The sequence below is a fragment of the Cydia amplana genome, chromosome 2, assembly GCF_948474715.1.
Source record: "Cydia amplana chromosome 2, ilCydAmpl1.1, whole genome shotgun sequence".
In the NCBI taxonomy this organism is placed as follows: domain Eukaryota; kingdom Metazoa; phylum Arthropoda; class Insecta; order Lepidoptera; family Tortricidae; genus Cydia; species Cydia amplana.
The window spans coordinates 16,137,350-16,249,661 of record NC_086070.1 but is presented as its reverse complement, the minus strand read 5'-3'; the positions used below and the strand labels follow the sequence as shown (position 1 = coordinate 16,249,661).

Below are 112,312 nucleotides of genomic sequence, written 5' to 3'. Positions count from 1 at the left end.
GTTAGTTGTTCAAATGTTCACGTCTTTAGATTACCAAATTAAAATATTGTTATGAATATAGAATCAAATAAGTTACTGACAAACTAATGACAAACTAAACTAACTTTAAACTCCAACGATAGTTATTCATCTTAATTTGATTATTTAACGCTACTCTGGTTCAGTTTATTTTAAAAATAAGATTGTAATTCTTTTACGTAATAGTTACGATTAGGTATATGTATATTATATTCGTAAATCATTGCTTCTATTTTTGTTTTAAAAGTGGCGCTAGCATCGGCTTGCCTTAAGCACTCCTATCGGATTTTTCTTGTACTAAATGAACTGCAAATTTAAATTATAGCTTCTAACGCTCCGTAGATAGATTAAAATAGACCATGTACAAACATAAATTATACAACTTTTGGTTACACAATTGTTTTATTTACGAGATGAGAGAAGAAAAGTCCGAGTTTTACTCTTTCTAATGAAACTAGACAGTAGTGATGGGTAGGACATCAATTTAAAATGAGTTTGTATGAGTACCTCATTTTCTAAAATGAGGTGTTACAATGTCTTACTTCAAATGAGGTGAGGTACTAGCATATTTTCAGCGTCGACTATTCCATTAATTCCAACGGCGACAAAAATATTTAATGTATATACATATTTATGTATTCATCACTTCCTTTATAAATAAATAAATAGTAACATTTAATTGGAGTGCAATTCTGGAGGTTAAGAATATAACTTTTAGGAGAAAGATAATTTTAGAATCAAGTAAAATGAATAGAGGAGTGAAGTAAGACATTTTTGCGGTACGAAGTACTGCGACAAATTAACAAAATGAGTGGTACAAATGAGGTGCCTCACGAGTGAGCGACTCAACACTACTAGACAGTGTAATCCCACCAAAAACATAAATGTAAAAAAGGAGAGCCAAGTTCAATACAAACATTATGCTTGGCTGTGGGCTTCGCCGCAAAAAGAATGGAGATCTAAATGAGTGCCAAGTTCTATGCAAAATCCAAATATGTATTTATAGGAAAAAATCTAAATCTAACCTACTTTAAGATCTCACATTTTTTTTAAATAACAGCAATTGTTATAGGTATCCAATAAAGCAAAGAAATAGAGTTTAATACTTGTTCATAATGTTATTTTTTTCCTATAAATACATATTTGGATTTTGCATAGAACTTGGCACTCATTTAGATCTCCATTCTTTTTGCGGCGAAGCCCACAGCCAAGCATAATTTTTGTATTGAACTTGGCCCTCCTTTTTTACATTTATGTTTTTGGTGGGATATCATTATTTTTTGTAAAGAAAACTAGGCAGGTATTGAGATTTAATCGTTGGCTGGTTGTTTAGCGCGTATTACAAGTTTTTTGTATGGGGATACCACTTATTTTTTGACTTAACTTTATTTGTATATTTCTGTTATATAGAAAATATATAATAATACATATACTGGGATAGTTTCAAATATATGCTTGTAACGGTTCCAACGCTACAATAAAATAAAATAAATTGTATGGGGACCCCCCCCCCCCTATTTTTTTAACTTTTTTTTATTTTTAGATTTTTTCCTACGCTTACACACAATTACCGAGCTGGATTCCAAATTTCACCCTTCTAGGTCATCTGGAAGTAGGTTAGGTTTAGGTACTATATGTCAGTCATAAAGTCAGTGCTAAAATTCACGACTTTTTGACCTTCATATCTTTATAACCGTTTGAGCTAGCTTCATTAAATTTGGGCTTCTAGATGTCCTTATGGATATAATTAAACACACGTATGTAGTTTTATGTGTTTAAGGCTTGTTCACGAAATAAAGTAGCCATAGGAAAATGTAAATAAATCTTTTACTTCTTACGCTACTGAAAACAAAAACAAATAATTATATGTGTAAACATTCAGAAAATAAAATACAATGCATTTATTGTAGAAACCCTAAGAGTTGACGAATTGTTTTACTTTCTTTCGAACGCCTGCCATTAGCGTTTTTATTGAACTGTTAGTGAACTGACGAGCGGCCGCGTTTCATATTTTTTTGAAATCAGCTTCACTGTCGGCTACTGCACCTTTCTTGAGAAGGTATCGCTTGATGTTTGCCCAATACCTTTCAATCGGGCGAAGTTCTGGGCAATTTGGCGGGTTCATGTTTTTTGCAATATAAACAACATTCTCATTATCGAGCAAATTTAAAGAGGCTTGAGCATAATGAGCTGAAGCTAAATCAGGCCAAAATATTGGAGGACGTGCATGTTTCCTATATAATGGCAAAATTCGCTTCTTAACGCACTCCTGTCGGTAAACATCGCCGTTGATTGTCCCGGTAGTGAAAAAGCTCGAACTCTTAAGCCCGCATGAGCAAATAGCTTGCCATACTAAGATTTTAGGAGCGAATTTTTCAAAAGCCACGGACTTATGCTCTTCCGAAACATCCTCGCCAGCAGCACATGTATAAAACTGAGGCCCCGGTAAGGTTCTCATATCTTTTTTTACATAGGTTTCGTCATCCATTAAAATGCATCGGTCGCGATTTTGAGTTAAAAATTTGTTCAAAGTTTTAGCTCGAGATTTCGCTCTTTCGAGCTGGGCAGGGGTCCTTTTTGGGATTTTTTGTTTCTTTCTGGTCTGTAAATTATTTCTTTTTTTAGCATTTTGCACGTTTCCAACCGAAATCTTCAGCTTTTTGGCTACATCTCGGGTAGAGGCCGACGGATTTCGGCAGAACAAGTCAACTATTGCCGCGTCTAATTGTGGCTTCACGCAGCCTTTTTTGCGGCCGCGACCTGGCAGATCACCTAGCATATTAAACTGCCCAAACTTATTTATAACTTTTCGCACACCGTCTTTGGATATTTTATATCGTTTTGCGAGTTGTCGCATCGAAATACCCTTTTCTGTACAATAGGCGACTATAATTAGTTTACGAATATTTTCATTTATTCTCTGCATTTTGATTTTATTTACTCAATGACAACTAATATATTTTTTTCTTAAACTTAATCATACTTATTTTGGGATGTCACATAGTAGCATTGCATAAAGTTTCTATATACCTAAGAAGACTCAACTTTAGGTGGCTATGGCTACTTTTTTCCGTGAACAAGCCTTACGTTAAAGAGGTTTTGAGTTATAGAAGGGTCAAAAGTGGCACCAAGTGGTTCGTGTAATATTACACTCGGCGCTGGCTAGCCAGTTCCTTTGCTTGAACTTGGCTTGACACGCTGCCGCGTGTCTAGATTATTAACCTTAATTTAACGGGTCTTACCACGCGATAATGTCGTGCGGTGCAACGAAGATTTGTTTGTGCAATACAACTAATACAAGGGCCTATTTACACGTTGATTAGTGTTTAGTGCAAGTTCATACATTTGTTACTTGCGTTTAGTGCCAAATTTCTAAACTCGCACTTATCAATGTGTATTTAATAGGCCAGCGGTTCTCAATCTTTTTTTTTTGACGGAACCCTTTTGGAAAGCGAAATACTTGATGGAACCTTACAATACGGTGGCGACATAGTAAAATTTTTCGAGGCGACTAAAGCATAGTGTTCTAAATTCTTGCGGAACCCCTGCAGGGGTGTCGCGGAACCCTAGGGTTCCGCGGAACACACTTAGAGTATGGCTGTAATAGGCCAAAGATGAATGAAGGTGATGTACCTACTTTTTAACCTTTTGGACGCTAATGACCGATATAACCGCACCGTAGGTTCAACGCCAAAGACCGATTAATCGGTCACAGACCATACAGAGCAACATCGACCTACGTGCATATACATAAAGTTCAACTTCAGTTTTGACACTTCAATCTGAGTGACAGCATATGTGTTTGACACTGTGGAAAAGGTTAAATTGGTGTGAAAAGTGGACAACAATAGGATTTATTGCATTATTGATTAATTATATGACGTGCTAAATTTTCCCCCGTAACTTTGGTAGGTAATTAAATTAGGCTTCCGCTCGAAAGTACTTTCCAGTTTCCGTAAAATTACTAGCTTCCTCTGTACGTGGAATAACCATAGGGACTGAGCAGCAGTGGGATGTGGTAATGTTCGTTTTCTTTCACTTCGAAGACAATCTGAAAAATGGTAGGTATACTTAGTTTAGTCAAATTAACAAAAAATAGTAAAATTTAACCACGTTTAGACGGATTAACAAGGTGCATTGCAATATTTGATACATTTAGCAACAACAACTACAGAGTAGGTACAATTAATTCGGTCGATCGACCCAATACCGCAATGTAACGAAAATTGCACGCAAGTTCTTGATCTGTCTTGGTAGAGGAGGGCCCTAAGAGGGGCGAAAGTTCTAACCTACAAAGTATACAGGGTGGCCCATTTAGATCGGTCAGTATGGGAAAATCTGAAACTATAAGACATACGACGATCTCTTCTTAGGAACCATGTCATCGATTTTAGTAACTAGAAAAACTGCATTCATACATTAAAAAAAATGTGTACTCAGCTCGGGAATCGAACCCGGACGTTTTGAAAAAAAATATCTAAAATTATTTCTATTTAGATATCGATTGTGTAGGTCTTAAGCAGTAAATGTTACTATGAAACATGATGTCTGAAATGAATAAAATGCATTGTATTCATATCCTTTAATTTATTTTAGTATGTTTTCGAAATGGCCACCATTTTTTTCAATACATTTTACATAAAAAAAATTTAAATGTATGAATGCAGTTTTTCTTGCTACTAAAATCGATGACATGGTTCCTAAGAAGAGATCGTCGTATGTCTTATAGTTTCAGATTTTCCCATACTGACCGATCTAAATGGGCCATCCTGTATATAATTCCATACTACGTTTGGTTGTGTATCAGTACATACCTCTACATACGGATAAAGCGTTTCTTTCCCGTTCCTTGTGTAATAATCTCCCACGTTGAATTTCAATTTGTAAGTTCCTGCACTCATGGAGTCCTTGGTGAAGGGAAACTGGATCCTGCCATCGCCTGTTGTCACGGTGCTGTGCCACGATACCCACGAATCTCCCTTTTGCTTGAATAACTCTGTGAAGAGTTGCACCGCTGGTCTTCCTGAGGATATGTCGAGAACGTGCGACGACAGAACGGGGCGCGACATAGCTGTGTGCTTTCGACGAAGGTTACAATAATAATGGTATGTGCCGAGATGCGCGCACGGGTTCAAACCGTTTGACACCCGCTGTGGTTTCAAGATAATATTATCATTATGTGGGATGCAGATAATAGCGTTTGTGTGATAATTTAATTTTAGTTTTACATCTTTGGATAGGGACACAATAAGTGAACACTGCAGTATGAGTAATAGTAATTAAGTCTAATGCAAAGTAAAATACTTAACGATGCAATGATGCCTCATAAGAGCATAAGCATATTTCAATTAGGTAGGTAATTTGTGAATAATTAGGTAGGTGTAGGTACCTACCTAAATAACATACCTAATGAATAATAACCTACCTATATTAATTATCACCTAACAAGACATTACCATAAACACATGATAAACTGGCGATAACAATAGATAGGTACCTAATAAAAGAATAGTAGGTTATATGTATTATATAATAAAGGTACAAATACCTAGCATATATGTATTAGATCTTTATTTAGGTAAGAACCTAGGCAATTAGGCACCCATATTGGGCGGCCTTAACTTTTGCTCAGTTACCGGACAAATCCACTAGGCGGGTTGTTGCTATGTACCTACCTATCCATAGATAAAAGTAAAGTAAGGATGCTAAGCACGAAGAATTTCGTGCATTGTACCCGCCATATCCTATCTCTATCGCACTCGCATAATTATATTGCTATCCCGCTTGCACAGTGGCATTGACCGCCGGCTTCATGGGCGAGACAGCAATATTATTATACAAAATGCAGGAGGGTCCAATGTACGAAATTCTTCGTACTTAATCGTCCTTACTTCAACAACAGGCACGCAACGCCAAAGAGACACCTGCAAAAAACCTAAGTACCAACCTATTATTATTACATTTTTGTCTGGCAGTGAATGTGTTAAAATTAAGAAACGGTGACCACAGACAATAGTTTTATTTTAAGTACTTATATCAACTTTTAGGCTTGATTACTTACTTATATTTATAAACTTAGGCCACGAAATCATTGATTCTTGCACTGTTTTAATTAGTTGTACCTAATATCTTATATGAGTTATGATTTTTTTCCTTAATATTCTTGAATTCTTTTCGCACTGTTCCTGATGTAAACATTGGGATGAAGTACGCCAGTCTTGTGCTTAAAGATTGTGTTCTCTGTATCTGAACCGGTCTTGACCAGCTTGCCTCTGAGCTGGTCTGATTCTTGACTAAATTCAATCTTGGGATCCCCGTGCTTCGTGTAATCTATCTGCCACATTGGCATGTTACTTGGTTTCTTATAGTTGAAATGGTCGTATTTCTTTACATCCAGTTTAGGTATTTCTTCGGAATTTGACATCTTTTCCCGAGATTTGTCGATTTCACTTATCTCGTTTCTATCATTATATTTTATTTTATGTGGAAAGTACTTCTTAATGGTCTTATGACTGGGAAAAACGCCCATTCTTTGCGCTTGCTTGTCCACGCCTTTCGGCCAAGCGGTTTTAGGGGTGTCAATATGCCGCTCTTTGTTATGTTTATTTTTATCAGTGAAGTAGCCTGTGTTTTCCACTACCAGATACTGGGATAGTTCATCGCTGTTGACAACTGGCAATTTAGTCTGTTCTTCAGTCGTTGTGGTTATTACATTTTGAAGGTTTCGCTGCTTTTCATTCAGCAGCCTTATGGTTCTTTGAATCAACTTTCTGAGCGTGTCGTCTTTAGTGATGAGTTCGCATGGGAGGTTGGGGAAATTCTTGCAAAGCACGTTCCGCATGATATCGATTGTATGCGCCTTCGGAGAGTGAAAATCCGAAACCATTTTGGACATAAGCGCGTTGTTTCTTATCATCATTCCACAGTTGCGTGCGATGGATAGGCAAACAAGCAAAAATAGTTTGGACAAACTTTGCTTCATTATTATGAGTCTATAACAAAGATTGATTACATTAATACGTAGGTATTTTTAGTAGGTACGTAACAAGATGTACACTTTGTCAGTGTATAGGTATTTCATTTAGTAGATAGGATCACAGATATATTGCACATACCTATATTATTTTTCTGTTCGCTTGTAGGTACCTACTAGAGGACCCGCGCGTAGTGAATCGTCCCGAATGATTTTTATAATATCGACAAATTTAACTACAAACTTCATTAATATTTTCACTCACTGTGCTAGAAAAGTGTTAGGTTCTTGGCCTAATAACTAACAACATAGTAATGCTTACTTGTGACTTTACCAGTTTGCCTCAACGTGTAGTAGCTACCTTTTTAGATTCACATTGGACAAACAGAGTTACAATACAGTACGTTGACTAATGAAAGTCGAATGCAAAACTACGATTGTTTAATTTACGACGATTTTTTTTCGACCTTACCTACTTAAAGCGCTTAAAGCCTGACCAGCAGCGGCCTAGCCAAAATGACAATCGCTTGCGCTTCGGGATCGAATTACTTTGTGTCTCTCTAATCACTCTTCCTTATGAGTATGACAGTGACAGTTGCATTTCGTTCACTACGTAGCGTTAGCGATTGTTGGCATGTTGTCTACGCGACGGGGCCAGGAATAATATGATCCCATCAAAAACATTACATGTAAAAAGGTGCAAGTCTCGCAACGTTTTTACTACAAAAAGTTTTGAGATGTAATGTGAAACCAAGTCGGTTATTTTAATCAGTGCCAGGAGTGTTAAAACCGTATCAATAAGATATCTTTAATTTGTAATACGTATAATGACTTGGCCATCGCACGGCTGCATAATGACAATAGGATCATTGTTACCTATTAAAAATAATTCTAATTGAACATAACGCTAGCGCTAATTGCAGTTTGAGCATTATACATATTTACGAGTACGGTACGAGTAAAGCATTATGTGCGATTGCCAAGTCATTATATGTATTACAAATTAAAGATATCTTATTGATACGGTTTTAACACCCCCTGGCACTGATTAAAATAACCGACTTGGTTTCACATTACATCTCAAAACTTTTTTGTAGTAAAAGCGTTGCGAGACTTGCACCTTTTTACATGTAATGTTTTTGATGGGATCTCATCTCTTTTTGTAGGCAGTCCTTCTTTTCGGGTACTCATACCCATACTATGTATACACATATCATAACTAAACATATCTTCATTCATACTCACATCGTACATCGTAGTGTACCTTTACTTTACCTAATATTTGTAGGAACTGCAAAAGTAACATTGTAATATCATATATTTATATGGGATTACAAACTTACTTATGCAGTTCTCAGATCTTTAAAACGTGACTGATATTGCAATATTTTTAGGTTTACTCTTTATGTGGCCATTAAACCCTAACTCTGTACCAAATTTCAGCTCTCTGAGTTTATTGGAAGTACTAATTCTAATGATCATGATATTTCTGATGATCATGAGTGAGTGAATGAATGAGTGTCATAAATGCAAAACTTTGCTTTCGCTTAACTTCGGAACTAAATGACCTACAGACTTGAAATTTTGGATTTTAAGTATGTGATTATAGCTTACTGGATGACGAAAATTTCAGCGTTCTGGTCTTAACCAGAGGTTCTCAAATAGGGGCCTGAAAATGCGGCGAAATGGTTCCAGTAAAGGATGGTACGGCAGTGTTTGCTTCGCGCTCGACTTGGCGGGGGCATTGCCGTGCCCCCAGATCAGATGATCACGCGCCATGTTGCGGAATTTCACTGAAACTAATTTTTTCATACTATACTGAACTGTCACCCTATACCCAGAGTCAGACCAAGAAAAGTCTGCAGCGGATTTGATAGCCCACGCAGTGCAAGTGTTATTTTAAACGTCAAACTTGTGTATAACACTTGCACTGCGTGGGCTATCAAATCCGCTGCAGACTTTTATTGGTCCGACTCTACCCTACATGAGAATAACAGCGCCCTCTTGACAATGATCATATATTTCTGGTCAGGCTTTAGGGGAAACTTGCCTAATTCGTACCCCTTAAGAGAAAATGCAAATTTCTTGGAAATACAATTAATAAAAAAAATACAAATTGTGTGTAAAGAATCTTTATTTAATAACGAATCAACAAAAGTAACAAGTTAAACCTCAACCACTTCTGAGAAAAAAAAGTTTGAAAAAAAAGTAGAAAAGGTACGATTTAGGCCTAATTGTCCCTAAAACGTACCTACCCGTATATTCCTATATCGTACCCTTATATATCCATGTCAAACTATGAGATCGTGTAATTTGTATCAGTCTCATAATCACCGCAATTCACATACATAAGTAATATTAATTATAATTGAGTCACTAATCTAAATAATTTGTCCACTTCTGTCGTCCAATCATCTCAAATATAGAACGAACATTTTAATTATCTATAGCAGATCTAGCTGTATTTTCTAACTCTTTGCAGTCATCACAAATAAAATTACGAGTATTTTTATCAACTCCAGCACATAGTTCGTGAATCCAGGTTTTACGATATGTGCATTGTATATATCTTAGTACGAATTAAAACAAAGTGTTCAGTACGAATAAGGCACATGATAACTAACGATTTTAAATTTGCCGCGTAAAAAAATGGCTGCCGGGCTGACGTCTGTCGTTCATTATTTCAAACCGTGAAAGAGTATATAATTAAGCATAAAATTTCTAATTTACATATCTCGACATGTACGGAATTGAAAATCTTACGTATCAACCAAAAAAATACTCGAAAACAGCAAAATTACTTATTTTTTTAATATTTTCATACGGAGGGGCAGCGTGGAATTGTTATACGCGGGTGATGAGAGATGGCGAACTAGTAGTTTCATTTTATAGCACAGGCGTCGCCACTGCAGTTTCACAGCTCGAGATCTTGATAGGGTACGTTTTAGGCGCAGGTACGATTAAGGAAAGTTTCCCCTACATGTTATTGTTTGCTCTACTTGAGACTATTCGCAAGTAGGTACCTACCTACATTAGCAAGTTCGCAAAATGAAATGGCAAATGGCTTTTAACAAATTTCGCAAGTTAGTATGTCTAGGCGATATTAGGTTGATATAAATTCCTACTTATATCCTACTTGTGGCAAAAGTTAAGCTACTGCAACTAATTGTTTAATATTACACGAGCCAGTTGTTAGTAAACCTACGACACGTGACCTTCCGGTATTTGATAAATACGCTGATTCAGGAAGTTTTATAGCCCTGAAGTAGGAATCATACCAAAATCATACCTATTACTTATACTTACCTCTTTAAATTATAATTAGCCCGTGCTCGCTACTAATCTAGGAGGAATAAATCACTAATCGAAGAGAAGGTAAGTTATAAAGTAGGTACTTAGGTAGTATATGAGGTAAGTCAATGATTCATCATCTCCTTACGAGTCATTATTGCCTGGTATGTTAGTAGGTAAATAAATTAGATTATAAAATAAATTGGCTCGTAGGCGCCGTCAAATATAAAGCTGGTCATTTATTTATAGCAAACACTGAAAAAAAGTTTTTAATCAAAGTGTTAAGTACTATAATGGTTAATTACTAGTCAAAGGACTGTCTAATTTCAAACATATTTAGCTGGTCAACCAAATCTTGTCAGTAAAAAAAGGCGCGAAATTCAAATCAAGATCTGGTTGACCAAGTATAGACATAGAGAATCATACTATCTTTGTCTTACAGTAGTACTAGCACCCAAAAGAAAAGGATGAGTAATTGAGTACCTATAGTTTTTTTTGTTCTTATTTACTGACAAATTGTTTAGACTAACTATATACCTACAAATTATGGTTGATATCTTTAACCCATTCATGGCCACGAACCGCCGAGCGTACACAATACGCCAGGCCACCATACAAATCGTTTTTAGCTAAAACGCATGACTCAGCTTATGGGTCTCGAGCCTGGCGCGAACGGTAAATAAATAAGAGTATTTATTTTCTTCATATTTTTAACCCGCATTTATCCCGCATTTATTATTTATACTTATATTATGAAGGCACAGGACCCTCGCCCGACATGCACTTGACCGGTGCATGTCGGGCGAGGGTTCCGTCCGTTTTATACTTATTTGAAGTAACAATTTCATCGATATACCTGCCTACTTTCCAATATTGTAGCACTACGAGCCACGAGCAGGTAACAGATTCCAAATCATTGACATAGATATCTAATAGGGACTGGCTTTACGGGCAATAATAATGAGGCATGGCAGGGGCCAGTACAGCGGTGTGAAATCGCTACAACGCGATTGGTTGATGAGTTCGCATCACGCGCGCGATTGGTTGACGAGTTCACATTACGCGCGCTATTGGTCGTAACTAGTTGCGTTACTTAGACTGCACGATTGGCTGGAAATCGTGAGTAGCACCGCTGGGTGCTAGTTCAGCAACTAGTACCATTTTTAGTGCCCCATTAGCCCGTCCTTAGATATTATACGTCAATGTTCCAAATACTCGCAGAATGATATGTTTTTTTTAATGATCACTTCTCAAAGAATAAAATCAAATAGTAGATAGGTATTAGGTAGATAGTATAGATATTTAAAGTAAGTACCTATAGAGATGTATCAAAAACGATCGTACACAAAATACATGTTTAAAGCTCGCAAATTAGATTTAAATAAAAATTAAGCCTCCGATCACAGACACATTATAAAATAGAAAAAAAAAATGAAAAATTCGTTGGTGCTTAGCGGGCAGCGGGTGCAGCGGTGGGAGGGGGTGTAATAAAAATAATTACCGGGAGAGTGTCGCTGACAGCCAATGAGTAGACCGGCAGTATGGACGTGGCTTTTTTGTGTATTAACCAAATATTCATTTACAGTACATATGGCCCTATTTTCACGCACTAGTCCGTAAAATAGCAGTTTTCGTGCGATGTCAAAAGTTTAAAGGGCCATATGTACTGTAAAACGTTGTTCGATACACGTGCGAATAGGTAATTCGCAACTCGTGTCGATTTAAAACACTCCCTTCGGTCGTGTTTTAATTTATCGCCACTCGTTTCGAATTTCCTCTTTTTCGCACTTGTATCGAAAAACGACTATTACAGAATTCGATACTTTTGCGATTATGTGTTCTTGTATCTGTTATAACAGTCAATACTCACAGCTACAGATCTGCCTATTGTGGAAAGTTTCCAAAATGTTGGAAGTTTTCCGAAATTTCATGAAAATTTCACAGGAAACAAAGGAAATTTTCATTTTGGAAATGGAACATTTCAATTCCTATACAAAAATATGATTAGCTTCTGAAACGTTTCCGAGAGGACGCAAACTTTCCGACGGCATAATATTTTTATCTTATCACTCTTATCAGCTAATAATAATGCTGTTTGGCAACGTTAAGACCGTTTAACCAACAAAATATTATAACAGTACCTATTAAAATAATCAAGTTAACTCCGGCGTAGAGTCCAAAGCGCAGCCTACGTACTTACCTACCTACCGTACAAGATTCCGACTCCACCGCGACCAGCCGAGGAGAGCGCCACAAGTATCGCCGATCGGACCCGGCACCCTCGCCGTGTTAACCAGGCCACTGTTTATTTACTTACTAATTCCTTTGCTTTACATTGAAATCTCTATCGAATTCAAATATAAATTGAAGATTCCCTTAAAATATAACTGGGGTTAAATTAGGTTGCTGATTTTATTAATTACTTACTTAAAATAGATACTTACCGATTAAATTATAGTCTGTTCGGAAAGAGAAGAGTCGTGGAATGTATTGGGCCCCATACATTCCACGACTCTTCTCTATCCGCACAGACTCTATAGGAAAATATTACTTTGTAAAATTGTAAAGCACATCACACACGGGATGTTATTCAGAAATTCAGAGCGTGTGTCTATCTCTCTGCAATATTTTGAGACAAAACAAAAACGGGTTGCAACTATAGGAGGTCGATCACTGCTTCAAACAATGTCGGTTGCCTGTCAACCCCATACCCATACTTAGATTCGACGATCGCAACCAAATCGCAACACTGTAATTGTGCCCTTACATGCCAACATTATTTTAACCAAATTTGTATTATTTAGTCCCATCTAGCGTACAGTAGATCCTTACAACCAAAACACTGTTCGTACCTACTAGGTTTGCTATTCAACACTAGATGGCGCTACACACGTGTAATTATACGTATACTCTAGATGGCGTTGTTATTTAACCCATTCAGGGCCAGCGACTCAGCGTATGGGTCATGCTCAAACAGTTCCGCAGGGCCAGTGACTCACATGTGAGTCCTGAATAAATTCTGATTTAAACTTAAACGAAACGTAATTTGATGTAATAACGTAAGTAACATATAAGCTAACAATCATTTCTATAAGGCATATTAGGATAAAAATTATAAACACGTTTTTTTTTAATGAAAACAGGGTCTCGAATATTCAAGTTTGGTTTACTATCAGTGCAATATAGTAAATATACTGAAATTCTAGATACATAATGCGATGCAAGCAAACAGAAAAATCTATATTGAAAAAATACAAAAAATATATATATTTCAGAAGTTATTGACAGGGCTCAAGGTATGGGTCACCGTGGCCTGGCGCTACTTGTAAAAACTGCTAATGTTTCCGTAGCAGGCTAAAATAAACTTTATTGGCTGGTTTTAAAGCTTATTTCATGTTGAAGCTGTTTGATATTGTACCATTTTACAACTGACTACTGTTTGGATGATGGTAAGCAACAATTTGTAGGAACCAAGCCGTAGTATAATAATATTTTGTTTTGTATGAGGGGTAAGGCAACGAGGATTTTTTCCCACTGTACTTTTATGTCATAATATTTGGTGATCGTTGTATTGTATCTTAGGCAATTACCTACTAACAATGATGTTAAAGTTAATTTTTTTTCGTTTCAATATAGAACAAGGCGGTTGAAACAGTCACCACTAACTAATATGTATTGTATAACAAATAGTTTGTGACAAATATTTACAAGTTTTTTCAAACATCGTGGTTTCTACGGCAGATTAGAAAGTAAGTACTATAATACATTTTAAGTTCTCTATTGTTACTAATACAATGGCGTTTACCAAAACAAAGTTAATGACCGACCGTGTAAGCTTATCGGACACACTTGGACAATAAACAAGGAATGCATCCGAACGGCGGCGGCGGTATTATCTTTCATGTGGTATTTGTCACAAGAGTTCAAGATGTGATTCATCCCATCCCCCCTATTAGAGATGTATTTCGGAGTAACATGGAAAATATTATTTAGTCACGATTTATTCGTTGGCGACTTTATACTCCTCCTGTGCTGTTTAGTGATTTCGTATTTTGTTACCATGGCTATGGATTACCGGAATTTGAACCCGCCTAACCTGACCGACTGTGCTATGAACTGGACCCCGAACCTGCTTCATCCGAATGACCTGGCTACGAATTCTGGAACCCTGAACTCACCTTTGTTGAATTTCATCTAAATCTGGAAACGGTTCTAATTTAACTTCCAAGATTTGCCCAAAAAAACACGGCAAGTTAAATAGAATCAGACTAAGCTAAGTTGGCAGCGATTTTGATAGCACAGGCTGAGTACCTAAGTGTAATTTAAATGTCATACTTATATGAAATTATGACGTTTAAATTAACACTTGCACAGGCTGGGCTATAAAATTTGCTACCAACTTAGCTTGGTCAGACATTAAACGCTTGTAGAAAGTAAAAATATTCACTTCTATAAACTGCAATAATTAGTTTCTTTTTTGATAGGCACAGAAAATCGGTGGTTAGTAAAAATGTTGCATAATGCTGTCTAACTGGCCGGCTTCATAAGCGGCGATTAAATAATTTTCACGAAAATAATTTTGAACGTGATTGATTAACCCATTAATTTTGGTTAATCAGAAATTGCTGGTAAGGCTTATTACCAGCAATTTCTGATTAATGGGTTAACCAATCACGTCCAAAATTATTTTCGTGAAAATTATTTAATAAGAGTATTTATTTTCTTCATATTTTTAACCCGCATTTATTCCGGTTGACCTTAGATTGATAAAGTCACACTACGCTACGAAACTTACCAACAAGCCCCAGAAAGTGCCAAGGTAAGTTAAATCAGGAAATCGGGGCACAATTTTACAATTTATACCATCGGCTGGCTTGGCGCTAACTTGAACAAAGGAAACGCTGTCTCTATCGCTCTCGGGTATTTCAATACAGCTATTTCGCCTAGTGAACTTATTGTAATAGTGCAAGTTAGCTGGAAGAAAGTATTGAATTCTGGAGCCGTTAAGAGTTGAAGGAGCGCGGTTGTTCCTCTTGCCAACTCATTTAATTTTACGTTGTGTAACTTTATGTTAAGGAAAGGTATCTGATTTACCTACCAACCTATCTGATTACGATACCTTAAAACACAAGTCTATAATTACAGCCACTAAAAAAACACTTTATAAGTAGTAAGTACCTAAAAAAAAAACACTTTATAAGTAGTACCTACGTTGTACATTGGCTCGTTGGGTGGACGATATTCGAAAGATTGCGGGTTACTTCTGGATGAGATTGGCTCCAGACCGGGATAAGTGGCGTACTCGAAGAGAGGCCTATGCTCAGCAATGGGCGATAAAAGGCTGATAGGTATTATGATGATGATGATGACCTACGTTAGAAATAAAGCTAAGTAGTGATTTATTTATATAGGTAGGTAGTATATATTCTTCTGTAAGAATTAGGTACATAATATGAATTAATGAAGTTGTTGTTCTAACATGTACCTACAACGCGACTACGCGACTGTCGCAAGTTCGCGTGATTGTCAGTTAGGACAAGACGTGTGCGCCGATTAAAAAATGATCGGCGGCGGCGTTTGCCAAAAAATCGGCGGCGGCGGCGTGTTTTCGGCGTGAAATCGGCGTGACCTTGACTTTCAGGTTTCTTAAGAAAAATCATTAATTTGTTGTTTTTCTTGAATATTTGATCAATCTAGGTTGCTGGTCAGTGAACTACGTATAGTTTTGAATTAGACTGTGAGTAAAATAGGGTTTGTAAATGAATATAGCATAGCTGTAATTAGTTTTTAAATTTCTCTACTAACTGGCTTGCATTAAGGGGTTACCTGGTCACAATGACCTTCGATCCGATCGGTAACTCTCAATTTTCTCATGATTTCAGTGGCTTATCGAGTTATCGTATTAAAAATGACGTACTTTAACAAAACAAAACCCCAAATATCCTTGTAGTTTGCTAGACATAGTAGATTGCTGTGGCTTCTATTTATTGGTTTTCTTGACGTACACGCAGTAAGCACCAGGCTCACTGAGACGTATCTTCTTTCTCGTTTTCACATTGCTGAGGATTACGACCACATGTACTTTGTCTCCATTTCGCGCGGTCAGACTGCCGCAAGCCGACCTCTTCATAGCGGTCTACGATCTCACACATGCTCCAACTCGAGCACGTTTTCCATTAACTCCTAAATTCATGTGTTTCTCCACATCATGCGTTGGTTAATATGTCCGAAGAATCTAAGCAAATCTAAGGGCTCACCCATGGCATGTTGTGAAGAGCTGAGTGACGATATTGAGCTCTCTGAGAAATAATGGAGGGGTTTGTTCTTCTAACTGTCCAAGGTATAAGCAGCAGTCTTCGTTCGCAAACGCGCCAACCTTAACCACTTCACACTTTTTGAGGCTCCACGTTTCGGCACTATACTGGAATATTGAAAAGACGAAAGCTCGTACCAAGCGCACTTTAGTTGCACATCGAATACCTGTATTCTTCCAGATCTTGTCGAGGTTAGCCTTAGCCATAGCATTCTTAGCCATGCCAGCTTTGGGGCTTATCTCGGCGGTGCAACCACCGGCACTGGTTATCAACCCAAGATATAAACTCGCTTTTACGTAATCGCCTTACTTTGGTCTTGGAATGGTTGATCTTAAGACCTCTCATCTTCAATTTTCTTCAGAAGAGTGGCCATTTCATGTATTTATTGATGTAAATCCCGTCAAGAAGGCGACATTAATAGCACAGTTTGTTACAAGAACTTATAACATCGAGTGACAAGATAATGTTGCTTTATCCATTTATAGCTTGCACATTTCCGTGGGGCAAGCATTTGCGCTGTTCGCCAGATTGACAGTGAATCTACAGTGTTGTCACTCTATCTCTTTCTTCTAGACCAGTGTTTTTCAAACTTTATGGTGTCACGGCCCTTTATGACCACTAAAATTTTTTCGCGACCCCCAAACCCCGTTTCTACGTTTTTCTATTTGTGTTTACCTATAACAAATTTGGAACCACAGACCAGTGTTTGGAACGCACCTTTCTATCATTCACTCAGTTACATATGCGTTTTGGAACGCACCTTTCTATCATTCACTCAGTTACATATGCGTTTTGACTGAATATCCCCATCTAGCAAAAGAAGCCCTTAAAGTTTTGATCCCATTTGCTACTTCATATTTATGCGAGCTGACGTTTTCATCAATAGTCGATATCAAAACCAAAAAAAAAACCGGCCAAGTGTGAGTCGGACTCGCGCACGGAGGGTTCCGCACCATCAACAAAAAATAGAGCAAAACAAGCAAAAAAACGGTCACCCATCCAAGTACTGACCCCGCCCGACGTTGCTTAACTTCGGTCAAAAATCACGTTTGTTGTATGGGAGCCCCACTTAAATCTTTATTTTATTCTGTTTTTAGTATTTGTTGTTATAGCGGCAACAGAAATACATCATCTGTGAAAATTTCAACTGTCTAGCTATCACGGTTCGTGAGATACAGCCTGGTGACAGACGGACGGACGGACGGACGGACGGACGGACGGACGGACGGACGGACGGACAGCGGAGTCTTAGTAATAGGGTCCCGTTTTTACCCTTTGGGTACGGAATAGTGATGGGTAGGACATCAATTTAAAATGAGTTTGTATGAGTACCTCATTTTATAAAATGAGGTGTTACAATGTCTTACTTCAAATGAGGTGAGGTACTAGCATATTTTCAGCGTCGACTATTCCATTAATTCTAACGGCGACAAAAATATTTAATGTATATACATATTTATGTATTCATCACTTCCTTTATAAATAAATAAATAGTAACATTTAATTGGAGTGCAATTCTGGAGGTTAAGAATAGAACTTTTAGGAGAAAGATAATTTTAGAATCAAGTAAAATGAATAGAGGAGTGAAGTAAGACATTTTTGCGGTACGAAGTACTGCGACAAATTAACAAAATGAGTGGTACAAATGAGGTGCCTCACGAGTGAGCGACTCAACACTAGTACGGAACCCTAAAAAAGGAATAGATTGAATTTGGAAAATGATTTAATCGTCTGCGCGTCGCGGCAGGAACCGCGGTTTGACAAATTAGTCAAAATGAAACAAGCTCATTCTTCGCACTGAATACCTTTACTTTTAAAATACAGTTTACCTATCTAATAATGATTTGTTTTATTAATATGTACATTAACGACCTTTAAAATTTAAACTTTAAATTCAAATTTTAAAGGATTGGATTATTTTTAAGTATTGAAATTGCTTCCCATAAGTTTCTCTCAAAGCTGAACTTCGCGACCCCCTTGGACAAGTTCCGCCGCGACCCACACTTTGAAAAACACTGTTCTAGACATTTTTGGCACACGTTTTTTTTTAGGAAACTCAGGGTCTCGAGAGTTTTCGCATACCAATGTTCTCAGATTTTTGCTTGACTCCACTACATGAGCCCTGTTTTCGTTGCCTAGTTAATTGTAAGTCTTTTCGTGATGGATTCTGCCTTCGTATGTGAGGCAATGTGAATTCACAATAAACAGGAAAAAATCCTACTTCATAATTATAGCTCCCTCATCTTTCTTGAATACTTAGGATTACTCAGTTACTTTATCTACACACATGTCATTAGTGCTCTATAATACAACCACAACAACAATTGGTTGTAATAGCTTTATTACAACCAATTTTACTATGAGAACTTTCTTATCTGTGGTAGTAGGTAAAATTTGTACTTTAATGTTATTACATTACAGACTTTTTGTAACGTTATGAGTTTAAATTTGGAACAGCAGTCAAAACTCAAGTGGGTCTCTAAGTCTCTATTCTAGTATCTATAGATATTGATGATGATATGAGAATAGGGACATTAGGGACTTCATTCGTTTGTCTAGGAATTTAAAAAAAACTACGGATGCGTGACATGCGTGAAAAAAGTGTTCATTCACCACCATTTGAAGTACAGTTTATCTTTTAATTAGTTTTAAGTATGTGTTTAGATAAAGTAGTGTATGTAACTGTACATAATTAGGCATTAAAACACTCGTGTGATCCTATTAAGAAACTCACTCACGTTCGTTTCTTAAACCCACACTCGTAGTTTATGTATCAGTCACATAAACTACTATTAATTGGTTTGTCATGTAGTTTGTGCAACTGGCTATTCTGTTCCATTAATTAATAATTGATGTACCTATATTTGACAATTGTAACATATATTATACAAAAAATCCATATTGTAATCCAAATACCAACTCGGAATAGCTAGTTAACAACACTCAAGGTCACGCCGATTTCACGCCGATCATTTATCGGCGGCGGCGGCGTGGAAAAAAAGGCCGGCGCGGCGCACACGTCTAGTTAGGACACCTATTTCGAGTTCAATACTTATGTTTGATCGCGCGTTAGCACGAGTAAATTCCCGCAAACGTGTGATAATCGCGTAGTCGCGTTGTATAAGGGACGACCCCGATATCAAATACATGTCAAATCATAAAAATATACGATTTAGGTAGGTACCTCACTACTCACTAGTAATAATGTCCCCAACAAATCCACCAGATGGGTCGTACAGTCGCATGCATAAATATAAGGACATTAACAACGCGAAAAGATTCACTAGCGCTTTACACTGCACTGAATACCGGGAACACGGGTACAGTCACATAAATAACTGCCGTCGGACGCAGGGGCGGTAAATCTCGCATTGTGGCGGTACAATGGACACAGGCAATGTACAAGTTTGGAGACTACTGAAATACAATTAGGTATAGCGCGAGGCTAATTCAATTTGTGAAATTTAAACTTAGGTACCTACGGAAGTACGTATCGTAAAGGTGTCTCACATTTAAAAATTGTAGTTAGAGACGTACGAAGCTGCCGAAGCTGGTAGTCCGTTCTTTCATGATAGGAGTTTGAATATTCATTAATCTTAACGAATCCCTCTCGCACTAACGTTGACGTCATAAACTTTAATAAAATTAAAATAATAGCTCATTTTTTGCAAACCTATGTTTGTAGTGCTACGCCGCATCCCGTAGCCTAGTTTTCCCAGCATGTAACACATATGCAGATACTGCAGATGTAGTGTATAATTATTTTCCTTCGTATTTTCACGGAAACTTACGAATGTGTCTTGCTATTTCAGTCAGTCTCGGTACAAATTAAATGTACTGAAATTGACTGAACTAGCATGACAAATACGAAATTTTGCGAGAAAATACGATGTACTTAAAACAATTATGCATAATTATACACATGTACATGAATCCATCCTGTACACGTTTTATTTATTCTATAGGACTTGATTCGGAATTTCGCAAATATGACTACAATTCTTAAGACGAATAGTCAAATGTAGCAGGCCAATTCGCACCTACAGACTTAGATAGGTATCATTCTGATGTCAGTGTAGGTACGTCCAAATTGGCCTGTAGGTAGGTATGTAGGCTGCTTAGTTTCCTCTTAGTTTGCGTTTAACTATTGAAACTTTTACCAGCAAACCCCTTGCGGCGTTATCACCCTACACCCTGTAATAAGTATGTTAATTCTAGTGGAAAATCAAATACCAAAACTGACATGTCAAAACGGATCAACAACTAGCAGATTTCTAATCTAAGGCGCGCCACTCACGATCAAACCGGGGTGTGGTAATTCTAGGAGGAACATATTTATTTACTACTTATGATTTTATTTATTTATTTATAAGGCAAACGAAAATTACAGCCTTACTGCATGATAGCAAACCAATAATTAAATTGCAGGCATTATTTAGCAATTTATTTGGCCGGCCTAATTACCACAAAAACTCCGGAAAGCTAAATCCATCCGAAAGGAAGCATCCGAAAAGGAAGTTTATCGGGTAAATGTAAAAAAACTGTAATTGATGTTTATTTAATTGATTCAATCGTGTTACCGACATGTACCGATATAATTTAAGATAAATTGAAGTGTGTTAGCGTAAGTTGTAAACGTTCCTATAGGTTATGTACTGATTATTTATATTATAGTAACAAGTACTTTTGTGGACAAATTTAGACTCAATTAGCATTTAGTAAATTTAGGTATTTTAGCAATTGACCGCTAATTTACTTTACTGGGGTAAATTATCCAGATATACTTACATAAGACGTAAAATAAGTGTGTAGGTAATGTAGGTATAGTTTGTTATACCTATGTATGAAAATGAATAATCGCTTTTTTTGTTCTATCAAATATTGGCAAGGTCACTCACGGTTTCCGTTACAATCAGTCAGGTCACTTGTTTGCTACCATCATCGTGGTAAAAAAATAAACGAGCGGTTGTTGATCATTGAACAGCCGGCCTTAGTAAATCTTGCGCGCGCGCCGCCACGCGCTCCCAACATGGCCGCACTAATGGCGCTTTAACTCTTCATTTAATTGTGCGGTTTTAAATACTTAACAATTGCAGGGAGGGTCAAACTATTACCAGCGTAAATGCAACGTCTATTGAGCGAATATAGACCTTATGTCCATTTATATTAATTTCTTGTGCATGAAATATTAACTTTGTTGCTTTCAAACTTGCCAATTTATTTGTCATCAAAAGCAAGGAACTTTAGACTTTACTTACGTAGTCAATAAGAGTAGGCTTATCGCATTTTATTTTGTAGGTTTACTTAATTGTTTGTTTGCGTGGGAAGATTTGTGGCCTAGTTTTATTTTAATTTGTATATTTAATTTAAAGTTTTTTGATAAACGTTTGAATCTTAACTCATTCTAATGGTAGTATATTTATTACAGCCTCAGAAATGAGGACTGTGAAACTTTTGTAAAGTGGTTATTTCACCAACTAGCAACTCGTTTGGATGATACATTATTATTAGTCTACACATCTTTTATGAAAAGCTTTTTGTTTGCTTGAGCAGATATTCGAGTGGCATTATTGCTGAATCAATGTTTAGCACCTAAATAATGATACTTTAATGTATATATATATATATATATATATATCCCTTTATTATGCTTTGTAATTTTGGTCCTGCCTGTGCAACAGAACATTTGCCAAGGTTCTGATTCTTTGCATTGCAAGTTGAAAAATAAAACAACAAACAATATCTAGCGCTCCATCAAACGCTCGCCAACTCGACTGTCAGGCTGTCACGTCACACGCCACGTCATGCGCCATGCCACGCCGCACGCCACAATGTGACGCTGCGATGGTCCTCGCGCCGAGGGTCTTTCATGACCTTTGTCTCGTTTATTCAGTTCAGTCACGTCCGTTTGCTGTGGCTCAATTAGGTTGCCAATGTTTCTTTTTACTCGACTAATCCAAATCCAAAAGGAAGGATTATGATTTTAGCTGTCCATGGAATACGGGATATGCCTGTTCTCGTATTCATAATTGTGGTGTCCCACAGTAGAGTTGAATCTAATAAGCCACTAATACGAGACACTAGTACTAACGTACGAGATCTCCGTCGATTCTGTTTTACAGACCGTGTGTTAGCACAGCGGCAACATTTTTGGCCGCCTTTAAAAAATAAGGAGGTCTTAAACAGAAACAAATCGTAGGTATAGAGATAAAGCTTTCTATTCATTACACTCTTTGAGAAACAGTCCGTTTAATTAGTGCAAGCAAATTAAAAAATCTGTTATATGTAGTATTTTCATGAAACTTCCCAGTATTTTTGTAGTATAAGTAAGTGATTTAATTTTGGGTGACAGGTGGCATAGGAGTTGATTGGATAATGTTGCTAATTCCATTATTAATTATATTTCGCATCCAATGTTTGACTGATACGGGTGTTCTTCACCGATAGATAGGCAGTTGTTAATGACGCACAGCACAGCCGAGTCAGCAATCGATTCCCATTAGGATTGACGGAGGCTCGAGCGCCGCAGACGCAAGATAATGTCACGGCCCTAGAGCGTTGTAGAATACTGGCCGGTAAGGTGGCGGGCACGCCTGAAGCGGAGGGTCAAGAGCGGTATGGAAACATTAGTTTTGAATAATTTTACGGTTTAGACTCACTTGTTTTAAGTCACTTGCGCGACATGTTTAAGCAAACATTAGTTGTTTTCATTTGTAACTAGGCGTATAGTTCAAATGTGTGAGGTACGAGGTGATACTTACAAGTCTTACAACAGTGGTACTCCGGTAGCATAGCAGCGGCACGTGCGTGGCGGGCTGAATGTTAAAAATCACATCAGGTTTGATGTGATTGGTGAATGTGCAGCAGCAATCAAGCAAAAGTTACAGTTTTTAATAAGATATACCCAACAGGTCCTAGCAGGCTGAGCTATAGAGAAACTAATAAGATCTGTATTCAAATTATAAAAATATGAGCACTAATAGAATATATACATATTATGTACTATCGCAAATGGGACGCGTTGTGATATGGTGCCGTATTTTAAATCCAATGTCATACTCGCTATGAATTCAATTACCTACTTTATAATGTGTGTGTTTTTTCAATATTATACTTCTTAATTAGGTATACAGTGTGGAAAGATAAGTCGGGCCCTGGAGGGAAACTACCTTAAATCCTTAAGCTGGCTCATTTTACTTAAAGGAGACATTCCATTATTTTTAAAAATAAACAAAACTGCATTCAAAAATTTTCTAAAACTCGCTTGCCTCGCCCGGGACTCGAACCAACTAAAATTAAAAAATAAACAAACACTCCCTATTTTATTATAGGTACTAATCGATAGTATTATTATTCAGGATAACATTTCTCTAACAAACATTTGGTCTTACTCTGGAAAGTGAACATCTGGTACTTACTGTTCACTTTCAACAAGTAAAAGGCACGTAACAGTTCTCTTATCTCTCGGGACCTGACGCCCATGGACTTCTTTTTATGGGGTCTTGTAGAAAATGTTATTTATGAAACTTGCTATGATACCGTTCAAGAGCAACCCTTAGGTTGCGGTAGAAAATGTTATTAGGGGCATACACCACAACACTTTGCTGAAGGCTACAAGAAATGAATTTCAACGGCGACTAATTTTGTGCTCATTTTGAACAATTTATCAGTTAAATAATTTAAGTGTAACAAATTTATAGTAAAATAAAGTTAACGTTAGATTTAACGATCATTTTTATTTTTAAGACCAAATGTTTGTTAGAGAAATTTTAGAGGTAGTTTCCCTCCAGGGCCCGACTTATCTTTCCACGCTGTATAGTAGTAGTTAGCATTCAAGCGGTCCTACGATTGCTACGCCGTAGCTCGTAGGAACGTTTGTCCATTATATATAGCAGTGTAACCCGCGGCCGGCGAGGCGTGGCCTCACACTTGTCCACGGCCCTTTGTCTGGGGAACCGTCAAGCGTGAGCGGACATGTGGGTCTCTTGTCCCGGCTGCATGCTGTAATCTAGGCTGACCTATAGCCTCGTCTGTCGACGCCGTTAGGAGGAAGCGTAGCGGAACTGCATTACATATAACAAAGATAAGTAAATATTTATAAATTCGGAAGATATTAAATATTCCAATTCTTATATATGGCTATGTAATCGAGTTCCTGAATACGGTTTTAATGATGCGATGGTTTGGTGGTTTTAATCATGTTTCAAGTTACAAAAATCTCTGTCTAGCTCGAGGTCTATCTAATTCTCACTGCTATTGGTTTGGTCAAATTGACATTCAGTCTGATTTTATAATTCTTAAATAGAGGCCAATTCAAACTTAAATTTGTGTCATCAACATGATATCTGTGGCGCGTGCATTTCGCTTGTACTTGTCCGTACATGTATTGGAGCGAACGAGACGCACATGCGAAAGAACAAAAGTACATAATATTTGATGTTTAAAGGTGTAGACGGTTCAAGAATTTGCATGCAATGCAACTCATACTGCCGTATTCGAACTTCAAGATATTCACAAGAGACGACACGTACTAGATCTATTCTAGATACGTTATAGTTTAGATTTCAACTAGTTCTCTTTTGCAGCGCAATTCGGGCAACCAATGTCACTTTTACGTTAGATAGAGTTAGATATCTAATAGATGTGAATTAGATCTCTAAGCCATATCTTGTAGAAATCGTTCAAGAGTATCTCCAGAATCGCGCAAATGTCAAATTTGACAGGTTAGATCTTAAACATATCGTTATCATATCTTGGTGATGACTAAAAGATATCTTATAGATATCTATTTCAAAATCCGAATCGGGCCCATTGATAACTACAGAGTACTACAATGAAGTCAGTCGATCGACCAATTACCACAATGTGATGAAATACGCATGCAAGAACTTGAACCGTCTAAATGGGGCTTAAATCTAAGTTTTAATTGGAAGCCAGAAGGAGAATCCTTACGATTTTACTTATGAAGGTTACCTTGACATGGTTTTCAGTGGCTATGCTGCCCCACCACCCCACCAGACATAAAAGTTGTAGCAGCGATTGGAATACAAGTTCGGAGTTGAAGTTTATTGCGTGTGAATACGGTAGAAAATATTATGAATTTCTATGCAATTTAATGTATTGACAGTCTGCCGTATTCGAACTTCAAGATATTCACAAGACACGACACGTACTAGATCCATTCTAGATACGTTATAGTTTAGATTTCAACTAGTTCTCTTTTGCAGCGCAATTCGGTCAACCAATGTCCCTTTTACGATAGATCGTGTTAGATATCTATTAGATGTGAATTAGATCTCTAAGTAATATCTTGCGGAAATCGTTCAAGAGTATCTCCAGAATCGCGAAAATGTCAAATTTGACAGGTTAGATCTTAAACATATCGTTATCGTATCTTGGCGATATCTAACAGATGTCTATTACAAAATCCGAATCGGGCTGAGTGACAATGTATGGCCGCTAGCGCGGCTATACTTGACTTAGTACTTGGTGTGGTTAGTGTAGGTAGACGGACTCTACCTAATAGCTACCTAAGTACTTACTGGGGTTTGTTTACGGAATTGTGGCCGCTTTCGGAGAATTCAAAGCTTGTAAGCTTTTTCATGGTTAAGATTTTCATCAATTCCAACAGGTGGGTCTGTAAATTGAGTTTGAAATCAAGGACTCATAAATGGCTAAACCGACTTTATGTTTTCTGTGTTTTTTGTTGCTGGTTTCGGTTATTTTACTGGTGTTACTTACTGTAATCGGGGTTCTTAATAATAAACTCTAAAATGGCAGGATCTGTATTGATGATGTTAAACATATCATAGACAATTAGACATGTCCATGCTTTGCTGAATGAAAGTGAATTTAAACGGACAAAATACTCATCAAAGTCCATCGAGTCGTTTAAATGTTTAGTGACAAGAGGTAAATACAAACCTGCTGCTAACTTTTTTTGTCTGTATTTACATACAGACTAACGTCTCACATCGGGTTCTTAAAATGTAAGTAATTAATCAACGATATCTCCAATGACTTCGTTTATTGATCGTCGTATGTTGGTACATTCGGACTACGCTACTCTACGTAAGGATATAGGCTTACACCTACATATGTACAGTACAGCGATATAAGTACAGTCAGGATCAATAGTAGCGGATGAAACAACGCGCCAAAAGTATCTGCCGCCCTCTAATACTTTTGAAAACGGAGATAAATAATATATAGAGTTCTTTTCAAAATAATTGGTTATAGTCTAATTAATCTAACTTATAGAGATATGTATGTCTCTTTTTATTAAGGTTTTAGACAATGGTAGGTTCTAGGTAATATTTTTGACGCGCCAATTGATACTCGGTTTTTGATTCTGACTGTACACATTGCGGAAATCCAATATAATAAAATATTTAAACTAGAGAAAATATTAAGTCGTAAAATAAAATACCTTTATACAACGTGCCCCCGAGGAACCCGAAAATTTTTAACAGAATATTCATGATCATATTTAAAGACTAAAATGTCCTATAAACTAACCATGTATTAAATTATAAAATTTTACCGATCAGCCAAATAATGTAAGTACTCATCTCTTTAGATGCTCAACGAACCAATATTTAAATATGAGATTAATATTGAATTTCAACAAGGTAGACCATTATTATTGTATAAGTTCATAATAAAATTACTCTAACGAACACTAAGGTACAGCGTTATTTTAGAAACACGTTATTTTCATTAGGTACAGGAAACTTAGGTAACTTATGGTCCACGTGGTACAACTGAGGTTCAAACAACGCGAGTATAATATAATATGGATGGGTACAAATTGAAATGATGTTACGAGTGTGATTGGAAAGCACCACTAGTAGGCTTATCTCAATATGAAATTAAAAATTACCAACTAGTTTAATTAATAATAATTAAAATACTGGCTTGGTTGTATTCAAATTATTTATTTAAAAAGAGGACTAAATAGGTAGGTAGGCATCAGGTAGGTTATCATAGTATTTGACATAAAGTTACCCAAGTTTATGGTACGTAACACAAAACTTGATTGCTTAGTGCGTTTTCCTAAAGTTGAGTAAAAATAACGGTATCGAGTATTATGCATTCACTAGCTATAATTATATAAAGTATTTCTAATAATACAATTACACTAGGTACCTGTATAACTTAGATAGTTGATATCTTCATGGCTATAACTCGTAATTAACATAACTGTAGATCAGATAAGCAGTAGTAAGTTTTAACTTAGTATTTCTTAGTATATACATATTTTTAAGGTATTATGTATATTTTACCCTCTTGAAGTACAATAAATTTAATGCTAGAATATTCATTCAATTAAAGTTATAATTATGAAGCATAAATATACACGCAAATATTCGATAACTTCGGCATAAAACTCTGGTAAGACTACTCTTCCTAACACATTATTTACAAAACAGCGTTACACGCCTCATCTGAACACTCTTTCGTATACTACAGTCGAGAAAACTCCTATAGGTACTCGTATATTTTGAATGGTAAGTAGGTACATTTATACCGCCGAAAGCATTGTTAAAGGGGACCTTAATGATCGATCGACGATATTCGGTGAAACCGATAGTTTTAAATTCCAAATTGTTCCATCTTACTTTTGCGAAATCACTATAACTACTCGATAAATGATAATTGATAACATATGTCTCTTTATGCTTAGAAGGAAATTAAATATTTTAAATTACAACCATCAGACTAATTTATCTAATTAAGATTCATTAGGTACCTACATCATACATAACTATTATGGTTGCTCTTGTTTTGAACTTGGTCGCGTTGCAAAGATAATGTTGATTGAAAGCAGGCAACATTGTACCTTTATTTTATGACTGTTAATACGTTTGCGAACATCGTATACTCGTTACACTTTAATCTAAGCTAGTTTGAGAATAGATACTAAAGTTAGATAAACCTAAGGTGTAGAATGTATTTGCATTTAGTCTGGATATAACATACTTGGTGATAGCTTTTAACTGTGATTGAACTAAACTTAAATTGTATTGAGCAAACTAACGTCGCACCATATTCTTGCTGGTCAGTTTTTTAACTGTCGACCTCATATTTCTTGTCGTAAAGTATAATTTTACTAAGTATAATATTCATATATAATCACAAGTCCTCAATCAGCACTTCACAGCACTGTCCAATGCGGGTACCCCTAGTCCGAGAACTCTGTGTTGGTGTTATCGGAGCGCGGCGAGGTCCCGGGCGAGGGCACGGGCATCTGTCTGCCGTACATCAGCTCCGCCGGCGGCATGAAGCCCGACAGGTACTCCGGCGGCGGCCGGATCACTGTCGGCAGGTAACCTGTCCCACTGTACGGCGGCGTCAGGAACCTCCGAGAAGGAGAAAATTTAAAACTCTGATTCGACAGTGGCGAGAAAGCAGATTTTGACTGATAATTCTGCATATAAGGAGGAGATTCTTGCGTCATATTGTATGCGTTTGTAGGTGGCTCAGTTCCATTTATCATCATTTCCATTGCGGCGACGACATCCCCTTTGCAGCGCGACAGTATTGCTTCGATCTCCTGTCGACTCTTTCTTGGAAAAACTTTGATGAGAACGTCAACGGGGGATTTCTGGAAAGGGGGCGAGCAGTCCTCGGACTGTTCAGGTAATGACTCTTTCCGCTCTCGTCTGAACATTTTGTATTTAAAATCGGGGCTCTCCCACTTGTCATCGTCTTCCTTTTTGACTGGCGTCGGGTCTTCGGTTCTGGGCGCTTTCATGGAGAGGTTTTCGGGGGTGAGGGAGGTCTCAGACTGGTCCTCGAGTTCTTCTTCAACGTTGAGCTCGTGGTCGGAAGGTGAGCGCGGGGGAGGGGTGGTAAGTGGCGGCGTTTGCGGCGGAGACTTGGAGTCGGGCTGCTGGTCCGTGGGGGGCGAGGGGCTGGAGCACACCTCTGTGATCCGAGCACGCTTCTGAGCTGTTGGCAAAGAAAAACATTATGTTAGATACTTTAAATTGACAGACTTATTTTCAGGATATCCCTATTAACCACAAGGGATTGTTCTCTCTGACTCGTGATGACGAAATGTTATTTAGTTTAACTTTCCTGTTCGAAAAATATCAGTAATAGTACGTAACCAGACGAATATACTTAGTCTAAATCCAACCGCTAACTCTTTAGAACAAAGACCGTTAAAACACTACCCTCCCCTTTGTTTTCGCCTTGCCTGGCTAACAATATGAGTACATATGTTAAATCTCATTGCTCACAATATCGCCAAATCGCGGCGCACTACAGTCGCGCACTCAGTCGCGTCCACTCGCGCGCACCGGTTTAATGGCCACCATTGTTTTACAGGAGGTGGAAAGGGGGGCCGATCGGTTAGTTTAGCGGAAAACCGGTATTGAAAAATTCATTAAAATATTGGGAAATGTTGAAGACGTTTTACTAATTAATTCTGTAAGCAGAATTGAGCAAGTGGGTGCGTAATATTTACATTTTTGAGGTAGTTACCTAATGTAACCTAGAGTAACGTTTATCATAGGTTGAAAGTTTAATTTTGAAACAGGCGATACCAATGACCTCTGATTATGAGACACGCTACGTTAGGTTATTAATTTTCGTGCCATGTCACGCAAAATACCTACTGTATTCAAACGATATGATTATGATTATGATTATGATGATTATGAACTGCTTACTAACAGGCAATCATAGTAGGTTTAGAAGAACCGTACCACATTTTGAAAATTAATTAACACATTTCTAACTAGGCACCGAAAGAAGTTTTCCGCTTCTTTTTGTATAAAGTTTCTTTTTTGAAACTTAAACCCCCACAGCTACCCGATCCGCCGCATAAAATAACATTATTAAATTCAAATTCAATCTACCTACCAATAAACTGAGCGATTTACATAACATCTCAATAAAACGTAGGTAATCGAGACGCGAGCAACTGTTTGATTGTTCGCATTCAGCAAACCAAGGAACACCGAACAAAAAGAAACGAAAAAAACCTTTTCATGAACACAAAGAACGCCCCCACATATTTCATTAAAATAATACGCAGTGGTTAGTACAAATAAGATTCACAAAGGAAACACTGCTTTTTGAATCGCTATGTGAAGAAATGAGTCTTAATACAGATGTCTACTTTACTTTCTGTAGCTATTATGCAAATACATATATAAACAGTTATCTACATAAAGAAATAAAGCATCACAAAGCCTGTCAAATGGAGCCACCATTTGGATTATTTCTTTCCGATTATACTAGATGTTCGCGTGGCGCTTTTACACGCAATTTATTCTAGACTAATCTAGGGCAATCGAGCGTGTGCAATCAATACATTTGCAATACAATATTCATATATTACCGATTAATGAATTCTTTTACCCGCGGTACCATCAGAGATGCAGGTTCTTGCATTTTTGCCTTTTTGCGATCATATCAATTATTAAAATGTTAAGCCGTTGTGAACAAAGGACATTAAATGCCGCGTGAAACAGAACAGCAGTATGCAGCAGCAGCAATGCAATAAACTGTAGCGGCGTATATCACGCGACAATGGAGGAGATTTACGGCGTGGCCCCGAGGCAGAGTGTTTCTGGCACAGCACACGCGGCGCGGCGGTGGATGGAGTCACGGCGGACACGGCGTCACGGCGACTACTACATATTGTTATCGCTTACACTATCTACCTACTACAAGACTACATTACCGCTAGTTATTGCTCCCTACTCAGCGAACTAAGCGTAATATAGGAATACTGTTGTTGTACCTATGTTCTATTTGTCAAGGACCTCGAAGAAAACGGAGAGCTACATGCAATTGCGAATGCAGTTTACATCAGTTTTAGCAGTAAGTAACCTAACAGTAGTTACGTTGGCCCGTAAAATTATTTAGATTACATTATTGTTTACCTAATAATTAACCTTTTCAAGCATATTCGATCAGGCTAATATTAAGCATTCAACATGCATCGAACAGTAATTAGGTTAGTGAGTAATGGCCGATACAGCGACGGCCGCGCGGTGTTCTGCATAATTTACGGGCTTGTTCCCGCCGCCGCCCGCTCCGGGCTATTGACGCGCCAGTGTATTGTAAACTGGAATTATTGCCGCGTGCAGTGGACGCGATTCAATTGTTTGTGGCTGTGAATCCCGTACAGTCTCTTTGGGCTAATTATCATCGAGTATTGACACTAATGCATTGATCTTGGTTAAGTGGAGAACAAACAGAGAGGTATCCGTATAGGTAGGTACGTATACCCTAGCGAGTAGCGACTGTTTAGATTCAACCATGAAGATCAAAACAAAAGTTGATTGTCGATTGCGAAATACAAAACACAGCAAAGTAAACACTTGACAATTTATCAGTGGCGTCATAATTGACAGAACTACTTAACTGAAAATTTGCGACAGGAAAGTACATTCTATTTAATACTGAAATAAATACTTAATTAAACAACTGTACCGATATTCGGAACCTAAAGTAATATATTGAGAGTGGCAACACTGTAGTTAGTCGTATTGTCCTTTTCTAGCATATACGTCCATCTCTCTCCCACACCCCCACCACTTCAGGCAGTTGCGTTTGACAATTTTGACAGTTAGAAACAAACGCAAATTACCTCATTGGCTTGCTGTTTTTCCATCTGGAAGGTCGTGAAGCTAAACTGCTGGTGAGTTTTTGAATTTGTACCCCAGTTTAGCTGACTATATTGAAAAACAGTTTCTAACGGCTTTTGCCGTTCGAAATAAATATTTAAATTTAGTTGTCCGTTAAACTATCTAGCAAATAAAAATGATCCGGAATAGTGATGTGCAAGTGTTTTCAAAGGCTGCCTGCGCGCACCGTGGCTATGCCAATGAAAATACTAAAACACATGGTAGAAAACACATCGAGCTGGTAAAGCGTGCACGTGTCACCATTATAATTTAATTTTATTAAGTCTCTTCCGAGTCTTGTTAGTTTAAATCTTTGTGTGTGTATAATAACGGTTGAAATTATATAATACTTAAATGGTGATGTGTGGAGGTATACCCTTTCAAGTGATTTGTGTTTTCGAATACGAATGGATCGGATAGTTAATACGTGTTACGTAGAACCTACGTATTAAGGTAGAAGCTTATAGACGTGTAGGTTTTTTATCTGTCCAAGTATCTATCAGCAATTTATCTTTTTATCCCGTTCCGGGTTAATATAATATTGCAAAATTAATTTTTTGGTAATAAACGTGCTGATAAATAACGTGTACCCGAATAGGAGTCGACGATATTTCCGCTCTAAGGGACACAAGGTAACGAACAAACCTACATCGCAAACATTGCATTTATTTTTGTGGAAAGTGAGTACTTCGGCAGTACATAAACTTAAATCTGACTAGACATAGAGAGAGATTAGCATGGCTCTGCGCAAGAATGACATGCGAATTCGTGAAGTATTTCACTCTGTATCTATCAACTTATATCTCTCCAACTAGATCTTTGATTTATGTAGGTAGGTACCTACTTAAATATATAACTTAGCAGGTACTTACAGCTTTAAAGGTTAAGGAAAAGAACTCTTGCATGTAGGTGCTATATGTGCTTGTGTTATTTTGAATTTGAATAACTTGATTATTAATTCTATACGTAACTACATACAAGAGGGTCAATTCTTAAGCCTACTTACCTACCTACATAAATAGTACACTTAAATTAAACGTTTCAAATAAAATCGGAAGCCTGTGACATGGAAGGGCATTAACGATACGGGAATCTTTAGATTGATTCATTGACGAAGACGCATGGTTTGGTTCATATTGTCAAATTATATTAGTTAACTGTAGAGTTAAAGTTTAGTTTTGGCAAATCTGCGCGTCACCGTGAATGACACTTTCTAAAAGTGCCTGTTAAAGCCGGCGTAAAGCCTTTCACCTTGTCGAGCAAGGAACCCGCAACTTAGGGAATATTACCCATAAACTCAGGGTATTTGATTTGAATGATACTTATTCTTAAACTTACGTTTGTTATGGTTCCACCTGCTAAGGTGCGCCTAAGAGAATCTTTTATTCGTTCACAAACTAACGTCAAGTTATTTGTGATGAAACCAATATATTATGTACCTATCTAAACCTGCGCAAGGCTGCCATGTTTACACCTGCGTAAGGTGTGCCAAAAGAATCTTTGATTCGTTCACAAACTAACGTCAAGTTATTGATGATGATATTATAACCTATGTAAGCCTGCGCAAGGCACGTCAGACATATTCACAGAAATATAAATGATATGGTCATAACACAGGCGTGCGAGTAGACCACAATCACAAAAATATTACAAAGATTAAGTTGTAAATATCTCTTTTTAGAGAATGTAAAAATGGTTTAAAATAATGTTTTGGGTAAAAATCAGTCGAAATAGGCAAGGCTTCGTTATTAGAGTTTTCATTTTTGTTTACCAATCTATTTCAAGGGTCCCGAACACCCTATTGGCTAAACCCGAAATTGGGCTAATTAACTGTGGTAAAAGTGAAAACTGCTTTCCATTTACATAACATTTCTAAAATTATAATAGGTAAAATAAAAACCTAAGATTCCAGGCCTATCTCGATTCATTTTTATTTTAAAGATGGAAAAAATCTTTGCACCCTAATATAAAATTGTGGTCTGGAGACGCTAAGCCTCATAACTTGGGTGGCATAGATAATACTAAGAGATTTAGTCACCTAATTGCGACTATAAGCCCAGGCAGAATATTGATAATTAGAATAAGGAGTGGTCAATCCTCCAAGGTCCATACAATCTGTGGACTCTAATTAAATCAGGCTCGGTAAGCTCACGACACGACAGAGCTTACGATTCCATTCTGAAATAAGCTATGTTTACAATATATATTACCCATGGTGTGAAACAAACAGCCTGCTCAAGGTGTACAAAGGGTCCGTTTAACGGCCCTATAAACATCTACAAACCTTTGAAGTCTAGGCCTGCTACAATATGACAGACTAGAAATAAATACATATGATCCCAATGTAAGAGCAGCTCACAGTTGCATAAATTATATTTGGCTGGAGAGCACTTGTCTTTCAGTTAACATGTTTACGAGTACCTACCTATGTACACGACATGACCAAGGTTACCTACCTTTTTACATAATTATTATATCCCTGACTGCCATGGTATATTAGGAAAATTATCATGTGCTGGCGGTGCTGCACAAGCATGTTTGAAATAAAATATACAAAACTGGCCTAACGGGCGTTTATGAATTATGTATTTTACACCCTTGTGTCTGTATTGTGACCCTGGAAGTTTTAAACCACCTGTATCGTAAGTGCTCCTATGCACGGATTAAGTTTATAATAAACTACCCATGCCCTAACCTCAAGGGCAAGTGCTTCTATGCACGGACCAGATACTGTTGTCACTTATTTCACTTATCATGACTTGTCATAGTTTGATACTACACGTTTAATAAATTTAAGACCGTGGAATGTACCCACTACAAAAGGTTTTTAAAAATAGTGACTGAATGGTTTGTACGAACGGTTCTAGCACAGTTTCTGGGCGGTCACGTCTAGGGCATGACCCTCTAGTTCTCAATTTATACAAAATTATAGCATTGTGATACTGTTCGCTTTGCACAATAAAATAGGGGAACAGGAGCACGCCTTGCGAAAAGGCGAAGCTATTTTGAAACGCAAACCTTTCATCATTGAAATATATAAATAATTATGTTTTTGGTGTGGAACATGTAATTGTACACCCAAACAAATGCAATCATTTATTATATGTTAGCAAAACTCTGCCAAAGTGTTAGTCTGTCTCTACAGTGTAACCTGAAGGCATGAATGCACATGAATCTCTTGAAACATGGTGGATTAACTAATTTACACCCCGTCTGTGTCTTGCTCCTACCAAATCCACAAGTTGAGGACCTCAACCTATCTAGGCACCCTTCTTGCTCGAGACCTGAAAAAATAATCTCATGCAGTCAAGTGTCGGAAAACCAGGTCCACACTCTTAGCACTACCGTGAATATATCTAAGAAGTCTGTATACTGCCTTCCAGGAGGCGGGATGTTAATAGACTAGCCTATATAGTAGGCCAGAGATATAGTATACAAAAGCACACTGACCCAAATCCAGTAATATTATATGCACTTCAGAATACAAAATAATTGACTATTCTGCGTATATTTGATATCAAAAAGTTACAATTACCTACCCTTAGGTCATAAGGAGGATAAATATACATAAATATCAAATATATTCGACAAAGTGTTGACCCTAGCATTGGATAAAATAGAGGTTCCTCTTAAACGGCATCTGCGCTGTTGGCTTTGGGCCCACGGGTGCCCGGCAAAAGGTCGGGGACCCCATGGTTCCGCACAGTTATTGCAAATAATGTAAAATCACAAAATAAACACAAATTTTCATTTTGGTTAAAAACACATATGCGATGAGCTAAGGTTTCGAATTAAGTACCTTATTCTTAATCTGGAAAGAGAAGACTGAATATTCAGAATTAAGCTATGTCTATGAATGGTTTACATAAATTAAGCCACTTTAGCGTTCAGAAACAATCAAGTTTATGTCTACTAGTAGGCACCAGATAAGGTAAACTACTCATACTGCATATATAGACAATAATGAGTACAATTAAGGTCACTTGATGATAGCTAAACATGAACATAAGCAGAATGAGCTGCACCTATACAAATATCATTGATAAAGCTCTGTGGCAATTCTACATTTACCATTTGAACGTCAAGAGCACCAAAAAGCGTCGTAACTAGTGCCCACATGAGTATTATGATATGGCTTAAGCTCTCAAAGTAACCTTCACAATTTTAAGTAAGGTTTGTTTAGGTCCATTAGCTCGCGTTCGCGTTAGTAAAGCGTACAAACGATTAAATGCATTTTATAGCTATAACCAAATAAATAGCTCACACTGGCTCACAGTCATTAAAAGAATTCAGTAAAATCATTAAAAGTATTCCCTATGATATTTTATTAAGTACCTACCCAATATTAACTTTGTGGGTAGTGATAGTGATATAACGAATATTTAAAATATTCGTCTACTTAATCCTGAGGGATTCTAGAAATAAGAAAGGTCTTGTCCTTGTTATATCCTGCAACTGCTTACCTTACTAGATAATTATTATCAAATTTGTCAATAATTGGGAGTTATAAATAAAAACTACTCGAGTACTTTATGATTTTTATCTTTTCATATTTTAATTACATCACTCCATATCACAGATGTTGTATGCTCCCTGAAGAGTAGACTGACTTATCTTCTTTTACATAGTCTCACATACATATAATTAAGTACTATAGCACCCTTGTGGTGACTCACTTATTTTCGTTGAAAATTTATAAGTACCTACATTAAATACGTATATAAAATGGAAAGTTAGTATCATAATATAATGGTATATAAAATTGTATGCTTTACTAAATACCTCTCTCCTCACATGTATTAAAATAAAGGGTGTACTACATAATTAATTAATTAATTAAACACTCCTAATATAATAATATTACATATACATAATATGTAAGTACATGTATAATCACATTGGCTTGGCGTCTTCCCACCACCAGGCGATAACAAACACGTCTCAATATATTACTTTAGGTTCCGAATATCGGTACAGTTGTTTAATGACAGCGTTTTACACAAAAATAAAACGCTAATTAAATAACTTACCATATTCGGAACCTAAAGTTTTAATCCTGCCTGGTGTAAATATGTATAATTTTGAGACAATGAGGTAATTTGCGTTTGTTTCTAACTGTCAAAATTGTCAAACGCAACTGCCTGAAGTGGTGGGGGTGTGGGAGAGAGATGGACGTATATGCTAGAAAAGGACAATACGACTAACTACAGTGTTGCCACTCTCAATATATTACTTTAGGTTCCGAATATGGTAAGTTATTTAATTAGCGTTTTATTTTTGTGTAAAACGCTGTCATTTTTGGAACAGACCGCATCAAAGGCGATTGCGTTAAAAGCTAAACGGCGGAAGGAATAAAAGCAAAAACAAAATGAAAAAAGTTAATAGCTTTAAAGTAAAATAACTGTGGACTAACTGAATTGAGAAAAGCTAATTAGTGGGCAGCGGGCTTCGTTCCGAGGGGCGACTTATGCCTAAATAACTCTTATATTTATTTTAACGCTCGAGATCTATGGGGTTCCTAAAAAAGGCGCATTACACCGAAAATTTTGGTAGGATTCCTTACAAACTTAGCTTTCAAATGTAAAGCCAGAATCAGGGAGCAAAATGAGTAAAATAACTCCGTGCTCTATGTTTGACTACTTGTATGTATGTAAATGTATATGCTCGAACTAAATGCTGGCCTGCACTTGATGGTTTTGACTTTATTAGAATAAGTACCAACAAGAAATCTCTTTTAATCCAACCTTATCAGTCGAACCTAAATATACAAGTCGTTGTTTGACGGCCCTTAATAGCACATACATTATAATCTAATAACATCTTATTAAACTTTTACCTCGCATTAAAAGTATATCGAAATAAAATAACATTCCTGTAACTCCAAAATAAAATGGAAATTCAATTAGTTAGAAGTTCATAAAACAGCCCCCAAAAGTGACTTAACCCCTAATTCCTTTCCGTCCATTCTCGAGTGATTAGCGATACGACAATACCGCCCCAGCCCCTGGACCATTTGTTGGTGACACCTATTATTTAATACTTAACAACGCAACCCATTTACAACCTTAAAGTGTTTACGCATGGTCGAAATTTCGTCCGCGTAAAAATTTAAAGTTGTGAACTTGTGACTCCAGCGGAGAAACTTTGAATCGGCGGGTGGTAACAATAAAACCAATTGTTGGGTACCTATTAGAAAACTAGCTTAAACCAATTTGAACTCTAATGTATTAACTCAGAAGTGTTTTTTGAGGGTGTAGACTAGCGTAGCCAGGGTTATGCATTCGATTGAGGAATTAGTATTCTATTACAATGCAATCATACGGTGGCTTGTTGGTAGGGTTGGCAAAATAATTATTAAATTCCCAGTTTTTTCACTAAAGGATTAAAAATTTCATAATGGTTTTTTGTTGTAAATTACCATTAATTAGTATACACATTAATAGTCATTTAATCAGTTATACATAGGCATACTTATTCAACTTAAAGAATGGTATTCAATATTGCTAGTGTAATAATTCTGCAATAATTCAATATTTTTATTGTTACTGACCGTCGATATTTTCCCACGCTTGTTTTCAAAAAACTGGTATTATTTTTACAAGCTGGAATAGGAAAAACAAAAAATGTATTACCTAGTTACCTACATATACTTATTATTTATACCTTTATGTGTAGCTATGTAGTCTGGTGCTTCTAATATAAGTTTAGGAATGGACGTTATTAAATACCGTACTTGCAATTGTATCGATCAAACGTGTTAATGAAACATGTAAAATTATTGCAGAACACTTCGGGCCTATCTCTATATCCACTAAATAATTTAATTTGTATCTGTATTGAGCTCGAGCCAACCCTAACCGTAGGGCTGTCGCAAAGCCACTGTATTTAATATAGGGCGAGCGCATCACAATAAACAAATAATCGTAATAAACAGACGTATCCTTTCATTTGAATATCTGCCCTTTATTAATTCTATCAAAAAGGGTGCTTCACGTCGTGGTGTTTGTCAATATTATACGTCTATTTTGGTGCAACACAATGCATCTGTATTCTGCACTATGCAGACGTATTGAATTACGAGTATTACCTATATGACGAGGAGTAACAGTTTGGTAACTGGTAATAAAATAATAAAATAAGTAGGTATTTTTCTCTTTTTGACTATTTAGACCTATTCACTACATTTAGCATTAGAATTGCCTACAATGTAGTGAAAATGCATCGTAAAAAATGCGCAATGACACCTAGGGTGATATTGCAGGAAATGCTATAAGTATGTAGTTATGTAGCGCTATACGTGTAGCTTAGCAGTTTCTCTAGAAAAGGAAAGACTTCTAGGACAGAGGAGTCGTGTCCCATGTGCTTGTGAGCCATAAGTACCTATATGGCGGGCAAAATGGGCATACCTTATATTAATTCGCATTACCAAATTTGTACAAAAAAAGTACTTGAAATTAGAATTGATTTTTCACTGACGGCGCCAAGTTTAATGAAATCACAACCTCTCTCTCACAACCCCATTGAGCCACAATGACTGTCAATATCACCGGCCACGCACCTCCGCCAGACCACTCGGCTAACCCTATACATTGTGTACAGATAATGAAAACTAATTAGCAACCGCTCTCGACGTCCCGCGCGTCCCGCCGCCGGCGCCACAGACATGTATCACTACATAAAACACTAATGCAACGCTTACTATACGGGTAGGTACACTGTAGGTAGGACTGTAGTCAAGGTATTAAATAGTGACACGGACAAAGTGTCAAAAATGTGTTCACGACACTACCTACCTTAGGTACACCTATGGGAAATGTGTTTATATTTAATTAATACCTTGATTGTACATACCACATTGAGTACCGAGCATGTATTTATGCATGCATTAGGACCAAGACGAGATTGCATCCTAATACACGTTGCAGCTAAAATACAAATATTTTTTTAAACCCTTGAGTTCAACAGAGCACATACCGTGACTATGTTAAGATCGAGTTAAATTACGAGGGTAATTTGAGAAGTAACTTGTTTCGCCTATGTATAGATGGCGTTGGCGTCAACTCTGTATGTATTGATTTAGTTTAGTAATTAAACATATTTAATATGTGGCGTCATGTCATTTTTGGCAGGAATTTGTCATTTGACAGTAGTTCAAACATAACTGGTCTGAGTTACGCGGGAAAATGGAGAAAATTGGAATTCGTGGAGTTCTTTAGGTCTTTTTTTGGAAGGCAAAACTATGAAACAAATCCATGAAAGGATTTTACCTACGTTGGGTAGTTCGTGTCCTTCCTAGGGAACGGTTTGACTTTGGGTAAATGAGTTTAAGCGAGGCAGGACACGCATTAAAGATGCACCTCGCCCTGGAGCCCCGAAAACAGCACTTTTACCCGAAATCATCGATAAAATCCATGATTTAGTTTTAGCCGACCGAAGATTGAAAATACGCGAATTAGCTGAAGCCACAAACATCTCTTCTGAGCGGGTGCATTTTATTTTACACGACGATTTGCACAAGAAAAAGCTTTGTGTAAGGTAAGTGCCGCGATTACTGACTCCAGAACAAATGCGTATTCGCATGTGAACATCTGATGAAGATTTGCAGGTGTTTAAAAAAAATCCAACAGATTTTAGTCGCCGTTTTGTCACTATGGATGAAACCTGGATCCATTACTACATCCCGGAGACGAAACATCAGTCGAAAGAATGGGTTGGTCATGGTGAGCCAACTCCAAAGAAAGCCATATGCATTCCGTCTGCTGGAAAGGTGATAGCGTCTGTGTTTTGGGACGCAAAGGGATACTTTTAATTGACTACCTGGCCAAGGGAAAATCTATAACTGTAGCATACTACGCATCACTTTTAGATCAGTTACAGGCGGCAATAGCTGAATAACGTCCGGGTTTGGCAAAAAATAATGTGATTTTTCACCATGACAACGCTCCGGTGCATTCAAGTCGTGTCGCTGCACAAAAATTGTCGTAGTTACGATTGGAACTTCTTCCACACCCTGCTTATTCACAAGATTTGGCTTCGTCGGACTATCACCTCTTCCCGAAACTGAAAACATTTCTCTTAGGGCGAAATTTTAAGTCCGATGAGGAGGTTATACGGGAGGTCTATGCGTATTTCGAGGCCCTTGAAGAGACGCACTTCCGTGAAGGCATAGAGATGTTGCAGACTCGTTGGGACAAGTGCGTAGAACTTCGGGGGGATTACGTAGAGAAATAAAATAAATACATTTGCAATATTATTATTTTTTTATATGAAACCAAGTTACTTCCCAAACAACCCTCGTATCACCGTTTCTAAAAATAAGTTTTGTTTTACAACAAATGGATTGATAAGAGTGTAATGTATGTATATGTAGCACATAATCTAGCTAGATTAAAATTGAAACGCAACTATTTAATTAACTTGATCAGTGTTTATATAGGTAACGTCTGTTTAAATATATGTCTGTGGTGGGCACGCTGGCCATGGCACCCTCAACCAGTTATTGTTTCCGCGGAGGGTGATTTTACAAACAGATTAATAAGTTAGAAATCGCAACCCTAAAACGTTCTTCAGAAAAGAAAATAGTTGTCGTACTCTTGAACTACAGTGATATATATATATCATCATCATCATTATCCTTGCCTTATCCCATTTACTTGGGGTCGGCATATATATTTATTTTAATAATTATAAGACCACCTACTAATAATATACGACTGGTCCGCATTTTGCATAAGTATCACATAATTGTTTGTCGGGTTGATATGATTAAAACATAAAAAAACTGCAAAGAAGAGGCTGTCTTCAAATTAAGAATATCTCGCAAAAGAATAGCATTTTATTGACTGCATCTTATCTTCTTATTTGACTTCCCTACATGTAAAACTTTCAATAAGCATTCCACAGTCTTCGCAAACACTGATTGTATGAAACAATATGATTACATCCCCACGTAATCTGACGCGCGCAATCAAAAACAAAACAAACAATCTGACGAAGAAAGCGCTGAAAAATTTAATAAAAACGGAGAAGCCCCGTGTATTGCGTTACGCGAATCAATCGGTGTATCGGTTACAAGAAAAGGGGACGTGATAAAAATACTGTTTTCCGGACAGGTTAAGGAGTGTTTTGAACAATAAAATGCTCGTGCGGTATGTTGACATAAAGTCAGCAGCAGAAGTTGCTACGCGGGCGAGGTGTTCAAAATTACCTTGACACGCTCTTATTCTCTTAACAATAAAATCGCGTCAAGATGATTTTGAACACCTGGCCCATTTAGCAACTTCTGCTGCTGACTGTACATAACTTTGCGAAAACACGGTTTGAAGGTTTCATTATTTACAGACACAAAACGGGTATCTGGTACTTACGGAAATTATTAGCTAGGTACCTATACTAAGTGAACTAATACTCAAGTTTTTTAATAATATTTGTATATTTTTTGCACGGGTGAATCGGTAAATCGGTGTATTGGTTACACAGGAGGACGTTGAAAAAATTATTATAATGAAATTATCAAGCGAGGCGAATAGCAGTGATGCGTTATTTTGACAATTGCAGGCTAAATAAACTTCGAAAGTCACACTATAATATATATATTATAAATCCAAACTGTTGAGTTTATAATAAGGGCGGTGTAAAATACTGTGGTGAAATATTAAACGTGTATGTGTGTTATGTTTGATTTAAATTTGCATTTATAATGTAAAAACTTGACAAAGAGAAGTTTCTGTCGATTGTTTATTTAAAATTCACAGCTTCTAGCCAGTAAAAACCTATGTATTTGACCGTATTTATTTATTAGCATGCATTGGCATTTATGACTACTCGTTTATTCCTTCGATACGGTAAGTAAAACTTGAATTCACCTTGAGTAGTACCAAGTAGTAGGTCGTTAGTTCAAAGATACAAATGTAGATCTAGCGACTCTATCTCCTCGCATATCAAACGCAGCGACCCTCAGGCGTCTACGCGTCTGTCGATTACTGAACCATTAACCTTACCGAAATTGGAGAGCTCTGGAGCGCCCTAGCACAAATAGACAACCTACGATTAACCTGAATCGGACCCTAAATACAAATTATAATAGGGTTGAAAATAAAATTGGCAACCCCATGCTTAAATGGCGAGCTCGAGAGAGTAACAGAATAATATAAAGTGACTTTTAATGTCTTAGCAATAAGGTGGTTTTCCTAATAAGCGATGTTGAAGACGGTTTTAAGGATGTAAAACATCTCTTGCCCGTTTTAACAGTGATTCCAATTGAGTTTTTTTCTATTTTTACACAAAAAGGTTTCAATAAACGTTGGCCAGCGGATCTGGAGAGCTATCGAGTGTCCTTATTTTTCTTTGCACGAGTTTGGGATCATTATAACAACTTCTGAACAAGTAATACGATAAGGGTGTATTTATGTATACAAGTATTTAAGTGTGTTTTTTCAATTGTACACTAACATTTTTGAAATTATTGTTGAACTGTAGAACCCCTCCTTAAAAGAGGTATCATTCACTGACCTCCATAATTAGTTAGCAAATATGAATATGCAAAAAAAAATACCAGAATTTCAATGTAAAGAGCTTTCCTGATTACGTACCGTACATTCACAATTAGCAGTAATAACTTTTAATTCAATGATATTTAATCAAAGCATTTACAAATTTTGAAAAATGCGTAAATTTATCAAATGAATAATTTTTAGGCACATGTAAGTTCAGGTTGATAATGATAAAATTAAATATACTGCATAGATAGTCTAAATGATAAAATGTGTTATAAAATTCAATTTCGGCCTCTTCAATAAAAGAAAGGTAAGGTTCAAGGGACTCAATTACAGCAAAACCCTCAAAGCAAAACATTTAGACGCAACCCTTTGCTGACCGAACCGAATGGAGTCCAGAATTCATTATACCACTACAATAGAAACCCAGGTTACATCCTGCTCTTGAGAGCAGGAAAGAAGATACGATGTCGAATAAGAGGAAGCAAGATAAATAGGTATAACTCCCGAGTGCCACTTGAAATATAAATGGTAGCGGATTGTGAAGGAGAGGTTTGTATCCTAGATTCGCCGTAGTTAGAAAGGGTACGATGATAGCGCATGAGTGGATAACCGCTCTTAGATTTCAGTTTGTGGCTGAATAAAAATGGAAAAATTTGTATTCAAGTTTTAAAATGTTTTTGATATATTTTTATACTGAGGTCTAATGAGCTCGGACTTAATGTTCCGAACATAAAACCGCGTTTGATTTTAAGAATTTTGGAAGTTAAGACTAAAATTTTAAAATAATCCTGAACAAATACAGTTGTAGAAACTTCACTTCACCCATTAACTGCTGTAAGGCTTTGTATAAAAATCAACTAAATAATGCTATAATTGTCTGGAAATGCGTTTACAGCGTGTCAAAAACCTTCTTAGTCCAGAAACAAAACATTTATGGATAATGTGGTCGATAACCGTGAATGAATATTAAGTTACCTTGTACATTTGCGGCGAAACTCAACACCGCTGGTGACATTTGGAGCACTACCCTAATTTACTTGGGATGACAATTCCGACCAAATTAGGGTGTATACTGTATAGTCGTAAAAAACACATTATACTCCACGGAATAAATGTTTGTAATGAGAATTGAGTTCGTAGAATCATTAATAATACTTCGTTGGTAAAATAAAACAATAAGTCAAAATATAGATCTTTTGTTATCTGTAATAAATATGAATTGAATTGAAAATAAAACGAGGTTAGTTTACCATACTACGAATAACTGTACCAAATATCGCTATTAATTTATTGACCTGCCATTGAAGGTCAATCGCCGTTCAACCCTACACCACAGTTAATGCTAAATCAATGGCGCCGCCTCCCCCCGCTGCGCGCCTCACCCCGCAAACGTCCCGAGGGTTGCCAACGTATTTATATTGATGCCGATTCTATTGAGAACCGATTTAATTGGTGTGGGCGGTGAAAGTGCTTTGTGTAAGTGCATCTGTTGGTTTTTTGCTTAAAACGGTTTGTTATTAAAACCACGATTGATATGCTAAAAAACAAATTTCAACTATCAAGTAAAAATAAAGTTAAATATAAATTAATGAAAGTCATTGTTCTAGAGGCGTAAAAAAACCCTTTCAAGGCAAGTCTTTACTCTTTAGTCTAATCCCCAAAAACGCATTTTTCTACTCCAGCACTTAAATGTGTCAATTAAATGACTGACAGTGATATCTAAAGCAATGTCATTTGAATGCTTTGTCTATAGGCTCATAAGATGACTGCTAGCAGTCATCTTATGAGTATAATACAACTGCTTTATTTTTTTTAAAGATACAAGTTCCGATCATCTTGATTGAAAGAGGTATGTTTTCATTTACAATAATAACTCTTTTTTTTTTTAAATAATAACTCAATTTTTTTTAAATAATAACTCTTTTTTTTTTAATAATAACTCTTTTTTTTTTTAATAATAACTTTTTTTTTTTTTTTTTTTTTTTTTTTTTTTTTTTTTTTTTTTTTTTTGCTGCAGCTGTCATAGAAAAAGTAATGTATGCAACAGCTCATAATTGGTTCTTAAAATTCTCGGGTCTTTTTTTACAAAACTCGACTACGTCTCGTTTTGTAACTTCGACCCTTGAATTTTAAGAACCCTTATTATATCACTGTTGCATAAACTACTATTGTGCATACACGCAGTATCTTTTTGGCACTTTTCGATACTACTTGGTGTATTGACCACTTAAAAATACATATAAACATTGTTGCCAAATAACAACCTTATTTTAAATACCATCACTGGCAAATAAATGAATGAATTTTTTTTAATTTCATTCATTCTTTTAGGTTAGATACCGTAGCTAGAAGTCCACTAGATGACATGAAAAATATTTGTTTTTATAAATTTATTTAAAAGTAAGTGATTGTTCGTAGAAAAAGTACCTATTGTATGCAACGTTGTTTAACTGAGTCAAAAAATACTCGTGGCGTCTTTATTAACAATTTTCGGCTTCGCCTCAAATTGTTACTTACTACGCCACTCGTCTTTTTTGACCTTTTTTAAATAACGGTTGCATAAAATACTATTTGCCTTGTTATATAAAACTGCTAAGTTTAATCCTTAATTAACATATGAAATTAAAAGATATGAAGATACTCGTAAAAATACTGGGAATAATAAACCGTCAGTGCTTCTTCTAATGTCCCAATTTCTTATATCTCTGCCACGGTTAATATCAATTTACACCAAGGAGTTATATTGGCGTTATAAAGGTAAGTAAATATGCGTTAATAAGGTGCCACATCCCCCTCGTGCGAGGCGCCCCGCCGCGGCGCAAACAAAATTAATCTTTCGCAAGAGATATTACAGAGCGTGTAGGATTAAAGCTAATTTCATTTGGAGTTATTGGATTGTGTACCCTCGCTGTTAAAGTGAGAATATCGGTTAACAAATAATAAATTGTCTAGTAATATGTTAATTTAGATGGAATTATAAAATAATGTACTATAAGGAATACCTATAAGGTAAACGTCCTAATGCTCGATATGCTTATGTCCAATGGATGCCAACCTGCTTTCACCTCTAATGACAATGACTTAAGTTGCCGTAGGTTCAAAGAACAGTTTTTCAAATGTCGTACCGCTTTTTTAGCAATCTTGAGGATTTCCTCTGGGGACATCATTGATTACAATCCTGATTCTTTGACTTTCGCTCGATAGAAAAAATCACGAACATAGTTCTAAAACGCAGTTCAAAACTTTGTGCCAGTTTATGCAGTAAAAGCTAAAAATATGAAAATTGCTTCTAAAAATATTTCATTTGTTTGGTGAATTCATCGAATACTTTTTTTTGTTAAAACTTAAAACAAATTAAAATTCAAAAACATGATATCTGCGATCCCGAACACGCTCGTCCGTCTCGCTCAAGCTTATGCTCAGTGAGAAGGTGAGAGTGAGAGAAGAACCCGAACCTACGGCGCCTTAAGTTAAAATGCGACATGTATAGACATGGACAGTGACGAATACTCGGCCGTCTACCTTACAACTCTATGATTTACTCATCGAAGTTACATTTTTGAAAACCAGGTATACGATACTGAATAATAATGGTTTAAGACACTTATGCAAAGATCCCGTTTAACATGGAAAGCAACCCAGAGGCAACACTGAAGTGTTCTATAAAATGACACCATGTCACCATTTTAATGGCAATATCGCCACGACGACGCGCATACCAACGGGAGAAGGCGTGTGGTGCGAATCAAAAGCGAGCGAGATGCGAATTAGAATAGTTATTTTCGATACAAGTGCGAAAACGAGGAAATTCGAAACGAGTGACGATTCAGTCATGTAGTTTCGTTATAACACATTGTAGGAAGGATAGTATTTAAAAAGTAAAAATAACTATACCTCTCGCGTCGAATGGTGTCCCTATGACAGTTCCTTCAAATCTCTTTTTGTCGGGCTTAGGTTATTTAAAATTAATTACTTAATTAATTTAAGAAATGTGCTTTTACCGCACTTTCATTACTTAAATATTTACATTTCCTAAATAAGTTAATGTGCTAAACTTTAAAAAAATTACTATAGTGCGTCAAGCAAATCTTGTCAGTAGCAATGTACTGCAAATTAAAGTAGGGTAACACCATGTAACACTCAAAGAGCAGAATTGTGCTAAGAAAAGCAGCAATGTACATCGTACCAAAACGTGTTTATTTTTCCGCCCTTCATACGTCAGTTCGAGTGAATTATCATAACCTCAAATTTTAGTAATCTTTACTGTCAACGAGCATGATTGTACATTGTAGGCACCTTAGCTTTGCTTGAGGTCATGCATAATCTTGGTATTTAATGGTGACAGCAGAAATTTCTCTTGAAATAGAAACGATTCAGAATGTAAACAATAAGATGATGGCTGTCATTCACGATCCACATTCCACAGATAACACACAGATGACACGCGATTTTGGAATTATTCGAACACAGTGTTGCTAACCCGCGATTTTTCAAATTTGCCGCCTTTTACTACTGACAAGATTTGGTTGATACAGTATAGGTACTAATATTTTACGTGACTACTCCATATAAAAAATATTGCACGCGAAAATATTATACTCTTAAAACTCTTAGAAGTCCGACGCCTAAATAGTATTATAACTCGCCTTTCACATTTTATATATTTATAGGTACTGCTTTTTTTAAATCATACTCTCATAAAGATTACATGGCACAAATTGTATTAATTAATTATTGTTGGATTAGGTATTTTTATATGCTCAGAGCTCACACAAATAATGTTAAATACATGCATTGATATAGTATAAAGAACTGGATACCCAATCAGCCGCCAAAAATGGCCCCACAAAAGTGATGTCAAAACAGATCATGCATTACTTTTTCGTTTAGTCTTGTTTGAAACGCTCAAATGTGAAGTTGTCAACAATTACGAAATGTGCCGTTAAAATATGTAAAAATAACAATGATAAAACAAGGAAAAAGGATGGAATGTATTTTTTTCGGTTAGTTCTTTGGATAGCATTACATAATTTATGTAATCTGGTGGTAATTTTATGGTTTTGAATAAATTAATTTGTTAGTACCAAAGAAGGGATGTTAAGGAACAAAAATCTAATGAGTCGATGTGAGGTCAATATTTTTTTATATTTTTATATGGAATTCATAAGAAATAATATTATGTTTAAATTCAAGATTTCCAAGAAAACCTATGCGACGTGCAAAGTGGACTGCTATTTAATTATAGCAAGAGATAGGGGTGATGCAGTTTTAAACAAGGCAAAACGGCACTTGTGTGTTCGGATGCTAAACCTGTCGGAACACAGTGACAACCACAGGATTTTTTTTATAAAGTATAGGTAGACTTTATAAAAAAAATCCAATCAGTATCTAAATGTCCCCGTGCACCCGCGCTATGAGTAAATGTAGATCTTAAATACACAGTTATTTAATAAGTAGAATTTATTTCAAGGAAATTAGTATTTAAAGACGTACGAATTAAAAATTTGATTTGTTTGAATTTGAACCACAAATTAATTTTATTTGAGCTCCCGATTATATTAAATTTGTTTTATTTATTACTTCAATTGGTTTTCCTGTACAGTAATACATATTAAAGTGTACCAAAGTGACTCCATTCGTTCATTATTCTCGTTTGACGTTGTTTGACGTAAATACGTTACGTTTAGTGCCATCGGACTAAATTTTTTAACAGTGTTGGTACTTATGTTTGCAAATTTGACACTTAATGCTTACGACATTAAGCTCTTTTCTGTACGAAACATTTATCTTGACTCAAAATTTACGTAAGCGTTTTTATCATCAATGCAAATGGTGCGAAACGTCATTGGGATCCACATTTCTTGACGTTTTTGTTCTGCTTTGTGTGTCTATTTCTTTTATATTAAGTCAGTGAATACATGTTGTCTCTATACCGTATCACCATAGAGCCAAGAACACCCGCAGTCGCTTGTGTCGTGCACCGGCCCTCTGGGACGCCTCGGCACGCGCTATTGCGGTTACTATTGCAGCCAGCGACTGTGGTTATTGCGTTATATTACTCTTATAGCGCTATAGAGGCGCATTCCTCCGTTATTCAGCGAGGTGGGACGTGACGGTTATGAAAGAATTCTAGCGGCGAATAGGGTGCTGGAGGTTATTGTTATGTTACATAGAGGGGATAGGTATTAAAATGTAGTAATAAGGTCATCTTACTCTTTATTAGACTAAGCTTCTATTGCTATCGGAGAGCCACATACCTATCTATAAATTTACGTATGGCTAAAGGTACACGAAGGCCAATTGATCAATTTCGTTTAGTCAAAATACAAAATACTTGAAGTATGCAGGTATTAGGTACATTCTGACTAAAGTTAGCAACTTTTCGGAATCGCGTCTTATAAAATCAACCAAATAGGATAAAATTTGAAAAGAACAGCAGGCTATTACCCCGATTCACAAATCCTCAGCCTTTGATCTCACAAAAACACCAACCTTGTCTAAGTACGTTCTCTTAAATTCACTACCGACCCTCGGTTTAAAACCTTGCTCAATTTGCAACCCCCACAGTTGCCAGTCAGAACGCTTTCAGCCCGTAAGCGTTTGCACGAAACGTGTTATTAACGTGTTATTTCTATTGACACAGTACGCGAAACAAGTTCATAAGCACAAAAAGCTTAAAGCTGTCGCGAGTCAACAGCGCGGCAGGCGTGCTGCAACCAGTGCCGCTTAAGCTCTAGCGAGGCGAAGCTATAATGTTTCTAGAAATCATATCCACGACGACGAGCAGAACAGGATCGAAGTTCTCTTCATCAGGCTAAGGTGTGTAAGGTGGGAAGAGCCCATCAGACCAGGGTGGAAGTTCACTTAACTAGGTCAAGGTAAGTACCAACATGTATGCCGTCGGAAAATTTACAAAATTGCAAAAAATCCAAATGGAATAATTTCGAAAACTTCGTATGGGATCGATGTTTTCCATTACCAAAATGAAAGTTTGCCTTGTTTCTTGTGAAATTCTCCGAGAACTTTTCTAACTGTGTGTAGTTAAATGATCCTAAAATTGAAGGGATGTTTACAAAAACAACATAACTGCTTAAAGCGGTTGACACTTTTTTAAGAATTTTGTTAATCGTTTCAGTTGTCAACCAGTGTAGTCCGTTATGTTGTTTTTGTAAACATCCCTTCAATTGTTATTGTGCAACATTATTACTATACTGAATAATATATAATATGTATTTAACATGTATAAGTACAGGGTGAAATTTTAACCACCAGCAGCCATACACTGCAGGTCATACTAAACAGCTTATATTATGGGACCAGTGCCGAAATCGCGAAAAAAAATGTCATCATGAAGTCACTACGTGCTTCAAATTTTAAAATTGACTAAACTTAGAGAGGCATTTGATTTTGATTTCCGATTGTTTCGTCAATACTCTTGGTGTATATCGCTCGTACTGATAAATTGATCGAGACTAAGAATTATTTCAAATGTTATATCGAACTAAGATCAGATTTTCAGTCATAGTCAGACTGCATGGCCACAAAATGGGTGACATTTTATGTGGTCGCAATTGAAAAGCTTTAATCAATCAATGGACCAGGTTTTTAACATGAGGTACCTTATTATATTTAGATACTTAAATTATTAACTGATTATAGATACAAACTCGACACTTTCGCCCGTTTTAAATTGATGATGCCTACGTCAGTTACAATTATTTGTTAATCTTACGAAAGAATATCTTATAAGTAAGTATGTACTTACCTATCTAATTTACTGATGTATTAATGTAACCTAATAACTGAGTAGGTATAACTTTAAGCAAACTTGTGGTAACGCTAAAACACGCTAGTTAAAAAACACTAATAGACCGCGAGCCACGAACCGGTTTCCATGACCAATCGCCTCCCAGGCGATAACTCCTATAGTGGTTAACGGCTACGTATGATGAATCCTCGTGGACGTCAGCTGCCGCTCCGTTGGTGGGTTGAGGAATGGCAGCAACCGAAACACGTAAAAAAAAAAAATATTTTCAGTCATCGCCTCCCGTTTGATACTTTGCCAGATGATAGTTTAGGTGCTATTGTTAATAAAAAAAATCGTCAGCCGGTTGTATCGCGGTGGAAACACCGTCAGCTGGTCACATGAACATGTAAAAAAAAAATTTTTTTTCAGTCATCGCCTCCCGCTTGATACTTTGTCAGATGATAGTTTAGGTGCTATTGTTAATAAAAAACATCGTCAGCCGGTTGTATCGCGGTGGAATCACCGTCAGCTGGTCACATGAACATGTAAAAAAAAATTTTTTTTTCAGTCATCGCCTCCCGCTTGATACTTTGTCAGATGATAGTTTAGGTGCTATTGTTAATAAAAAAAATCGTCAGCCGGTTGTATCGCGGTGGAATCACCGTCAGCTGGTCACATGAACATGTAAAAAAAATTTTTTTTTTCAGTCATCGCCTCCCGCTTGATACTTTGTCAGATGATAGTTTAGGTGCTATTGTTAATAAAAATAATCGTCAGCCGGTTGTATCGCGGTGGAATCACCGTCAGCTGGTCACATGAACATGTAAAAAAAAATTTTTTTTCAGTCATCGCCTCCCGCTTGATACTTTGTCAGATGATAGTTTAGGTGCTATTGTTAATAAAAAACATCGTCAGCCGGTTGTATCGCGGTGGAATCACCGTCAGCTGGTCATATGAACATATATTAGATTTTATTTATTTATTTGCTTGATATCTTCATGTGACCAGCTGACGGTGATTCCACTGCGATACAACCGGCTGACGATGTTTTTTATTAACAATAGCACCTAAACTATCATCTGACAAAGTATCAAGCGGGAGGCGATGACTGAAAAAATATTTTTTTTTTACATGTTCATGTGACCAGCTGACGGTGATTCCACCGCGATACAACCGGCTGACGATCTCTTTTATTAACAATAGCACCTAAACTATCATCCGACAAAGTATCAAGCGGGAGGCGATGACTGAAAAAATATATTTTTTTTACATGTTCATGTGACCAGCTGACGGTGATTCCACCGCGATACAACCGGCTGACGATTCTTTTTATTAATAATAGCACCTAAACTATCATCTGACAAAGTATCAAGCGGGAGGCGATGACTGAAAAAATATTTTTTTTTTACATGTTCATGTGACCAGCTGACGGTGATTCCACCGCGATACAACCGGCTGACGATTTGTTTTATTAACAATAGCACCTAAACTATCATCTGACAAAGTATCAAGCGGGAGGCGATGACTGAAAAAAAAATTTTTTTTTACATGTTCATGTGACCAGCTGACGGTGATTCCACCGCGATACAACCGGCTGACGATTCTTTTTATTAATAATAGCACCTAAACTATCATCTGGCAAAGTATCAAACGGGAGGCGATGACTGAAACCAATTATTTAAATTTTAGATTGTATTTATTTATTTGCTTTATAAATTCATGTGACCAGCTGACGGTGATTCCACCGCGATACAACCGGCTGACGATTTTTTTTATTAACAATATCACCTAAACTATCATCTGACAAAGTATCAAGCGGGAGGCGATGACTGAAAAAATAATTTTTTTTTACATGTTCATGTGACCAGCTGACGGTGATTCCACCGCGATACAACCGGCTGACGATTTGTTTTATTAACAATAGCACCTAAACTATCATCTGACAAAATATCAAGCGGGAGGCGATGACTGAAAAAAAAATTTTTTTTTACATGTTCATGTGATCAGCTGACGGTGATTCCACCGCGATACAACCGGCTGACGAGTTTTTTTATTAACAATAGCACCTAAACTATCATCTGACAAAGTATCAAGCGGGAGGCGATGACTGAAAAAAATAATTTTTTTTACATGTTCATGTGTACAGCTGACGGTGATTCCACCGCGATACAACCGGCTGACGATTGTTTTTATTAACAATAGCACCTAAACTTTCATCTGACTAAGTATCAAACGGGAGGCGATGACTGAAAAAAAAATTTTTTTTTACGTGTTTCGGTGGCTGCCATTCCTCAACCCACCAACGTAGCGGCAGCTGACGTCCACGAGGGTTCATCATATATGGCCGTTAACCAGTATACGAGTTTTCACCCGGGAGGCGATGACTGACGAAATTTGCGCCTGGCTCGTGGACCATAAGTATCTAACATAAATCAATATTTTTTTTAGACTATATTTTTGTTGTAGCATCGCTTCGGCAATGGTGTGCACAACGCTAACAAGAACATTCGAAAGAAACTCGCAAGAGGCTAAATGCAATTAACTGGTGACCTGCCGCGCGTGTAATATGCGTGGACATAGAGCTGAGAAATATTATAACATAGAGAATGAGAATAAAATACTAAGATATCGCAAATTTCACCGAAATTTTATATTATAATTACATAACTAATAATACGGTTTGTTCCTGGTTCGTCGTATTCCTGTTTCGTCGTATTCCTGTTTCGTCGGATTCCTGATTCGTCGAAATGAGCTAAAAATGCTAGAAAAAGTACGATCACTGGTGATTACATTAAATCTTCATATTTAGGTAGTAAATACTGGTTTACTGCACGACATATTTAATTATAATGTATATAATTCCCACGAAACAAGAATACGACGAATCAGGAATACGACGAACCAGGAACAAACCTATTAACTTGACTTCTCATATAGGTAGGTACTCCACAGATTCCAAAATATGTGGTACCCAAGGATTTTTAAAACAACTTTGTTAAGTATTTTTGTAACTTTCCATAAATATTTACGACTGGAGAAAATCCAAGAAACTTGAACACCATACAGAATTTAGAACATGTTGGCAGTGATAAAGGTTATGAATTTTAACAGTACCTAGGAGTAGGAGCTATAATTTTATATTAGTAATAAAGACCCAAGCAAAAATGGAGATGGACCGGCCACATAGCCAGGATGACAGATGGAAGATGGACCAGTAAAATCACTAAGTGGCCAGGACCGTATGGGAAAAGAACAGCAGGAAAACCCAAAACGAGATGGTCAAAAGACATTATAGACATAGCCGGTGAAAATTGGGCAATTAAGGCCAAAGACCGAGATAAATGGAAAAACATGGAGGAGGCCTGTACCCGACAGGGGTCCTTAATATAAAATATATATAATGTAACTAAATATATTTAAATTAGAGATTAACACATTTAAGGAAATAAAAAGGCTTTAATAATAATAATTAACACATTTAAGGAAATAAAAAGGCTTTAATAATAATAATAATAATGTTACCTTCCTGCTCTATAAGTCCGGTAGTACCACGGAAGCAAAGAATTACAGACCCATCACGTGCTTATCTACACTCTATAAGCTCCTTACATCCATTTTGAGGACAAAAATCAACGCGCACATTGTCGCTAACAATATTTTGGCCCCCGCTCAAAATGGATGTAGGGTTGGGTCCCGTGGTACTAAAGAGCTCCTCCTCATAGACATGACCATTTGCCAGCAAATACGGCGGAACAAGGAGGCCCTCTCAGCCGCTTGGATTGACTATAAGAAGGCCTATGATTCGGTGCCTCATTCATGGCTGGGGAGGGTCTTAGAGCTGTATAAAGTTGATGCAGCTTTGAGAGCCTTTCTAAGTGCGTGTATGAGGCAGTGGACCACAGTCCTTCGTCAACCAGGAGGCGGGGATGACCGCCCTGGCCCGCAGGATTTCATAAGGATTGAGCGAGGAATATTTCAGGGTGATAGTCTGAGTCCCCTATGGTTCTGCCTAGCTCTCAATCCCCTCAGCACCCTGCTGAAGGATTTGGGACTAGGTTGTCGGCTTCGGAGAGAGGGTGAAGTCATTTCTCACCTTCTGTACATGGATGACCTCAAATTATTTGCACCTAATAACCAAGACTTGAAGGAGCTACTGAAAACCACCGAAGTCTTCAGTAGTGCCATCAACATGGAGTTTGGTGTCGATAAATGTGCGGTTATGCATGTACAGCGGGGGAGGGTTGTAAATTCAACAAATTTACAACCTTCTGAGACAATGTCTTTCAGATCTATCTCTGAATCAGAAACCTATAAATACCTTGGTATGTCACAGTCGTTGGGTATTGAGGACGAGGGTATTAGACGGTCGGTGAAGGAGCGCTTTTTTAGTCGGCTCACAAAAGTCCTTAACAGTCTTTTGTCAGGAGGCAACAAAGTGCGCGCCTTCAACGCCTGGGTAATGCCCCTACTCACATACTCCTTTGGCATACTAAGGTGGACTCAGACCGAGCTGGACGCCCTGGATCGGAGGGTCCGATCATTGCTCACCGCACATCGTATGCTACACCCACGCTCGTCAGTCATGAGATTGTACATCCCACGGAAATGTGGAGGCCGAGGCTTCCTAAACGCCAAGGATCTCCACAACCGCGAGGTGTACAATCTCAGGAATTATTTCCTTAACAACGAGTGTGGGATGCATCGTGATGTGGTGGCAGTAGACAGGAACCTCACGCCGCTCTCCTTGGCAAACGAGAACTGGCGCAAACCTGTGGTACTAAGTACTGCGGATCGCAAGGCGGCATGGGAGAGTAAGGTGCTACACGGGCGGTTCTACAAGGCCCTCACGGGACCCGATGTGGACCTGCTCGCGTCGGTGAACTGGTTACGATTCGGGGACCTCTTCGGAGAAACCGAGGGTTTTGCCTGTGCAATTGCGGACGAAGTAATGATGACGAACAACTATCGGAAATATATCCTGAAGGACGGTACGGTCGACATTTGTCGGGCATGCCGCCGTCCCGGAGAGTCACTCAGGCATATCATTTCCGGTTGCTCTCATCTTGCTAACGGCGAGTACTTGCACAGACATAATCTCGTAGCCAGGATTATTCTCCAGCAGCTTGCTCTTCTATACGGCCTTGTGGACCGCGAAGTACCGTACTACAAGTACTTACCTGCGCCTGTTCTCGAGAATGGTCGTGCCACGCTCTATTGGGATCGATCTATCATCACTGACAGGACTATTGTAGCCAATAAGCCTGACATTGTGATAATAGATCGAGCGCAACGCCGGGCCGTGCTCGTTGACATCACCATCCCCCATGATGAGAATCTCGTGAAAGCCGAGAAGGACAAGTCCAGTAAGTACCTAGACTTGGCTCACGAGATAACCGCCATGTGGGATGTTGATTCGACGATCATTGTCCCGATAGTTGTTTCAGCGAACGGTCTAATAGCGAAGAGTCTCGACCAACATCTTGAGAGACTCTCGCTAGGTGGTTGGATCAAGGGCCAGATGCAGAAGGCGGTGATCTTGGACACGGCGCGGATAGTCCGCCGGTTCCTCTCTCTGCGGCCCTGACCACCGGCAGCTTGGGCCTTGCCCCGCTGCTGGCGGCACCCTAGGTTAGGTTTTTTATAATGTGTTTATATGTATTTTTTATTGTTTTGTAAGTGTTTTTATATTTTACTTTTATATTCATATTATAAATCACCTAGCCTAGAGAGTTCAAGTAAATAAAGAGAATAATAATAATAAGCCCGCAGGGCAGCTTGTGGCGAGCTGTTGGGGAGTAACGACCCCACGGACCCGAGTGCTCCAGAGAGTCGGTCAGGGTCTCCGTCTCCGGCGTGTCTTCTTCGGTCGGAGTGGACCCCAAGGGGACCCGCAGGACTCTCGACTCTGGCTTGCCTTAATTGGCCGTCCAGAGGAGAGTCGTTAGAGCTATATGCTCCAGGGGTGGAAGTGTTAAAGGGCATAACGCCGCGAGTAACTTCGGAGAAAGCGCAGCACACCTCTCGACACCCCTGAGCCGCTCACGCCGGTGTTGCGCCTGGCCGTCTGTACGATGGCGCATCAGGTGCCCATCTAGCGAGTGGCGAGTCACCGCCTGCCTCGATAACACTGTATATCACAATGTTATGGCAGGTGTCCGCAACTCTTTGCAATAGCCCAGTCTTATTTTCCAGCCAAATTTAAACCATAGCCCAGGACTCTTTCCATTTTTCTACAATAGCCTCCAATGCCTGCTGAAACCGGTTTATGGGTATCTATTTATGTACCCATGAATGGGTTCCAGCAGGCGTTCTATATGACATCAAAGCTCTCCAAACGGCCTCTACGTGTTGGATCTATATCCCCACGCACGCCTTATAAATGACCGGGCTTAAAAACCCGAGAGTTTGTAACGGAGATACAAATAATAATAATAATAAAGACCCATGTATGGAAACAGACTGAACAAGTGCAAAATAATAAAAGGTCGCTTCTAGCGAGCAATGTGCCGTGCACCGGGTGTTTAATTAGAAACCTGGGTCTCGACTTGCGCACACAGTATCAAGTCCCGAATAGAACTCTGTAGAGACGAATTCTAGGAAAGAAACATGAAATAATTTTAAGTTCTTTCTAGTCTTTATATTTATTTCCTTTTCAAACACGATTGTCAGTTGTCACTAACTGTGGTTATTTAATAGTGCAATGACTTGCCTATAAGAAACTTAGATACCTACTTAAAATGCATTAGGATATACGACCAGAACCAAACTAAACCAAACCAAAAACTTTACTTTTGACACTGACTGATCATATCCATGACAAATCTAGATCAAATTCGTAACCTGTCTTACAACCAGAATAAACCTCACCGCATAATATCTAAGGTCTACATTGAGGAGGTACATATACAAATTCTACTGTAGGTATAAAAACTATTTTCTACTTGGAGAAATATTTGATTTTTATGCGCTAAAAAATACTTATCTTATTTTTTTAAAACGTTGTCGACTCTTCGTACTGTGTCCGTGCTGCGCGCAACAATATCGAGTCGCACACTTGCCTGTGCGTCGCGTTGCACTTTTTACCGCTCTTTCATTTCCCGAGGTTTCACCCGTTTCTAGGAGTGGCAACACTTCGGGGCGTCTTAATTGGCGCGATATTTACCCTCTAATTGAGGGTGTAAGCGATTTTTGCTTATTGCTTGTTAAATACAATTTGCAGAATGCGTTAGTGTACTGCGACAGAGGGGTTAAAAAACTTCATCCGCTATAGTTACTCGTAAAACATGCGGAAATCAAGAGCTTATACTAGTTTACAGCAAATTATTACGATGATTTTACATAGTTTTCTAATTATAAAAGTACTTATTCGTATTACTACATAGTATAAAACAAAATCGCTTCTCGCTGTCTGTCTGTCCCTATGTATGCTTAAATATTTAAAACTACGGGACGGATTTTAATGCAGTTTTTTTAATAGATAGAGTGATTCAAGAGGAAGGTTTATCTATAATTTGTTAACACGCGCGAAGCCGGGGTGGGTCGCTAGTCTTATTATAAACTAACCCTCCTTAAATTACTTCTTCATTAATCCTAGCTTGAAAGTTAAGCAAACGGATTTCACTTAGCGTTTAAACTATAGAGCTCACACGTGTGTAATTAGTAATAGGTTTCTAGATATTCTACGTCTGGTGTCTGGTGCCAAAGTTATCTCCCAAAGGAACTGTATGTTCTACAAAGACGTTTCCAAGACTACATTAGGCAACGTAAGAAGTAAAGTTAGCGATTGCCGGAGGCGGCGGAAGCAGGCCCATCAGCGAGCGGAAGATTGCGGGTGTCAGCCGTCGGGCCAGTATGTTGATATGTTCGTTTTTTTAGGGTTCCGTACCCAAAGGGTAAAAACGGGACCCTATTACTAAGACTCCGCTGTCCGTCCGTACGTCCGTACGTCCGTCCGTCCGTCCGTCCATCCGTCTGTCACCAGGCTGTATCTCACGAACCGTGATAGCTAGACAGTTGAAATTTTCACAGATGATGCATTTCTGTTGCCGCTATAACAACAAATACAAAAACAGAATAAAATAAAGATTTAAGTGGGGCTCCCATACAACAAACCTGATTTTTGACCGAAGTTAAGCAACGTCGGGCGGGGTCAGTACTTGGATGGGTGACCGTTTTTTTGCTTGTTTTGCTCTATTTTTTGTTGATGGTGCGGAACCCTCCGTGCGCGAGTCCGACTCGCACTTGGCCGGTTTTATATACCTGTCTAGGAAAAGTGAGATCTAGATTTACGCCTATACTACCTATGTAAGATTATACTAGAATTGTAATAAGTTGAGTCACCTGTGTGTCCTAGATTAATAAACGTTACTTATTTTTCAGATGAGAAGATAATTGCGCGATATTTCAAAATTGATAAATTGCGCTTGGTAAATATACAAGAAACCGATTATGAGAAATAATAAGTACTTATCAAAAAACGTGTAATAAATATGTACAACCTTTTAGCACAGGTATCATCGAGCGGCTAAGTTAGAAGTTTTTTTAAGATATTAATGTCTGCAGCAGAGCTACCTACTGTTGCGGCATTACTGCAGAGGCGTTGACGCGGGCGATGTCACTCTCAATTTCCTTCAATAGAAATAAGCTTGCTATCAGAAAGTTTCGTGTCCGTAAAGTACAAAAGTCATTCGTTGGGCAATGCATTCATTTTTATAACAAGTTACCTGAGAATGCTTTAAGATTACCCTTTCCAGCTCTTAAAAGTTCAAAGTTCAAAGTTTTTATTGTATATAAGAATCAGGTTACATTGCAGGTCGAAAATACAATTACACATTCGTTACACTGAGACTTTACCTTTTCAGGTGTACATACATTTGCAACACATATATTTATATATTACCTAAATACTACAATTACTTAAGAATTACTTAAAAAAGTCATTGATGTTAAAAGCTTATTACAGAGTCGAGGACTACTTGACAGACAAACATGCATGGTCCAAACCAGAAACTAACTTATAAAAAGTAGTAGCAATTAAAAACATTGTATTATGTATAGAGTTATAGGTGACACAGCTCAGGTAAGCAGGAAAGCACATCAAATATTATATGTTGGTAATTAATAATAATCAATCAGATTTATATAATATGTTTTCCCATTTCTTTTAATAACTTTATTTTCTTTTCCTTTTGTAAGAATTTGATATGTTTTCTGAAAGAGCTACGAGTTTGTATGATTCCATGTACATATGTATATTTTCTAAATCAAATTTCTATTACACCTTATGTGTATAATTGCATGAATTCTATAGTAATTTAAATTGTATTTTTTCCCTTATTTTCTCGTAATGCATGTTAATTATAAGATGTAATTATTTTTGAAAAGATGTGTCCCGCCGAGTTTGTTGCCGGTCCCATATTGGGATACCCTCCTCCAATTGAGGGGGGATTTAAATCTTCTCGGGGCAGAGGTGTAGGGTTGGAGCCGGTCTACCTAGCTTTATTTGACGTTCATAAGCGCATTGTAATTATGCCTACTTGAATAAACTATCTTTTATCTTATCTTTTATCTTTATCATATAATAAGTGACGGATGGAACGTTCTAATCGCAGCATAAAAATTACGTTTTTGGGTCATTCCAAAATTGTATTTGTTAGCGAAGTAAGACTCAAGTTTGCTAGTGAGTAGATGTAGAGATATCATTGTTATTTATACCTGACTGTATCTTTGAATACGACGAAATAACGCTTTTGACGTGATAACGTCTTATAAATCGATGAACACCGGTAGCATGCACGAAAAAGTGTCACGTTGTGGACAGATCTCCATGGTAACGTTGGGGACAGATCTCCATAGTAACGTATAAAAGTATGCAATTTTTCATCAATGTTTTCTTAAGAGCCAACAGGAGTTAAGATTTAAATATTTTAGGTAAATATACCCGTCTCGCTAACGGAAGCGGCTCCTAAAACTAGTGCGATAAGGACAAGGCGAAAAATCCTGCGTAAAAATATCAAAAATCGAGGTTTCGTACTCGACTGTTTCCTCCTCCAAAACTTAAACCATCGTAACCAAATTTGAAAATCTAAATGATTATGACATTATCTGTGTCGGACCGTTTTGATTTTTTGACTAATTGATGTCAGTTTTGAATAGCACGCCTCTCATTGCGGCATAGTCAATTAGGCCATTTTGGCCATTTTTGAAGGGCTCTAGCGCCTTAAAAACCAAAAATATCAAAAAAATCAAAACGGTCCGACACAGATATTGACAATATTAATCTGTGTTGAAAAAATCATTGCTCTAGCTTCAAAACCCACGGAGGAAACAGTCGAGTACGTTTGTATGGAGAAATGACCACTCCTGTTGGCTCTTAAGACGTTATCACGCGAAATTATCGTCCGTAAACCAACTTTACAAACAACCATATTTTTTTAAATTCCTTAGGCTTATCGATAATTTTTTCCTCAACTTCTCAAACTGTCTTCTGACAGTTCTGACTATTCCATGGTTACACACTTGCTGGTTTGTCTTATATACTTACCAGGTGAATCATCGGGCATATCGTAGTGGTGCGGCGCAGGCGGCTGTCCCGTGTACAGCAGGTTCAGCTCCCGCGCCTCGTTCTCTTCCTGTGCCTGCTGCCGGCGCAACGCGACCTGGGGCCAACAATGCTATATATTAATACAATTAAAGTAAACTGGGTTAAGGGTTGATTATTAAGACATTAAAACATATTATTGTTTGGTCTATCGCGAAATTATTTTGTTACGTTTATTTCCGACGTTTTGACGCAGGATACACTGGTCGTGGTCGCAGATAAATGTTCCAGAACAGTGTCAAAACAGACATTTGTGTAAAGTAACTACATAGGTACCCCCGACGAAAAGTGTATGGAAACGTCGGTAATAATAAGGTAACGAAAAAAAGCGGCCAAGTGCGAGTCGGACTCGCCCATGAAGGGTTCCGTATTTAGGCGATTTATGACGTATTAAAAAAAAAACTACTTACTAGATCTCGTTCAAACCAATTTTCGGTGGAAGTTTACATGGTAATGTACATCATATATTTTTTTTAGTTTTATCATTCTCTTATTTTAGAAGTTACAGGGGGGGGGGGGGACACACATTTTACCACTTTGGAAGTGTCTCTCGCGCAAACTATTCAGTTTAGAAAAAAAATGATATTAGAAACCTCAATATCATGTTTGAAGACCTATCCATAGATACCCCACACGTATGGGTTTGATGAAAAAAAAATTTTTGAGTTTCAGTTCGAAGTATGGGGAACCCCAAAAATTTATTGTTTTTTTTTCTATTTTTGTGTGAAAATCTTAATGCGGTTCACAGAATACATCTACTTACCAAGTTTCAACAGTATAGTTCTTATAGTTTCGGAGAAAAGTGGCTGTGACATACGGACGGACAGACAGACGGACAGACGGACAGACGGACAGACAGACAGACAGACAGACATGACGAATCTATAAGGGTTCCGTTTTTTGCCATTTGGCTACGGAACCCTAAAAATGTGGCCATTCATTCATTTACATTTACAGAAGATAAAAAATTGCCACAAAACTATAACGATACTTAGGCCTTCTTAGGTCATGTTACTTTGGAGCAAAATCAAAAAAGGTTTTTACTGTGATTACCACAAAAAACTTTAAATGAAATGATTAATCGTATTAAACCACATATTAAACTGAGTTTTACAACATTCAGGCCAATAGAACGTACCTACGTAATTTAGAGATAGTTTAAGGAGTAAGTAACATTAACGGTAGGTAACAATGCAATGTTAAATTACACGACCTAAATGTGCACTTGACTGAAATTGAGACTACTTGACTTGATATAAAATTATAACTAAATAAAATTACAAAAACTTTATGACACTACAATTGCTGTTGTGTGTGATGCTGGCAGTAGCGCTTGTGACCCTTTAGCGCCGACACCTCGCCGTAGTTGCGCTGCGCACTGCTGCAGACAAGAGGCTCACCTGGGCCAACATGACGCGCTGCCGGCTATGAGTATGAGCGTGCACTTGGCGCACACGCAGTCGCGCCAGCGACAGTAGCGCTTGTGGCCCTTCAGCGCCGACACCACGCCGTGGTTGTATCGCATGTACTGCTACAGACGAGGGGCTCACCTGGGCCGCCATGACGCGCTGCCGCTCGGCTATGAGCGTGCACTTGGCGCACACGCAGTCGCGCCAGCGGCAGTAGCGCTTGTGGCCCTTCAGCGCCGACACCACGCCGTGGTTGCGGCACCGCGCGCACTTCGGCGTCCGCTGCGGACAAGAGAACTGCGTTGCATAAAACACAAGCATGATGATTAAACTGCATTTTCAAAGCATAAATCTTGGGTAAATTATCTGGTAAGGATAACATAAGTCCGATGCTCTGAATCTGACTATCAAAGATAAGGGTGCATTGGGTGACGTCTAAAAGAGAAGCAGATGTCTAAATCTGTCAGTATGTGTGCGATATCTGTAGGTACCTAAGGAGTGTGCATGTGTAACTGTCAGATTTAACCATCAGTTCTACAACCAGAAAATATGTTAGTGAATAACACGTGAATACCTACAACATATAATTTAGTACGTGTGCTCAAAATGCGGAACTTGTAAATTTTATTTTGTTGCTATTTAGCAAGCCACATGCACTATTCGTACAAGACTACTAAAATAATTCGTACTAAGACTGGTCGTGGACATGAAGACGATTCGAACTTTATAATCTTGTTATGAAAATAACAATTTCATAACAAGACATTAAAATCTGAATCGGGCTCCGTATCTGGATGTCCGTAGCAGGCTACGAAGGGCTACGCCGTAGCGAGTTACTTTCTTATAGATAATAATTTACAGTGAAACCTGGTTAAGTGGGACCTGGATAAGTGAGAAACCTCTATAGCTGGGGCTCATGGTGCGGTCCCGACACTTTAGCTCTGAATTTCCTCTGTTAGTGAGAAAAAACGAACCTCTATAACTGGGATTAGCTGTTGTGATTTTATGGTCACATTTACCTCTATAAGTGAGACAGAGAGTGTATTTTACCTCTTTTACTGAGACTATATTTATAAGATTACATTTTCCTAATTGTTTTTTTAGAATTGTATAGGAATTGACCTCTGTATCTGAGATAACGTCAATCTATGACCTCTCTACCTTGGACTTTATTGATCAATTTCCGTATTCTTACTAACTCTTAGTCTATGCACAAATTCCGCATTTGCTTAATTGTGTCTAAACGACTTCAAGTTTCATTTAGTTATTTTATGTAGTTAAAACAATCGAAACGAAAGCTGAAATTTTGATAAGTAACACGAATAAACAGATTTTCATTTAATACATTTCTAAGACGCAATGAAGTCCGTATCAAATTTAATTGAAAAAATCTATCCTTCGGAGAATCATTCAAAATAAATTCAAAGAAATATTAACAGACTTAAAAAAATATTTAGGGACAAGGATTATTTTACCTTATTTATTTTTAAAGATAATTACAAAATACCTTATAAACCACCTCTATAACTGAAATATATCCTCTATTGTCACCTCTATTAATGGGACTCTCTGTAAATGAGACAGACATTTATTTGTACTTAACTGAGAGCCTGGGTAAGTGAAATACCTCTTTAAGTGAGACAAATCTGCTCGTCCCTTGAAGTCTCACTTATCCAGGTTTCACTGTATATGTAAAGTTACATAACAATAACTGTTTGTATACCCGTAGCAAAAAATCGTAGGAAATGAAATAAATTTAGATCATTTAGTTTATTTCAGGATTGCTTCATCGGCATGGTGCTCGAAGAACTATAAAATAAACATATCAAATCTAGGTATAGAAAAATAACAAAAGTATATTAACTTCAATTATGAATAAAAATATTGTTATTGTTATTGTTATTCTTTGGAAAAAAACTTTTGCAACTAGTGACTTACTTAATAGGTATTTGCACACACCCTTTAACTAAATATTTAAAATAACAATCGCGACACAATCTCATTCACACCATTACTACAATTGCCCCTATACTCTCGTATCAAGTATCATTAACATTATATTATCGAGTATCATTGAACAAAACAAACTAACACTCTTGACACTTCCGGCAAGAATAACATTGTAATTTGTCGTAATTACAATTGTAATTTATTACAATGTATACAAGTATGGGGTGAAACGGGACACGGGGTGTAGTGAAGCGGTGTAATAATGTAATAAACTGATGACGGGATAAATAGCGGTTATTGTTACTTATAATGTTGCAAGTGTCGGGTTACCTTTGTATGGTGTAATGTGAAGAATATAGAAATTGTTATGCTATGATTATGATCCAAATGCACTCTTAATATACTTAATTTACTTTTTCAAGAAGTAAAATCAAGCTATTTTTAACATTTTAAGGGGTGGTTTTGCCCCTAATGCCCTAATGCCGCATTAATAGTTATTTTTTATACAAGGAAGCAGACTACACTAAAGAGCAATAAAATTAAGGTATACTCGTACTTAGTAAGTATAAAAAAACTCTTTGAAATGAATGTACTTAGGTAATGTTTTGTATTTATACTACACATCTAAATGTGACCCGCCGGCAGTGTGCCGCCGCGACGGCGACACTTTGCGCGGCCAAAATTATAAAATTGCCTAAAAAATGTAGAAAAACGTTCTTACAAGTACATGTTAAGTTCTTTGTCCCTTATTGTATTTGTATTATAACATTTCTTATAAGAAACTTTTATTTTGTGTTTTTCATTGTAGAGCTAACACTGATAAACTAATATCGATTGACTTATTTTTGATTATTTTTATTTATGTAAAACTTCTTAATTGTTCTTAACTTGGTAATAATTATCATCGCTCTTCTCATCGTGTGGTCTCAGATATATAAGTCGTGGTGAACGGACGTTTACCGTCAACAAGGCAAAAACTTACTGAAAGTACCTATAGGCGGTGTGCCAATAATATTATCATGATTATTGATAACAACATTAAAAATAAAATCATTCAAAGCTCCTATTTTATTTGTAACAAAATTGTTCCATTTATACAATTTAAGCAATTCCGCAAGCCAAGAGGGTACACAGTTCCAAGAATTACTTTAGAACCTACCTCGTAACACGATTAAGCTACTTCAGAGCAATATTTTTTTTGTCCCACGAACAAAACTATTAAAAACTCTGCTTAGGTACTACGTAGGTAGGTTACATAAGAGTAACGGCCACTTAACTCTGAAGCTGGACTCTTCTGTAATCATATTAGTTAGCTGTATATTAAATATCGTGGTTTTTGAAGAGGGTTTCATACCCTCTACTATGCTAGTGATGCCATAACTTCACCTACCCACTATCCTATAGTATCTATCTAAAACAGTTACCTCTACTACCTGTCATATGTACAAAACATAAGTGATTATATAAAAATGATAAGCCAAAAGGCATAACTGAAAACATAATAGGTAGGCACTTAGGTAAGTGCCCAATGATTGGAAATGGTACAAATATTTTGTAAACAAAGAATGTAACTGAAATGTAATTTACCTGATATCTCTCTGAAGCTCTGAGGAAGAAGGGCGGCAAGGCGGCCAGCACAGGGTGCTGCACCAGCTGCGACACGTCCACGCCGTTCGGCAGCGACATCTCCATCACAATACTTTAATACAACACACTCAAAATACTACCATACACATCGCTACACTATCAAAAAATCATTCAAAGTCGATTGACGATTGAACACCAAATTTAAAAAGTTCCGAATTCGAAATGCACTCGATTTTTCAAACGTGGAACGCGCAACTGTTAAGGCGCGCTCTCGTCGCGAGTGTTGCCAACACTGTTGCTTCATTTTCGGCGAACAAACTGACAGTATGGCGCGAGCGAGACGGCGCGAGTGCGAAGCGACACACTGTCTCCAACATAGTGCCGTCCCGCTTCCTCTATAGTGTTAACTGTATATGTTGTATCATCCGGTTATATAAAATGTAGACAGATGAGAGCGTCGGGAGCGCCAATGAGGGGTTAGCGCAACCCCGCCTCTGAGCTGTGATTGGTGTTCACAAATGCTGAAACTTAATTTATAAAGGTGACTTTTTTGAGAACCAGTTTTTGTATTACCGGACAAAGCTCTATTGAATGAGGCACAAAAAAACAATTATGTTTGTTATTCGCGTCGAGGATTCCGCTCCTTTTTAATATTTATTGTTGAGGTTTTTGTTTAATTGTTTAGACAGTGCGCTTTAATGTGCTGAATGGGACATAATGTTGGCGAGATTGAGCGATACTGTTATGTTGAGTGTGCATAACTATCTTCCTGATGCATCTTGACATACATGTTCTGAGTCCATAATTCCATATTATATTTCTATTTTATAGTTAAAAGCTGTCAACCCAAATTAAACTAGACGTGGGAAACATAAAGACATTCAGTGTACCTAGTGTCCTAGTTAGTGACAGTTAGGTAACAATTCTTAGTTATTAATATGTGGAGGCAAGCCAAGCGTTCTCTTCACAGTGGAGTTGAATACAATGGGAAAACTCATGCCAAATTCCAAGTAGTTCATATCTACTAATTAATACAAAATACTATATTTTTTTTTACATTTTTTTTACATTTTTAAATAAGTTTCAAGGGAGGCATATAAGTTGATCGAGAAGGCTTGAAAGTACCTGGTCAAATGATGTAGGTACCTAGGTAGCTTTTTAGATAAACTTTCATGTTGCTAAATCCAGGCATTGTCCCCACTTAGCAGCTAAGTAGGGACAATGCCTGTATTCATCACGATTTTACCACCATAGCAGACACAGCATCAGACAAAATAATCGTTTAAATCTAAATCCACCAGCCTCGTAAGTAACGGTTATTTAATTCGCGATTCCAAATTCGAACGGCGGAGGTGCCAAATTGAAATATTCCAAATTGAAATATTTCCATTTGCTTGTCGGGAATTCGATTTAAATTACAATGAGAGGAGAAGACGGGGAGAGGGGTGGTATAATTATTAATGTATAAAACGAATTGAATATTTGCTTGTAAGCCGATCGTGTACAGGGTGCGTGGAGAGTTCGAAAGCTTGAGGACCGAGTATTTTATGAGGCTCATAAAACAGTAGGTAATAGGTACGCTAGGTTGCAAAAGCTTAGGTAGCGCAACTTTAATAGATATTTATTGCTTATCATGATGATGGTACATTTTGCGGAGTAAGGTGCAAAAGTGTAAACATATCTTTGACGTCGACTGTACCTACATTCAGCGATTCAATTTAATATTTACTTTAGTAACAGATTTCTAAATTATGAACGAGTATTCTGTGTGGTTATACTGTAGTTTAAAGATAACTTACTAAGCCTAACCTTAGGTATGTAGGTACTTGATTTATATTATATCAAGCAGAAGGCAAATTCAACTACGTAATTGAAATGGCCCGTGTTAAGTCAACGGTATCGTTAACGGATTGTAAAGTGACCGACGTCTTTGTAAAATATTGTTATTCATTCAGAATGTATAACTTACTTACCTATAGTCATTTTATAATACCTATTGTCAAATGTTTTAGATATCGTGATGTTAAAATTTTTTATTTGTTTTTTTTTTTTTTATTTAACTCAACAGTACATACTATACAAGTATACAACATACTTAAAATTTATAATAGTGGTCAGAAGATGTTTCGATGCCACGATGTGCTGTAAAAATAATATCCATAATTGTCAGGGATAAGTTTGTACTGTAAAGCACTCAATATTGGTGTGAGCCCCCTCTACCCTCAGGTGGCGGGTCGGCGGGAGGCGAGGCGAGGCGTAAATGAGAATTCCGCAGTGGAACGATCAATTCGTGAAATATCCACATTTCGCAAACGTCTCAACTTGGCACTAGGGATGGGACAACGGTTCGTGTCTACAGTGAAATATATTTTTACGATTATTTCAGTTGGTCTCCCACATCTCTCGCAGAACAGCTGAACTTATTACGTTATTTTTTCCCTTATGTGTAAACGTAACATGCCTGTAGGTATTCGTTTCATCTCATTTTACTTAACATGTGTTTGTTAAGTAAAATGAGATGAAACGAATGATACAATGAAAGAATCATTCGCCATATTATTGCTGCAATAATGCAAGGATTTTCTATGGGTTAATAGGGCTTTAATGAAACGGCATGAAGGTGTTTTTGTAAGATACGGATGAAGGGACGCTATTAAAACATGCCTAATCGATTTTTAAAATGTTTAATTTAGCTAAAAATTCCATGAAAATGAATCTACATTATTTTTAAAGGTCATCTTACGATACCTACGTTGTTGTGGTTATTTAACAGATTCAGCGACGATAATGCGCTATTATTAGGTACCGCAATACACGCATGTTTAATTTACAATAAATATAAATATATTAAGTTTTAAAGTACCAAACCAGGGAAATGAAACATTCTACCAAGACTACCAAGTGCAAGAACAATAAGTAAAAAAAAAAACAGAAAAGTTTTCTATCGATATCGACATGCCCCAGATTCGCCGCGCCTCCCAAGCGTGGGAGCGGGCGAATATCTTCACAAGCGTTAAAATGAAATGTTCGCAATTTGAATATCGCTCCCTCCGCCTCCCTCGCCCCCTGGGAGCTCGGGACTTAGAGGGTAAACGTTTTACTTATTGTTCAACTTAACTGGTAAATCATATTTTTCTGACAGTTTGCAGTTTAATTGGTGATAGTCTTCATTTTGGTGAGAATTGGCTTTGAGTTAGGTTGTTAGGGTACCGTAGAATCTTTTTAAAAATTTCTAACAATATATACCTATATGTTGTGTGTGTAGTTACAAGTTACAGTCATATATGTTTGTATTTATTTAAAAGCTTATCTCCGCATATAAGTTTTACGGTGCTACGAAGGATTTTTGCTACAAAGCAGAGGAAATCTGCTATGGGGTAGTGTTACGACCATAGCCTACCAGTTAATAGGTTTAGTTGCTTTGTTTAATATCTTTTTTGGCCAGGATCAAGTGGGGAAATATTAAGAAGTTCTTGTATGTAATATGTACTACTTACAAAACTACCTACACTCAACAACAAAAAAATCTAAAATAGGTATAATATTAAAGTCCGCCTGGCTGCAACCAACATTACCTGGCCACTTATCCCTATCAAAGGCGAACTTATCCCTATAACATTAAAGAAGGAAATAAAAATTTAGTTTTATGAAATACCTACATTGTTGACTAAGTAGTATGTATTAAGAGTCACAAGAACCTAACTGCCGTCATACAATAGAAGCTAAGTTGTCATCTTAAAATGAACTGGCATGAACAACATTCAAGTAACATAGGTATATCTAGTTACACATTGTTAATTTATACACGCTCTATTTTCTTTGGATATTACAATGTCTAATAACGAAAACTAATACCAGTGGCCCGTTTATCAAAAGATTGTAACTTGTAATACAAGTGGAAGTCCCTTTCTAACCAAGCTGTCAAAAAGTGACTTCCGCTTGTATTACAAGTTACAAGCTTTTGATAAACAGGGCACTGATATAATATAGGTACATGTTGGGTACTTGAATGTTCATACCAAGAATTATGCCAATGTTATTTCAGCATGTCGTCCTAAAATGAGAGCGTTAATGTATGGGGGTGGTTTTTGGCGGCGTGTTCTTATGATCCTTAAGTATTACTTATAGGAACTTTAGTCAAAATTTAGACCAAGATCCGAATAAGTACGTAGAATGTATGTAGATAGTACCGACCCGCAAAACACAAGCACATCGCATCTCGGTACATACCCGACCGGATATTGAGTTTACGTCTGTGCTCACTCGAGGGCTGCCCTAACACAAATCGAGGCTAGATAAGATGCTAGCTAGTCTAGGCTAGCTAAGTACGATGGTTTAACTAGAATATCAGTGTAACTTTGTCTTATCTGCAATTGAATAGGTACCTACTTATAGTGATTTAGGATTACAATAATTAGGTTAATTGAGTTAGCTTCAACTAGTTATGCTTATTAAATTGATTGGCCTTTTAACTGTACGAGTACGTACGGGGTTATAAGTACTATAATTATGTAAAAGATATCTTAAAACGTACACCTAAAAAAACTAAAAATCACAATCATAGAGCAATTATGTTTAAATATAAAATATGGTTTATCTATATACCTAGGATAAAATAACTTCATAAAATAATACCACTCTTATTGTCCACATACATTTCAGATGTGAGATTAACTTGGCCTTTCTTGAGTCGGTGGCAGCCCTTTACCACTACAACACACAATGTCACACACACACAGCCTTCCCTTTCAGCCCGTTATTATCGTGTCAGTCGCTGTATAATATATCTACCTATTACCTACTTATAGTACTTATGTTAAAGGTTGCATGTCTGAGCGAGTGTGAGCAGATGGGGTATTGCTTCGTCTTTGAAATTGAAATCAAATACACCTTCCAGGAGCCGAGTATTATTGTGTAGGTAAGAAGTAATAGACAAGAGCTAATTAATAAGGTGAACTTCCCAGCTTGGGCTGTGGTGGAGTGAAAAAAGTTCACCTCATATTAGATCGATTATATCTTACTGTGTTTTTGTTTAACTTGTTGCTATTCTAACATTAAACGTTAAGTAGCAGATGAACCAAAATTGCGTATCGTAATAATAATCGTATAATTGCAGGGCAGCTTGTGGCGAGCTGTTGGGGAGTAACGACCCCACGGATCCGAGTGCTCCCGAGAGTCGATCAGGGTCTCCATCTCCGGCGTGTCTTCGTCGGTCGGAGTGGACCCCAAGGGGACTCGCAGGACTCTCAGCCTACCTAAGTAATTTGTAGAGCATAATATAGTTATTATCTTATTTCTGGTTAATATTTAAACCATAATGTAGGTTGGTACCAACTATCGGTACTAGATAGGTACCATATTAACCGTTTGTTCATTTCGGGATGAATTCAAACAAAACAAAAAGTTTCAGCCCATCCCTCTGAAACAATTGTTTCATTCGCCCCGCCCTCGCATTTGCTACAGTATCCTCCAATCCCGTCGCTCGCTACTGTTGCACGCGTCCCCATTGGTCGCCGGCAACAAGCTCTCGCTAAGATAGAGTAACGAATTCAGACTTTAATGTTAGGCCAATGAAGTGGATGCCTACTGAAACGGAAGAATATTATGATAGCTACCTACAGCAGACGTTTTTCAAGAACATAATAATAAAGAAAGAAAAAGAAAAACATGTCAAATTTAACATTTAACTTGGAATAGCGTTTGAAGTTTTCGGGACACATTTCATAAAAACGTTTTAAAACACTTTCATAAAACTTATTTTATTATTGTTTCAAATTGTCATATCGTTCCCTAATAGATTACCAAAAGTTGACTTTCCTAGTATTATTCGTAATAGGTACGTTGTCTTCACAGTCGAATAATTTTACTTAGAAATTTTGTCTGTGAATGTAACAAAAAATACTTACTTTCACTAGAACGTATTTGAAGTTTATTCTCAGTATTAACTTATTACCACCAAGCAGACACGTCCAATGTGTGAGCATCTATCAACAGTCTGAACATATTGTTAATCAAGAGTTCAGAGTGTTCAGACTCTGAACTCTTAATAACAATATGTTGCTAAAAGCAGAGTTTGGCACCTTTTTTCCACACCTAAGTCAAGCTCCCGTTTTGCCATTTTTTATACAGCACACTAAACGTGCTAACCAAAGTAAACTACATATATAATAGGTACATCAGTCTTCTAGTGCATGCGTTCTATGGCCGCATTAGTTTGATTTGTGTGCGTCTTTGGCACCGGCCAGCGGGCAGTATCCGTCAAAGAGCTGATGCTGCGATATTCACGGTGAAGGGTGGATAAGCTCATGCATTTAAGTTTGGTGACAGTTGGAGTTTACTTTAAATTTGTATTCGGGTGATAAATTGTGATATTGTAAGCATAACATCTATTTTATTCATGGCGTTGTCACCGGCAAATTGTTTAAGTTTGAAAGAAAGTTGAAGTGGAAAATAAAACCAAAAGTTTACATGCATAGTTAATAAAATACGACTTATCTTGGAACTACCAGTACCAACTGCCAGCTTGTATAAATATATCTAAATCTAATAAGGTATAAGTATTTAATTCGAATTTAGCATTGGACAAATAATACAATTACAAGTTTTGAATGATTCACGGTTAGTTTCACTATTTAGACTTATATTAACCGGGATATGAACCGTGATTACCTCAATACAAAAGGTAATCACGGTTCATATCCCGGTCGATATACCTAAGTCTAATACAATTAAGGTCCAAAATGTAAGTACCTAGGTATATACTATGAGAAAATAGAGATTTGTTGTGAAACTAAAATAAAAAGAATGTGAAATTTGCAAAGAAAACTTTTGACTTCAGCATGTCCTCCCTACTGTTTCGTACATAGCTGACCCCGCAGTCGTGGTGTACCGCATATTTCACTTTTTACCGACTGCGCCGCAGTTTTTGTGGACTGTCGTTATTCACTCGACGAATCCTCTCACGATGGAGGTCCAATTTTACTGAGACTACCGTTTGGCGGCGTGATTTTCGGAGCTTTGAGTTGGTACTTTTCAGCAAATTCTAATAATATAGGCTAGTTTTCAGTAGAAAAGTTGCAACCATAGAGCATGTATTGGTTCCATTATATTCCACGACTCTTCTCTTTCCGCATATACTCTATACCCCGTTTTTTTAGCAGTAGAAAAGATTACACGATTTAGACGTGTCTTTTTATTGAAATCGGTTTAAAAAATAGTAACTACTACTTATGAAACCAAAATAATGTAAATTAACATTAAATGTTATAGGTAATTAAGTATTACCTACCTACATATTTGCTGTGACTTATTTTTCAAAAGTGTTTTTCAATAAAGAGACCCGTCAAAATCGTGTACATAGTCTTTTTCCTAAATACTAAAAAAAAAGCGAGTTACATATAGCTAGTAGAATAAATTATCAAGAACTCAATATTGAAATGTTTCTGGTATAAAATGACAGACAATACAAAAACTGTCAGTATTAAACCCCCAAAGCCTATACAAACTCTTTCAGCAGCAACCACAAAATCCTTCTAACCCCACACATGACACAAGCAAAGTATCGTTTACATTCGCAAAAAAACCTTCCCACGGCCAGCACAGCGCACTTGCGATGTTGATCAGATAACGAACTGTAACAAATCTAACAAACCACCTGCGCAACAATGGAGGCTGGGCGGATCGATCGCGCGATAAACCTAACTTTACTACCGAAGAGTAAAGAGAAGCTTTGAAGTTCCATAGAGCAGATTACAGTGAAGCCACTTGGCGGAAAAACGCTTCATTACACATAAACTAATTCACAAAAACCGACCAAGTGCGAGTTGAACTGGCGATCCAAGGGTTCCGTACATTAAGTCCAACTCACGCTTGACTGCACATTTCTAATAGGTTTTCCTGTCATCTATAGGTAAAGAACTATTTTGTGTATTTTTAGTTTTATTTTAGACTCATTAGTTTCGGAGATAAAGGGGGAGAAATGGTCGGACAGACAGACAGACGCACGAGTGATCCTATATAAGGGTTCCGTTTTTTCCTTTTGAGGTACAGAACTCTAAAAATGAATATAAAAGTCATCCATGTGGTAAACTTAATTAAAAAGGTAACCTTTACCTGTATAAAGAAAAGTCGTTGAAAATATCTGATGCGGGCATGTAATAAGATTCGTCGCAAAATTAGAATTAGGAGAAAAATTTAAGCTACGAAATAAAGGTCACAATGCAAGTTGATGAATATGTTTTGGAATGTAACGGACCCACTGATTAACAGTTCGCCGGACGATATCGGCCTGTCAGCTAGAACAATCAATCAATCTTTGGGTAATATGGCTCCATCGATACTGTCGATGATTTCGCCAACGTCGAAGTGGATCCCACGTGGGATCGAATTAATATTATTTGTAATAAATAAACTTCAGCCAGTGTACGGTATATAAAACTATAAAATTATGGCCTCTAGGGCTCTAGCCAGCCACGGTTAGAGGTAGAAATACCAAATGCTCGTAGAGCACGACGTTGTTCGGTTGTATTATGAGCTCTTGTAAGGCGATAGCTGGACTTTACAAGGGCCACGTGGTGACAAGGGCTACCTGGCGTTGACGCCAGAATGGCGATTAAACTCGTATCAAGATTAATTCTTCATTATCCGCACACTTCCATATTAGTTTACTGTATAATAAGCTACCAGTATTACACTTTAAACAACATTAATGGGCAAAAACAAAGAAATTAATCACGACCCGATGTGACCAAGATGGCGGTCGACAAGAAGCTCCAGCTAGAACAAAAAGTTGACAGTTCCGAACAACTGACATGCCGATATCGTCCGGCGGACTGGTAATCAGTGGGACCCTTAAAATGCAAGAGAACGTTCAGGATTAAGTACAATTCTGCATTTTTTTTAATACTGCGTTTTTCAAAGTGCAGTGAGTTATCAACACTACGCTATGTTAGCGTAGGTTACAGTAGGGTGCTCGTGGTATTTCAAGGTATTTTTTGCCTTTGAGCCAATATCTGTCCCACGCGAAAACGCCCAAGGCTTGTGCTCTATTGTGGCGTCTCTTTGAATAGTGTCGTTTACAAAGGTTTGTTATCTTTGGCATCGAAGAGGAATGGGTTGGATAAACATTAACCTGATGATGATTTACTCGTAGTACCCACAGAACTAGAACAAATGCATAGGTACTCGACAAACTTATATTTTTAAAGTGCTTCATCATCTTCCTCCCGTTGTCCCGGCATTTTGCCACGGCTCATGGGAGCCTGGGGTCCGCTTGGTAACTCATCCTAGTAATTGGCGTGGGCACTACTTTTTACGAAAGCGACTGCCATCTGACCTTCCAACCCAGAGGATAAACTCTGTATTGGGATTAGTCCGGTTTCCTCACGATGTTTTCCTTCACCGAAAAGCGACTGGTAAATATCAAATGATATTTCGTACATAAGTTCCGAATATCTCATTGGTACAAGCCGGGGTTCGAACCCGCGACCTCCGGATTGTAAGTTGCACGATCTTACCGCTAGGCCACCAGCGCTTCTTTAAAGTGCTTCATATTTTACATAAATATCCAGTCACATGATTGATATTTTTCAGCGACCTGTATTATTATAATAAAATAAGGATGACAGCTGCCATGTACAGCCAGCTGCCAGCTAAAGATGTACAGTTATATTATTAAACATTGAGCTTATCAAATATATTTCTACTGCAACGTTTTACAACATAAATACTTACAGTAATTTCAGTCAGTAATGTTTAGAATTAATAGTCAGATTAAAATTATACTACCTATACTTGTACAATATTTACATATTATATTTCTTGCCCTTTGTGGGTAGTTGGTTCTACGATCATGGTAATCACCGTTACTTATTAATAGATCAACAGCCCATTTGTACTCAAAATATTAGTAAGTAAAGTAAAGTAAATTTTATTTGTAGAACACAGGTGATACGTAAAAATAGGTGATTACAGAGCTCTGTGTTTTGCCTATTGGCGTAAAAATGTTATAAAACTTAAAAACTATGGTTACTCTATGGTATATATTAATAAATTCTTACAATTAAATTAGCATGTTATCAGAAACAAAACAATTAACATTTCAGGTATTATTTATAGGTACATCACATTAAAGATATAACATATCAAATTTAACATTCAATTTTATATTAAGTACAAATTATATTCATTACATATGAAGACTGGACAAGTTTTAATTGGGTGCTCTAAGTATCGGCAAGAAAATCATTTACTGAGTAGTAGCATTTATTTATTAAATATGATTTTAATTGTATTTTAAATTGATCAGTTGGCAGGGACTTTATATTATTTGGGATACTATTAAAAATTTTTGGGGCCATACCCAATATACTTTTGCCCAAGAAAACTGTGTTGTGTTGACTAATGCAGATGTTGTAATGATATTGCATACGTACGGGTAGCCTGCGTTGTTGAGATACCATTTTGAAAAGTTGCGGATTGGTTTTTATAAAATTTGCTAATTCATATATGTATAGTGCTGGAAACGTTAATATTTTTAATGATTTAAAGAACGGAACACAGCTTTCTCTCAAATGGCAATGGGTTTATTCCTGAAATGGCCCGCACGCATCTTTTTTGAGCTATGAAAACAGCGTCTCTATGAACAGAGTTCCCCCAAAAAAGAACGCCATATCTTAATATTGAAGCTGCAATGCCATGATATGCGTTTAATAGGGCGTCTTTATTTACTATTTTTGTAAGTTTTAGTAATGCAAATGCAGACTTATTAATTTTTTTACAGACATATTCTACGTGGTTTTTCCAAGTTAGTTGATCATCGATCATAAGCCCTAAAAATTTTGTTACAGCTACTCTTTCTATTGTATTGTCAACATATTTAATATTCATATTAGGTACTGTTTGTCGTTGATGAAAATGCATGATATTGGTTTTGTTTAAGTTAATAATTAAATTGTTATTATTGAGCCATGTTACCATTTCATCTAATACTATATTTATATCATGTTCATAGTCGTCATTTTTATTAAAACTTACAATAGAGGTACTGTCGTCGGCAAACATGATCATTGGATGGTGAACTTTACTTGGGAAATCGTTTATGTAAACTAAGAAAACGAGTGGACCAAGTACACTGCCTTGAGGGACACCATATTGTATATTTAATTCATTTGAGATGTTTTTTTTTCATGAAACTACTTTTTTTTACATATTTTAGATATTTCAGTATATTGCGGGCGATTTTTGAGATAAGATTCAATGAGATTCAAAACATTACTCCTTATTCCGTATCTATTTAATTTATGAAGCAACAAATTGTGGTCAACATAGTCAAAAGCTTTGGTCATATCTGTAAACACGGCACAAACTGGTGTTTTTTTATCTATATTTTCAGTTACAATTTTTATTAGGTCATATATTGCCATGTTTATGGTAATGTTTTTTCTAAATCCTTTCTGTTCTTTGCATAAAAGGTTAGTTTCACGTACTCACTTTACCCCATAAAATCGTTAACCTCTAATTACTAAAATCAGTTTATAGTAACCACGCCCCTAACCACGTACAAAAGAACCTCACCAATATTTAATACAACTCTCATTGTAAACCACTTAATATCTAACATTTTAATTTGAGCTTTAGTTCATTGATATAAGAAAATTCAAAATATACTTTACATTTAATTGACTAACTCTATATCAAGTCGAGTACGTATTATTATAATTCGAATAAAATAAAGGATATAATAAAACAATTACTCGAGTCCCATACAAAGCACTTGGTTCCATTTGGAGTCAATATATGTCGTGTGGCGGCATTGTAGTGTTCAATTCGTGCAGGCTTTGTTCAAAGTGTTCAACAGACTGAACAAAAGGTTCATTGTTTCTTGAAACATGGCGCAACCGGGACTTGCCAACTTTACAAAATTAATAACGGGGAGCGGCTAAATAACAGCGAAGAAACTGGGAATTACAATGTTCAAAAGGTATTTTGATATCGAGGAGTCTTGAGTCAAATATCTTAATATGCTACTCCTAGCTGCTGATAGGCTAAGGTAAGGTAAGGCTAGGTATAAGTATTTATAGGTACTAATGTACTGGTCATAGTATAATTGAACATAAATAAAGTCTACGTAAGTGCTAGGTATGTCACCTGTGATAATAAATATGTTACTCTTCGAATGCCGCAAAAATATGGGACACTCTCTTATGACTCTACAAATTAATAAGATCGTGTCAGATATCCTTGCGGCCTTTGTTATGTAACATTATTATTGTAGGTCCTATCCTACTTAGGTGATAAATGTGTATAAAATCTTTGAAAATGGTCTATAGCGTCAAATTACCTATAACTTTTATAACTGAAATTTCTGATTCACTAGCTTTGAGTTAGAACAATTTTACTTTCCAATAGAGGCATTGTACTTCTGTGTAGATGTACATCTACCTATATATTTTGTGAAAATTCGATATGATCTTAAAGAACAATTTTCGGCGACAAAACGCACTTTTACTTTTTGCCATAAACTCAACCCTATAATTTTGTAAACTTACTAGATAAATACATACAAAACTTTCGCTAAGATAACAATCTACAAATGCCTACCTGTATAGGTAGGTATATTTTGTTTCCTGGCTATTTGTGCGTTCTTTTACTCCAAAGTAAGTTTTTACTGAAGTAATCGCATTGTATTTAAAATGCTATTAAAACTAAAAGCCTCCTCCACATGACAACGGGTTGATTTTTTAACAATGATACTGTCATCCAATACTCCGGAGCTCAGCTGGGCAACCGCAAGTTTAATTATTAGTACAAAAAAATCAAAACCACTCAATGAAAATTTCTACATAATAGCAGGTAAAACTCACTGAGCACCAAACAAATTTAACGAGACCTCTACAGGTCCTTCCATTTTTAACAAAGTACCAATCCTTTATTTGGAAAGGCGGATGAAAAGACCAAGTTATACTAGACGCTTTGTCATTCGAAACCATTCAAGGAATATCAATTACACATTGTTCAATAATAATTGCGGAATCGACCGAATAAAAACGTTTTATTATAACCTTTGTGCTGTGAAAAAAAATATTTTTTCGATGAATAGCTTCCGAAAGTCGTATCTGTTTTAGGCCTACAGTTACAAAAGCGACCTTATGTCAACAGTCTACAATTCAAAGCTCCTTGAAAACGCCATACAAATGATGACCTTCTCAGAGTTATAGCCGTGTTTGATCAACAAGAGCTACTAATACTTACTATAATAGTCTTACAGTAGTAGGATTTAAAGCAACATTTAGATTGAACTGTTTTTTTTTTTGCGTGGGAGACAGATCGATATTCAATAAGATTTGTTTGTTATTTAATAATAGCTTTTCAGTTATAGTATTATTGTAGTCAACGGATTAAATATGACTAGTTAATTGAGAGTTTATTCAAGTAAAATAGGGTTGGTTAAGCTATCCTTTGTGTTGAGAGCTTTAGGCTACTTAGAAAGAGTTGGCTTCGCCAATGCTGTCTGAACTCGCAGAGTGCTTAACTGCTTGAAGTACATTTACATTTATTTCACAGTGTTCCACCTTAACTAAGCAGATGAAACTTGCATAATTATGTAGATAAGTTGTTGGTTCATATGTATTAAGAAAAAAAAATGGTGTTATTTACTACCACCAGTCTAAATTTCCTTTCGGCAGTCGGGTAAAAATTGTTTTAGCAGGTTGTCTAGGTCATGTAACATTGAAAATTTAATGTTAATATGTCACAAAGCGCTACATAGGTACCTTATTATTTAATATAGGGTCTATAGACCCGAGATGCGAGCTTCAAAGTTTTTACCAGAATTCAATAAAAAAGCGGCCAAGTGCGAGTCGGACTCGCCCATGAAGGGTTCCGTATTTAGGCGATTTATGACGTATAAAAAAAAACTACTTACTAGATCTCGTTCAAACCAATTTTCGGTGGAAGTTTACATGGTAATGTACATCATATATTTTTTTTAGTTTTATCATTCTCTTATTTTAGAAGTTACAGGGGGGGGGGACACACATTTTACCACTTTGGAAGTGTCTCTCGCGCAAACTATTCAGTTTAGAAAAAAATGATATTAGAAACCTCAATATCATTTTTGAAGACCTATCCATAGATACCCCACACGTATGGGTTTGATGAAAAAAAAAAATTTGAGTTTCAGTTCGAAGTATGGGGAACCCCAAAAATTTATTGTTTTTTTTCTATTTTTGTGTGAAAATCTTAATGCGGTTTACAGAATACATCTACTTACCAAGTTTCAACAGTATAGTTCTTATAGTTTCGGAGAAAAGTGGCTGTGACATACGGACGGACAGACAGACGGACAGACGGACAGACGGACAGACGGACAGACGGACAGACAGACAGACATGACGAATCTATAAGGGTTCCGTTTTTTGCCATTTGGCTACGGAACCCTAAAAATGATATAAGTAACTTAAGTGTTCTCCTCGACCTCAATTCCACTAATTCTTGACACATTATCACACATTGAAAAAAAAAATCTTCTAACGTATTGTGCAAAATGGTAGTTCGGATCATTAGAGATTACACGCGCGGACGGACAGACAGACCGGCTTAACAATGTTATTGTTGCAATTTGCAAAAAATATACTAACAGAATGTGATTTGTGCTAACTTTTTAAATCTCATCTGTTAGTGAAAGAAATAATACTATTTAGTATGAATTATGATTATAAATAGTTATTATGCTGAATCATGATCTACAATGACAGTCAATAAGCATCACAATACATTCTGATTTGGAAAAAATGTGCATTGGGGACAGACCGTATTTTTTGTCACATGTGAAATTATAGTGTAATTTAAATGTTACGCATAGATAATCACATGCTTAGTACCATATAGCTAATGTAGTAGGTTCTCATGCAAACACTCGTATCTGGAATATAATTAAATTGACTATACGAGTATTGTTATATTAAACATCTCATAACAATATATTGTGATAGTAACATACTTACTTCCGTTGGTGGCGCTACAACCCTTTGTGGGTCTTGGCCTCCGCCATAATCTTCCTCCAGTTGTCGCGGTGCCTGGCGACCTTCTTCCAGTTGGTAAACTTTCTCATCTTCCTAAGATCTTCTTCTACACAATCCATCCAACGCTTCCTAGGCTTGCCTTTCGGTCTTTTTTGATGCGGCGTCCACCTTGTCATGACTTTTGCTGCCCTCTTGTCCGGCATCCTTTGAAGGTGACCCGCCCATCTCAGCCGCTGCGACTTACAGAACCTGACGATGTTCTCGTGCTCTATGAGTACTTCCAACTCGTGGTTCATGCGTTGACGATAGGTATTGTGATAGTAATATAAAAACAGTATAAAATATTTTATTTAATAATCTAAGTAATAGTTTCACCTTCACCTAACGTAATTTGAAATAATTAATGGCTGTTAATAATAGTAGGTAAGAATCGTAAATTAAGGTACCTAAGTATTGTAAATAGTAAGTTGCCTTTGAGTCTTTTACATGCTAAGTTTCATAATTACCGGAAGCAAACTTTTTTATCAACTTTTTGATAACGTTACAGTGAAGCGCAAAATTCAATCACAACATTAACTATTCACGCGCTGCTACCTCCTATTTGCAAAATATTATTACGTTATAATAGTATTAGTAGAAAAAATACAAGTGAGTACAAAAAACGCACAAATAGAATACAAAAAGAGTACAATACCTACTGAATAAACAATACGACAATATCGGTTTACTTTTGGGCGCGCGGATCGCGTTACTCTGCTAAGTTATTGAGCAATTGTTATCGTTTTTTGGGGAGGCTATGTTAAACAAATACTTTTTTTTCAACCATGTTAAAAGTGTTTCTAGAAAGTACTTTTTTGTAAGTACATAATTTCAGTGGAAAATTCAATTAAAATGCAGACTGCCGTCGTCTGTATGTAAAAATAACAACACCTTGAAGATATTTATCCATTTATTTTCTTGTCTTCTTCCAATTCACAATAATCTCTTCTCTTGACAACCGCCTGCTAGCACGACTCCACAACCAAAGAGAGCTGTCCGCCAAGTGTCTTTCTTTTTATACCCAACCAATAACAGTCTTCAATTTCAAACTACCCTTAACTTTAAAAACTTATTAAGTAGGTATGCTAGGTCTTATTTCAAACTACCCGTAACTTTAAAAACGAATTAAATAGGTATGCTAAATACCAAAAACCCTACACTCGTCCATCCTGACTCCGTGTATGTCCTCATACACGTGCCAGGTGGAAACCCTACACTTGGCCGACAGACTACGTATACTACTTAACAGTGGATACACTAATCGCATAGGATACGAAACAGTTTCAATCAGGCATCAGCATGTCAAAATCTCAAAAACATCATCTAAATAACCTTTCGTATGCCTGCCACACAATTTGGACTAGAATTTACAGTTTCAAGGTTATTAATTCAGTGGTAAATTTTGACTAAAGCATACCAAGGGTTAAAATTGTTACTCTTCTGCCGGAGACATCCTGCTGGAGACGGCTCGCACCGGACTCTGGCGGCGCGAGGCGGGCTCCTGCTGGAGACGGCTCGCACCGGACTCTGGCGGCGCGAGGCGGGCTCCTGCTGGAGACGGCTCGCATCGGACTCAGGCGGCGCGAGGCGGGGGACGCCGGTAGAGGTGCGGCGCTCAACTTGCTAAAAATATCCAACATTGGGTTAATAATCACAACAGTGTACACCTTGACTAGTAATTCAGGGTAACAGATCATTAATTGCCATTTATTATTCGATTTTCATGAGTAATGATCATCTCTATCTGCAGGTAGATAGTACACGAACCAATTCAATTCTCGTGACTGAAACAACAGAGTACACGAACCAATTCAATTCTCGTGACTGAAGCACTATCAATCTTCCTGCCATATATAATATGAACCAGTTCAAATCTTTTCTAAAATGGTAGTACTTAGCTGTGTCAGCACACGAATCAAATCAAATTCTCGTGGCTTCAACATCATTTTCCATTATCATGTCAGGAAATCTTCAATTATAAACCTCACTCTTGAGACAGGAATATTTCCCGAGAACCTTTCAGTAACTTTAACCCTGACTATAATTTATAAAATATTACTATGATGAATAACAGCGATAATTAAGTAATTATTGTGTACAACTTGACCTATTATGTTCCCATTATCAATGCATTAATCATCTGGTACTAAAAACCTATACCTAATAGCTCCCCTCCCAATGTTTTCAGAGAAGGTCGTATATTCTAGCTTGTTAGGATTTATCCAAGCTGACAAAGTACTTAGTCCATCAATTGCAAGACGCGTTGGGATTTTCAGACTATTAGATTTTTTTATAATATGCATATTGTTTTATGAAAGACTTGAACAGTATATTAATTCACTAAACGTCTTTACAGCATACCAAATCCCGCAGTTCGGGAATAAACATAGCACCTAAATAGGCGTGTTTCCGCAGAAAAAGGACCAGTAACATTTTCTCTACACGTTGAATTAAATAAATTATACGTTTCAAATGTTACATGGCAGACATAAACGATAGAACTGCAAAAACCTGATGTTTTACCTATCCGTACCTTCCGACTTGTTCTAGAATACAATCAAAAATGTATACCATGGAATCGCATATTTTGTAACTGAAATATGGTATCATTTAACTACTGGGGTGATTACGACGACGTTGTAATTATGTTTAGGTTGTAAGAAAACTGCCCACGCAACATGTATCACCAATATCCACTCAGAGATTTCTTCAAGGAAATACTTGCGTTAATTGAGATCTACATACTGGAGCTTCGCCTTTTTGTAAACATAAAATATTAAGAATAAATCTTTTAATTACGATTTGCGCACTAGTATAAATATAATTATCAAAGTTCGGCAATAAGTAAAAGTATAAAAGTGAATTCTTTACCGCAATACGTGTCTTTAATAACCTCCCAGTTGAAATTAATATCTCTTATTATTAAATTATCTCTTTTAAAAACTGCCTCAATGGTAATCTACTATTATTTGACGAGTTTTTTATAGTTCATGCATTATTTAATATATCAGCTTATCTAGTAATGAGATAATGTTTATTATTGTACATCTATTTTTATCAAGTCTTAATTTAAATATAATATTTAAACATAAAAATATAACCAATAAGAGGCCATCAATCCTCCTCGATCTCGGTTTAATTGTAGTGAGTTCTACAGGTTCAACCATGCACTCTTCATTATCGCTTATATTAAAATCATCATATTAAAATCATTTCAATGTAATGCTGCAACATTAACTGCAGTAACCTATGAATTAAAAATATGATTCAATAATTCAATGATTCAATAATTCAATAATTGAACGATTCTACAATTCAATAATTCAACGATTCTACAATTCAATAATTCAACGATTCTATAATTCAATAATTCAACGATTCTACAATTCAATAATTCAACGATTCTACAATTCAATAATTCAACGATTCTACAATTCAATAATTCAACGATTCTACAATTCAATAATTCAACGATTCTACAATTCAATAATTCAACGATTCTACAATTCAATAATTCAACGATTCTACAATTCAATAATTCAACGATTCTACAATTCAATAATTCAACAATTCAATAATTCAACGATTCAACAATTCAATAATTCAACGATTCTACAATTCAATAATTCAACGATTCTACAATTCAATAATTCAACGATTCTACAAATCAATAATTCAACGATTCTACAATTCAATAATTCAACGATTCTACAATTCAATAATTCAACGATTCTACAATTCAATCAACCAACGATTCTACAATTCAATCAACCAACGATTCTACAATTCAATCAACCAACGATTCTACAATTCAATCAACCAACGATTCTACAATTCAATCAACCAACGATTCTACAATTCAATCAACCAACGATTCTACAATTCAATCTACCAACGATTCTACAATTCAATCAACCAACGATTCTACAATTCAATCAACCAACGATTCTACAATTCAATCAACCAACGATTCTACAATTCAATCAACCAACGATTCTACAATTCAATCTACCAACGATTCTACAATTCAATCAACCAACGACTCTACAATTCAATCAACCAATGACTCTACAATTCAATCAACCAATGACTCTATAATTCAATCAACCAATTACTATAATTCAAGCCCAATAACTATAATTCAAGCCCAATAACTATAATTCAAGCCCAATGACTATAATTCAAGCCCAATGACTATAAATTATGACTATAATTCAATCAACCAATGACTCGATCATTCAATAAACCAAACGACTCGATCATTCAATAAACCAAACGACTCGATCATTCAATAAACCAAACGACTCGATCATTCAATAAACCAAACGACTCGATCATTCAATAAACCAAACGATTCGATCATTCAATAAACCAAACGACTCGATCATTCAATAAACCAAATGACTCGATCATTCAATAAACCAAATGACTCTATAATTCAATAAACCAAATGACTCTATAATTCAATAAACCAAATGACTCTATAATTCAATAAACCAAATGACACTATAATTCAATAAACCAAATGACTATAATTCAATAAACCAAATGACTCTATAATTCAATAAAGCAAATGACTCTATAATTCAATAAAGCAAATGACTCTATAATTCAATAAAGCAAATGACTCTTATAATTCAATAAAGCAAATGACTCTATAATTCAATAAAGCAAATGACTCTATAATTCAATAAAGCAAATGACTCTATAATTCAATAAACCAAATGACTATAATTCAGTAAACCAAATGACTCTATAATTCAATAAACCAAATGACTCTATAATTCAATAAACCAAATGACTCTATAATTCAATAAACCAAATGACTCTATAATTCAATAAACCAAATGACTCTATAATTCAATAAACCAAATGACTCTATAATTCAATAAACCAAATGACTCTATAATTCAATAAACCAAATGACTCTATAATTCAATAAACCAAATGACTCTATAATTCAATAAACCAAATGACTCTATAATTCAATAAACCAAATGACTCTATAATTCAATAAACCAAATGACTCTATAATTCAATAAACCAAATGACTCTATAATTCAATAAACCAAATGACTCTATAATTCAATAAACCAAATGACTCTATAATTCAATAAACCAAATGACTCTATAATTCAATAAACCAAATGACTCTATAATTCAATAAACCAAATGACTCTATAATTCAATAAACCAAATGACTCTATAATTCAATAAACCAAATGACTCTATAATTCAATAAACCAAATGACTCTATAATTCAATAAACCAAATGACTCTATAATTCAATAAACCCAATGACTCTATAATTCAATAAACCAAATGACTCTATAATTCAATAAACCAAATGACTATAATTCAATAAACCAAATGACTATAATTCAATAAACCAAATGACTCTATAATTCAATAAACCAAATGACTCTATAATTCAATAATCCAAACGACTCTATAATTCAATAAACCAAACGACTCTATAATTCAATAAACCATTGACACACACGACTATCAATACTAGATACTAGATACTCGATACTAGATACTCGATACTCGATACTCGATACTCGATACTCGATACTCGATACTCGATACTCGATACTCGATACTCGATACTCGATACTCGATACTCGATACTCGATACTCGATACTCGATACTCGATACTCGATACTCGATACTCGATACTCGATACTCGATACTCGATACTCGATACTCGATACTCGATACTCGATACTCGATACTCGATACTCGATACTCGATACTCGATACTCGATACTCGATACTCGATCAATAAATAAACAAAGCAACAAATCAATCAATTCACAGAAAATGTGCCGTTAATGAGCTAATTATTGTCCAATTTTGTTTATAATCAAATGGCATTATAAATGTGGAGCTTCCTTGCAGTTCAAATAGAAATCACAAAAGTTGGTCAAAGGTCTGACCGGCTGAGAACCACTCATAGATCGTATCTATTATTTCGTAAGATAAGATATATACGCGTTATTATATCGCATTGACATATTTAGGCAAAAATTTCTCATAATTGGTACACAAGTAATAGTTTCTATCGGTTCATCAAATTTATTTTTCTCAACTTATCCTCTGGCAATATATTCATCTTATACTTATGTTATATGTGCTAGATGTCGATGAACGAGATGAAGTCAAGCAATTCCCGGTATCTAACACACATTACCATATCAAATCATTCATAATATAATAGTAAAAGTAGGTGTACATGACCTGATGTCCAGTGGCGCGTGCCTCTCGCTAAGGCTGTCGAAGCGGGGTTACTCCCGACTTTCACAACAGGACTCTGCTTCGGTCTGGATTCCTTTTTCACTGCCGCTGTTATTCCAGTTACATTCCCTTTCGCGAAGACCGAGGCTTCTGGTGTTCGCAAGCGCCGTTGATCATCATGAGTCATCGTCAGCCATATTCTCCAACAACTCGGCATGAAACGTAAAAGTATCCGGTGTTACATATACCTATATACTATATCATAATACCTTATAAACTATAAAGGAATTATATGACAAAATAATGTTTAATGGTAGTTCAAATTATAAACATTCATTTATCTCAAAAACTATGAGTCGTAGCAAAAAAAATGACTCAAAATTCAATGCCCCGTTTGCATAGTAAGCCATCTACTTATATTCCACAAATTTTAACATTAAGGATCAAAATCAAAACTCAAAATCTTCAATTAAATTGCGAGACCTGGTTATAAATCATAAATATCAATTTATCTCTGAAACTATGCGCCGTAGTGAAGAAAATAATGAAAATTAAGGCACCCTTGAATACTCCAACCAACACATATCAAGACCCACGTGTTGACATATTCTGCCTAATTCCCACATGTGTGTGGGTAAGTAAGTAGCAAAGAAGTTAATAACTACAGTCACGTATCTATTTATTAAGAAGAACACGTGTACTTGATTTTGTTAACTGAACATTATTATGCCTAGCTGTCGGTGGCATGGTGGTTAAATACTTTGAATTCTCGACCAACTGACGCATATATTCTTATGAATCTTATGATTACACATTGATATTATGTCCATTTAATTACATTTATGGGTCAAACTAACCTAAGTTTAACTGATATGCAATTAGATAGCCTATAATCATAATCATCATAATATTATTAATAAATGATGCAGGTACTCATTTAAATTAAATAAAAATGTTACCAGTACCATATTTCTTACGTAATCCATTAGAATTTCGTATAGTTAATTAATTATCTCCAAGCTCAGAATAAGGGTCATGTTATCAGTTATCTCACTAAATCAATAAGTAATAGCAGTAGGCGTGTACTTACGTTCTGCACACTTCTGAAGTGTAAAAATAACAACACCTTGAAGATATTTATCCATTTATTTTCTTGTCTTCTTCCAATTCACAATAATCTCTTCTCTTGACAACCGCCTGCTAGCACGACTCCACAACCAAAGAGAGCTGTCCGCCAAGTGTCTTTCTTTTTATACCCAACCAATAACAGTCTTCAATTTCAAACTACCCTTAACTTTAAAAACTTATTAAGTAGGTATGCTAGGTCTTATTTCAAACTACCCGTAACTTTAAAAACGAATTAAATAGGTATGCTAAATACCAAAAACCCTACATGTAATCCTATTAAGTAGATTTTTATCCACACCATCAGTTCTCTAAGAAACATTACGAAACTTAAAACCTGACTCACTTTACTAGTAAATTAAACAAATATGTATAATCGACGAAGAACTTGAGAAAAATCAACAGAAAACCTAATAACCTTTTAGTCACATTACTATTTATTTCATTACCGACACCAATTTTAATTTGCCATCATCCCAGACCTTAAGCTATTGCAATTGAGTTGAATATCGGCCGACACGCTTTTTTAAAGGGTTTGTCAATGATACGTGCTTAGTATAAATGGAAATTCAAGTTTCTAAAAATGTCCAAATATTGTGAGTGTGTGCGTGTGTGAGTAGTGGACGGTCAAACAGAGGGAGGCAAACAGAATCCGTGGCGTCAGGTGATCATGCGAGAACAGATCATGTTACCTGTGCTGTGTGTGCCGGACACTCGTGCACAAAAGCAGGCGTGTCTCACTCCGCGATTTCGTCGCTTTGCTACAGGTAGCTAAAAGTACATTCCGTTCCGGCCCCAATTTTGGGGAAAGCCATAAGCCGCGCGTGGCGCTGTCGCCACCTAGCTACCATATCTGTGCTGATCGTAACAGACGCGTTTTATTAGAGAGTGAGTCTTCTGTACTTAGTACTATTATTTATTCTGTGACAAAAGTAAGATCATTTGAAACTTTTATTTAAGTTACCTGTTTTTCAGTTAGGAACACTGGTCTGCTTACTGATGTTTACTACATTAAAATAAATTAGGTCTGCTATTTCGAACCCTTTTTTTAATTTTCCTTGATTATATAATTTACGTATCACTGTACAAGTGTACATACACTTTAGCAGGTCACTACCTGCTAACATTTATGTACACATTATGAATAAAATGCATTTATAAAGTGGACATGCAATTTTGCAGCTCGGTGTAATCTTTAGCTGCATGTGCCTGCGATTACACTCGCGTGTGACTATCTGACTTTTCCCTGCTTGCCATTACCCAAAGGTGAATTTAAATAAAATTAGCCTGTATCTATCTATCCTTAGCATTCTATGTAGGTAGGTACATACCAAATAAATAATCATAAAAATCGGTTGAGTAGATAGTACACAGAGTTACTTTTGCAACAAAAAAATATGAATATATATTCTGCAATTTTAAAGGACATCCAGACCGCATAGTTATCATATTCATTCTTGTGTCTCAATAATTTGATCATAAATAAAATTATAATTAAGTATGCTTTTTAGAACAATATAGAAAACCAAGCTTGGCAATAGTCGTAACCCTCATAAAGCTTTTCTTGCCGACTGTGCTTTCAGAATGCGTGCGTCCGCGCAGGTTAATTGCTAGCAAACAGTCGAATTAAGCAAACCGGGATTAGCTGCGGTATTCGGAAAACAAGATCCGTTCTAGACTAGAGAAGGATACGATATGTACCCGATACGTTGTAAGTAGTTTAGATTTCAACTAGTTCTCTTTTTCTGCAGCTCAATTCGGGCAACAAATGTCACTTTTACGTTAAAATATCGTAATAATATCTTGTGGAAATCGTTCCAGAGTATCATCAGAACGCACAAATGTCAAATTTGACAAGCAAGATCTTAAACATATCGTTGTCGTATCTTGGTGATGTCTAATAGACATCTAATAGATGTCTAGTTCAAAATCCGAATCGGGCCCTAGGCGACTCGCTAGAATAACAGCGGGCTGGCCGTCACTGCGGTATCTATTAATGCTACAAGCGTCAGCATAACAATCAAACTAGAATTAGGTACTTAAGTTCTTACCTCTTTTTTTTTAATTCAGACATATTTTATTTGCACACTTTCTGTGTTTTGTTCGTACAGGCTACATTTCACCCACTTTTAGCGGTCTGCAGATATTATAATAGGTATGATATAAACAAACAATAATGTTGATAAATTAATTGCTTAAAATACACAAGCAGCAGCAGCTTAAGTAATTTAAAACCATTTTGACTATTTGTTACTGTATCAAGAAGTCCAAGAAGATGGGCATTATAAATTTCAGATTTTCAGCAGTAATCTTATTTCAATTAGTCATGATAGTATCTAGGATGATAAGGTTTATTATACCTATGATAATTTTATAGAAACAATTTTAATTTATAACGTAACCTATAGTGTAACGTTTTAAAAATATTGCTCCTAAATTACCTATTATAAATTATAAATAAATGATTGCCAATTATAATTATTATAGTTTATAATTTTTTATTAATTTAGGTGCAATATTTTTAAAACGTTACACTTTACGGATCATTATAAACCAAGGCTTACCTACAAACCAATAATTTACGATTATAAGTGTCATAATGCTATTTTGCGACCAGTACGTCCTCATAAACGTACCTATTGCTTTATGCAAACGGTTGCTTAATAAATATTTCAAATTAATTAACCTTATACGTGACTACAGTCGCCAAACGATAAGAAGTGTGTTTTTTTTGTAAATTATAAGTTTAAGCCAAAATAACAAAACACGTGTCCATAATTTTTTCATGTTCTCCAACATACATAATTATTTTCACACCAGCTCTTTACAGAAGTAAGAGGGTTAGTCACTTTTCGGTACTTTAAGGCCAATTTCTCCCAGTAGGTCGAGCTTGAGCAGCTAAAAAAATACGTGTCTGTTTTTTTAGACTACTCTATAACATACATAAAAATAAATCAAATCGGAGCCGGACAGTTGGGGGTACCCATTTTCTTAGTTTTATTTCAGAGAACTTTCGTTAGGCTTAATAACTGCGTTGGTATGATGTGAAAGAACTAAAACCCTATATTTACAGGGGCATAATGTTACCACTGTTATGGATACCTTTATGTACCCTTCCTATATGATATTAAGGCCCATACACAGATGGGCAAAATTTATTCGAATGACGAATAACGAATGAAAATAACAAAATTTATCGCGAATGACGAATAAAAATGTCGGATGATTATTCTTATTTGAATAAATTATTCGTCGAATAATTCATCCGCGAATAATTTATTCGTCGAATGAATTGCCACGAATAATTTGTTTACCTCATAAACTTTTCACGGTTTCGAAAGATTTGGCAACTGTGATGTGCGATACAACTACCTGCAAGTCCTTTAACTACCTAAATAGTTACTGCAAATATAAATTACGCGTTGTGAGATTCGCTTTGAAGCAAACAACTGCTAAGAAAATTTGGTTTTCTCACTCTTTTAGTATATAGCAGTGGTTCCTAACCTTTTCAGTCCGGTCACCCCTATGACTAACTAGGGAACCTGATTTTACCCCGCCTCCCAATGGTAATATAAAATAAAACGTGTACGTTTGTTGTAATTGTTATATTAGGTTAGCTTATTACCCCCGTAAAATACCAGTTTTACCCCCACGGGGGTAATTACCCCCAGATTAGGAACCACTGGTATATAGCTATCTCTTTCTGGGTCTGGCTAGAAAGTTACTAATATAACGTTGTGTGTGAGTAATTCATTGTTCACGCTAATCCTTTGTTTATTATACTACCTGGGCTTATCCTTTAACCCTTAACAATCTTTAACTTGTCAGAACAAACTTACAGTAAAAACAAGTCATATTAAACGTGTTATTATTCGTGTTGTTTATTTGAATGGAATAAGCTAAAACTCTTAAATATTTTTCGTGGATTTATTCGAATGAAATAACGAATAAATCATTCGTCATTTGTAAAGTAGTCGGATGATTTATCCGCGGATAAATTATTCGCGAATAAATCATCCGCGAATAAATCATTCGCGAATAAATCATCCGCGAATAAAAAAATCGTGAATTATTGTTTATTCGAATGATTATTCCGATAAAAGTTTATTCGAATGATGCCCATCTCTGGGCCGATATAAGATACAGTTACCTACTGCTGCAACTGAAATAGGTAGTCAAAAACATATTTACATTTGAGACTCATCCTGAATATAATTTGAGACTGTTAAATAATGCGTATCGATCAAGATTGAAGGCGTGTGCGTCATGTGTGTCACATCACACGTTAAGTGTCACAGCCACAATCGCACAGCGTACGTACGAATAAGAAGTGAGTGTTTGATTGACCGCTTCTCGAAAAAAATCTAATTCGGTTTTAATAAACGTACTTAAAGCAAAACGATTAAAGTACTCGCTTAATAACTTACTAATCCGCAATGCACCCGAGAACTAAATAATAGCTCTTACAACATATTATCTAAGTATCAGAGGTTATTTTTTCTTACATAGGTAGTGAAATAGTTTTCGACTGGGATTTTTTTGATTGGACTCCCACTCATTATTTGATTGGACTAACACAGGGCGAGGGCGCCTAGTTTGTTACCGTAACTTAACGAGATTATTTCTAAATGCAGGCATATTGATCATTTTTTATTAATTAATGTATCAAATAAATAAATTAAATGTACTAAATTATAACTCAAGGCGCATTCATATTTCATAAAATATGGAGATAAAAAACCTAAAAAAATAAAGACCCTGTCAACTCCTAAAAATAACTTTATGTTAAGTTAAAAATGTTAAGTGTACAAATAGGTTCTTTCAAGAGCATTGTAGCCAATGACGTCCTGGTATTTAGTCGCAAAAGTCCTATGTGCTCATGATATTCGAATATTCTTACGACCTTCTTAAGTAGTCGGAGTGAATGGATGATCAAACATTGTCGACGCGAGCGGTGTCCCGTGACCGTTTGTCCTTGTCTGTCTGAGTGGGTGGGAGGGAGAGAGGACGGTGCGCAAGAGTCGCGACAAAGCTGCCGACTAACAAAATACTAGCATGGTGGCAATTCAGGGATGGATTTAGGTGTTGGAGATGAAGTGAACATTTGGGAATCTTAATAGTGTTGACGCTAATTTTATTGGTCTTATAACATCGATGTTAATACTCCGATTTTCACTACTCAGATGCTTATTCTAGCTTTTGAACTTTTCTGATTGATTTTTTCGATTATGAATCTAAAAGTCGTAACACACGCCGCGTTGACTTACTAAAAATAAGGGCCGTACAGCATGAACAGCTAGTTACGTGTTAAATAAATCAAAGCGGTACCTCTACTTACCTAATAATAATAATTCCTCCACGGCCGATTTTGGCCATGGCGACTGCTGTCAACTCCGTTGCTATCGCTGGTGTACTCGCAAGTGGCTGATGTAGCCAGATGTAGGCAGATGTAGATCTTGTTAGTAAAAGTTAGCGAATATTGCGGGCATGTGAGCACACCGTTATCATACTTACCTAAGAAGGACATCGAACCATAGTTTCATTAGTTTGCCAAGAAGACGAGAGTCATTAATTAATTTAAGAAAAGCCGACGCCCAAATCCCTACCTCATCGGCCACTTGTCCCGGCAAAGCGGCCGCACCACAAACAGCTCCTCGATACATCAGCCTCGATACCAGTGGATACTCTACCTACAGTCCCTACCTCTCTAGAGCTGTTCCTATAGGGTGCCGATAGCATGAGATAAAGCCACAACCGGTATAGGTACCTACAGTCAAAATATAAAATACTTACACGAACAATCTGCCAAAAATATGAATAGGTAGGTACGCGACGTTATTAGCCATATTTTGTAGCATACCTACGACGCGATTTTTTTAATCTACTTATCTATTATCTTAGTGCGTCGAGTGCGAGTGTGACTTATAAGTGGACACAAGTGTATTTTGGAATAGTATTAGTTTATGAGTACCTATCGTCTGGGGTCATCCATTAATTACATCCACGAATTTCTAGGTTTTTTTTGTCTCGATCCCGCTCGGATAACCTCATTATCATAACAGCCAAGCGGATTTTTAAGAAGCTCTCAAATGTCTTGAAACATCTTATCCAGAAGTGCTAGAAAACACTTGAGTAATAAAAATGCAAATAGTAACGATTTGTTAGCAATAAAGGCCCGCAGGGGTGTGCAGGAATTAGAACCCTTCCGGGCTTGCGTTTTATTACTTTTTTATTTCTTTAAGGGTCAGTTATTGATACATGTAGGGTTGCCACGGATGTATAATTTTTCGGTGGTTTATAAGTGGTTTATACCTATTTATAATAAAAATAAAAATAAAAATTCTTTGGTCTGAAATAAAGAATTTTTATTTTTATTTTTATTTTTATTATAAATAGGTATGTTAGGAATATAGTTTAGTTAAGAGAAATATTAGGATTCCTACCTATTATCAAAACAGAGTTCTTAAAACTAGAGGTCGAACAAACATTACATACCTAAATGCTGTGTTTATAATACGGTACTACCTAAGTAAGAAGCTATGCAAAATGGGTTGATATATATAAATACCATTAAATTTTGATATGTATTAGATATTCTACACACTTGAAACTGCCAGTAAATCAGTTATGAATTGGTCATCACTGTCATAACAGAGGACATTATTGTAAAAGGTGTAGGTACCTACTGTTTTTTAAATTAATCTAGCATTAAGCTTTCAAAACAATGAAATATATTTTGCAAAATGTTGAAAAACCCGTTAAGTACTAAAAATAATACTTAGATTCACTATACAACAGTACAACCACTCGTGAACTCATAATAAACTAATAATAAAATGTAGTAAATTTCTGGTATTGGCAGCCCTAGACGCTAAAAAGCTCACGGGGTCATCTGTCACGGACACGAACGCGACAACCCTATAATCTTCAGACGATGACTAATACCGCGGCTCGGCTGCAGTTACTGCGTTCATATTCGGTGGTCAGAGCTATAGGGGCCGTGGCTGAAGTGTGAGATGAGGTTCATATTTTTAAGATACCTATCTGCAAGATACCTATAGAGTTGGTGGTGGCTGATAACAAAAAACATAAATATTAGGTATGATACAACACGAATCAGTTTTGGGAAAATCTCACGAACATCGGCAATGTCAAAAATGTATTGCGGGCTGTACACACTCGTCGAGAGCTTTCGCCAAGAGTCTTCGTCACCGCTCCGAGCCAAACGGAGAATGGCGAGACGAGACGAGGAAGTAGCAGTCTGTACAGTCGCCAACTCGCCATCAGATATATCGGAGCAGTCGAAGTGCTCAAAAATATCTGAACACGCACACTAGCGCCTTGACGATAAAGGTGTGTTCAGATATTTTTAAACCTTGGCCGCCCCGATACACTCACCAATGGCGATGGCGATTGTACACACTCGTTCTCGGCCTGCCTCGGGGTGTCTCCACGATTGTGTACAGCCGGCATAAAAGTAACGTCACAAAATAAAACAAAATGCCTCTGCTGTGGGAGAATGTGAAACGAGTGGCGCGGACGGACGGATGGACACTGAAGTAATTCGCAAAACTGTTCAGTTTTCCTAATTTCCTCCCTGAAACCACAACAAATTAAAAACGCTTTTTACGTACGAAAAAAACATTAAAAAAACATGATTGGAATAAACTTTTCCTTTGACAAAAAAATCTAAAATTATCCGACGGAACTCACAAATTGGATTTCGAATGTGAATTATTTTGAGACAGCCTTACGTGCTCGACACGAGTGGGAAGGGGACAGGACAAAGCAAGTAATTGTAGACAATGGAGGCTGGGAAAGACGTTTCCTTTTATAAGATTCTGATCTCACTGTTTTGCCTGAGGACTCGGATACCACGTTTGTCATTCGTTTCCTCAAATTATCTTTTAACTGTATCCCAAAGTAGCAAGGTTCAAAATGAAATGGTAGAAGGTTCTGCGGAAGAACAATTAAGGTGGGAAAGTGTAAGAGACTTTGTGAACGCACGTCACGCGTGAAACAAGGTTTTGTCAAAGTGTTATTTTGCACCGGATTAAATTAAACTCTGGTGTTAAGCCGATAATAGGAGAGCAGGGCTCTGCTGAAGATAGTTTAGTCGAGCCCGTATTTTGTATCGCTGAGTAACTTCTGTGTCTTTTGATAATTGAGTTGATAAAAGTTGAAGCGTAAGATTTATCATGGTAGACAATAATGAACACAGTAGTATCTTCTATTTAGGTACTACTTAATCACGGAATGTAAGGTAGTCATCAACAATAACCACTCAAACCAAGCACAGAAAAACATTCGGCGCGATTCGGAAAATGAATAAGAGATTCACTAGATATGAAATAAGTAGTAAAGATATGTGACGTTCCACGGCAAAATATTGGAGTGGCGTTAATAATAGCGTAAGCCCCAGCCGCCATAAGGTATCACTAATTCATTTCCCGAATCGCGCCGATTAGATGTATCAGGGTAAGTACCTACATAATATTTCATATTAATAACTAGTGTTTAGTTTTAAGTTTATAAAATAGGTACATATGAATGTTAGTCTGTAAGGTATATGTAATATGGGCCTTGTTGCCTGATTTAAATGTCTAAATAAATAAATAAATAATTGTGGTAGGTAGACTAGGTACAGTCAGCATCAATAGTAGCGTATGAAGCAACGCGCCAAAAGTATCTGCTATCCTCGACTAGGTACTTTCTCAAATATCTGGACAGTACCTACGCGTTCAAGTCTCTGTAAATAAAGGCATTAAGTATCTCTTTTTTGTTATTCTAATTAATTGGCCTCCGGCTCTATTACTGTTGCTAAGAATGCTAAGTTGACGCTAACGATCGATGGTCAAGATTTACTATTTACTATTAGGTATTTATATGAGTACGAGTATGGTATGGTTATTATAATCTTCAACCACAACTCTTTCACTCTTAATCCTGTTCTCGATCAACCACCAAGCATGCAACGTCAATAGCACGGTTTTAAATACAGATTAATTAAAAACAAAATATGTGAGTCTGTCACCCACAGCTCCCAAGTTAAACACCCCATATTCCAACCGCAATCATGAATGCCACTCAATATTATATTTTGCCATTTAATATTCATCCATATTTGGTTAATAGCAGAGTTGTGTTTTGACCTTGGTCAGTGTAATAATTTGGTCTGGAAAGGTGCAGTGGGTAAGTATTCGAGTCACGACTAGGACTAGGCCGCGTGTCGAGGATTAGCAGGGGCGTGAACAGGGCAGTTTAATTCAATATTACAAATAAAATGTAAGCAATTAATAACTCGTTTGATATTTAATTTCCAAGACACGCGACTTAGTTAATGTTCTGTGATAGTAAAGGATTAGGACGCTTTTTATTTCAAAAACTTATTAATCGAATAAGAGTTGCAGTTTCACCAAAAGCATTTTGCCAGGGCTGCCAGTACATACTTTTTGATTATACGATCCAGTGCCTGCAATTATACGAAATTCGATTGTATTATACGAGAACACAATTAAAAAAAAACGATTAATATTAAATCGATATTTAAAAAATTGGGGTCTTACCGCGAAGACCGAAATTTGCAAATTGTGGGGGTCTTTCTCTTTTACTCCAATGAAGGCGTCTTGTAATCTTCGATTTTTGCAATTATAGCCCTGACGTTGACGTACGGTTCCATTAAATTGTATAACAGTATCGACACGCTGTTTTTTGAAGTATTGTCAGTAGTTTGACATCGGTGTTTTTTTTTCGTATACAATTATACCGATTGACCACCTATACGTGATGTATACGAAAAAAATTCCATTATACGAATTTCGTATCCAATTCTACGATCTGGCAGCCCTGCATTTTGCAGTGCTACGTCGCGCTCGCCAAAATTTCGTTTGCATTATCGCGTCAGAATACCCATTTAAGATGATGAATGTAAAATACTTTTCATTAATAATAAAATACAGACAAAAAAATTTACCTATACATTTAACTACATTGAAAATCAGCGCCATCTATAGGAGAATAGATATAAACTGTAAACCTGCAATTGAGCTGCACTAGTGACATCTGTCGGCGAGTAGCTAACGAGCTCAACGCCTTGGTCGCGTTGAACGTCTGGCGTGGGCTAGTTGGTACTTCTATCTCAATGTTTATTACAAAACAATGTAGATGGCGCTGTAACGAGTATTATAGTTTTAAATATCGTATTTTATTTTATTAATTTTATTATATTTTCGCACGTTGTCATACATGAAATAGAATACTGTAAACCGGGGTGACTTTCAAATGCAGGGGCGACTTCGATATTTCAGTTTTTCAGCCGTAACATATTTTTACTCGGAATTTTTAGTAGTAGGTAAACAAGTATGTATAATAATCTAACTTGTTACACGAACAGTTCGGGAAATAATGAATACTTAATGCTAATTTAGTGGCAGTTTTAAAACTATCAAAGTATCTCTAAAATTTCCTAAAGTCACCCCGTTTTACATACGTCCAGCAAACAGCAATACTTCCTCACACTAGGGCGCTTTTTTTTAAAGTTGTCCCCTACACTTTTTTTTCAAATTTGGGATTTTTTTATGTTATTTCTACTCAGAATCACGAGCTCTTTCTATCCTAATAGGAGAAAAAAAGTGTCCTGAGGTTTTTATTTCCATTCCGTCACCATTTTTCATAGACTTTGTATGGCGGTCGCGGAATGGAAAGACCGAAAAATGTATGGAAATTTTGGGACCCTTTTTTTCTCCTATTAGGATAGAAAGAGCTCGTGATTCTGAAGAAACAACATAAAAAATCCCAAATTTGAAAAAAAAAGTGTAGGGGACAACAAAAAGAAAACGCCCATCTACAATTCTACAATTTTTGAAGGACGTTACTGGACGTTTTTTTTTTAAGTTGTCCCCTACACTTTTTTTTCAAATTTGGGATTTTTTATGTTATTTCTGCTCAGAATCACGAGCTCTTTCTATTCTAATAGGAGAAAAATAGTGTCCCAAAATTTCCATACATTTTTCGATCTTTTCATTTCGCGACCGCCATACAAAGTCTTGAAAAATGGTGACGGAATGGAAATAAAAACCTTAGGACACTTTTTTTCTCCTATTAGGATAGAAAGAGCTCGTGATTCGGAGTAGAAATAACATAAAAAATCCCAAATTTCAAAAAAGTGTAGGGGTCAACAAAATCAAAAAACGCCCAGAACAGGCTCATTTGATGGCCATACTTGCATTGAAATGCACACTTGCTTTTATTTTTCAATTTAATTCTGCGAAACTGTTATTTTAGAGGCAAGACAGTTTATTGACAGGCTCAATTTCATAACTGTCAAATATTGGTTCTTTTCTATAGTAGGTAATTGCGCCAATTACGGGGCGTTAATTATTTGTACCTAATGTAATTATGTACCTATATTAGAAGTCAAACAAATTAAGTTATTAACATATTAGTACCGTGATTAGGTAATTGCATGGATAACTTGATTAAATACAGGCAAAACTTTTTAATAATATCAAAAGCCTGGCATTAAGTACTTAAATTACAGTTTTTATTCTACAAGTTCTACAGTAAGATCGGTGACGTATCGAGACAGGATAAATGTAAAGATAAATAAATCATTCATTGTCAGTCATTGACCTGACGTTAGTAGTCGGAACAATGACCACTATAGGACACTTTACGACGATACAGGATGTCTCATTTAAATCGGTCAGTATGGGAAAGTCTGAAACTATAAGACATACGAAGATCTGTTCTTAGGAACCATGTCATCGATTTTAATAAGAAGAAAAACAGCATTCATACATTAAAAAAAAACCTGTACTCATCTCGGGAATCGAACCCGGTTGTTTTGAAAAAAATAAACTTACACTATTAAATTTCTATTTAGATATCGATTGTGTAGGTCTTAAGCAGTAAATGGCTTTATGAAACATGATGTCTGAAATGAATAAAATGCATTTTTTTTTTTTTTTTTTATTTATTTAATACAGTGCAAGCTTACAGTACTACACCAATTCGCTTACACACTAGAAACATCTATACATTACAAAAAACAAAAGAAAAACATGCAAACAGATACAATGTCAAGAAAGATAAAACTTACAAATTCAGTCAATTACAATATTTTTAAGATTAAATAATGTCGAGAAAAATAAAATTTACAATTCAGTCAATAATTTACAATATTTAGAATTAAGAAAGAGTCTAGCAGTATTGCATAGGCATGCTAAACTATTAGCGAACATGTCAGCATCTGCGTACTGAGCGAGCATTGAATGAAGACTCCATAAAGCGCGCGAGGTAGGAGAGTGCCTCGCGTAGCATGTGCGAGCGGAAGGCCGCTGCAACAGGCATGGCCAGCGGCGCGGCGCTACCGCCCCGTCCACATCCTGAGGTATTCTCTTAGGAACTACCAATCCCATCCTCTCCAACACCTCTGGACTGTCGACTCGATGATGAACGACCGAGAGATAGTGAACTAAGAGTAACAATTTCCTCCTCAGTTCAAGCGTATCCAGCCCGACCATCCCCGATACAAAGATGGAGGGATAGAGGTACGGATAGTACCCATAGGCTTTTTTATATAACCAGCGAGCAAATTTGCGCTGTATTTTCTCCAACATTAGAGAGTACTTGTCTTCGTAAGGATCCCACACAACAGCAGCGTACTCTAATTTGCTGCGCACATATGCGTTATAAAGAACTTTAGCCACTCCAACATGAAACTGTTTACATATCCGTATAACAAATCCTAAAATTTTACTAGCCTGCTTACTAATATTAATTACATGTGTGTGAAAGTCAAATTTATCCACAAGAATTAAGCCTAGGTCGCGGATTTCACTAACTCTCTCCAGGGTGACATCAGCTAAACTGTATTGAGTTTGGAGTGGCGAACGTTTGCGTGAGAAAGTTATCACCTTACACTTATTTGCATTAAAAGGCAGCCGATTTAACACACTCCACTCAGCTGCAGCATCAATATCAGCCTGCAATGCCACACTGTCAGCCACACTACTGACACCTCGGAACAGCTTCAGGTCATCAGCAAAAAGGAGGCATTTAGCAGTGAGAGCTACGTTAGGCAAGTCATTGATTGTTTTCATATCCTTTAATTTATTTTAGTAAGTTTTCGAAATGACCACCATTTTTTTCAATACATTTTACATAAAAAAAAATTTAATGTATGAATGCAGTTTATCTTGTTACTAAAATCGATGACATGGTTCCTAAGAAGAGATCGTCGTATCTCTTATAGTTTCAGATTTTTTCATACTGACCGATTTAAATGAGACATCCTGTATATTAGGTACTCATAAATCTCCTAATATTAGTACTTATTACATTACCTATATACTTATATGAATATAATTGTACCTACTTATCGACTAATAGGTACTTAGTAGCTTTTGCCAGCAACTTGATCTGCGTGCGTGGAATGGTGCTGATGGTGCATATTAGCAACTATCCTATATCCTTCCCGAGGACAGACAGTCCCGAGCCTCTAACGAACACCAGGCGGTCTAGCATAAGTTGCGTTCTCGCGCGCGAGTCCATGCTTGAATAATAGCAAATGTCATCTAAATCGGTTCAGTGATTTAATTTCCTGAGTCCCCCTTGTAATTTTTGTTGCAGTTTTGAATTTGGAACATTCTTGTATTCCATTTTAATTCAAAATTCGATTTGAATTAAATCCTACGTATACCTACTTAAATTTTCATAACTATGTTTTAAATAATGGGATTTTTTATAAGCTATAAAGCTGTAAGTAATCCATCTACTTCAAAAAAGGTTGCGTCGACTCGTGTTCTTTTTTTTTTTAAGTCTGCCTGAATAAACAATAAATAAAATTCATGTTTACGTTAGCTCCTCAAATTCTGGAAGAAATGATGGAAAGATTTTTAGATTTGTTACCTACTAAAGTTGTTTGTTTATTGTCACACAATATCTGATCTTACTCATCCATCTTATGTTATCCTTATCAGCTTATCAGCAAATCTATTTACATTGTTATTTTTCTCAGTCTGTCCGATAGCGGGCAACTTTTATCCTGACTTGTGAAATCTGATTGAAAAATATTATTGCAATATATAATAACGTAGGTATGCAAAAATATTGGGCTGAGCGGCATCCTATTTGGTGTACCTTTGTTTATTTCATTTTCTGTTGTACAGTATACTCGTATTTTCTATTTCTATTTTCTAGATAGGACAACACTATACGTACTTTAAGTACCTTAGTTTTCGCAAAAATGCCCATGATTCGAGGCACGTTATTACTCATTAGGTAAGGAAGTTAAGTTTGTTTTTCTGCTTGCAGGTTCTCAGGTTTTGGACCTCTGGCCGTTTAAGGGGCCTAGCCAAGATGAAAATCGTCGATAGAAAACGCTGATTGCAATTCAAATAGTCGTGACTTTTCGTTCAGAATGTTCAGATACATTTTTTCTTTTCGTTTGGCGTTTGTCGATTTACGATTGTCATCTTCCTACTGGTACTTTATCTATAGAAACATAGGTACCTAAAGTAAAAGTATTCATTTAAATAAATAATGGTATTAGGTACCTATGTAAAAAAAATATAACTTTTTATGATAGGTAAGTTTTATTAAAATTAAAATATAACTATTTTTGTGATGGGTACCTACTATTTTTATGTTAATCGTAGATAGACACACCGGGCTAGGTTTAGGTTCTGTATTAATTGAATGAATTTAATCTATCTACCTAGTCAGACAATGAGCCTCCCCCTAAAAATTTACATCAAAAATCTCGGTGGCTCCACTTCTTACATCCATCCTTGGGTCCTAAGGACCAATCCTGCAAAAGGAAATCTTTTGTTCACGCAACGCCGTCGTTTAGGGCTTCCACTCTTGACTATAATATACCTACCTACCTACTTCAGTTTCGAGACAGGCCGCGTAGCCAACATGCCAATCGCTTACGCTCCGTAGCGATCGAAACGCAACTATCACTGTTGCACTAATATGGAAGAGTGATAGAGAGACACAAAGCGATTCGATGGCGAAGCGATAGCGATTGTCACCTTGGCTAGGCCGCCAGAAATATTTAAGTAAGTAACATGACATATTTATTTTTGTATTCATAGATAACGAGAGCCTTCCAACTACTAAGTACCTTACCCAGTGCCGGCCCGAGCCCTTGATCAGGGTAGAGCGAAATCGGGGTTTGGCACCCTTCGTTGAAGTTTTCAAGCGTATTTTGGGCCCCCGCCACACTCGCGTCTTTTAAAACTTTTTTATTCTCATTTGCCATTTTGGCGCCCCCCTTGCCATCCGGCGCCTAGAGCGGCCGCTCCACTCGCTCTACCTTAGATCCGGACCTAACCTTACCTATTCCATTAGACAATTATTTTTTCACCTCAGCAGCTCGAACAAGGGTACTTTGCTACTTAAAAACAGTGAGCAAAATCGTATTTTCCTCATTTTACCTCACTCAGTGAGCAAAATGCGATTTTGCTCACTGTTTTTAAGTAGCAAAGTACTCTTATTCGAGCTGCTGAGGTGAAAACTTAATTGTTGGTATATCTTAAGAAAACATGAGTGAATAGAGGTATAGATCGGTCAAATCGAGAGGAATACACTAAAAATATTATTTCCTTCGTATTTGGGTACCTACCGTTCCTCATTCACTGTAAATACCCGTAAAACACACAGAAACTGTAACTACAGCGGATGACATAGATTTTTTTATAGTAATAAAAAATATTCGAATATTCGAAACCTGAGCGGCCGAATATTCGAATATTAAAACAGGTCGAATATTCGACAAATTCGAATATTCGAATATTCGAATTGTAAGCCCTAGAAGTTATATATAATATAGTGGTAACTTGACAAGTCTGAGTCACATACAGACATGCCTATAGCACAAACATACCTAGTGTGGGTAATGGTAGCTGATTCTGATGTATCAATTTGTTGTGGTTAGGATATTATCGTGATCTTGTATTAACGCGTACACTCAAGAGCACCAATGTAATGACACGACTTCCAGTGATCCCAGTGCGTTTCGTCGACACCACGCCAATCACTGTGAACTATCGTCAAGGTCGTATCAAAACCAGATCAAAACCAAAACTAATTCTTAAATAAGAATCGGTATCGTGGACTACAATCAATGGCTACGACCAAAAAGTGGAGCCGAAAAACAAGCCAAACTACAGTTTCTATCTTGATTTCATTACTGAATGAATGAAGTGCTTACTCGTAAGAGGGGAGTGCAGTTTAAAAATGGTTGATCCTTAACATTGCTCTGCTGCTATCGGAGAAGGCCGATAAAAGCGTAGATGGCACTCTCGTCGATGGTACTGCCTTTTGTAGGGATTTTGACAATGCCTTAAACAATACATTAGTTTCCTTCCTCATTATAGCAATTTCATTTTTTTACGATAACTAGAGAACTGTAGAACTTACTGACCCTTTCTTGCACTTAAATGAAAGGTAATTAAATTTGCTACAACTTTATTTACGCAATATATCTCATTGCATGAGCGGTTGTGCCGATAATTGTCATGAAATATAGGAAAAACTAAAAATTTCATTCTAAGGAAAAAAATACCCTTTTTTTAAAGTTCCATATCTCATGAACTATTTGACATACGGCGCTGTAAATAGGCTTAAATTGTTTCAAATGTATTTTACTTTTAACGTTACAAAGCATGTTTTGACCAAAAACCCATAGTTTTATAATAAAACAGGAAAAACTGAAAAAAGGCCGAATCTTTTGCAGTTTTTTGCAAATTACGAAGAGAGCACAACTTTTTTTTGCTTGCAAAATATAGTTTTACGTTCCTCTAAGGACTCCAAACAACATACAAAAAAAAACAGAACTACATCACGCATTGTTTTTTTAGCAGATGAAGAAGGAATACATTTTTCGGGTTTTCTAATATGTTCTCACTGCTGAGGTGAAAAGTTTTGTGAACTACACGAGATCAAATTATTTACATCTCGTGCGCTTTTGAGTCTACGCCCAAGATTCTAAATTAGATTCACTCGCTACGCTCGTGAATCTAGTATAGAATCTTTCGCTTGCACGGGACTCAAAATAAGCACTCGAAGAAATATCAAACTTTGATCTCTTGTTGTACAAATAACTATATTTCACCAAGCTTAGATATTACAATAATGCATATTTTCAAACATTATTGTTTTTTCCACTCTGATCGGTTCAGGGTCAGTGGTCTAATAAAAATGGATAACATACATTTCCAAAACTTGTTCGTGTTGTCAAGTGAGCAGTCACGGCGCACGCCGTATTTCGTTGGTATTGCGTGTAAGTCTAATTTAATAATTGCCATCATAACAGACTAGCTTCTGCCCGCAACTTCGTCTGCGTGGTGATGATGATGATTGATAAAATCTACCCCATGTCCTTCCCCGGGCCTCCATTTCTCTCCATACTAACCTAATATCATCTAGAGCAGTTCAGTAGTTTAAGCGTGAAGAGGTAACAGACAGATAAATAGACAGACAGGGTTACTTTCGCATTTATAATAAGTATTAAGAAAGGGATAATAGCTTATAGCAAATGTGATAGCAATTAAGCTACTTAATATAAATAATTGATAGGTATTATGATGCAGTTTCATATTGATATAATTCGGTATGATAGATGTTTGGTGATGCTGAGTTTGATAGTTCAACTTTACGTTGACGAGGACACACATGTCGCCACTAAAATAACAAGCCCTTTAAATAGTAGTAGTATAACTAACTAAACATACACTATTACACATAGCATTGGCTCCCCTCTGACTTTAATGCAAATTTACAATAGCGATAGCAATCGTCCCATCTCGTTGGATGTCTGTAAACTTGGTTCAAAAACTGCTACTCAGATATGTGTCGTATCAGAGCGGCGTAAGATCTTTCTGGATGGTACAATGTTTGAGCTCATTACGGTTTATCAGCTTGTGTAACTGTCTGCGCTTCATACGAACGCTGATCAGTTGTGAAGAGACAGGACTCGTGTGCGGTGAGTCGAATACTCTTTTTTATGTAACTTCCTAAATTTTTATTAGGCTTGATTTTTTTGTGTATTTCAATTGTGTATTAAAATATGCGTTATTTTTATTTTGAATTAGGATTTAAATGTAACTCATACGAATTAATAATGCCTTTGTTTTTAAATAATAATAATAACAAGATTTTTTAATAAACAGTGAAAAATAAATAATTTACTATATTATGAATTCTCGATGAATTAAGGTTTACCGGTCTAAAATTAGCCGGGCCCATTAGTATACTTTATTAGTTATATTTAACATCATAAAAGTCCAATGATTACCTAAATTAGGTAAAACTTCAAGAATTAAATCCAGCATAAAAGGTAATATCATAAGTTTAAACTGAAATAATTTAATTAATTCCATATTACATAGTTTAAATAATTATAGTTACACAGGTCGGTCACCAGGTGTCGCTCTGCGTCATGTGACGGCACATATCGTACCGGCTGCCGGTAGGTGGCGATAGCGCTTCAATGAAAACTTCGTGTGATCGTGTCTTTATAAATAACGCTAATTTCTTACTCAAATTTATTGCTGCTAATACATATGACGGGGTACTTTTCGGGGAATATCCTTTTAAAATAAAAATACCAACATCACTTCATTTGAGTCTAACAGTAAGTAGGTACAGGGTTTTCAACGGCGTTCATTGTGCGGATACCAGTGGCTCATGGCCCTTGAAAAATTGTCTACTAAACTGCGATTTCTAATTATCTAAAGATTCTCAAAAATCGACAACACAGCAAATGTTAATAAGTAAAATAAGTTGCCTAATACTATTTACCATTATCACCATCATTAACAATACGAATGATGAAAACGTGGAAAAAAATTACCTATGCTAAAAAGATATAAGGACTGATTAGAACTTTAAGATAGGTACGTCAAATATTACGTCTAGATACGATATGGATTAGGTATGTCAGTGTGAAAAGTGACGTTTTTGTTTGAAAAATTATATCGCCTCGTGTGTAACGTGCACACTAAACTTGTATCACAGTATTCAGTGTAATAATATCAATGATTAACAGAATTTAAACATTCGAATGCCGCTCCTGTACAATGTCAACTGTGGGTACGATCGACATACTCGTGAGACTCTTAATCAGATTGTTATTTTATTTATTTTGTCGCCAAAATCATAGGTACGATAAAGACTGCACGACAGCACTTGTAGTAGTTATAGGTAATGACATTTTGTGTCTGTGGTTAGGCATGAGTCTTACCTATTCGAAACGGTACCATTGTACGGTTCAAAGCCATGTAGATAGAGTAGCTATATTTGTCTCTATTAGTTTATGGTGTACTTCTTGAAATTACATTGTATGGCATTAGTTATTCAAGTGCCTGCTGAACACCTGTATCTATGATTGTAACGGTATATTATAGGTCGTTCCAATATCATAAGACTTAAACCATAATTTTTCCAGAATCGAAAAACGCTAAACCAAAATGGCAGAAAACATCCTAGAGCCGGGCAAAGTGATCAAACCGATCATCAACCATGATGAGGTGAAGCTGCTAGTCGAACGTCTGTACGGCATCTCTGTGCTGGAACTGACGGAGCTGAACAGCTACGACGATAAGAACTACAAAATCATCGAGGACCCTAACGTCAAGAACCCGCTCATCACGAACCACAGCGAGCACGGATATGTGCTAAAGATCACGAATTCCTTGGACACGCAAGATCGGGAAACAATAGAGGCACAAAATGAGATTATGAACTTTTTGTGTAAGTTATTTTAGTTATTTTAAGTTCAGCACTAACACACCCCGGTGACCCCGGCGTTGCTCTGTTTATGTCCGATCAAAAATGAACGGTACGTAGCACTTGTTATTTAAAATGCTTAAAATGAGAGTCAGTAGTTAACTAATATACTCTTTAGTAGGTATATGCCCACTCTATATTTTAACTAAAAGCTCAAACTTCATTAATATGTAATCCAAAACTTTATTATCAAAATTAAGCTGCAATCTACTGCAATTTAAATTTAGGGGACTATCTAACCTAATGTAACGTTCTGAATGTTCTGGTTTAACTCAAATAGGTACCTATATCAAACAATTATACATTTTTTCGTTTTTTTAAAGATGAATACATAACGATAATTTTCGTTCCAGACACCCGCTCAGTGACGTGCCCAAAGCCGGTCCGCAACGTCTACGGCCACCTGTACTCTGTTGAGAACTTCGCGGGCAAGCAGCACGCCGTGAGGCTGCTGGAGTTTGTGCCGGGGTCCCTGCTGAAGGACGTGCCCAGGAGCGACGCGCTCATGTACCAGATCGGCGAGTTCGTCGCCAACCTCGACAACAAGCTGCAGGTAAGTTCAATAGTTGTTGTAGTAGTTGCGGTGGTCTATCTATGAGATCAGGTGGCCCTTGAACTAGGTATAGAGAAGATTATGATAGAACAGACTGAACAGAGATTCGTCTTAATCGGGGTTTTTAGACCTTCTCTAAAATATGTCCGTAGTTGTGTTTAGTTTCACTTCAGCTCTTAGAATGTCAGAATGGTCGAATTAAATTTCCAAATTAATGTATGAATAGCTACTTAGTATAGGTACCTGACAAAATCTGTATGTTTAAGCGTAACATGTGCATTTCACGGCGAGCGTTAACGAGCATGACAATGGACGGCCTTGAGCGCATGCGCTTGTCTCACATGTCAGCTGATAGTTTGTTATAGATCAGTCAAACACATCTAGGACAAGGATGCGTGGGATTGCTCTAACGAGGAAAAATGTTAAAAAATGAGCATTAAAAAAAAATTGTGCCACGCTGCAGGAGCAAGGGCAACGTCAACGAAAAACTTATGGGACCTTTTTCTTACATAGAAATTTTAAGGTTTGAATAACTGTAGCTAGAAATTATTGATAGAGAAATAAAACCAAACTGTGTGAGAAATACACCCTCCTTCGCTTCCTTTGCGTCGGGTAAAAAGTGAAACGCTTTAAGCAAGTAGGTACAGTAGGTAGACAATGTAGGTTGTATTTTACAGGTGACGTACTTAATACAGACCTACAGATGTTGACTGACAAGTCAAATCAGCTTTTTTTCTCGATCTGTAAAACCGATAGCTTCTATGGCCATAATGGAGGTTTACATGGATTTTAATATCACACGCATGACGTCACTCATCTGTAATGTAATAATATTACCTAATTATTGTACCTGGCATGACCTGGGTTTATTACATAGTTTATTTAGTTTATGTACTATATAAAGTGTCAAAAATGACAGCGATTTATGGTTTCCCAATAGGACTTAATTGTCCAGTGCTTTATTTCGTACATAGTGGGAGATAGATGAATTATCTTAACTTCATAGTTACGCGAATCGTGCGCGATGCCGAAATCAACACGAAGAGGCCCTATTGACAATTTAATAAGATATTTAACTGCATATTACTTTTAAAAAACCGGCTAAGTGCGAGTCGGACTCGCGCACGGAGGGTTCCGCACCATCAACAAAAAATAGAGCAAAACAAGCAAAAAAACGGTCACTCATCCAAGTACTGACACCGCCCGACGTTGCTTAACTTCGGTCAAAAAACCGGCCAAGTGCGAGTCGGACTCGCGCACGGAGGGTTCCGCACCATCAAGAAAAAATAGAGCAAAACAAGCAAAACAACGGTCACCCATCCAAGTACTGACCCCGCCCGACGTTGCTTAACTTCGGTCAAAAATCACGTTTCTTGTATGGGAGCCCCACTTAAATCTTTATTTTATTCTGTTTTTAGTATTTGTTGTTATAGCGGCAACAGAAATACATCATCTGTGAAAATATCAACTGTCTAGCTATCACGGTTCGTGAGATACAGCCTGGTGACAGACAGACGGACGGACGGACGGACAGCGGAGTCTTAGTAATAGGGTCCCGTTTTTACCCTTTGGGCACGGAACCCTAAAAATCACGTTTGTTGTATGGGAGCCCCACTTAAATCTTTATTTTATTCTGTTTTTAGTATTTGTTGTTATAGCGGCAACAGAAATACATCATCTGTGAAAATATCAACTGTCTAGCTATCACGGTTCGTGAGATACAGCCTGGTGACAGACGGACGGACGGACGGACGGACAGCGGAGTCTTAGTAATAGGGTCCCGTTTTTACCCTTTGGGCACGGAACCCTAAAAATCATGTTTGTTGTATAGGAGATGGGAGCCCCACTTAAATCTTTATTTTATTTTGTTTTTAGTATTTGTTGTTATAGCGGCAACAGAAATACATCATCTGTGAAAATTTCAACTGTCTAGCTATCACGGTTCGTGAGATATAGCCTGGTGACAGACGGACGGACGGACAGCGGAGTCTTAGTAATTGGGTCCCGTTTTTACCGTTTGGGTACGGAACCCTAAAAACTGAGGTGATTCGTGAAGCAATTCTATTTCCGCGACGGTATTTTTATTAAACTCAATTCAGCTCAATTGAGACAGTAATAGGATAGCATTGGGGACAATGACATTTGAGATGAGACACGAAGGGACATAGCTGAGAACCTACTGGAAAGTGTGTAGTTAAGTTAATGTCACAGAAACAACGATGTAGTTATAGTTTATAGTAGTACATAGTAGGTAGGTAAACACTTTATTGCATAAAAACCATGCATAATTATAAATACACACACAATTTGTACAAAGACGAATGTATCCTCTTCTGAGGGACATGGGCGTAGGCAGGTACAGGCAGGGGGGGGGGGGGCAGCTGCCCCCCCCTGGAGCTTAAATTTTACATACAATGCATGAAGGGCCTATCAACTCGCCACCCCCTAGTTCACTGGCTGGCTACGCCCTTGCCGAGGGATCTTTTCCATCTAAATCTAA

General features: G+C 36.8%; 3 protein-coding genes and 1 non-coding gene across 4 annotated transcripts in view; 2 read left to right on the top strand and 2 right to left on the bottom strand.

The window, feature by feature from the left end:
• Positions 1 to 3,935: 3,935 nt before the first annotated feature.
• LOC134655387 (uncharacterized) lies at positions 3,936 to 7,053 on the bottom strand. Its single transcript, XM_063510849.1, has 3 exons — positions 6,176 to 7,053; positions 4,833 to 5,276; positions 3,936 to 4,069 (listed from the first exon to the last, which is right to left on the bottom strand). The coding sequence occupies exons 1-3, from the start codon at positions 6,998 to 7,000 to the stop codon at positions 3,983 to 3,985; spliced, it is 1,356 nt and encodes a 451-aa protein (XP_063366919.1). The 5' UTR covers positions 7,001 to 7,053; the 3' UTR covers positions 3,936 to 3,982.
• Positions 7,054 to 28,685: 21,632 nt separating this feature from the next.
• Positions 28,686 to 67,909, bottom strand: LOC134659064 (doublesex- and mab-3-related transcription factor A2). The gene is made up of 4 exons (XM_063514672.1): positions 67,035 to 67,909; positions 63,639 to 63,779; positions 62,032 to 62,146; positions 28,686 to 29,550 (listed from the first exon to the last, which is right to left on the bottom strand). The coding sequence occupies exons 1-4, from the start codon at positions 67,137 to 67,139 to the stop codon at positions 28,781 to 28,783; spliced, it is 1,131 nt and encodes a 376-aa protein (XP_063370742.1). The 5' UTR covers positions 67,140 to 67,909; the 3' UTR covers positions 28,686 to 28,780.
• On the top strand, positions 32,928 to 33,031 carry LOC134662251 (U6 spliceosomal RNA). Its single transcript, XR_010098053.1, has one exon. It is a non-coding gene; the product is annotated as a U6 spliceosomal RNA (small nuclear RNA).
• A 39,482-nt stretch (positions 67,910 to 107,391) lies between the features above and the next one.
• Positions 107,392 to 112,312, top strand: part of LOC134658961 (hydroxylysine kinase) — a 9,497-nt gene continuing 4,576 nt past the window's right edge. The window contains exons 1-3 of the mRNA XM_063514570.1: positions 107,392 to 107,454; positions 108,919 to 109,223; positions 109,613 to 109,812. Coding sequence (XP_063370640.1) covers positions 108,941 to 109,223; positions 109,613 to 109,812 — 483 coding nt within the window. The 5' untranslated portion in view covers positions 107,392 to 107,454; positions 108,919 to 108,940. The remainder of the gene's footprint in view (positions 107,455 to 108,918; positions 109,224 to 109,612; positions 109,813 to 112,312) is intronic.

Excerpts from the sequence above, each read along its gene's own strand:
- LOC134655387 (XM_063510849.1), bottom strand. The coding sequence starts at position 7,000 with ATGAAGCAAAGTTTGTCCAAACTATTTTTGCTTGTTTGCCTATCCATC. Across the intron at positions 5,277-6,175 it reads CGAAAAGAATTCAAGAATAT|TGTTCACTTATTGTGTCCCT; the intron begins TAAGGAAAAAAA and ends CTCATACTGCAG. Across the intron at positions 4,070-4,832 it reads CGCTTTATCCGTATGTAGAG|ATTGTCTTCGAAGTGAAAGA; the intron begins GTATGTACTGAT and ends ACCATTTTTCAG.
- LOC134659064 (XM_063514672.1), bottom strand. The coding sequence starts at position 67,139 with ATGGAGATGTCGCTGCCGAACGGCGTGGACGTGTCGCAGCTGGTGCAG. Across the intron at positions 63,780-67,034 it reads GAGCTTCAGAGAGATATCAG|CGGACGCCGAAGTGCGCGCG; the intron begins GTAAATTACATT and ends TCTTGTCCGCAG. Across the intron at positions 29,551-62,031 it reads TATGCCCGATGATTCACCTG|CTCAGAAGCGTGCTCGGATC; the intron begins GTAAGTATATAA and ends CTTTGCCAACAG.